This window comes from Hemitrygon akajei, unplaced genomic scaffold (assembly GCF_048418815.1).
Source record: "Hemitrygon akajei unplaced genomic scaffold, sHemAka1.3 Scf000130, whole genome shotgun sequence".
NCBI classification, from domain to species: domain Eukaryota; kingdom Metazoa; phylum Chordata; class Chondrichthyes; order Myliobatiformes; family Dasyatidae; genus Hemitrygon; species Hemitrygon akajei.
The window spans coordinates 1079800-1223978 of record NW_027332016.1 but is presented as its reverse complement, the minus strand read 5'-3'; the positions used below and the strand labels follow the sequence as shown (position 1 = coordinate 1223978).

The 144179-nt window shown below is 45.0% G+C and overlaps 1 protein-coding gene and 2 non-coding genes across 4 annotated transcripts; 1 reads left to right on the top strand and 2 right to left on the bottom strand.

The window, feature by feature from the left end:
• Positions 1-43463: 43463 nt before the first annotated feature.
• trnas-gcu (transfer RNA serine (anticodon GCU)) lies at positions 43464-43547 on the bottom strand. Its single transcript has one exon. It is a non-coding gene; the product is annotated as a tRNA-Ser (tRNA).
• An 892-nt stretch (positions 43548-44439) lies between these two features.
• Positions 44440-44528, top strand: trnar-ucg (transfer RNA arginine (anticodon UCG)). The gene is given in 2 exon segments: positions 44440-44476; positions 44493-44528. It is a non-coding gene; the product is annotated as a tRNA-Arg (tRNA).
• A 4159-nt stretch (positions 44529-48687) lies between these two features.
• LOC140723727 (uncharacterized) lies at positions 48688-119349 on the bottom strand. 2 transcript variants are annotated; one of them, XM_073038277.1, is made up of 8 exons: positions 119176-119349; positions 63179-63244; positions 62524-62569; positions 58619-58730; positions 56036-56157; positions 55185-55333; positions 52987-53019; positions 48688-49511 (listed from the first exon to the last, which is right to left on the bottom strand). In XM_073038277.1, the coding sequence occupies exons 1-8, from the start codon at positions 119178-119180 to the stop codon at positions 49460-49462; spliced, it is 585 nt and encodes a 194-aa protein (XP_072894378.1). In that variant the 5' UTR covers positions 119181-119349; the 3' UTR covers positions 48688-49459. The 2 variants fall into 2 exon arrangements, with proteins under 2 accessions (XP_072894378.1, XP_072894377.1); XM_073038276.1 differs by lacking the exon at positions 119176-119349 and adding an exon at positions 88969-89219.
• Between the last annotated feature and the right edge of the window lie 24830 nt (positions 119350-144179).

The window sequence follows — 144179 nt, the reverse complement described above, 5'->3', positions numbered from 1 at the left end:
GAGAGAGTGACTTTGCTATTACAAAGGAAAATGTGCAGGTTAGAGAGTTTGAAGGTGAATATCACCTGCACCAGTTGGACAACATCCCGCAGTCCTGAGAGTCGTTGCTGAAGAGAGAACGGCTGCATTGCTTCCAGTCATTCAGGAATTACTTGATCCTCCACGGCCCCCGAGGACTGGCAACTTGCAAATGCCACAACACTTTTTAAGATGGGAGGAAGTCAAAAGAACGGAAATCATAGGTTAGTTAGCCTATCCTCAGTGGTTGGTAAAGTTTTGGAGTCTAGTATTAAGGATGTTTCTGGGTACTTGGAGATTAATGATTAAATAAGTCAAAGTCAGCATGGATTCTGTCAGGGAAGCATTGCTTGACAAATTTCTTAGAGCAATTCGAGGAAATACCAAGCAGGGTGGAGAAAGGACAGCCATTGAACGACATTTATCTGGATATTCAGAAGGCATTTGATAAGTTGCCACTCATGCACTCGAAAACAAATACACTCTAAACCGTCTATAGTTTTACCGTGGAGAGCATTCTGACAGGCTGCATCACTGTCTGGTGTGGCCGGGCTACTGCACAGGACCGAGTGAAACTGCAGAAGTTGTAAATCTAGTCAGCTCCATCTTGGGCACGAGCCTACAGAGCACTCAGGACATCTTTAGGGAGCGGTGTCTCTGAAACGTAGCGTCCATTATTAAGTATTTCCAGCACCCTAAACGCATCCACCTTTCCTACGCTGCTCCCTTTATTGAAATATACAGGGCTCAGCATATTCACTGCAAATTGCTCAAATTTTTCATTCCTGACTTTGTCTGAGGACTGAACAACATCTGTCTCCACAACCCCTCCACAATCTGTTATGCTATAAAGGCTCCCATTACCCCTGCAACTTTAGTTTAACACCACACTCTACCCCCACTTCCCACCATGCGGCTCTATCATCCCTTTGGTTTTCATCTCCCAGATCAATAAAAATGAGCTGCATACGAGGTACAGGCAAATAGGAACAAAAGTGGTACTTGTGAGGTACAGGAAATTCAAGTGAACACTTATGAAAGAAATAAAAGAAGGCATGAGGTTGCCCAGTAGACAAGGTGAAGGAGAATCCTCATGGATTCTGCAGATATGTTAAGAGCAAAAAGATGGCAAGGGAAAAAAATAATCCTCTGGAAGATCAGAATAGTAATCCATATGAGGTAACAAAATAGATCAGGGAGATTTTTTTGCATCCATATTTATACTGGAGACGGACACAGAGTCTATAGAATTGAGGCAAAGCAGCCTCAACTTCATAGACCCTGTACAGATTACAGAGGCAGAGATGTTTGCTGTCTCAAGGGAAATTAGCGTGGATAAATCCCCAGGGCCTGACAAGTTGTACCCTAGAACCATGCTCAAAACAAATGTAGAAATTGTCGGGGCATAAGCACAGATATTTAAATCATCCTTAGTGACAGATGAGGTACTGGAGGATTGGAGGGCAACCAATGTTGTTCCTCTGTTCAAGAAAGGCTCTAAAATAAACTAAGAAATTGTATGTTGGTGATCTTGACATCCGTAGTGGGAAAATGATTGGAATGTATGTGCAAGAACTGGATATATAAGTATTTGTATAGATGTCGACTGATTAAGGACAGACAACATGGCTTTGTGCATGGTACGTCATGTCTAACCATTGTTATAGAGTCTCTCGAGGAAGGTATCAGGAAAGTGGATGAAGGCAAGGCAATGGATGTTGTCTACATGGACCTACACAAGGCACTTGACGAAGTCTCATATGAGAAGTGGGTCAAGAAGGTTCAGTCACTCAGTATTCAAGTTGAGATAGTAAATTGGATGAGACACTGGCTTTGGGAGAAGCCAGAGTGTGGTAGCAGATGGTTGCCTCTCTAACTGGAGGCGTGTGACTAGTGCTTGCCACAGAGATCAGTGCTGGAGTTTTTGTTGTTTGTCATCCATATCAGTAATGTGGATCATAACATGATTAGCTGGATCAACAAATTTGTAGATGAAACCAAGACTGGGGATTCAGCAGACTGGGAGAAGACTATCATGGCTTGCAGTGCAAACTGGACCAGCTAGAAAATTGTGTTGAGAAATGGAAAATGGAATTTAATGCAGACAAGTGTGTGGTGTTGCACTTTGATAGGACCTAACAGGGTAGGTCTTACACAGTGACTGGTCGGGCACTGAGCAGTGTTGTAGAGGAACGAAATCTGGGAATACAGGTCTATATTTCACTGAAAGTGGTGTCACAGTTCGATAGGAATGGAAAGAAAGATTTTAGCACATTGGCCTTCATGAACCAAAGTACTGAATACAGGAGATGGTTTATACCTTCACGTTGTACAAGATATTGGCGAGGCCGAATTTTGAGTAGTGTGTGCAGTTTGGTCACTTACCTGCAGGAAAGATGTAAAAGAGGTTGAAAGAGTTAAAATTTGCAAAGATATTGCCAGGTCTGGTGGGTTTGGGTCATAAGGAGAGATTGGGCAGGTCTGGGCTTTATTCCTTAGAATATAGAAGATTGAGGGGAAATTTGATGGAGGTGTACCAAAATTATGAGTGTGAGAGATGGGGTAGCTGTCTTTTACCACTGAGATGGGGTGGCATTACAACCATAGGCCATGGGTTAAGTGTGAAATGTCAAACATTAAGGGAAACATGAGGGGAAACATCTTCCCAAAGACGGTCATCCGGGTGTGGAATGAGCAGACAGCCCAAGTGGTGCATGCGAGCTCAACTTCAACATGTAAGGTGTCTGTACAGGTACCTGGATGGCAGGGGTCCAGAATTAGATAGTTTAAATAGTTCAACACAAGCTAGATGGGCCAAAGGGCCTGTTTCTGTCTTGTACTTTTCCATGACTGTGACAGGAACCTTAAATAATACTAACATTCACTGGAATTCCTTTTAACAGCTGTGCAGACCAAACACACATCTGAGTAGGGGACATTTAAGGAAAGGTACGTTGCATCCGGAGTTTCTCCGGTTAGCGGATGATTTCCCTTCACGCCTCTCTGATGTAATGGGGAACCGCGTCCGAGGCAAGTTACAGCAGTGGTTTGCCATTGCTTTCGGCCGGGTGAGTTTCCAAAGAAATCACCAGCTTACGACGGATGGAAAGTGTGCAGGGGAGCTGGCTGGATTTGAAATCGGTATCTTTCGTCCCAAATTCCGCACTGATGCCACTATGCCTCCAGCCAGGTCAGGAGATATTTACATTTCATGAAACTGTGGCACTTCAAATTAACAGTGCATAAAAGATAATCCCAGCTGTACGTCCACAAAGAGTATCTGCATGAGAGTGTTTCAGTTACTGTGGGGCTAGACACTCATGGAGCGCACTGGAGGCAGGGAATAATACTAATGGAGAGAGTCAGACTGAGCCAGGTCACAGATTGGAGACGGCAGAAATGCCCCATTCTTGTAGAGACAGGAAGAGAATCAGAGAATTTGATGGTCATTCCAGACACCAGCAATGCGCCCAGTTAGAAGATTATTTCTCTGTCTAACTTGGGTTGAACTTCACTGTAACAGTGTGATGTCAGATCACACCTTGGCAACTCCAGTGATCTCATTTCAAATGTTGTCCTACACCCGTTGATGGATTTTGCAAATCTTTTTACAGGTTAAAAATGACAAAGGATTTATCTACGGGAATCTCAAGCACAACATGCCAGTTTTGCTGTCTCTGTCCAGATATTTACGAAGTGGAGCAAGGGATTCCCTCGATCATCCTTCCTGCTTAGATTGTGGGCAGGGATTCACTCGGTCATCTGAACGACTGGCGCAGCCTTCATTTTACACAGGGGTAACCCATTCACCTGCTCAGACAGTGGGACTAGATTCAGTCGGTCATCTCCACTGAAGGTACATCAGCAAGTTTACACTGGGCAAGGCCATGCAACTGTTCTCTGTGTGAGAAAGGATTCATTCGGTCTTCCGAATTTAAGCTGCCTTATGCAACTACCTGCACCGGGACCATCACCCTCCATACCCCTACCATCCAGGCTCCCATCCAAACTTCTTTTAAATGGTGAAATTAAGCTCATTTTTACCACTTGTGCTGGCATATCATTCCACTCTCTCATGACCATTTCAGTAAAGAGCTTTTCCAGATGTTTCCATTAAATTTTCACCTTCCCTCTTACACATGATCCTCTGGTTCTCATACCACCCATCCTCAGTGGAAAACCTGCTTGCATTTACCTCATACCCTCATAATTTTGTATACTTCCAACAAATCCTCAAAACAATGTATAATTTCCTGGTTTATGTTTAGAGCATTTTTAGGTGTATAAGATGATGAGGGGCATTGATCGTGTGGATAGCCAGAGTATTATTCCCAGAGTGTTTCAGTTACTGTGGGGCCAGGCACCCAGGCAGCTCAGTGGGAACAGGGAATACCAATGGATAGAGACAAACTGAGCCAGGTCACATATTGGAGATGGCAGAAATGCCCCATTCTTACAGAGACAGGAAGAGCATCAGAGAATTGATGGTCATTCTAGATACCAGCACTGTGCCAAGTTAGAAGTTGACTTCTCGCTCCAACTTGGGTTGAAACTCTCTGTAACTGTGTGATGCGAGATCACACCTTAGCAAATCAAGTGATCTTATCTGAAATGTTGTCCTACACCCATTGATGGATTTTATAAATCTTTTTACAGGTTAAAAATGAAAAGGAATTTGTCTGCAGGATTCTTGAACACAGCACACCAGTTTTGCTGTCTCTGTCCAGATGTTTAAGAAGTGGAGCAAGGGATTCACTCGATCATCCTTCCTGCTCAAGACTATGTGGAACGATTTACTCCATCATCTGACCGACTGACATACCAGTCATTTTACACAGGTGGAACCCATCCATCTGCTCAGACAGTGTGGAGGGACTCACTCGGTCATCTCAACTGAAGGTACATCAGAGAGTCCACACTGGGCAAGACCATTCAACTATTCTCTGTGTGAGAAGGGATTCAGTCGGTCATCCCACTTGTGGACACACCAGTCAGTTCACACTGGCCAGAGGCTGGTCATCTGCTGAATTTGTGGGGAAGGATTCACTCAGTCATCTGACCTAATGGCACACCTGCGAGTTCACACTGGAGAAAGGCCGTTCACCTGTGCAGACTGTGGGAAGGGATTCACTCAATCATCCCACCTACGGAGTCACCAACAAGTTCACACAGGGGAGAAACCATTCACCTGCTCAGACTGTGGAAAGGAATTCACTCAGTTACCCAATCTACAGTCAGCAACAAGTTCACACTGGGGAGAAGCCGTTCACCTGCTCAAAATGTGGGAAAGCATTCACTCAGTCTGCTGGCTCACCAACGAGTTCACACTGGACAGAGGCCGTTCACCATCTCAGACTGTGGGAAGGGATTCACTTGCTCATCTCAACTGAAGGTACATCAGAGAGTTCACACTGGACAGAGGCCATTTACCTGCTCAGAATGTGGGAAGGGGTTCACGCAATCATCCAACCTGCAGGTTTACCAGCGAATTCACACTGGGTAGAGGACGTTCACCTGCTGTGAATGTGGGAAGGGATTCACTCAGTTGTGTAACCTTGTGACACACTACCGGGTTCACACTGGGGAGAAAGTTTCAATGAGCTGCATGCTGGATATTTGTCCATCGCTGTTGCTGACTGCAATTGCGAGAGTGACTGTCGGTGCTGAACTTTGCAATTATTGCTGTTGCTTGCTACACCCAGTTCTGCACCCTGGTCACTGGACTTGGGAGGAGTCTCTTCTGCTGCACATTTACCGTTAATGGGACTGGAGTTTAATATTCTGGATCTGAGACAAATAAATCAGTTCTATTTTGAACTCCGTCTCTGGTATTTAGTGAATTTATAACAAACCTATTGTACAGTAGAGAGTCAACTCAGGCCGGCTCGACCCTGCCAGTGATTCAGTTCCACGTCAGTCCTTTTAAATTCTCCCCTGTAGTTCATCTCTCGCTCTCCCTGTGATGATCGGTTCCAAACAGTCACCTCTCTGTGGGTGAAGAGGTTTCCCCTGAATTTTCTGCAGACTAAAGAAGTCGAGCTGACTGCAGTTCTGTCAGATGTTCTGTGCCCCTCTAATCTCTGGGCTGAGGAAGAATGACATTGGGAGTTAACCTGAAAAGCAAACACCAGGAAATATGCAGATGCTGGAAATTCAAGCAACACACACAAAATGCTGGTGGAATGCAGCAGGACGGGCAGCATCTATTGGAAGAAGCACTGTCGATGTTTCGGGCCGAAACCCTTCGCCAGGGCTAACTGAAAGGGAAGCTAGTAAGTGATTTGATAGTAGGAGTGGGAGGGGAAATTCAAAATGATAGGAGAAGACCGGAGGGAGTGTGGTGAAGCTAAGAGCTGGAGAGATGATTGGCAAAAGGGATACAGAGTTGGAGAAAGGAAGGGATCATGGGACGGGAGGCCTAAGGAGAAAGTAAGGAGGAAGGGAGTACCAGAGGGAGATGGAGAACAGGCAGAGTGATGGGCAGAGAGAGAGAGAAAAAAAGGGAGGAAAAACTAAATATATCAGGGATGGGTTAAGAAGGGAAATTAACAGAAGTTAGAGAAGTCATTCCAGGTGAGGTGACACTTCACCTGTGAGTCGGTTGGTGTGGTATACTGCGTCCGGTGCTCCCGGTGCGGACTTTTATAAATTTGATGGTTTTGACTTTGGGAGTTGTGCAGATTTAGTAACGTATCCGTAAATATGGGTGCACAGAGATTTAGGGTCGGTGAGGGTTTCAGCTGCACGCAGACATGGGTTGGCTTGAGGATTTGGGGATATGGTCAAGTTTATGTGTGTCTCGGCGCAGATTTTGGTATGTAGCCGATCTGCAAAAAGATTTCGGGGCGTATGGGGTATTTTAATCTTTAATGCTGATGCAGATATTTTCTAAATTGTTTGAAATGATTCTTGCTTTATTTGTCAGGCTGTTATGGGTGCGGACATATTTGGGGATTGTGCAAATTTAGTGTGGTTTTGGCAAACATGGGATGTACACTGCTTTAGGTGTGTGTAAGCCAATAAGGCGATGCTTATGGATTTCGGGTTCTACGGATTTGTCTACGGATTTGGAGTTGTGACGTATCTGAAAATGCCTTCAATTACAGATACTTTCATAATAAATACACTTTGATCTTTCAGCAGTATTCTTGTTAAATTATGGTGGCGGCGGGTATTGGTGAACTGTTTAAAATGATTCCTGCTCTGAGATAATCAATTATGCAGCGGCGCTGTCAGACTGTTTCAGGAGCGCACTGCTTTGGGGATTGCGCAGATTTAGGGCGGTGTCTGTAAAACTGCGATGCACATTCATTTGCCGATGTGAATAGATTTAGAGATGAACGGGTTCAAGATGCGAATTAATTTGAGTTGTTTTGGCTTATATTCTGATGTTTACTGATTTAGCGATTCTCAGAGATCTGTGGTGTCTGCGGATATGGAGTTATGTTGTATTTGAAGGCAGTTTCATTTACAAATACTTACATTATAAATGCAGCTTTAACTGTAGACAGTATTCGTGTTATTTTGTGGTGGAGGCAGCCATTTTTAGAACTGTTTGAAATGATTCATTCTCTGGAATGCTCTGCTGTACATCTGGGGGTGTCAGCGAGTTTGGAGGGCTCATCGATTTGGGGGTGCGCACTTAGGATGTGCGCCGATTTATGAGTAAACATGGATTTGGGGCTTCACACGGATTAGTGGATGAAGACAGATTTGAGTGTCTCGAAGGGTCGGGGGCTGCACGCGAATTTGGTGTGCATAGCGATTTGGTGTGTCAGGGATTTTTTGCGACAATTTATCAATAAAAGCATTTTCACTGTTGTACTTTGCTTTGATGATTGTTTAAGTTTGATTTTGTCAACTGTTCGATTTTTTTCTTGCTCAAAGATGACCTTAAATTCATGTGGGATTGTCAGCGAGTTTGTGGACGCACACGGATTTGTGGCTGTCGATGGATGTGGGTGCATGACAAATCAAGTTTACAGAAACCTGAACTAAATGTACGTTGAACTTTGTTCTTGCTATTACTTAAGTATCAGCCATCTAGTTTGTGAACTGTTGGAAGTGATCCTTGCTCTGGAATAAATTAATGTTCATGCGATGTGTCATTGGAACTGTGGTGGTGCGCACAGATTTAGGAGAGTTTCGGCCCGTATGGGCATACAAGGATTTTTGGGGCGCGTGTGGATTTGGGAACACACCCGGATTTGATGGTTTTGACTTTGGGAGTTGTGCAGATTTAGTAACGTATCCGTAAATATGGGTGCACAGAGATTTAGGGTCGGTGAGGGTTTCGGCTGCACGCAGACATGGGTTTGCTTGAGGATTTGGGGATATGGACAAGTTTAGGTGTGTCACGGCGCGTATGGGTACTCATGGTCTAGTGGGTGCCGGTTGGTTTGGGTTTCTGACGAATTTCGAAGTCGATTATCGAACATTTAATAGTAATTGTACCTTAAACTTAGAACTTGGTTCTCGACATTTCTTTCAGGAGAATGCTGCTAATTTTTGCAAGTTTTGAAATGATTGTTCGTTTTTGTAAACACCTAATGTGCATATGTGGGTGTCAGTAGATTTGTCGATGTGCACGGTCTTCGAGTGTTCACAGATTTGGGGATGCGGTGGATGTTGGGTCGTGACGAATGTCAAGGTTGTTTCATTAATAGGTGCTTTATTAATAAAGGCACTTTCTCTGGGATAACATAATGTGTATGTGGAAGTGTTGGCAGGTTGGGAGTGCACAGCGACGAAGTGTGCATACTGATATGTGAGTGCATGTAGAGTGCGATTTGCTGGATTTGGGTTAATTACACATATCAAGGTTATTTCGTTTACTGATACACTCATAAATAATACAATTTAGCGTTAAAATTCGTTCTTGCTATTTTTACGGTGCATTAAGCCATCTTGTGAAAAGTTTGAAATGATTCTTGCTCTGGGAGAAATGATGGTACATGTAGGGACGCACTCATATTTGGGGATACACAGAGATTTGTGGATGTGCATGGCGAGTATGGATACACAGGGAGCTGGTGGTGTCGATGGATTAGGGTGTGTGACGAATCACAATGTTGTTTCGGTTATAGATAATTTGAGAATAAATGTACACCAAACTTTGAACTTTGTTCTCCTTTTTCAAGGAGAAATGTGAACAGTTTAAAATGACTCCTGCTTTTGAATAATCCAGTGGGCAGGTGGGTTTGTCAACGGGTTTGGGGCGCACATGGATTTTGGGGTGCGCCCTTATTGCTGATGTGCCCAGATTTGGGGGTGCACACGGATTTGGTTATTCGCGCATATTTAGGCGTCTGTCTTCGAATATGGAGGTGCACTCTGATTTTGGGTTACACCAGATTTGGGCGTGTCGGCCGATTTGGAGTTGTAGACGAATTTTGGGATGTGTGCGAATTTTTCATGTGGAAATAGCAATTTGTGAACTGCTTGAAATGACTCCTGCTCTGAGTAAAATCTGTTATGCATGTTGGCGTGTCAGACTGTTTGTGCATCGATTCGGGGGTTGCGCAGATTTAGTGCGCTCTCAGCAAATATGGGGATGCACTCCTGTTTGAAGATGCGAACAGATTTATTGATGTAACCGCCATTATAGAGGTACATACTGATTTGGGAATACTTATTTATTTAGGATCATGTCGGCCAATGGGTGACTGTTTACGGATTTCAGGTTTCTCACAGAGTTTTGGTGCCTGCGGATTTAGCGTTGTGAAGTATCTGAATTTTGCTTCATTTATAGATACTTTTAGAATCAATGCAAAACTTTCAACAGTATTCTTGTTACTATAAGGTGGAGGTAGACATTTTCTGAACGGTTGAAAATATGTTTTGTTCTGTAATACTGTACGGTGCATGTGGGGATGCTAGCTTTCTTTTGGATACGCACTGAATTGGGAATTGCATAGAGTTAAGATAAAGTCGGCACCTGTCGTGTACACACTTTGTTTTGGGCTGCGCATCGATTTCGGCATGCGTGAATATTTAGGGCTGTGTACTGGAATACGGGGGTGAATACGGATTTGGGGGTATATCTGGATTTTGTGATGTGCGACGTTTTAGGGAGTGTTGTCTTTTATCCGGATGCTTACGGATTTGGAAATACACCAGGATTTGGGTTTGACAGCTCATCTACCTCTGCAATCAAATTTCGGATTGCGTGCGTATTTTTAATGAAGCAACAGCCATTTTCTGAAATTTGTTGAAATGATTCCTCCTCTGATATAATTTATTTTGCATGAGGGATGACAGCGGGTCTGCAGTGTACACTAATTTGTGGATTGCACAGATTTAGTGCAGTGTCGGCTATTATAGAGGTACACACCGATTTGGGAACGCCTACTGATTTAGGGGTGTCTAGCTCAATATAGGGAGGTTTACAGAATTCGGGGATCCCATAGATTTGTGGTGCCTGCGGATTTGCAGTTGTAAGGTATTTCAAAGTTGTATCACTTATAGATACTCCCATTATCAAAGCATTTTGAACTTTCAACAGTACTCTTGTGTCTTTATTGTGGAGACAGCCATTTTGGGAAGTTGGAAAAGATTCCTCCTCTGGGATACTATACTGCGAAAGTGGGGGTGTCAACGTGTTTGTGCTGTACATGGATTTGTGAGTGCGCACTTACTTTGGGATATACGCAGATTTGGGCGTATATTTGGATTTGGGGAGGCACACGGATTAGTAGATGTGCACAGCTTTGGGTGTCTCCGTGGGTTTAGGATTGCATACGACTTTGGGTGTATATGCGGATTTGTGGCGTCTTTGTATTAGGAAATGTGACGAATATCAAGGTATACACATGTTTGCGGTATCTGCAGTTTTGAACGTATGACGAATTTCGAGGTTGTTTCATTGAAGCAGAAGTCTGAAGTGATTCTTGCTCACGGATAATGTAATATGCATAGGGCGGTGTCAGAGGGCGGACGGATTTCTGAATGGGTGTCGATTTAGGAGGAGAACACGGATTTGTGCCGTTCACAGTCTTCGGGGCGTGCTGTCGAATATTTTGTTGGGCTCCGATTGAGGTGCACACAGATTGGGGTGCGTCGGCTGGCTTAGTGATGTCGGCCGATCTGCGGGTGTGATAAATCACAGGGCAATTTGAACATTGAACATATCTCTCGCTATTGTTTATAGTGGAGATAGCTAATATATGAATTATTCTTGCTCTGGGATAATGTGCATATCGCAGTGTCAGCAGATTTTGGTGTACGCGCAGATTTGGAGATGTGTTCAGATTTTGTAGTATGACGGCGAATATAAAGTAGCACATTAATTTGGTGATGTGCTCCGATTTGCCCAAGCCGGTAAATTCGGGGGTGCACACAGATTTGCGGGTGTCGTTGTATTAGGAGATGCAGACCAATTTCTGGTTTGAATGTGTACTGGTGGTATACATGGATTAGGGGTTGCGCATATGATGTGAGGGTGGTGTGGATCCGGGGATGTGCGCACATTTAGGGGTGTTGTGGTGAAAATGGGTGAACACGGAAAACAGTGTGGAAGTTGATTCAGAGATGTGAAAACTCAAGGATGTTTTATTTACAGATACATTTGTAATAAATACACTTTGAATATTGAACTCTGTTCTTCGTGTACTTTTAAATGTGGAGACAACTATGCTCTGAACTGTTTGAAAGGATTCTCGATCTGCGATAATCAATTTTGCATTAGAGGTGTCAGAAGATTTGATACTGCATGAAGATTTGGTGGTGAACACGGATTCGGGTGTTCATGTGGAACTGGGAATAGGTGCAGATTTAGGGGTTTTTTGGTGCATGTAGGTGCACACGGATTTGTGGATATCTGTTGATTTGAGGTTGTGACGAATGTCAAAGTTGTTTCTGTTAACTGGGCGGAAAAGTGGCAGATGGAATGCAACGGTAGCCGCATAAATGAAAGAAAACAGTGAGTTGGGAGATCAGAGAGTACGTTTCAATCCGAAAATGAAGAGTGGCTTGATTTGAAATTCACGTGAAGTACGAATTAGTGAGAGGGAACGACAGCAGTGCAGCGACAATCAACAAACGGGAGACATTCAGTCGGATAGTATGAGAGTGTGTGTTTCATTCTCCACATGCCTGTCGCGGGTAGAGTGTTAAGAGGGGCGGTTCATTCTGTATCTACCGGTCTCCGGTGCAAAGTGAGAGTGTGTGGTTCATTTTGTAGATATCAGCCCCTGGTATAAACTGAGAGTGTGGGGTTCTGCAGGTGCCACTCTCTGGTTCAGTGAATTCCTTCTGTAAATACCAGTCTCTGTTACAGTGTTAGAGTGTGGGGTTCATTCTGTATCTGTCAGTCTCTGTTACAGTGTGAGAATGTGGGTTTCATTCTGTATCTGTCAGTCTCTGTTACAGTGTGAGAGTGTGGGCTTCATTCTTTATCTGTCAGTCTCTGTTACAGTGTAAGAGTGTGGGTTTCATGCTGTATCTGTCAGTCTCTGTTACAGTGTGAGAGTGTGGGTTTCATTCTGTATCTGTCAGTCTCTGTTACAGTGTGAGAGTGTGGGTTTCATTCTGTATCTGTCAGTCTCTGTTACAGCGTGAGAGTGTGGGTTTCATTTTGTATCTGTCAGTCTCTGTTAGAGTGTGAGATTGTGGGTTTGATTCTGTATCTGTCAGTCTCTGTTACAGTGTGAGAGTGTGGGTTTCATTCTGTATCTGTCAGTTTCTGCTACAGTGTGAGAGAGTGGGTTTCATTCTGTATCTGTCAGTCTCTGTTACAGTGTGAGAGTGTGGGTTTCATTCTGTATCCACTGGCCTCCGGTGCAAAGTGAGAGTGTGTGGTTCATTTTGTAGATATCAGCCCCTGGTATAAACTGAGAGTGTGGGGTTCTGCAGGTGCCACTCTCTGGTTCAGTGAATTCCTTCTGTAAATACCAGTCTCTGTTACAGTGTTAGAGTGTGGGGTTCATTCTGTATCTGTCAGTCTCTGTTACAGTGTGAGAGTGTGGGTTTCATTCTGTATCTGTCAGTCTCTGTTACAGTGTGAGAGTGTGGACTTCATTCTTTATCTGTCAGTCTCTGTTACAGTGTAAGAGTGTGGGTTTCATGCTGTATCTGTCAGTCTCTGTTACAGTGTGAGAGTGTGGGTTTCATTCTGTATCTGTCAGTCTCTGTTACAGTGTGAGAGAGTGGGTTTCATGCTGTATCTGTCAGTCTCTGTTACAGTGTGAGAGTGTGGGTTTCATGCTGTATCTGTCAGTCTCTGCTACAGTGTGAGAGAGTGGGGTTCACTCTGTATCTTTCAGTCTCTGCTACAGTGTGAGAGTGTGGGTTTCATTTTGTGTTTTTCTGTCTCTGTTACAGCGTGAGAGTGTGGGTTTCATTTTGTATCTGTCAGTCTCTGTTAGAGTGTGAGATTGTGGGTTTGATTCTGTATCTGTCAGTCTCTGTTACAGTGTGAGAGTGTGGGTTTCATTCTGTATCTGTCAGTTTCTGCTACAGTGTGAGAGAGTGGGTTTCATTCTGTATCTGTCAGTCTCTGTTACAGTGTGAGAGTGTGGGTTTCATTCTGTATCCACTGGCCTCCGGTGCAAAGTGAGAGTGTGTGGTTCATTTTGTAGATATCAGCCCCTGGTATAAACTGAGAGTGTGGGGTTCTGCAGGTGCCACTCTCTGGTTCAGTGAATTCCTTCTGTAAATACCAGTCTCTGTTACAGTGTTAGAGTGTGGGGTTCATTCTGTATCTGTCAGTCTCTGTTACAGTGTGAGAGTGTGGGTTTCATTCTGTATCTGTCAGTCTCTGTTACAGTGTGAGAGTGTGGACTTCATTCTTTATCTGTCAGTCTCTGTTACAGTGTAAGAGTGTGGGTTTCATGCTGTATCTGTCAGTCTCTGTTACAGTGTGAGAGTGTGGGTTTCATTCTGTATCTGTCAGTCTCTGTTACAGTGTGAGAGAGTGGGTTTCATGCTGTATCTGTCAGTCTCTGTTACAGTGTGAGAGTGTGGGTTTCATGCTGTATCTGTCAGTCTCTGCTACAGTGTGAGAGAGTGGGGTTCACTCTGTATCTTTCAGTCTCTGCTACAGTGTGAGAGTGTGGGTTTCATTTTGTGTTTTTCTGTCTCTGCTCGAGCGGAAAGCGTGTAGTCTCCGTCCAGAACCTGGGAACATCTGATACAGTGTGAGCGGGCGGATAATTTTCTCCATCTTTCCCGCTCTTCCTCAAATCAATTAAATATACTCAATCTAGTAAAAAAAGAAGTAAAATAGATTCTGTATTCCCAGAACGGTTTGTTAGGACAAGCGTCTTCTGAAATCGTTTATGTTAAACCTGTGAAATGGACAATGCACTTATGAATGATGACGTGTTACGGAGCTGTACGCCCTGTGTAATAGAGTCATATGGCAAACAGACCGTTCGGCCCGACTTCGTTGCTCAAACACATAGAGCCAAGTGAGCAGCGCCTGATCTGAACCTTTCTATGGCTTGGCAACACAACTGCTTATATGTTGAATGAAAATAAACAGACTATTAAAATTAATTAATTTTAGTAAATAAGTGTGTAAGTACGTTCAGAATTTGATAGGAACAGACCTCTGGCAAGTAAGCGGGGAGAAGCCAGATTAAATGGCGTGGGGAGGAAAAAGAAGAAGCGAAATGCGTAAAAAGATAAATAGCTGAAGCGGAAGCCCTCTGTTAAGAGAAGACAGAGGAGCACAGGGAAAACGGAGCAGGACGGGGACGACGTGTGAGGTGATAGACGGGTGAGAATAAACATGAGGACAGAGCGGTGAATAGAAGTAGAGGAGAGGTGGAGGGATGTTTTTAACTGACATTAAAGACATCAGGTTGTTGCTCCTACGTCTTGAGTTTATACTCACCGTGGAACAAGAATAAGCAATGGACAGAAAATATCGGGTCGGGATTGGGAAACAGAATTCAAATGTTTGGATACCAGAAAGCTCCGCCTTTCGCCGCTGGAGCGCTGGTGTTCGACGAAATGAAGCCCAGCTCATCACGGGCCTCGTCAACGTGGAGACGGCCGCAACTGATCAGGAGAAGTGTTACCTCACCTTGAAGACTTGTCCCGGGGAGCTGAATAGGAGGAGGTGAATGGCAGGTGTAGTAGGCTTGCCGCTTGCAGGGCAAAGTACCGTGAGAGAGATCAGTCTTGAGGGAGAGATGACAAAGGGAAATCACTCCTGAACGATCCCTCCCGACAGCGGAGTGATGGGGATGGGAGGTAGTGATTTGTTTCTTTGAGATATCCCTTTAAAAATATGGTCGGCCTATCCGCGCTCACCTACTCTTCCCGCCGCCTTAACAGCGACAGTGTTCCCCTTGTCCATACCTACCACACAATGTCACCCCGAGTTCAACATATTCTACACTGCAAATTCCACCATCATACCAAGAAACTTATGTTTATCTCTCCCCACCCTCGACTCTCCGCTTTCTGCACGGTTCAGGCGCAACGCCTTTTAATTCTGTCTGGGAAGCCTCCAACCTAATGGCGTGAATATCGAGTCTCCTTCCCGTAAAAATGCTCCTTTGCTGCTCTGTTCTATTCCCCACACTGTCCTCTTCTCACTTTCCTATCACCCCGTCGTGGTCCTCTCCTTCTTCCCTTTCTCATATGGTGCATTTTCCTCTCTCATCCGAGTCCTTCCTCTCCAGCTCTTTAGCTTCCCTGTCCTGTTGGCTTTACCTGTCACCTTCTTGCTCTTCTCCTTCCCCTCCACCAGCTTTTCTATTCTGCCGTCTTCACCCTTCCTTTCCGATTCTCAAGAAGGACATTGGACAGAAACGCCAACTGTTTTATTTGTTCACTTCCGTGAACACTGTCTAAACAACTGAGTTCCTCCAGCATTTTGCGTGTGCTGCTTTTAATATTTGGTGGTGAGATATCGTGCCGGAACTTCCGATTCCAATTTGTTATTGCAGTGTTCCTTTTGAGCCAGTGATGGCTCGCTGTATTTCAATGTTGAACTTGCGTTAAAAGCTGTTCCCTATTATGTTCAGGTTGTTAATCACTATGGAAACTCACACTCATGTAATGAGTTTCAGAGGACAGGAACTTCCCCCATTCTTGCAGCTACAACAATTTGGAACTAGTTACTGTTATGAACACCAGGTTGTCATTGTTCTCACTACGTGATTTTGAGATGGTCGTGTGTCTAATATTACATTAGTTTTACGGCTCCGGGTTGTGACTCGGAAAGGAAAGGGTGCACCTGCTTGAAACAATTGGGCTGCTTAAGGTATTGAAACTGAATGAACGGAGTTGCAAATGAGAACAGATGAGACTGTATCAGGGCAGCGTGAGTGTCAGCAAGTGTTGAAACCAGAGAGTCGTGTCCGTCCATCCAGGGAGAACCTGGAGCAACACGGATAATCAAAGACAACATTCTGACCTCCTTCTTCAAAGTAGAGGAGACGTATGCTGGTCAGCTGGACCCTCAGTATCGGATCCGTTTCCAAATGAGAGTGAGAGGGGAAGTCAGCACCTGCTTCAGCTGCTGCCTGAACTTAGTCTGGCTGACGGCGTAAAGAGCGGTGTTCGTGCAGCAGCTCAGAAGTTGCAGCATGTAGCACAGTTCGTTGAGAAATGTAAGTATCCTAACCCAATATGGGATGCGCACTGCATGAATCATTCTGTTCCATATTGCCATCACCCCGAACAACGCCCATAACAGGATGAAATTTCCCGAGACGACCAGCAGTAAAACGAGGGACTTTCTGCGGCTCTGCATCTCCGGGTCTCCGGAACTCTGACCTCGGCTGGAAGCCCGGAGTCTGCCGCGGGCTCTACTGGCCAGTAAAACGTTCGTGATGGTGAAAGCATTGAGCAGGATAACAACGAGGAACGGGATCACAGTCGAAAAGGCAATACGAGCGACATCGATTACTGTCCAGACGAATGACCCTAGTACTCCGAATCTCTGCATGCAAGGCCACTTTAGGTTAGAGGAAGCATATACATCTTGGACCATGAAGAACCAGAAAACGTTCTTTAAACAACTCAGTGCAGTCACTGTGCTCAGAACCACAGTCGTCGTTCTCCCAGTGCAGTACTTAGCGTTTAGATCCTGGAAGCAAATGGCCACAAATCGATCAAAGGTGAAGGCGACGGTGAACCAAACAGAGCAATCTGTGGCGGCCTGCAATAAGAAGACGTGGGTTCTACACACGCGGACGAAAAACAGGAAGGAGAAGTCATCCGGAAAAGCCATCGGAATTTTCATCAATATAACGTCCAGGAAAACGACCGCTAGGTCAGCCGCTGACATGGCCATCAGATAGCGGGTGACTGTTTTAGAGAGTCCACACTTTCCCCGTGATAGTATGACAATCGTCAGCACGTTCACTGTGAAAAGCAGAAGTACAGAAATTATATATCAGATTGAGAGCATCATTGTAAAATTTACTAAGGACAAAATCAAATAATTGCACAATTCAGAGGTAGCCGAATGATTCGCTGATTGGCGACGGATATTGGGTCAGTCAGGGATTAATATTCAATACGAATGCTAATTAGTGAAACTGACGTCACCAACTTTGCAGAAGACGCTTTGAAATCCTGTATCCGAGTGAGGACAAAAATTAGCGAATGTCGTTTGCATCATTTCTCTCCCCAAATAAAAATACAATCTGAGAGAAGCAGCAAATATTAAGTTCAACAATGAGCCAAATTCAGTCGAACAAATCAAGCTGATATTTGCCCCGGTTCACTGTAGTATCACCGATCTCTGTACATCATTGGAAACAAAGAGCCGTAGTCAATAAGGCCGAGCTGGTCCGTTCTGATCGAATACCATGGCTGCATGCAATATGGAATTAAGTTCAATAAAACTCATAACATTTCAGCTGGATGCGGTTCGGGGAAATGCCGTAGCCTTAAAATCCTCTACTGCTTTTGCTCCTGCGTTATCAAATCATACATTTCACAAAAAGGCACGGATCTGATCAGTGATTGACCATACATCGGTCCCTTTGAAAGGGCAGTGTTTTGGGTGCATGGAAAATGCAGAAGGTACTTTTTTTTTCTTCATGAATCACTGTTTGGCCGCGCTGAATACTTTGCGTGCCAACCGGCCTTTAGCGAGAAAGTCAGACATGGTTCAAGTCTTCGTGAGCAGCAGAGTCTGAGGTGCAGCACAGATAATGATTAGAGCTTCGGAAGGGGGACGGTTTGTAAATGAGACTTTTCTCCCCATACTAAGCCAGGATTGAACAGGTAATTACGGGTACATTATGTCCGGTGACAGAGAGAGTCAAAGTCTTTATCAGCCGAAGAACTTTGATTCTATAGAGGAGGCGCTGATCTGTGGTGTTTACTTTGAATATTGAGTAATGGAGAGGACAGAGGCTTGCACTGTGCTCAGAGTCAAAAACAAACAGGCGGATGCAGACGACCACTGCAGCTGCCGTGTGATATTGATGGAAGGTTGGTGCAGCGGGCAGGGACAGATTTTGGAATCGGCGCAAATTTAAGTTTATATTCACGATAGGTAAAAAAAAAAAAACAACACCAGAAAAGATATCGGCGCGTATCTTTGAGAATCCGCGGTGATTGGTGCCGTCTGCACGATACACTGGAGCAACTCAACAAGGCTCGTGGACAATTTCCTAACCTACGACTGCAACCATCTAGAAGTTCCGGAGCAGCAAAGCATGGCGATTCCTCTGCCTGGACATTTCCCTCTAAAATACGCCCTCTAAAAAGGAAGATCGCAATTCCATTACGGTCTCTGAGTCAAGACCCTGGTACTGTCCCCCAACAGCCATGTGGGATATCCAGTCCTCAAGTACATCAGCTGTTCCACAAGACAAATGACACATCCGTTCGCAAAGACAGGCAGGGATGGACAATACAATGCTGGGTCAGCTTGAGAAATTCACGGTTCTTGAGCAAGTAAAACAGATATTTAATGTAAAGATTTGACAGCATCCCTAACTGTCGGAAAAGAGAGTAAGTCATCAGTCTAACCGGGCGTTTTCAACATTTACCGAATATAAACGTGGAGTTAAGAATATATATCAAGCAATCAAAAAGGACAGACTGTATTTGTAGGTAACATGGGGAGCAGTGGACGTGACATGCGTGCTGTGTGCGATAATAAGACTATGGCATTGCTACCGCTTGAAATATTTTCAGCATGAGACATCGACTTACCAGAGATGGCAACAACAGCAAGAATTGGGTAATAAATCGGAGCAAAGTTCCAGAGCGCGATTTGTATCCTCTGTGATAATGTTAGTTCATCCGAATGAGTTTTGAAGTGAACAGCCCGATTGAAACGTTCTGATCCATTGGTGTAACTTTCCACTGAACTGATCCCAGATTCAGACCGAATCCGGAACTGTCCCACTCCACTCTCCAGAGCTTGTGCGTCGGAACTCCGATTCCCAGGTCTGTTGAGCAATGTCATTACCGGAGTCGATGCTCGTACTGACAATCATTGTAGGCAAACCCTATTTGTAATACAGAAGCACGCTCCAATGACTTAATCAGACCTCGTGGGTGTTCGCTTAATTAATCCCAGTGGATGAACAGGTGCAGTTAACCCCTGCATTGACAGTGAAATAAAGCAGAAAGGATAGAGTGGAGGGAACAACATGTAAGGAGCGGGGATTAAACTTATTTGTCAAGAGCATGCGGTAGAGAAACTATTACCGAACATTTTCTCCAGACGGCTGGCGCATTAGATGTTGTTTTTTTACGTACACGGTCTGTTGTTCACTTGTATGAGCGATCGGTGATAAACTTTCTAATGCTCAAGGACAGGATTAAAACCTCAGCTTCCCAAACGCACAATAAAAAGCCACATCTTATAAAACAAGAAAGCATGGAAACAACAAGGTTCCTGTGAAATTTCGATGTCGAAACATGATAGAGCGTATGGCGGATAGTGATGCTCCACCAAGAATATTGCATTCTCCGGTTATACTTTATCTTGTACACTCGGATCTAAACTCAGGATCATCCCTCATCACACCATGCTCGCTTTCCATAAATTAGGATTCCATTTCATTACTCCTTTAATCACTGAGCGAGGGACAAGTAACTTTTTTTTCTCAATTACTTTGCACCGTCAGAAGCTTCTGATTGTATTTCTCTCCCCTGAATCAACATTATTTGCAATGACGAGAAAATATGCAGATGCTGGAAACCCAAGCAACACACGCAAAATTCTGTCGGAACTCAGCAGAACAGGCAGCATCTATGGAAAAGTGTGAATAGTGGATGTTTCAAGTCGAGGCCATTCATCAGTACCGGCAACAGAAAACTGAAGTCCCACACCAGCGGGCTCAAGAACAATTACTTCACTTTAACATTCGACTCCCAAACATGTAATTACTGCGGTTCAGGTGAATCCTGACCAACGTGATCACTTTGCAGTAAAATGAGCTGAGTTTATTCTAATTGTTACATACCATAAGACCATAAGACAATGAAGTCCAGTCAGGCCACATCGAGTCCGCTCCACAATCCCACCATGGATGAGTCATCAGCTCTCTTAACCCCTGTCACCAGTTTTCTCTCCTGATACCTTTCATATCCTTACTTCTCCGGAACCTATCAATTTCTGTTTTAAATATACCCGGTGACTTGGCATTTGGGCGATAATGTCTCTCGAATTAATCTGAATTTTTGAGGTGGTCAAAAAGAAGTTGGAGGAATGCACGATGCCATGCATTGGATCCCTGAACATGGGCAAGCTTCCGCGAGATGGTCTGCTCCAGGGTGTTACAATGCACAGTGTCCAGAAATTGACATCATGGTAGGTGACACAATGTGCTAGGGGGCTGAGGATGCCTTTATTTAGTATTGCAGGCCGGTGACCAGTGATGTGCCGAAACGATCGATGTTGGGCCTTTGATAAATCGCTATACAGGTTCTGAATTATAGGTACCAACATCAACACAACGGAAGCATTACTTGCAAATGGTTCCAGGGCATTAAATCAAAATCTGAAATAGAGACTTTGAATTTTCTGGCTGCCTGAATGTACGACACTGCTTCCTATCGACAGAATCGATAGTTTCTGGCAATATATTGGATGACCGTAAAATTGCAAGCCTTACTCCGCTATTTAAGGATGCAGCAGAAAGGATACTATAGACCTGTTAGCCTGACAATAGTAGTTGGGAAGTTGTTGGATTTGATTGATGAGGATGAGATTACGGAAAGCCTGGGGGCACATGACAAGATTGGCCGAAGCCAGCATGGTTTTCCGAAAGGAAAATTCTGCCTGGAAAACCAACTGCAATTCTTTGAGGAAATTTCATATAGGGTAGAAAAACGAGATGCGGTAAATTTGGTGTATTTGGATTTTCAGGAAGCCTTTGACAAGGTGCCGCACATGAAGCTGTTTAGGAAGATAAGAGCCCAATGACTTACAGGGAAGTTATTAGCGTGGATGGAGCGTTGGCTGGTCGGCAGAAAATAGAGAGTAGGAATAACGCGATTCTATGCTAGCTAGCTGTAGGTTACCAGTGGTGTTCCACAACGGTCGGTGTTGGAACAGTTACTTTTGATTATGTATGTCAATGATTTGGACTACGGTATTAATGGATTTGTAGCTGAACATGCCGATGAAACAACGATAGGTGGAGGAGCGGGTGGTGCTGAAGAAACAGAGAGCCTGCAGAGAGACAAATAGTTTTGAAGAATGGGCAAAAAATTGGCAAATGAAATAAAATGTTGGAAAGTGTATGGTTATGCACTTTGGTGGAAGAAATAGACGAGAAATGTATTAGATGGGGAATGAAGTCACAATGCAGAGATGCAAAGAGACTTGGGAGTCCTTGTATAAAACACACTGAAGTTTAACCTCTGGGATGAATTGGTTGTGAAGAAGGCGAATCGAATGTTGGCATTCATTTCTAGATATATCGAATATATGTGCAGTGATATGATGTTGAGGATCTATAAGACACTCGTGAGACCACACGGAGTATTGTGTGCAGTTTTGGGCTCCTAAAATTATAAACGATATACTGACGTTGGGGAGGGTTCAGAGAAGATTCAGGAGAATGATTCCAGTAATGAGAGGGTTACCGTTTGAGGAACATCTGGCAGCTCTTGGGCTGCATTCCCTGGAGTTCGGAAGAATGAGGGAGGATCTCAGAGAAACATTCCAAATGTTAAAAGGCCTGAACAGATTAGACTTGGCAAAGTTAATTCCCATGCGAGGGGATTCTAGGACAAGAGGGCACGACTTCAGGATTGAAGGACGTCCTTTTAGAACTGAGATGCGGAGAAATTACTTTAGTCAGAGGGTGGTCAATCTGTGGAATTTGTTGCCACGAACGGCTGTGTCAGTCTGATCATTGGGTGCATTTAAGTTCGGATAGGTAGTTTTTCGATGAGCCAGGGTATTGAAGGGTATGGGCTAAAAGCAGGGGAGTGGGATTACTGGATGAAGTGGATCTGCCCATGATTGAATGGCGGAGCAGACTTGTCGGGCGGAATGGCTTACTTCTGCTCCTATATCTTATGCTCTAATAGTCTTATATCACAACAGAGGAGGCTTAGATGCGAACTGCTAGAGTTTTGGAATTTATGCATGACATTGACACGCTGAACAACGAAAGAATTTTTTTTTAAATAAGAAATAAAACAACAAACACAGAAATTATACATTCTTGTATAATTCGAAATAACTCGGCCATAATGACATTAGTCAGGACCAGGTCGACTGAGACCCAAGGGGACAGCACTGCCACTTTAAATACCCCCCAGGGTACTAAGGAATCTGTGTTCAGCTAATTAAAATCCCCAACTTGTGGCAAGACTACAGGTAACCATTGTGATAAGAGTCAAAATTCTAAGGATACTGAATTGGACAGCAGGAAAGTGGATATGGAAAACCCGGTGCATAAGATGCTCTGCGGTTTGTCCGGATGATGGCAGATTGTTTAGTGGAATGAATAAGCAAGCCTTGGAAAACCTATGGACCGCAGCTGAAATAGTGGAAAGGAAAGTGACAGAGTCAGACTGGTAAAAAAAATCTTCAGAAAAGTTAGACCAGGGGCGTGAAGGACAAAGGACATGAACGGGTGCTGCTCAGCACGACATTCCTCCAGTTTCCGACAGTCGGCAGTGTAAGTCGACGTTGATTGGATGAGCAAAAGTCAAGGTTACCAAGGCGATAACAGTTATTATCATCTAAATCAGAAGAAGAACAAAGATGAGCAAATAAAAGGCTCAATTTTATTGGGGAGAGAATCCCTGTCCGCCACGGAATTAACCCAGTGAATTGTACACACGGATTTCATCTGCTCCATACACTTTTCGCGGACAATAATAGGATTCATCTCGAAAACTCGGCTCCCTATCTCTGCGTTGCCTTTAAGGTCTCCTGGTGAAATGAAATATCTTTATTGTCATTGCATAGTACAATTTGTCATGCACCGATACAGCGAAAATGAGTTTGCAACCCTCGTTCTCAATGCTATAAAACAACAAATAAAATAAATAAGCAATAAATAAAATCATGTAAACAGCCAGTGCAAGCAATGTCCAGCAGTATAAAAACGCAACTCAGATGCATGACAACCATAAAACCAGTATTAAAAGTAGCAATATAACTAATTTATGGATGATGCTTGATCAATTGGTTTTGTGCAATTATAGCTCTGTGGAAAAAAGATATTTTTCATTCTGGAAGTCCGAGCATAGAAACTGTTATAGCGTCTGCCAGATTGAAGAAGTTCAAACTGATGATTGCATGAGTGTGTATTGTCCTTACAAATGCTTGTAGCTTTCCATAGGCAGCGTAAGCTGTAGGTGTCCTCCAGGTCTGGCAGCTGTGTCCGGATGATCTTGTGTGCGCTCGAGACGACCCGCTGAAGTGCTTTCCTATCAACTGCTGTAGAACTGAGATACCACACAGAGATGCAGTACGTTCAGGTGCTCTCTACGGTGCAGCGGTAAAAGGTCACCAACATCTGTTCAGGTAGACCAGCTTTCTTCAGCGTCCTGAGGAAAAAAACAAGCGCTGCTGTGCTTTCGTAACTATTGTTGTGGTGTTAGTGGACCATGTAAGGTCCTCTGAGATGTGTATTCCCAGAAACCGGAAACTGGACACTTCCTCCACTATGTCTCCGTTAACGTAGACTGGAGCGTTCTTCTCATCCCGTGACTTTGCAAAGCTGATAATAAGCTCCTTAGTCTTTGCTGTATTAAGAAAATGAGTTTGCAACTATCGTACGCAATGCTATAATAAACAAATAAAATAAATAAACAATAAATAAAATCAAGTAAACAGCCAGGGCAATCAATATCCAGCAGTACAAAAGCGCAACACAGATGCATGACAGCCATAAAACCAGTATTAAAAGTAGGAACATAAATAATTTATGGATGATGCTTGATCAATTGGTTCAGAGCAATTATAGGTCTGCAGAAAAAGATATTCTTCATTCTGGAAGTCCGAGATCCGCTCTGTACGCTAATTCGTCTCTGTTGGAGATCAACCCGATTACTATTGTGTCGTCTGCGAATTTGACAATGGTGTTGGAGTTAAATGCAGGTACAGTGAGATGGGAGCAGTGTATGTAACTCAATCCACAACCCTGTGGTGTAACAGTGTTCAGGGTATTAGTGGAGAACAGGCGAGCGTCCCGTCTCAATGCCTGCGAACCCTCTGACAAGAAATTCAGGACCCAGATGCAGAGTGATGAGCTGCTGGAGTTCGGAGATGAGCTTGCTGGGGATGACGGTATTAAAAGCTGACAGAAATCCCACAGAAATAAAAGCACCACTTGTCCACCGTTACTTGCATAGACAGTCCAAATTTAAAAAAAAAACAGAAAAAAGAGCACAATCTCTGCCTCAGTCATAATGTCCTTAACTTAATCAAAAGCCCTTCTTTCCATAACGTACTACGTGCTTCCAGATCAGATTATTATCCATCCTGGAGATATTATCACTGATACAGAATCCATCGTCAGTCTACCCTTCCGAAATCCATTTTGATAAAACGCAACATCACTTCTCCATTCCGAAATCCATTTTGATAAAACGCTATGTCACTTCTCCTTTCGGAAATCCATTTTGATAAAACGCTATATCACTTCTCCTTTCCGAAATCCATTTTGATAAAACGCTATGTCACTTCTCCCTTCCGAAATCCATTTTGATAAAACGCTATGTCACTTCTCCCTTCCGAAATCCATTTTGATAAAACGATATATTACTTCTCCCTTCCGAAATCCATTTTGATAAAACGCTACATCACTTCTCCCTTCCGAAATCCATTTTGATAAATCGCTGTATCACTTCTCCTTCCCGAAATCCATTTTGATAAAACGCTATCTCACTTCTCCCTTCCGAAATCCATTTTGATAAAACGCTATATCACTTCTCCCTTCCGAAATCCATTTTGATAAAACGCTACGTCACTTCTCCCTTCGGAAATCCATTTTGATAAAACGCTATATCACTTCTCCCTTCCGAAATCAATTTTGATAAAACGCTATGTCACTTCTCCCTTCCGAAATCCATTTTGATAAAACGCTATATCACTTCTCCCTTCCGAAATCAATTTTGATAAAACGCTATATCTCTTCTCCCTTCCGAAATCCATTTTGATTAAACGCTATGTCACTTCTCCCTTCCGAAATCCATTTTGATTAAACGCTATATCACTTCTCATTTCCGAAATCCATTTTGATAAAACGCTATGTCACTTCTCCCTTACGAAATCCATTTTGATAAAACGCTACATCACTTCTCCCTTCCGAAATCCATTTTGATAAAACGCTATATCACTTCTCCCTTCCGAAATCCATTTTGATAAAACGCTATATCACTTCTCCCTTCCGAAATATAATACAAACGTTCGATTATCGTACGTACTATAAACATATATAAATGGGACTTTAGCGAAACAGTCATATCACTAGAAGAATCAGACGGGGACATCCCAGCTTTAGAACAGAACTGCTATTTTCCATGAGCATGGAAGGAGGCCTAACCTGCAATTACGATTTATACAATTTAATAGCATCTCAAAAGTGTTATCTAATAATAAAAATATTATTTGTAATCCATTCCTGGGCACGGCTGACTTGCACTATTGAGAGCCTTCTTAAAGTCACACTAAGCAAATTCTACATTAGTGATATATTCATTGCTACATGTGACTTCCAACCCCTTATCCTCACTCAGTTTAACCTTTTTCGCTTAAGTTATCTTGAAAATGAATCGCAGAAAGTGACCCTTCTACTATGTCAATCTACCCTGTTTCAGTAACAATATTGCTATCCTCATGAATCGATACTGGAACGTTATTATCCCTGCAAACACATTCCTCGCCCTCTTTGTCTTAATCATTCCCCAAAAATATCTAAGTCGACTTTCCGTTCTAATATTATCACAATATAATCTTCAGTAATCCGTATTTGCAACATTTATGACTTCCCTCAGCGCGGACTGTTCACTTTACTACTTATAAGGTCACTCTGGAACTGATATTCTTGACTTTCCCAAACGCACTAGTGATCTCCCTAATTGCCTCTGCACACTTCTCAGTCCAGCCTGATGCAGGCCTTCCCCTATTAATCCCAATTTACCTGAATCACTTAAAATGCAGTTTGATAAATAGTGTGACATAACCTCACATAAATCTCAAACTTGAGCCCCAACAGTCGTTCGTCAAGTAAAAGCTGAATCTTCTCCCAATTTGCTTTATCAAAAATCCACCTGCAAAAACGGCTTACAGTCTTCGGTACAAATGCATATCCAAACTCATAACGATGGGGTAATGTTCACTCAACAAGCTTCTCACTTCCGACAAATAATTTGAAACCAAAGTTAAATCTACAGCAGTTCCAGAACGATAATGATCATTACATCTCGTGGTGACAAACAGGATTCCTGAATACATACAATATCGGGAATAAAAGAACAAATCTGAAATAAACTTCTTAAAATGTTGACAACTGCGAAAACGGGGTTTTCGCAGTTCACTGCCATATTTGAATTCCATTAAGTGCCTTCACAAGTAGACTGGGATACAGATACTCCACACATCACAGCTTCGTTCATAGCTTCCAACGTAACACGAGTTATAACAAAATACTCCTCTGCGCTTCCACTTTGATGTAAATTTCCACAGTAGGTCTAGATGATTGGGCAGTACAATTGACGACATCGGTTATAAAGATTACAAGTTTGTAAAGCATCTTCCGTTAGAGATCTCTGTTTCCGACATATATCCACTGGCTTCACAGTCTGTACTATGACTGGTAGCACATTATCAATAATCGGAATTCCGTGTCCAAGGCCCTTCTCCATGACTGACATTCATATTAACTAATTATCATGTCAATTCTAAATTGACCGACAGGCGCCTCAGCCGGTAAGAGCAGGGCGCACAGGTTGTTGGAAAGGTGCCCCCATGGGCAGCCTCTCCTCTACTATTGGTGCCACTCCAACTGCATGTCAGAGCTCAGCGAGTTGCTGTTGTTGGTCCTAGCCGGACTCACCTTCCCTTTTCTCGCACGGTGTGTCTGGGATCTGAGGAGATGTTTTGAGGCAGGCAGTGAGCAAAGAGGCGAGGTCTATAGACTACATTTGCCAAACTGCTCCACCTACCGGCCTGTTGACCACTTTGCACTGGTTCGTCCCCTCCACATCCGCGCCCCCCCCCCCCCACCCACATCTTCATGCTCTGACTTATTCTCCTTTTATCAATTCCGATGAAGAGATTTGGCATGAATCATCGACGATTTCCTCTTTTCCATAGAAGCTGTCTGGCGTGCTGAGATCCTCCATCGTTTCTGTCTGTTGCTTGAAGTGCTCCAGATTTTTATTTCTTGCACAAATAACCTACGTGTGTAAAGGGAATATAATTGCACTCAGTATTGCAGGGATAGTCACAATAAAGTTCAAACAAGCGTGTGAGGTTATTCTCACTGTTATACCCAGTAAATATTCTTGAAAATAAAATATACATTTGACCTCCCTCCCTACTCACTGCAACTCAGTCCTTAACATCCTAAACGCACTCAGCGTTTCTGTCTCTTCTGTAGAAGGAGTTTAACTCTAATTGACACTTTTTTCGTGTTCTTTTCATTCATGTTAACTGTTTGAAAAAGTTGAAGATTGTTAAATATTCGTACTTTGTAACTTTATGCTGTTGTACGATCTGTCATTTCTTGGCCACCGATAATCGTATATTAGCAGTATTTACACAGAATTCACTGAAATCGATACTCATCTAATCGGAACATCAGGACAGTCTTCATTTTCATTTTTAGAATTTTTTTTGTTGCGAAATCTGTAACAGCTATCAAGTGATACAAAACTTCAGCAGATTAATATGTATACAATTAATAACGCCGAAGAAATAAACTGACTTTAAAATATAAAAATTGATACACACACACACACACACACACACACACACACACACACACACACACACACACACACACAGGGAAAAAAAACATTAGGAATCACCCCCCCCCCCCCGGAGCAATACGTTTGAACATCATCTAAATATTTAAAAAAAAGTCATCAACCGCCAGTTCCTATTTAAATAAAAAAAAATTGGAAGGAAACCATATAACTTAATTCAAATTAAATGATAATAATTGGCAAAAGAGCCCCATCTTCTCTCAAAATCAAATCGAGGATCTAAAGTTCTACTTCAAATTTGTTTTCCAGTCTAAGACATAACATTACTTGAGAAAACCATTCAATTAATGTAGGGGTAGAAATATCGTTCCGTTTAAATAAAATAGCCCTTCTTACCAGTAGTGTAACAAATGCAATTACATGTTGATCTGAGGAAGAGATACCCTGAATATGATGCAGAACAATTCCTAATAGAACAGTCAATCTAATAGGTTGTAAATTAATTTCAAAGCTTTAGGAATTGTGGAGAATAAAGATTTCTAAAACGATTTTAATGAAAAACATGATCAGAACATATGTGACAAAGTAGCTACTTCAGTTTTACATCTATCGCAATAGTTGTCTATATTAGGAAATATTTTAGTCTCTCCTGTGTTATGTGTTAAATTATAACGGTGAACAATTTTAAAATTAATTAAACAATGGTTGGCACATACAGAAGAAGAATCTACGTGTTTCAAAACTCGAAGGCAATCTTCATTAACAAAGGTCATATTAAGTAGTCACCCCTAATCTTGTTTAACCTTTAGTGATAGGTTCTCTTTTTGTAACCAAAATAAATTATAAATTCTGCCAATGGAACCTTTCACTAAGGGATTCAATTTCAAAATGATATCCAACAAATCAGATTCTTGTAAATATGGAAACTTATGTAAATATTGCTGTAATAAATGTTTAACCTGAAAATATTGCAAAAAATGTGTATGAGCGAGAGAATATTTATTAATTAACTGCTCAAACGTCATCAATCGACCATCACAAAATAAATGTGTAAAAGAATGGATTCCTTTATTTTTCAATAGAAGTAAAATGGGGTCAGTTGTTGAAGATTTAAATGAAAAGTTTCGATATAAAACTAGACAACGTAAATTGTTTAAAATTTAAAAAAAAAATACGAAACTGATCCCAGATCCGTAGGGATTGTTTAATAACCGGATAAAGATCTAAATTTGGAATTTTAGAGATCTGTAAATGTAATGGAGCTCCTGAAATTGAAGTTAAATGGAATTGTTTAACAGCTTTTAATTCCAAATCAGCACATAATGGTTTTTGGTTCTTATCAAGCCAATATAAGCAAAACCATAATTGTCTAATATTCACAGCCCAATAATACAGTCTTAAATTAGGAAGTGCAAGTCCACCATCTTTTCAATTTTTTTTTGTAAATGATACTTATTAATTCTTAGTCTATTATTGTTCCAAATAAAAGAAGAAATAATAGAGTCAAATTGATCGATTTTTCTCAGTTAAAAAGATAGGTATATTTTGGAAAATATATAAAAATCTAGGTAAAATAATCATTTTCACAGCATGAATACGACCTATTTAAGAATACTAAGTGGATTCCATCTAGAAAATTGTTGTTTCATGGAGTCCATTGAAGGAACTATATTCGCTTTATAGAGATCTTTATATTTTTAGTAGTTATAATACCTAAATATCTAAATGTATTAACAAGTCTAAAAGGAATATCATTATATATACTAACATGGACATTTAACGGGAACAATTCACTTTTATTCAAGTTAAGTTTATATCCTTAATATTTCCCAAAATCTTTAAGTGTTTCCAAAAGATTAGGAATTGATTCCTCAAGATTCGAAATGAAAAAAAAACGAAAGATCATCTGTATAAAGAGAAATCTTATGCATGGTTCCATTCATAGAGATACCACGAATGTGTTAGCTTCTCGTAATATTATAGCTAAAGGCTCCAATACAAGAATAAATAATGAAGGATTTAATGGACATCCCTGTCTAATGCCACGAGAAAGGGAGAAAAGAGAAGACCTGCATTTATTAGTAATGACCGTGGCAATAGGATTCTTATAAATCATTTGAATCCATCTATTGAAATTATTACCAAAACCAAATTTTTCTAATACTTTGGAAATGGCCACAGAACTCTATCAAATCCATTTTCAGCATCGAGAGAGATAACGCATTGAGGTTGCTTCGATAACGATAAATATATAATGTTCATCGATCTCCGAATGTTACAGAAAGAATAACGGACTTTAATAAAGCCCGTTTGATCCATAGAAATTATTTTAGTCAAATATTTCCAGCGATTAGACATTATTTTAGAGAGAATTTTTGCATCCACATTTAATGGCGAAATAGGTCTATATGATGAACATTCAACAGGATCTTTCTCTTTTTTAAGAATTAAGGAAATAGATGCTTCATAAAAAGAAGAAGGTAAATTACCCTTCTCAAAGTATTCATGAAATATTTCCAAAAGGTACGGAGAATGTAATTTTTCAATTTTTTTGGTAAAATCACACTGAATAACCATCAAGTCCAGGAGCTTTACCAGATTGCATTGAGAAAATAGCTTTCTGAATTGCATGCTCGGTAATTGGAGCATCAAGCATCTGTTGACCTTCAGGAGAATTTTTTTGGAAATTTAATCTTATGTAAAAAAAATGCCTTCATTTTGGAGGAATCTGCAGAAAATTGAGATCTATAAAGTTCAGAGTAAAAAATCTTGAAATCTTAATGTCCTCATGATTACTTACTATATCTCTATTATTTTTACGGATCTTTAGGACTTGTCTTTCAGCTCTAGCTGTTCTGAATTGAGAAGCTCAGAGCTTATTATTTTTATCTCTAAAAATATAAAATTGACTTTTCAATTTAAGCAAATATCCTTCAATAGGATATATTAGTAATAAATTATACTGAGATTGTAATTCTACTCTTTTTTAAAATGAAACAACATTTGGAGAGATAGCATTGATGTTATCTAATTCTTTAATTTGTTTAGAGATTTTATCTAATTCCATTCTTGCTTGTTTCTTCGGTTTAGCTATATACGAAATAATTTGACCGTGTAGATAAGCTTCTAATGTATCCCAAATTACTAACTTAGAGACTTTTCCTATATTATTAAAGAGAAAAAGCTCTTTTATCTGAGCTTCGATAAACTCAACAAATTCCGAACTTTGTAATAAATGTTCTGGAAAACGACAAAATGGTCTGGTAGAAACAACAAATTTCAGTTCAAATATTAAGTTTAAAGGAGCATGATCAGAAATAGCAATCGCATCATACTCACATTTCTAAACATTGAATAAAATTCGAGGGTCAACTATAAAATAGTCGATTCTCGAATATTTATTATAAAAATGTGAGGAAAAAGAATATTCTCTATCACTAGGGTGCATATGCCTCCAGATCTCAATTAAACCGTAATCAATTAAAAAGGAATAAGTGACGCAGAACGATTAAGGAGTTGATACTTGGATGATGACTTATCCATTAAAAGATTTAGACAAGTACTAAAATCACTGCCCATTAATAACATATATTGATTTAAATCAGGTAATAGAGCAAAAACTGTTTTAAAAATCAGCGATCATGAACATTTGGTCCATAAATATTAACAAAGTAATATTCCTATTACAAATTATTCCTTTAACAATCAAAAGTTTAACATTAATATCAGCTATAATATCCTCTTGATTAAAAGGAATATTGGAATCAATAAAAATAGAAACACCTCTAGTTTTACTCTGGGATTTTGCGTGAAACTGAGGACCCTCTAATATTTAAAAAATCGCTTTTTATCACATAACCTGATATGCGTCTCTTGAGCAAAGATTATGTCAGGCTGGAAACGGTTAATAACTTTCAACGTTTTCTTACGCTTAATAGGATGATTCCAACCGCGGACATTCCAACTTAAAGCATTTACCTGTTTAGATATCATCATGGATCTTTACATATAAATACAATAGACGCATGTCAGGATAGGGTAGTCGAAAATGGCGGAGATGAACAACGATAAAAATAATTGGCGTATGCTCCGGTATTCCATAACGGGGGAAAAAAAATCCCACCCAAACTACAAAGCCAAGAAACAAGTCAATATCAATCGACGCCAGCACCAAGAAAAGCATAGATGCAAATCCAAGCACCGCCTCCCAAAGTGAAAAAACAAAAGAAACTTCTCTGTCTCCCTCTACCGAACATAAAACTCATTACAGTCGACATATATCTCAATAGAATTCACTTGGACGGAAAGTGTTTTTCTTGTGAAGCAAACGACCTTCAATTTGAAAGTAACCTTCACAAAATTAGATGAGGGATGAAAAACACATCTAAAACAATTCTTTAAATATTTGCACAAAAGAAAAACTATCGCCAACTTTAAATTGTCCGATCTATCTTTAGAACATAAGGGAATCCAAATAATTACTGAAAAGTTCCTTACAAAAGCATACGATACAAAAAAACAATTAATTAATTTAAATCTGCAGAAAAAAAATTCTAAATGGTTCAAACTTATTACAGTCTATCAACAGTTCTCCCTCTATGTCTTCTGAAATTGAAGCCGTCCAAACCAGTCTGTTTCAGAGATAAAAATGTATTTTGGGGTAACAACTTCTGTAGCCATCAGATCTTCCAATCTCATCACTCTTTACACCCGAGACAATCAAGCCAGTATAAATCATTCAAGCTTCAGGTTTCAGACTCGTCATCCGATGCGTCGGATAAAGAATTAATAAAACTCAATGCTTCGACTGGATCATCAAAAATATGAAAGCCAGACATTTTGACAAAAAAAAAACTAAATTTCGCTGGATACTGAAGCAGTGGAAAGAGCTTTTTTATCATACGCTAATGTCATAACCGATGCAAATCCAGTACGCCTCTTAACCATTTCACGTGGAAAATCTTCAAAAAGGCGAATGTCTGAATCCTGATACTGAAATAGTCTTTTTTTCCCCTCGCAAGCTTAATAATACGGTCTTTGTCTCTGAATAGGAGAAAACACACAACAATATGTCTGTTTTTATCTTGATCCAAAAATTTAATTTACTTATTTTTTTTGCAATTTATTCTTTGTTATTGAAGTTCATCAAACAAGCATTTCCATAAGATGTATCTAAGTGCCGATTCTGTGAGCCATTTCGATATCTGAAGGCTGTAAACAAACCTCCGGAAATAAAGACTGAAACATTTTTGCGAAAAAAATCCAGTGTGTCGGCCGATACTGATTTCTCTTTTAATCCAACAATTCCGATATTATTCCGACGTGATCGAGCTTCGAGATCGACGATCCATTGTTGGACTTTTTTCCAAACGAGAAGAAAGGTCAGCAGCATTTCCACTAACTTCTTTAAGATCAAGGCTCAGAGAGTCAACTTTTCCTTCGAATTCCTCTGTTAAATGAGTTTTCTCAATGCCGATATTGCTGATTTGAGATTCTAGTCACTTTACCCAGGGGGATTCCTCCGAGAATTTGTCAGCTTTTTTGTGCTTCCCATTGCCTAGATCCGGATTTCTTTTGGCGCTTCTGAGAACATCCATAATTATAACTGTTCCTCTACAGATCTGACTGAATAAAATTGAAATTTCAAAGTTTAAAACGGAAAAGGGTGGTCAAGAAGCGACTTTGTCTTACATGTCCATAAACGTGAGGCGGAGCAGGAATTCAATTATATTATGATCACTGCCTTTTAATGGTCCCGAATAAGATCTAGGTCGTTACACAACACCCAATGTAAGATAGAAGTTCCCGATTAGGCTCAACCATCAGCTGCTCTAAAACACCATATTGAAAGCATCCACTCTCTTGCAATCTGACACATTCTGACTCTCCAAATTGTCCTGCAGATTGAGTCACCCACTATAATTATGTCATTGAATTTATTACATAAATGCCAAAAATTCAGGAGTATCTGGGGCAGAAGTGAGGATAAATGTTTTTACCAAGGAAAGAAGGTGTTTTGGAAGCTAAAAGGCCTGAAGGTAGATAAGGCTCCTGGACCAGAAGGTGAACCCCGCCCCAGGGTACAGAAATACCCCTCTATGTCCATTTCATCCGTGGACCTAAGTAAACGTCTTTTAAATATTGAAATCGTCCCTGCCACTTGCTCTGGCAGCTCGTTGCGCATCCTCCCTCCCTCAGAATGAAGAAGGTTCTCCTTAGCTTCCTCTTAATGTAATGAGTAATTTCTATCAAGAATGAATAGATTTTGCAATGGTTCTGGCCGACTAGAAAGTTGCAAATGTCACTGCACACTTTAAGAAGTGAAGGAGGCAGAGGAAATAATCTTATATGACAGCTAGTCTGATCTCAGTGGCCAGGAAGGTATTCGAGTGTAATAACGGTGAGTTTTTTTGGATACTGTAATTGGGGACACATGATGAAGTAGGCCAAAGCCAGCAGGAATCCTTTCGAGGAAATCTTGTCTGACAAATCTCTTGGAAATTCTTCAGGAAATAACAGTCGGGATAGATAAAGCAGAGGCAGAGGATGTTCTTTGTTTCGATTTTCAGATGACCTTTAACAAGGTACCCAATGCAAGGCTCATTGAGATAGTAAAGAAGCATGGAATAGAAGAGGACATTGCTTTGTGCATCCAGAACTGGCTTGCCCACAGAAGAAAAAGCGTGGTTATAGACAGGTCATATTCTGCGTGGAGTTCGTTGACCAGTGGTGTGCCTTCGGGATCTGTTCTGGGAACCCTGCTTTTCGTGATATTTATAAATGACGTGAATGAGGAACGGGAGGAATGGTTAGTAAATTTGCTGATGGCACAAAGATTGGGGGGTGTTGTCGATAATGTGGAGGGTTGTCAGAGGTTACAGCGATATATTGATAGGAAGAAAACTGGGCTGAGAGCTGGCAGATGGCGTTCAACTCAAATAAGTGTGAGGTGGTTCATTTTGTTAGGTCAAATATGATGGCAGAATGAAGGATTAATGGTAAGATTCTTGGCAGTGTGGACGATCAGAGGGGTCTTGGGGTCCGAGTCCATTGGACACTGAAAGCTGCTACGCAGGTTGACTCTGTGGTTAAGGAGGCGTACGGTGCTTTGGACTTCCGTGGGAATGAGTTTCGGAGCCGAGAGGTAATGCTGCAGCTATTATGGACCCTGATCAGTCTCCACTTGGAGTAGTTTGCTAAATTCTGATCACCACTCTGGAGGAAGGATATGAAAACCACAGAAAGTGTGCAGAGAGTATAAGCAACGATGTTCCCTGGAGTGGGGAGCATGTCTTATGAGAATACGTTGAGTGAAGTCGGACTTTTCTCCTTGGAGTGACGGAGGATGAGAGGACACCTGATGGAGGTGTACAGGATGATGAGAGGCATTGATCGGAGGAGATATCAGGAGTAAGTTTTTTTTTAGGCAGAGAGTAGTGAGTGCGTGGAATGGGCGTCGGTGGTTGAAGCGGAAACGATAGGGTCTTCTAAGAGTCTCCGGGATAGGTACATGGAGCTTAGAAAAATCGAGGGCTATGGGTAAGCCTAGGTAGCTCTAGGGTAAGGACATGTTCGATACAACTTTGTGGGCCGAAGGGCCTGTATTGTGTTGCAGGTTTTCTATGTTTCTAAGGTGCTGCAGGTGAGGCTGCTTAACAAGATCCCAGTCCATGGAATTACGGGAAAGATACTTGTATGGATCGACGATTGTCTGACTGACAAGGGAGAAAGAGTCAGAATAATGTGCGCAATTCTGTTTTGCTGTCGGTAACTAATGGTGTTCCATAGCGGTGGGTATTGATACCGCATCTTTTCATTTTAAATCTGAATGATATGGATGAAGGAATTGATACCTTGGTGAAGAGCTTTGCAGTTGATACAAAGATAGGTATGGGAAAGGGACTTTCGAGCAAAGCGGAAGTCTGCAGACGGACTTTGATAGGTTTGAAGAACAGGCAACGAAGTAGCAGATGAATTACAGTGTATTCAAGTGTACGGTCATGTACAAATAGTAGAAGGAATAAGGGTGTAGAAAAAAAGTAAATGGGAGAAAATTTAAAAAAAAACAGAGGTGCGTAGGTATTTGGGAGTCCTTAAGTAGAAGTCCCTATAGGTTTGCTTGCAGATTGAGTGATTAAGGATGACAACTGTAATGTTAGCAGATAAGAGCAAGGATGTGATACTGTCGCTTTATAACGCGCTGATCAGATCTCTCTTGGTGTATTGTGAGCAGTTTCCAACCTCCTATCTGAGAAAAAGATGTGCTTGTACTGGAGCGGTTCCGGAGAAGGCTCATGAGAGTGATTCCAGGAATGAAAGGGTTAACGTAAGAGAGGCGTTAGATGACTTTGACCCTGTACACGCTGGTCTGGAACAAAGAGAGGGATCTCATTGAAACCTATTAAATATTGAAAGGCCTCGACAGAGTGGCTGTGAAGAAGATTCACCCCACACACTGTGAGCCTGGGACCAGAGGCCACCGGCTCAATACACAGGTCATCCACTGAGTGCAGAGATGAGGAGGAATTTCTGTAGTCAGGGAGTGGGAAATCTTTGGAATTCATTACCACGGACGGAGTAGAGGCCAAGTCATTGAGTGTATTTTAAATGGATGTTCAAAGATTATGTGGAGAAGGCAGGAGAATGGGGTAGAGAGGGATAATCAATTGGATACAAGGGAATGGCAGTGCAGACTCGAATGTGTGAGCAGCCTCTGTCTCATATCTCATGGTCTATGGTCTGAAGAAGAGGCTATTGAGGTTGCATTAGGGTTAGGTTATTGTTAGGGTATCCACGCCTGGGTTATTGTATTCAGTTTTGGTCGTTCTGCTTTCGGAGTGAGGCCGTCAAGCTGGAATGAGTGCAGAGATTTACGAGATTAGTGCCGTTACTGGAAAGACTGAGTCCTGGAGAAATGCGGAATGTTTGCTATCCTTTTCCACACTTTTGTGAAAACAACAACCAGACGGCACTGGTTTAAGGTCAGAGAGGATTGGGTTACTAGGGATCCCAGGGGAAAATTATTAATCCACTCCCCCTTCCGGTTCATTGTTTAACTAACACGGTGAGTGCACTCTCAGATTGGAGGAGCAACACCTCATATTACATCCGGGTAGTTTACAACCCGATGGCATCAACATCGATATCTTTGACCTTATCTCCACCTTTTCCTTTCTTCAACCCACACGCCCGTTTCCTCCATTCTGTCTCCCACTTCTGTCTTCTCCACTGCTGATCGTCTCCCTCTGGTTCCTCTTTTACTTCAATTTTTTTCCCATTATCCGCTCTCCTATCCTATCAGATTCCTTCTTTTCAGAGCCAACACAAGGAAATATGCAGATACAGGAAATTCAAACAACAACACACACTTTCACTCTTATCTGGCTTCACCGATCATCTACCAGCTTGGACTCTTTCCACTCCCCGCACCATCTTATTCCGGCTTCTCCCCACTTCCAGTCCCGATGAAGGGTCTCGGCAGGAAATCTCTGTTTTGCTTTATCCCCCTTTATAGAAGCTACCTGACCTCCTGTCTTCCTCCAACATTTTGTGTATGTTACTCTGCATATCCGACATCTGCAGAATCTCATCGGGACAAAGTGCATAATGCAGAGACTACATCAGAGTTCATACCAGAGTTCATACCAGCCCCAAGGGTGCAAGAGGAAGAACCCGCAGCAGTCCTGGACAGGCTACGTGAGAGGCTCGGTAACTTGGCCCCCATACCCACTTCACAGCATGGGCAGAACCCGACCTGCGTACCCAAAGACATGCAGACTGTAAGTTTGTGTTTGTATGACGGGGCGGACACCGGACACCGGACACCGCTACAACGGCCCTACGAGGGGCCGTTCACGGTGATCAGAAACAACGGGTCTACGTTCGTGCTGGGCATTGGGGGAGAGAGGCGGTTTTCACAGTGGACCGACTCAAACCGGCTCAAATGTATTTGGCGCAGCCGGTCGAGGTTCAGGCACCGCGGCGCAGAGGCAGACCTCCCAGACTGAGAACACTGGGGGGTGTATCGCCAGTTCTGAGGGGGTGGGGGATTATGTGGCGACCCACTTACCAGCGCACTCGAACCGGCTCACAAAGTGGCGCGCCGGCATTGAGGCCGGACCCAAAAAGGGCGCCAGGCCTTCTTCACCAGCAAGGGGAAAAGCCCGCGCGCGGGACAGGTCCCTGAATATGCGCACGGGCAGGGAGAGAACATGAAGGCTTTAAAGCAAGGCCGAGAAGTTTGAATAAATTTCTTTTGCAACTGCAACTCACCGACTGCGTGTCGTTAATCCAGCGCTGTGTGTAGCACACCGCTAAAATTTGTCATTTTGAAGCTCTAAAAGATGGAAATAAAAAAATAAAAAGTAATCTTGCTTAAAATATTAAAGAAACGTGTCATCTTTAAATCTTTGACTTTTGGATATCAGGTCATCTTTTACTCGCTTAGCTGTTCACAGTGACAGACATTTTGACTAGGGGTGCCCCAATTTTTGCCTGCCACGGTATTTTGGTTATTTTTGCGCTGAAATTTATTCCTGCCACATTTTCTTCCTTTCACATTTTCCCCGACAAGTCATTCTGCGAAATCACATGTAGTGTGAAGCATTTGTGAATAATTCTCTAATTCGTGCGTCTCCATCCATTTCACCGTTTCAAAATACATATATTTTAATATTTTAAACATGTGAAATTCCGCACATGATGTAATCCAAAGAAACACACTAAACGCTGGAGAAACTCAGTAGGTCAGGCGGCATCTGTGGACATGAATAAACAGTTGACGATTATTCCATCATCGACCCGAGACCTTTCTTCACGTCTGGCAAGTAAGCGGGGAGACGCCAGAATAAATGGCGTAGGGAGGGAAAAGAAGAAGCGAAATGCGTATAAAAGACAAATCGCTGGAGCGGAAGCAATCTGGTAAGTGAGGACAGTGGAGCACAGGGAAGACGGAGCAGGACGGGGACGACGTGTGAGGTGATAGACGCGTGGGAATAAACATGAGGACAGAGCGGTGAATAGAAGTAGAGAGGAGGAGGAGGGATGTTTTTAACCGACATTCATGACATCAGATTGTTGCTCCTACGTCTTGAGTTTATCCTCACCGATGGCACAAGAATAATCCATAGACCTGCTGGAGCGATGGTGCTCGACGAAATAACGCCGTCTCCTAGTTTATTTTCCTCCTCACGATGGCGTTAGAGAAGGACAGAAACATAGAAAAGTAGTTACAATATCAGTGGATGAAACATTCATGTGTGGTGAAATAACGTTAGCCGCGCACAAGTATTCCACAGTCCGAGTACCTGAACCCTGTGGCTATGTTTGTTCGCCAATGCACTGGAGACATCATTGTGAACACTGAAAGTGCAGTAGCCGAGGTCGGCAGGTATGCAACTAAACTGCTGTGTCAGTCTCTTCTATCAGATTTAACCGGAGAAATTCAACACATTTCGCTATGGTACTCTAGTCAGACCAATATTATATACTATTCCATCATTATTTTTCCAGTCAGCGAAGGCAGGTATTCGGGATGTATTGAACACTACGTTATCAATCTGCCTGACTGCCTCCAATGATGTTTGAACTTCAATTTCCTAGTTTTTTGTCTACATCAGCCCTCTAGAGAGCCTGATCACTCATTATGAATATACCAGCCCTACTCATCCGTGGAAGGTAATCGCCACATACCTCAAAACTGACCCTCGTCTTCCCTTCAATGGTCGTCTGGCAAACTGATCAGTTTCTTTCTTGAACTGACGACGGAATCACTTGCTACTACATAGTCCTGTCAAAACCACGGATTCGGCAGTGCAGTTAGGACAATTGCGATTGCGAATTTGCACGTGTCAGCTAAATATTACTTATTCGTCATTGTATTTAACATCATACTTGCCATCGTTGTCCCTGTCCAGACTTGGACAGAGCATAGCAACGTTTCGCTGCCGTTTTGCATTGGCCTTCCCTGAGATATTGGACTTACAAATCAACTCCTTTTGAGAAATTTAGATAACGGCCCTCTTTAGCCCAGCGTGTATTGTTTATTTTCCCTTTAAACGCCAACTCACATTTTTTTCTATATTTTTAGATGGTGGTTAAACGTACTGCTTCCGTAGGTTGCATACTGATTCCTAATGGTTTTTTTCGTAGTTTTTTTTTCACAGTTAGATCAGGTTTGTTTTTCCCTTCTTTTTTCTATACATATATATATATATATATATATATTTCATTTTTATAAATTATGATTAGTTTTTTTTCAGCTCTATTAATTGTATACATATTGATTTGTTGATATTTTGTATTACTCTATAGTTGTGGAAGATTATGTATGAATAAAAAGATTCTAAAAATGAAAATATTTTCCCTTTAACGCTGTTCATATTAAAGTCTGTGGAATATTGACCTGCTTCAGTGTCTCTCACTCCGCACTTGGGCGATATCCGAACGTGGTAACAAGTCTCTCTAGACACAGTGAACGGTTTTTCTTACGTGCAATCCAGTTCAGACAATTTAATGCACAACTACATCAAGATTGATAATTTACTGATCGAAACCGGCTTCAAAGATTACCGGGAGAAGGCCAGGGAATTGGGGTTGCGGAGGGGTAAAAAGGATCAGTCATGATGGAATGGCGGAGCAAGATTGATGGGCCAAGTAGCCTAATTCTGCCCCTACATTGTGTGGTCTTAACGTTACTCGTCCTGCCAGAGAGCTTCCACTGCTGAAAAGGCGGTCATGGGCCGACATATCGGACCGGGAATAGAGACAGGAATTGAGGAAGTTAGTCACTGGGAAATTGTGCTTTATTTTGTGGCTGGAGCTCAGGTGATCGACGAACCCTCAATTCTTCTGAAGAAGAGACGCGACCAGAAATATCGACTGCTTATTCATGCCCAGTTGCTGACCTGTTGAGGCCTTCCAGCATTTTGTGTAGGCTGCAATTAATTTAATTAACGGGTTCAATACGTTCAGTGCCTTTGTAGGTCTGGATGCTATATTAGTTTAAAACTCTTCACTATATTAACTTACAAACATCATATTATTTTAAAATATTTCTATTGCAGGATCTATAACTGAGATAATTTCCAGCGTGAAACTGAGCTTCCCAATAGCAGGAGGTCATTGATCTATGATGAAAAATTCCGTGGAGCTTAGGAATGGACAAGATCAAAGATAGTAATCATGAAACCGAGAGGTGAGACTGAGAGTGTTTCGCAACAACATTCACTGAATTCTCGCATCGTCATTTCTTCGCCTTTGAGATTTTGCAATTTCGTGTCAAGCTATCCATACATGATTACAACTGGAATTTTACTTGAATTACATCATGTTTATTTTTACCCCAGCTGTTGGAAGACACGTCAGTCTTGTGTAGTATTGAATATTCAGTGTGCTGGAGCAAGTGTAAACGAATGACCGGGGAGATTCATCAGCTCAGTGTTTCTTCAGCGAGATCGCGGGCAGCTGGAAGACAGACTGAATCTCACATAGAATACGTGAAACATTTTCCCGTGTGAGAAAGATATATTACATGCTCATTGCCGTTATTGGTGTTCTTGGTAAGAACACAGGTGAACCAACTTTTGCAGTTCTGTGTGAGTGGTCTTTGGACTCGTTCTGTTACCGACAGCGTTGTGATGCCGGTGTATTAGTCAGTGCGGTGCGGACTGCTGAGAAAACTCTCCGCTCGGTCAGAAGTGCCCTTGCAGTTTAATCAGTTGCCTCGGCTGAAACTGAGCTCGCAATTAAAACGGATGTACGGTGAAGATGGAGGAGATGGATTCATGTTGTGAAATCATGGCAGGCAGTTTTGACTTCAATGCAAAGCCGTTCTCAGAGTAAACTCGGATACTGCAGCGGGCTCGGAGCCTTTTCGGGGTCCTTGGTGTTATTCCATTTCAACAGTGTAAAATATTTAAATTCACGAAATTGCTGCAGGTTTACAGGCGATGCTTGAAGTGGATCGCCGGTGAGATTCAGGCGAGAGCGGCAGACAGCACTTGTGAGTTAGTATCCGAACCGTCGGGAGTTCGGAAATTTGAAATAAGGGTCTGTGTGCAGTTTCGTGAACCAGGGTTTGCTTCCATGCCCTGATTGAAGAGGGGGTTGAGAAAACACAGAGATGCACGATGGGGATCAGACCACATAAGTTTCATGCGATACTCCGCTCTGGAACAATGAGCATCAATGTATTTAGAATAATGCTGCAGTGGCTTAGAGTAATCCCCGGGGGGGACGGGGGACCAACAACAACTAATGTTTATATTATTATATTATATTATTATTATTCTCCCTTGGAAATCGGATGTTATCAGCACTAAAGTCCAGAATACCCGAATCATCCGGCGGGTCAGGCAAAATCTTAAAAAGCGAAATTTAAAAATTTCTGATCGGTTACCTTAACATAGTGTGAAGGAACAGCGGCCCAGCGCAGTTGCAGAATATAAAATAAGGGAGCCAAGCGAAGCTCCTGGACGAAATAGGCAAACGGGAGTTGAGGAGGTGTCAAAGACATAAGAACGGGAGAAATAAATTAAATCATGGGCTGATCGAACTCTTCCAGGCCTCCCAATCCCTTGCCTTCGATTGATTTCAACGAGGTCACCCCTAATTCTGCTGAGATCCGGTGAATAGAGATCCAGTGAAAATAGACTCTCTTCATGTGACAATCCGTTCAGTTTCAGTGCTAAGGGCACAGACACAGATAGGAACGTCCCTTTAGAACAGGGATGAGGAGGACATTCTGCAGCGGAAATAAAGCATCTGTGGAATTCATTGTCATCGCTCGTTGTGGAGCCCATCCTATTGGGTTTATTTAAAGCGGAAGGTGACAGGTTCTTGATTAGTAAGGTTGTCAAAGGTGACGAGAAAACGCTTGGAGAATTGAGTTGAGAGGGATAATGTATCAATCATGATGGAATGGCGGAGAAACATCGATGAGCCGAATAGTATAATCTGTTTCTATGTCTTGTGGCATTGTGGCCAAGTTCGGTGACGAACTAATGGTGAATATTGTTTTTAATGACTCACATACCAACCTGACTGGCGTCCCTGGGACAAAAGGCGGAGGCTCGGGAGTGATTGCTTCAAAGATGGTCTCCCAGATAAACATGGCGCGACGAAGATGGGAGTCGAACCCACGCGTGCAGTGCACAATGGATTAGCAGTCAATTGCCTTAACCGCTCGGCCACTTCTTGCTCTTGTGATTGGAGCTTCTGAAACTCTTCAGAGCAATTACAGACTCTGCTTCTGATTCACACATTTGTTTTCAGATTCTATGTCGATTTCCTTTGCTCGCTGTGATGACCAGAGTTCATGGACATGGATAAGGAAAATGTAGAGAGATTTGTGCCAACCACAGGAAACTTGGAAATAGCTAATGCAGGCACCTTCGGCGCTATGGAAATGCTGTGGCAAAAGGCTTCATTCAGTGCTCCGCCACTCGGAGAACCCGTGACTGTTTTCTGTTGTACAATGAGATAAATTTATGTTGAATTAAATAATATTTCAGTAGTTTTGTTGTCATATTGCTCGTTTTCAAGTGAACAGATATTAAGAGAATTTGCCACCTGGCTCTGTCTAGAATGACGACTTTCCGTGTATTGGGCAAATGCAATAACTCGATAGATACTGTATTACAGACACGCTGAAGGGCACCTCCGGCTGTGCGCAGCCGCAGATCCGAACACCCCAATGCTTACACGACACAAACACTTTTCGGTTCTGGATTACCAAACCAACGGCTGAAATATCTAAAAAGTAATCGAGTTCACTCTATCAATAATGTATTAAATGTGGTGGACCATATTCAATTATTCCATCACAGAATATAACGCGGCCGTAAAAGACAGTGGTGTGGGCATTTTACAATTCCTTTCTGTGTGACAGAAAGAGAATATTGAATTTAAACGGACAGCCTAAAGCAGCAATGAATGGAGAGATATTAAGAACAATGATCGAATGTTCACCTGGGATAACAACACTGCATACCAGTACTTTTAGCTCGTTCAGGAAACAATTCTACACGTGGAAACTCCTTGCAGCAGTCAGCATGTTCCCCATTTTTTCCATTGGAATTTCCCACAGAATGCGGCCGTGTGGCCTAATGGATAAGGCGTCTGACTTCGGTGCTTGAATCGAAGTCATCAGAAGATTGCAGGTTCGAGTCCTGTCTCGGTCGTTTTACTAAATTGGTGATTTTGGTTCCATTCTGTCTCTCACTCTCTGCAGCATGTCCCAGTTCCGCGTGGGGACTAATCGAAGTATACCACCTCAGTGGAAAATGTAATGCCACGTCATTGTTATACGCATCACATTATACGTCTAGTCTGTGAGGTATTTCTGCAAACACTTTCATAATCAATTCACTGGAGCTCCTCAGATGTTCCGGTGGAGCTGTTGTTGGGACGGTAAGTTTATTTCACATTCAGCTCTGTCGCCAAGCCCACCTTTTCGGCGAGAATTCGCCACCCAGTACCGACGGTACATTCTCCTGTCTCCAACCCTCCACCTATTCTTGGACAAAGCGCGCTGTTTCTCTGCCTGCTCTGGATATCTTCATCACTAATTGCCGACGGGGCATCACCGCCTCGACATCAGGAATACTCACTTCAAATCGAACCTTACCCGGTGTGAATGCACTTCCCCTCCAATCTGCCAACATCAGTGTCAAAGTTACAATCGATCCCACTGTCAAAGTGGTTGCTGTTGTAGATTGGCGGTCTGACCTCTGCGTTGGTGAGAGCAGGTGGTAATAGATGATAATAGGAGCTAGTTGAGTCATTACCTGGTCCGGTAAACACATTAGAAAGTGGATACCAACTCACTGGAGACAGGTAAACCCCAACGTTGAAGTTAGGACCTCTGTACACGTGGATGTTGTCTGCTCATAGCGTGTTGAAGGGCGTGCCGATGTAGAGTGCAATCAGCTAAATCTCTTTGCCGTGCTGCCCACTCAATCCGAGCAGGAACCAGGCCCGATCTGTTCTCAGGAGTGCTCAGCGCGAATTCCGCCAGTTCCCCTCGAGACGGCAGTATTTCCGCTAGCAGTTCCTTTTCCTCCATGTCACAGGAAGCTACGGCTTTGTCGGTCACTTGACCGATGGAAATTTACACTGTGGTATGGGATTCATTATCGAACGTGTTGTGGTTCTGACGATACCGGAGATATAATGAAAAAAGAAAAAGAAAAGGGAGGAAGAGTTTAGCAATCGGTAGGAGGTGAATGTCAGGAGCTGCGTTCGCCGAAGGTTCTGTTGCCGTGCTCTGTCACTCCGGGATTCTAAACTAGTTTTATTCTACCTCATATATGTCAAACTCAAGGCCCGCGGGCCGGATTTGTCCCACTGAAGCTTTGGCACAGCGAAACACTGTAGTTATAGCAGAAACTGAGACACATGAGTGCAGGCTGAAAAAACGGAGGCAACGAAAGCTGCGTTTGCACGCGTCCGACTGATCCAGCCCGCATGAAGCTGCATTTTGCTCAATCCGCCCCGTGAACTAAAATGAGTTTGGCACCCCTGTTCTACCTGCTGCCATGTTCTCTAATGAGCGCCAGTTCTATAGTGTCAAGATGGAAAACACTGCGACTGCCTCCGGGAAGAACTTAGAGATTATGTTTATCAATTAATGGAATAACTGACAGAAACGGACATTTCTTTACACTGATGAACTGTTGCTTGAACTTGGTCTTCGTTATTGCGTAAATAAAAGTGTTTGTGCAGCAACCTAATGTCAGCAACATCTCTCCGGAGTTGTTCTGTGCGTTAGATGTGGGAATTCCGGGATATCTCCAGCGTTCCTGATAAACACATCCGCTCCAGGGTGGGGAGCAGGTGGTCGCAGTGATCTGGTGTCTGGCACTCTGGTAGCATGGAAGAACAGAGAGATGAAGAGGACTGCGGTGGTGATGGAAGATGAAATAGTCAGAGGAACAGAGGCTAGATTCTGTCGACTCGACAGTGACACCTGGACGGTATGTTTCTCCGAGGCGTCAGGGTCAGGGAAGACTCTGATCGGGTCCATGGCATTGTCACGGGGGAGTGTGAGTAACCAGAAGCCGAGATACTTCTGACCACCGGTAACATACTCGGGGAAATAAGCAGACACTGAAGGGAGATTTTATGGAGCTAGACAGAAAGCAGACAAACAAGACATTCAAGGTAGTTATATCTAGACCACTGCCTGCGCACTCGCCAGTGAAGGTAAGGATAGGATGATCTGACAGGTGCAAGTGTGGCTGAAGAACTGGTGTAGGAGGGAGGGATGGATTATCGGGATCTTTTTTTAGGGAGACATCTGTGGAGGCCGGGTTATTTGATATATATATATATGGTAGAAATTGATAGATACTTGATTAATCGGGGCATGAAGGGTTACGAGAAGACAAAAGATTGGGCTGAGAGAGAGCGGAGCAGACTCGATGATCCGCGTCTTAGAGCTTAGAGTTTTTTCGTATATGTTACGGTCTTATTGTCTAAAACAGAGCTGGACCGGAAGGGTCAGTTGGGAGACAACCCGACAGGACGCGTCTGATCGCAGAGTGTCAGCAGAGGATGGAAACCGGAGGGATTCGGCGAAAGGTATTTGCCGGGGAGGGAGCAGAACAATTTTCAGACTTGAGCACGGCACGGGGTCATTTGTTCTCTCATGTAGCTGCATCCACTCGTTAAAGTGGAGACGGTGCATACTTAAATGATGGAGGAGCTGTGGGCGATGGGGTCCGGCATAGTAGAGGAGCTGAGACATGGGAGGATTAACCATGGTCATGCAGATTGCCAGCGCTAATTTGAGGGGCCGTTTGGCCTCCTGTGCTTTGCTCTGCTGCGAGTACCGGAAGAACCACAGGGTCGGTCCATTGCAGTTCGCAGGCAGCCTGTGTGCTCCGCGTCCCTCACTGTGTTAACGAGATGGGTGGACAGTCAATCTCCCAGAACTGCTACTCCTCCCTGAACTCTCAGTGATCAACCCTCCGACGCTCCACCCATTCCTCAGGGGGCCACTGCGCAGGATCGGAAAGGCTACAGAAAGTTGCAGTCTCAGCTAAATTGATGTCGGGCATTGTCCTCTCCAGCTCCAAAGGCATCTTCGACAGGCGATGATCAGAGATAGGGCATCGATCACTAAGTATGCCCATCACCCAGGACACGCACTCTTCTCATTGCTGCAGTCAAGGGGGACTTAACGGTGCCTGAACACCCACATTCAACATTTCAGACAGTTTCTTACCCTCCGCCATCAAATTTCTGAATAGAAAATGAGTCCATAATAAGTCCACATAATTTCCCTCCCTTTATGAACGACGTATAGATTGAAAAATACGTAATTAATACTAATATATATTTCTCAATGTAATTTATTCTTTTATAACTTTGTATTTTCTTTCTTAGTGTCATAAGACAACAAATGTCTAGATATGCACCAGTGATATTAAACCTGATTCTGACATCCCCACCGTCAAACACACGGCGCTCCCTCCCGGGACCCTCGGTAATCAGACTCTCCGAACTCATCCACATCCCCCGCCCCCCCACACCCCATCACTTCCACAGTCACGCCCAGCCACAGCTCCCTTCTCAGATCTGTTACTGATTACGTCTCCGAGCCCCTCGTCCACCCCAATCCTTTTGCTCTAAACAATTATCACCCCCACCGACAGCAACATCACCTCCAACGGTATCCACACCACGCCCCTCCCTGGTCCCTCATCGAATGTCCCCTCTCCACACGCTGATTCTAAATATATCACTGTTCTCTGAGTCTCACACCTCCCATTCCAGATGTCACTGTCTCTCTGCAAGATACCGTTATGGGCTTGGTGCTTCGCCCCAAGTAGATTGACAGCCGTGCGAAAGGATGGAGGTGGTTAAGAGGGGCAATCTTGTGGGTTTGGCGTCTGTCCAGTGATAGCTGGTAAGTCTGGCATTACCCCACGGACAGGTTATCCTCCTGCGCTCTGACTATCCGAGCCATCAACTCAGACCTATCTAACCTCACGGCATGTGATACCGATATGGTGGGAGAGACCATTTGGGCTGTAGGCCCACGTTAGTAATGTGACTGCTCGCATTTTCCCTGACGGTGTACCGCTCCGGTTCCACACGACCGTCCCCGCACCCCAGGCGGCGTCACTATCAGCTGACAGTTTTCCACAGAGTGGCTCAGTGTTGGAAGGGAAGAGGGGTGAGCTGTTAGTGTGGGTGTGTCAGCATGCTGTTTTCACTGCCCTAGGAGCTGGTTATTCCCGGTGGGGCTGAATGTACCTTCCCAATGAACAGTCGGATTTGACACCAGCGAGCGTTTGACAAGAGATGCAGACCAAGTTAATGCAAACAGCGCTGGCTTTATTGATTCATGCAGTTAATTTGGGAAATGGTTATACCACCGCGGGACAGATGTCAGAAAGGCAGTGTGGTCAGTAGTGAGCTCCGAGAAGGAGCTGCCACAGGCCGTTGAAAAAGAAATATTAGAACCCCTGCTACCATTAAAGTACACGAGAGTGTTTACAGTTACATCAACACAGGAAGTGGATCATATCAAACATCCGCCGGCTGTTCTACCCAGTATTTACACAGCTCTGGTGCCGAAAACCTGTGCGGTCCGATAGAAGTGGCCCGTGTCTCTTGACTTTCCGCCGTGCACTCGCAGAGAAGACACAGACATCCACTCGAACCTCAAACGTCAGTCTGGGATTCCTCGCGGTTTTGGACGTGTTCACTATCGTACTGTTACGCCGGGAATGAAAGAGATACTAGGAAACGTCCAATCTGTCTGGTAATCGTGACAAATCGAAACAGGCCGACAAAGTAATATCATTTCTGGGCCACATCGCATTACAATGGTCAGATAGCCCTGTGTCAGCCGAAGGACCACAGTTGCCAACGTCCCAGAACTGGGCTCCGAATACAGCCACTCTGCGGCCCCTGTGGGAGTAGGTGGTGATCCCACACGGGTTGGTCACGGGTATTCGATGTCTGGCATTACCCCACGGGTGAACAGGCCAGTGCTGAGATTACTGAGTGCCGGTGTTGGGAGTGAATTAACAGTGGAGAGCATGTAGAAAGCGGCGTTTAACAGGAAGCAAGCGGAGGATCAAAAGCGTCCTCGTTGGCCTCACGGGGCCGGGCAGTCGAATCCGCCGGTGGCAACGAACCATATCTCCTGACTGAAAGATATAACAGAGAGTTGAGGGGAATGTTCCTGAGTGTGGAAGAGCAGTCCCTTTACTGAAAGTATTGTTCTCTTCATCATTAAACCGGTCCCCCTCCAAAGAAAAAAAAGACAGCGGCGTCACAGAAGCCACGGGTGTCTTATTGCTAGAATGTTCTAAGCTAGAAACTCCCGTGTCTGTAGTCTGACTTCCTACGCCCATGGGGTTCCTTGTTTCCACCCTCACAAGCAAAATCACATCCCTTCAATATTGTAGTGACCACAGGTGTACACAACCCTGCAGGTGGAGTGTAAACAACATGATGAACAGTTGTCAGGTGACCTCCCAACTCTGGGTGCCAATGATTTTACAGCTGCAGGGCAACGGGTCAGACATCTTCACCATCTCCCTGTCTGTGTCTCCAATCCCACCGATCCACCTACATTTATCCAGAGGGATCCATTGTATGTCACCTTTCAGCTTTCTTACAATTTGGGACCGTGTCAGACCTCTTGTTTCCCTGTTCAAAACACCTGATCAAATTTATGGAACGTGATTTTCCTTCTGCAAAGACACCCTGACTATGCCTAATCACTCCAACCTTTCCAAATAGAGGTGGATCCTGTATCCCAAAACCCGCTTCGGTAACTACTTCGCCTCATGAACTGGAGGGAAATCTTGCAGACAGGTTTGATAGAGGTGGCGGGGAACGGAAACATAATTTGGGAGGGGAATGGGATATGTCAGAGGAAAAAAACGGTGGTGTATTGGGACATTGTGAGGAAGGAGAGGCGGTGAACCTACAGACAGTAGTTTGGATTGTACTGCGCCTATTTTAATGCGAGAAGTGTGGGAACAAGGGAGCTGTATTTCGAGAGCAGCTCAGTACATGGAACTATGGAGTTATGGCCATAACTGAGGCTTTGTTGTTACAAGGGCAGGAATCGCTTCTGGATGTTCCAGTGCTTCTATGTTTCAAACGGAACTGGGGCAAATGGCAAGAGTCGGATAATCTCACAGCAGCACAAATGGAGGAGTCGTGATCGGATCATTCAGTGAGTCAATGTGAATGGAGGCAGAATCCGGAAGAGTAGATATGCTATTGGAAGAATGAAGTAGACGGACCAGTTAAATAGCCAAATAACGACCGAGGAACAATTCAGGAGATTGATTTTGGAAATATGTAAGCATAAAGACGTTTATTATTGTGACATTAACTTCCCTTATATTGACTGGAATCTCCTTAGAGAAAAAGGTTTAGATTGGCAGAATCTGTTCGAGGAACACATAACTGGTTTCAACTCATTAGTGGCAGTACATCTGAAGGAAACGCCATATTAGACCAGTGAACCAGGTCACCTGCCATATTTCCCGATGCGATACTGCCAGACCTCCTATCACAGACAGTGACCACAACTCCTATTCTTTATCCTGGCATTGAATGAGGATAGGAAGAGACGTTATTATAAATCAGTTGATTGGTGGGAGAGCGAATTACGATGCTATTAGTCAGGAAGTTGGAAACTTAAATTGGGAAGAGATATACACAGGGTAATGCACAACTGAACTGTGGATTTTTTTTTTAAGGAAGACCTAGCATGTTCTTCTGGATAGCTTTGTCCCATTGAGACAGGGTCGGCGATGGTAGAGTAAAGGAGTCATGGTTGATAAGAGATAGTCCAGAGAGAGGAAGAAGCAGACTTAAGATTTAGGAAGCAGGGATCAGAGAGGTTTCCATTAAACTACGTTAGCCAGGCAGGAGCTTAGAAACCCAAAGGCCATTTACAATTATGTGAAGATCAGACGGATGACTGCATAAGGCCGAGCAGGAATAACAGAGGAAGTATGCGCCTGAGGTCAGCCCAGATAGTGAAGGTCCTTAATGTATATTTTCTTTCAGTGTTCACAATTGAGAGGGAATTTTTCGAATGTGAGTATGATGTAGAAGAGGCTGATATGCTTGAACATATCGATGTTTAGAAAAAGGATGAGCTGAAATTTCGAGAAATTTTAGGCTACATAAATTCCTATTGCCGGAGGGGATGTATCCCAGTTTTCTACAGGAAGGGACGGAAGATACTGCTGCGCCTTTGGTAATGACCTTTCTGTGTCATCTGGCTATTGCAATAGTATCACAGGATTGGACGTTGCCAGCTGTTATTCCTTTGACCAAGGAAAGAAACAGGGAAAACGCTGGGAATTACAGACAAGTAGGCCCAACGTACGTGCGGTCAAATTGTTGGAGGATATATTTCGACAGTATTTCTGGTCAGTTGAATAACGATAGTCTGATCATGGCTGTGAGAGGGGCAGGACATGTCTCAGGAACGGAATCAAATTCTTAATTATTAGACAAAGCACACTAATGGAGATTTTAGGAAAACTTTCTTCAGCTATGGGTGGCAGACAAACGTGGCTACTGTAGATAGAACTAGCTTACCCACAGAAAACAGAGTGTGGTAACAGGAGGAGGGTATTTCGCTTGGAGGTCGGTGACCAGTGGTGTTCCGCAGAAGTCTGTTCGGGAAGCGGGTGATTAGGCTGTTCCATTTCCAGATGACATTTCGGGATAGTGTGGATTGTGTTGTAGGTTATAACAGGGCAATGAGGAATGCAAAGTTGGGCTGAGAATTGGCAACTCTGAACTCAATGTGGAAAAGTGTGAAGTGATACACTTTGCAAAGTCGAATTTGAATGCAAGATGCAGGGTTCATGACAGGTTCATTATCAGTGTGCAAGAACAGTGTCATCTTTAGTTTCACGCTCATAGACTCATCAAAGTTGACACGCAAGTTGAACAGGTTGTTATGAAACTGTATGAGATGTTAGCCTCAATCGTCGAGGGGTTGAGTTCAAAGCCGCGAGTAATGTTGCCGCTCATTTAAACTTGGGATATTGCGCTCAATTCCGGTCGCCTCATTACAGGAAGTACGTAACAGCTTTCGAAGCTGAAAAACTGAGATTTACCAGTATGCTGCCTAGACTAGAGGGATATTCATATGAGGATAGGTTTAGCGAGCTATGGCTTTTCCTTTTAGAGCGAAGTGGGTGAAAGGCGACTGCATAGGGTTGTACAAGATAAACGGCATAGGTCATGTGGATGGCCAAAGACATTTTTCCCAGTGTGGAAATAACTACCAAGAGATATAATTTTAAAGTATTTAGACGGAGGTATAGGGGCTGCCTGGAGTATGTATTTACACATAATGGTGGGTGTGTGGAACGCGGTGTCAGGAGTCCGGTAAGAGACATATCTATCAGGTACAATTAAGAAACACTTAGACACATGGATAATAGAAAGAAAAAGACGGCTCTGTAGGAATGAAGGTCTTGAGTCGGCAACAATCAAGGATAAAGGGCGAACATAGAGGTCTAGTGTTGTATATTTTCTGTTCCTGACCGACCGTCAGCATGAGCACCCACCTGATACCGCAGCGTCTCTGATTCATTAACTGACCCGATTACAGTCACAACATTCCCCTGCACTTACCCTTGTGACAAACGATGGAACGCCACTGACTCCCTAATCGTGGTTGTGGAAAAAACAAATAAAGAATTAGAGACCGCACATCAACCAGTTAACTGTGACCAGCTCTTCCCTTATCACTGCCACCCGACGCCTGAACCCTTCCAAAGATGCTCAGCGGCAGCGCCGGGATACCAGCCCACCGTCCCTCTTGGCACACTGACCGCTTAGAAGTCAACATCAAGTTCAACAATCCCACCAAATTCCTCCCCTCTATTGATGCCTGAACCGGAGAGTTCTCTGGAACACTGACCGAGCTTCTCTCTCGGGACACACAGTGTAGCCTTTCGCACCATTTCCTCCCTCGGAGGAGCAGTGTGATAAGCGAACCTTCTATCTGACAGCGCCAGAGCGTTCCCACCATTCCGTAGGGACGGACACCCAACCAATACTGCAGCGGCTCTGGTTCATTTACCGCCCCGCTCGCACACAGAACATTCCACATCCATTTACACTCTTTTACCTAAAGCTACAGACTGTTTCAAGGATAAGATGAAGGTATAAAGTTAGCGAGAGACTCTCAGCTCAACGATAGATGTAGTTTTGAAGAATGAGCTGGAAAACCATGGACCATTGAACGGCCTGGTTAGAGTAGCTGGAGAGAGGACGTTTCCTATGGGGGATTGGGGATTGGAGCAGAGTGCGTAGCCTAAGAGAGGATGAAGAATTCCTTTCTCTAGAACACAGAACATAGAATAGTACAGAACAGTGCAGGCCCTTCGGCCACAATGTTGTTGTCGACTCTTAAACCCTGCCTCCCATATAACCCCCCACCTTAATAGAACATGCTGTAGTACAGCACAGAACATAAGGATCAGAAGATGCTGAATTTGAAGAATTCATTGCCATGGATTTGGAGGCCATGTTTGTGATTTTATTTAAGGTGGAGTTTGATCGGCTTTTGATTCGTAAAAGTAACAAAGTACAGAGATTAAAACAGGAGAAATGAGGCGAGCGGGATAACAAATGAGGCAAGATAACATGGTGGAGAGTCTCGATGGGCCGAATCGTTCAATACTTCTCCCACATCTCATTATCTTATCGAAAACTAATTATAAATCGTCCATGTACCGCTACCTGCAGATGAGATTTTTGAGTCATTATTGAGGGTGAAACTTTGGAGTATCTTGTGATAAAACAGTCTCAGGCCAGCAGTGTTTTGTACAGGGGAGATCTTAACTGGGAAATCTGTCCGGAAAATTTGAAAAGCTTAAGAATGTATTGCAGGGCTCTGTTATCGAACAGCATTCAGCCATTCACTTTTAGAGTCGAGGACAGTCGTTCAAACGGTCCCTTCCCTTTGAAAGAGCAGCGTGAGGAGGTGGGGTTCACCACGGGAGAGTTTCCACCCCTCTGTCAGCGTGAGCACCCTAATGATACATTGCCTCTGATTTACTTATCGCCTCGCTCACAGAGACAATCTTCCTCATGCACTTACTCGCTAATTCCGAGCCTTTGGCCGCTAATTGTTTTTTTGGCGCCAGAATCTGAAGAAGCCTCAGTCGTGTGCAGCGACGTGAACCCGGAGACGTGGTTCACTGCTCGCTCAGCAGGACGTACACAATGCCGCCTCGCACAACACGGGGATTCACGGTGCCTTCATGCGAGGTGTTGTCTTTAGATGGGACAGTGATAATGGTCTGATGCTGACAGTGCATGAAGTGACTTTGCAGGAAGGTGGGACAAAGATGCTGTCTAACTGTGTCTGGGCATCCAAAACGGGACACTACATGGTGGCTCTGCTTTATGCTCTCCGTTGTCTCGGAGCACCAGCAATGAAATTCAGATCTTTTGCCCGGGAGAGGGATTGGGAGAGGGAAGAGTGGTTGTTGGTTAACCTGGGTGAAATCTCGTGTTTCACTTTCCAGTGCTGTATCTGCATGGGGTTAAGATATTTGCTATTGGTGACGTGTTGAGAGTAATGGATTCACCCTCGGAGTAAGTGTTCCTCACACCACGGGAGTGGGGTTGTCCCGTGTGGAGGCATGCTGCTGTCATTGGATATTGGGAAACTGTGGGTTCTGATGAGGAAGCTGTGCAAATGATATGTTAGCTCCAGAAACATGGCGAAATCTTGCGAGCGGCCCCAGTACATTCTAGAAAAGCCCGTTGGCCACTGATCGTAGAAAAATCCTAAATAAACGTGTCGCTGTATGACCTACCTCAAGCAGGAATGCACGAAGAAGTTGGAATTGTTGACAGGGACATTCTGCGCAGTGAGCGTGCGGTTGAAATCAGCTCCGTCGGAAAAGTGAAACAGATGGATATTCCTGGCGAACACATCCATCATTGGTAAACGAGTGATGAACACCTGAGAGATGCAAACAGCGTAATATGGCAACAGGGAAATTCCGATTCACCAGCCCCCCGCTTTCCACTCTGTTCTTCCATTCAATCAGTTATCAAGTCATATCTGAGATCACTTTGCAGTTCCACTCGCCGCCCAGATTCCGGACCCGCGATACTTCCCCCTACACCTCCTCTCCCTTCAGTATCCCGGAACAGAAACAATCGGTTAGAAACGCACCCACCATGACTCACTGCATCAACCTCAGGTTCAGATTCAGATACACTGATTTATCACACTTCCTCGCCTTTTTTCAGACCGGCCTGTCGTTTCCTCAAAGAATACCTGCATATTTGTCAGGCATGATTTCCCGTTAAGCTAATCATGCTATGTTCGCCCTTTTGCACCGTGTGCATTTAAGTAACCCCAAACTCTTCCTTCATATTGGACAGCAAAAGCGTCTTGAGGTGCCGAATTCCACACCCTCCTGGAAAACATTGACATTATTCAGTGCTGACAAATCTCTGGGACTTAATCTCAAACACCTGAACCAACTCCAGTTTTTCCTCCTGGTCAAGTACTTGTGTCTGATTTCAGATGCTGATAAAGAAGTTACATTCAGACGATTCTGCAGGACTCCTTCCTGAACACCTGCCTCTCTAGAGATTCAGGGGGATGGGGGTCAGAAACAATACAACGTATTGTCTGCTTTCATCTGGTACTCACTCGTGGGTTGGTTGCTGTTGGAGGATTGTCCCAGAGCTCTTGGGGAAGCATGAAGTAGACTGCAGGCTCTCCATGCCCGGTGAATGAAACGAGAACTTGTCCAGCTAATTGGATCTCCATCCCTAAAAGTGTTGTAGAATATTATAATCGTTAATACATGTCTTTGGGAACACTATTATACTAGAGCGTTAGTTTCAATACAAACCCTACGTTCTGCGGTGTTGTGACTACATTACAAGCTATTTTAAGATCAATCTGAATCTTCACTGCCACACAGACCTTCATATGCTTATCAGGGAGTTTCCTAAGTGATCCATTGTGTCTGCCTCTGCCACCACCCTGGGCAACATACCACACGCCTTCTCAATAACCATGTCAATTTCTGCTGCAGGTTTAATGGGTCTGTGGTGCGGATCCCAAATTTCCTTCTGCAATCTAACTTCACTGTTGTCGGGCCTGAACAACACCTACTCTTTATTAGCCTACCGTCACATCCTGTCTCTGTCGTGCTGCAGCCTACAGCAATACTCCACATTATCTCCAAGTTAGCAAAGCTTCTTGTCATCTGCAAGCTTAATATTCCAATTTACACTGCCTCATCCAGTTCATTCTGAGTCATGGAGTCATCGAGTTATAGAAGAGAACAGCACAGAAACAGGCTATTCGGCATATCTGCTCCGTGCTGAACGAGTTAAAGTGCCTGATTCCTTCGATCACCACTGGGATCCTAACCCTTCATACTCCCCCCATCTATGTTAGTATCCAAACTTTGCTTAAACTTTGAAGACGAGCTCGCATGCACCAATATTTGCTGCCAGGTCTTTAAACGTTGCCATAACTTTTGAGTTAAGACGGATCCCCTCAAACTTTTCATCTTTCACTCTTAACCTCTGCTTGTATTCCCACCTAGCCTCACTGGAATACGCCTGAATGGTGCAACCTATCTATACCCATCATAATTAATAAACATCTGTGAAATTTCCTCTAAATATTCTGTATTCCAGAAATTAAAGCCCTAACCAATTCAATATTCCCTGATAGCTAAGGTCCTTAAGACCCAGGAATTCCCTATAAAAATTCTTCTATTCTCTTGCAAACTTGTTTATTTCTCAGTTTTGACAACTTAAACATAACTTCGCATCTCCTTTACTCAATACTTTTAGTTAAGACTAATCTACAAACATCTTTTATTACGACCTGATCAACCTGTGATGCTATTTTCAGTCAATTATGGACCTGTATTCCCAGATCCCTTTGCTCTGCCGCACTCCTCAGTGCCCTGTCTTTCACTGTTTAAGATCTACCGTGGCTGGTCCGACCGAAGTTACAAACCTCGCACTGACTGAATTAAGGTCCATCTGCCGTTTTAAGCACAATTTATAGCTAGCCCAAATTCCGCTGCAGGCCATGACAGTATTCCTCACTGTCTACTACATTCCCGATCTTAGTGTGGTCCCTGAATTTTACTAATCGAGCTAACCACATTATCATTCAGATCCCTTAGATAGATGGCAAACAACAACGGACACGGCATCAATCCCTACGGCTCTCTACTAGTCACAGGTCTCCAGCCAGAGAGGCAACAATGTACTTCGCTTCTCCGCAAAGCCAGTGTCTAATTCAAATTACTACCTAATCTTGAATGCATCGAAACTTCTTGACCAAACGTCCATGGGGGCACTCCTCAACTGGAATACTGAAATCCATGTATACAATGTCCATAGCCTTGCTTTCATCAACTTCAGTGGCAACGGCCTCAATAATGTATAGGCAGGAGCTAAGCTGATTAATCTTCATCCATGTAAAAACAGATACTTATGTATCCATTTGATTAGAATACCTTCAACTAATTTTGCCACTATTAGTACCCGGCTGACCGCCCGATAGTTTCCTGCTTCATGATTACAGCAACAACATGACCTATACTCCAGTCCTCTGATACATCACATACTGCTGACTATCACTTTTAACATGCCGGTGATGTTTCCACTTGCATCCCTAAGTTGCGACAGGGCAACAAACACGTCCTCCTCTGTGAAGATGTTGCCGCTTTGCCTCTGTGCTATAGATGCTGTAGCGGTCTACTGACTAAATACAGATGAAAAAGAAAAATCTTTAATGACCTCCCCACTTCTTTTGACTACACACATGGAATACCATTCAGTTTTTCCAGAGGTCTAATTTTTGTCCTTTGCAATGCTTTTGTTCTTAACATATATGTAGTATCCCCGATCATTCCCCTTTTCTTGACTTTTGGGGAAAACTCATGCCTTCCTTTGGCGCTCCTGATTCCTTTTTATGTGTTCCATTGCATTAGGGTTACTCCATAAACACATATGTTGTTCCTACCTGCTTATACGTGATATACATCTCCAGTTCTTCTCAGCCTGCGCCTCCACATCTCTAAATAAACACGGTTTTCTACACTTGTAATTTTTACCTTTTACATACAAGCATTGTACTCTCATAACGACAATTTTCAAAGCCTCCAACTTAACAAATACATAAGTGTCTGAAACAGCCTGTCCCAGTTGACAGACGACAGATTCTTTCTGATACCATCAAAATTGGGCGTTCTCTTACCTTCCGAGTTTCGCTGTTTGAAATAGTGGTACAGCGGTGCCGGGGCAGATTTGTGAAAGGAGACCCGGCTGACGTACATTCCGACCCAAACCGATTCATTGTACCGGCGGAACTGTTGACAGAGGATGGAGTTCTTACTGTACGGATTTGTAAGAGGGGTTCGGTGATGTGCGTTTCGGAATTGAGGAGGAAGGCTAGCTTACGGGGAGGCAGAACGATATGAGCAAAGCAAAGAACAGAATGTCATGACACTGACCAGCGTAAGGGCTTAAAGTGGCAGAAGTTCCTCTGAACAGATACACTCGGTAATGCGCACATGTATCAATAGTCCCTTCGTGGTCCGAAGGTACCCTGGCAAGGCGGCAGCGTATTGTAACAACCAACGTAGAGTTTTATAGCACTCGCAAATGGGTTCAATTCCCCGCCGTCCACATCATCATTCTCGGCTGTAAAGAATTCTCCGTTCTCCCCGTGATCACGTGGGTTTCCTCCGGGTGCTCTGGTGTCCTCCCATATTACAAAGACGTATTGGTCATGGAGAGTAATTAGTGGGAAGATATGTTGGCACTCGAAGCGTGCCAATACTGGCGAACTACCGCAGCACATCCTCAGAATGTGTTGGGCGCAAATGATAACGGCGGATTTACTGTCTGTAACAAGGTAGCTGTGACAAATCAAACATAGAACAGGGAACATAGAGAAGTAGAGGAACAGGCCCTTCGGCCTACAACACTGTGCCGGGTCAATTAAAATCGTAATCAACTGGCTAACTAAAATATGTCCCTCTCTCTTCACGTTGTCCATACTCTTAACATTTTCCTTCAGGTGTCTATCTAAATGCCTGGGAAAAATCTCTAATGAAACTGTTTCCACTAAAATGAAAAGGTTGAAAGGGACATTGTATGAAGAAAGTCTGGCAGCTCTTGGGCTATATTCCCTGGAGTTCAGGAGAATGAAGGGGGATCTCCTAGAAACATTTAGAATGTTAAAATGCCTGATCAGAGTAGATTTTGCAAAGTTATTTCCCGTGGTAGAGGATTCGAAAACAATTTGCTCCAACTTCAGAATTGAAGATCGTCCTTTTAAAAACTGAAATGCGGAAAATTACTTTAGTCATAGGGTGATAAATCTGTAGAATAGGTTGCCACAAGCAGCTTTGGAGGCAAAGTCATTGGGAGTATTTAAGGTAGAGATAAATACGTTCTTGATTAGTCAGCGCATCAAAGGGTATAGGGTGAAAGCAGGGGAGTGGGGATGAAGGGAAGAGTTGGATCAGCCCACGTTTGAATGGTGGAGCAGTCTATATGGGCCTAATGGTGTATTTCGACTGCTATATTTTATGGCCTTATGGTCTAACAACACAGGTCGCACGCTCGAAGCATTCAGCACACTCGGATTGAAAACCTTGTCCGTAAAATCCCATGGAGACATAGAGAAGTACAACACAAGCCCGTCAGCACATCTAATCCATGCAGTGACCAGTTGAACTGTTACTGCAGTCGATCTGCACTGAGACCAAAGACTTACATACCTCATCATCCATGTAATGATCTAATCTTCGCTTAAACGATCAAATCCACTTCACATGCCTCACTTGTGTGGGTCGCTCATTCCACACTCTCATGATCCTCTGAGTGAAGAGGTTTTTCCTCATGTTCCTTTTAAACTTTTCAACTTTCACACTGGACCCAGGATGCTGGTTGTAGTCCCACTCAACCCCAGTGGAAAAAAGTACTCCACTCGTAACATTGTAAACATCTTTCAAAACCACTCTCAATCATTTAAGAAATACTGACCAAACATTTTACAATATTTCCTTGTAATGCAGATGTTCCAGTCACGGCAATATCTTTGTAAATTTTCACTGTACTGTTTCAATCTTAATTACATCTCTCCTTTATGAAGGTGACCACAACAGCAGACAATACTCTAGATTGGGCTTAACCAACGTCTGAAACATGTTCAACTAAACATCTCATCTCCAGCACTCAATACATTGATTAATGAGGCCAATGTGCTGAACGATTTTTCTACGACTGTATCTGCACATGATGACATTTCAACGAACTATGGACCGTATTCCAGATCACTTTGCTCTACCACATTCTTCAGTGTCCTGATGTGTGTTTAGTCCTGCCAAAGTGTAAAGCCTCGAACTTGTCTGCATTAAGTTCTACCTGCCATATTTTAGGCAATTTTGCCAGCTGGTGCATATCCCACTGGAAGCCAAGATAGTCTTCCTCGCTGTCCACTACACCCCCAGACTTGGTGTCATCGAAATTTTGCTGATCCAGTTAACCACGTTATCATCAGTCGCGTTGATATAGACGAAAGAAAACAACAAAGAACAAGCACAGTCTATAGCACATCGATACTCCCCGGCCCCAGTCTGAGAGGCAACGATCTACTGCCACTATCTGGTTTCTCCCACAACGCCTTGCTTTCATCCATTTATTTTCCTGATAACTTCCTCGAAAAACTCTAAAAAATGGTTAGAAATAAACTACCAGGCACGAGCCCATGCCGATGGTACTTAATTAGTCAACGTCTATCCAAATACTTCAACATCAGGTCCCTTGGAATAACTTCCAGTAACGTTTCCTCAACTGATGTCAGAAATTCCGGCCTATAATTTCGTGCTTTATGCTTAAAGCCTTAAAAACAGCGGAATATCATTGGCTATCCTCTCATCCTCTGGTATCTCTCCAATTGCACAGGATGTTTTAAATGTTTCTGCTCAGGACCAAGCAATGTCTGAGCTGGCTGCCTGTGGCTTCCGAGGGAACACATTATTAGTTCCTGGGTATTTATCCACTCTGGTAAGCCTCAGGTTAGAAAACACCTCTTCATCTGTAATCTGTACAGGACCCATGATGTTTCTGCCACTTCTCCTCACTTCCATAGAATCCGTGTGCAAATCTTCAGGAAAAAAAAAATCCCCCCCCCCCCCATCTGTTTTGGCTCTACACATGGATTCTAATCTTACAGCAGAGCAATTCTGGCCCTTGGCAATCCCTTTGCTCTTACCATTTCTGTATACTTGCTTAGGGTTCACCTTGCCTACTCGTTATTCCTTCCTTTAGCCCTCCAGAATTCTTTCTCAAGTGCTATCTTGCAATTCCTGTACTCCATAATCACCTCATTGTTTCCTACCTGGCTATACTTGTGAAGTACATTTTTTTTCCTTTTTCTTAATCATGGCCTCAATAACTTTTGAAAACCAAGTTTCTCTACACTAGTTACTCTTCACTATTATTCTGACATGCGCATTGAAGTTTTGTAGTCTCAACATATTGTTTCTGAAGCCCTTCCACCGACAGAGAAAACAAAACTCACAATTGACGGCCTCCTGCATACTTCTTTGTTATTACCACCTCTCACGTAAAACATATGTCAGCGTTACTTCTCAAACATTTAAACCATTAATGACCTCGCCTCAGGTACCGCCGATTCAAGAAAGCATTCCGAGTGTGTACAAATTCCTACTATAGCATGGACCCACTAATTCAGTAAACATCCTAGTAAAGCTCCTTCGTACCCTCTCCAAAAGACACAATAAAATTTACCCTTTACCCTTCCCTCCTTGGGTGAATTGGGGCCAGGGTGGGTAGTCAGCTGGTTGCAGTTCTCCAGCTGTGTCTGATTCCCCGGTGTTGATGGATAAGCAATTCCAGGGTTCAGAACCAATGACGGAGGAGCAGAGACAATTCGTCCCTACAGCCTGAGGAAGAATGACGTGGACGTGAATCTGCACGTGGCGGTGTCGGGTAATTAGAGGCTCAGGTGCCAACAGTGAACAATGACCTGTGACAGGGAGGTTCTCGGGAGAACGGATGTGGCTGAGGGAGAGACGGGACTTCCGGGGGAAGGAGGAAGCGAAAAGTAATAGTCAGCGATCACATTACCTCATAATCCGCAGTGGTGCAGAGGACATCATATCCCAAGCAATGACTGGAAGCAAAAACACAGTGAGAAAATCAGAAACTCAATAGACAATGCAAACAAGCATCCCACACTTTCCACAAAACAGTGGATTCTCTGATGTGTGCCATCAGAAGAGAAGGGCTCTCAGATCAAACCCAACAGTGTGACAAGGTACGACATTAAGAGAGCCGTGCGCTAAACATGGGGGATGTTATCTAGTGGGAGGCTGGTTTGCAGAAAGACGCCGTGCTGGATAAGGGACCACGAATGAATTTTTTGAAAGGAGCTCGGTTCTTAGCTCTCATATTGTATGTTGCCGAGTGTCTACCGTTACTGATGTGGCTCGGTACAAATGTTTAATCCAACTACTCAGTTGTGATTCTTGCCTCGGTTTCCTTCGCAGGGAGAATCAGGATTTAAGCGATATGGATTGAAGAGACAAAGTTTGTGAATGGAAACCGGGTTGGGGAGGGCGGCTGGTCCCGAAAAACTGATTGAAGGAGGGAGGCGAGGCAGGCAGTGCCTGGTCGGAGGGAGTGCAACACACGGAGGCAGCACTGGCAGGGATACAAGGAATCGGGATAGAGCGGCAGATGGTGGGACTGCGGCAGGAAAGGAATTTGATTCTTGTCTTACTCTTTGCTCAAGCCTTCCACGCTGGCCAGCGAGGCGACAAGCAGAAACACGGGCAGCATTGTTACCCTATGAGAAACAGAAACAGTCACTATCCAGTATTTGCCATGGACATAAGGCCATTCACAGGGTTATACAGCAAACAGCCCATCGGCCCGCCGAGCCAGTTCTAGTACTCAACATCATTGTATTGCGAAAGATTTCGTACATTGGCTATAATCCCACAATTTTAACTGGCTCATCTCGATACAGGGGATGGAGTGTCAGTGTATCTCTACCCAAGCACTATCCTTCCCACTGCACCGAAGCGGATTCTGGTTAGCATCCTCGACAGCAGGAGAGCCAGCCCTAGTTGATTCCGGTCACTTAACAATCCTGGTGAGCTTCTCACTCCGCCTCTTAGATCTATATTGTGTGCTACTGAAGCCTCTGCTACATGGGATAACGTTCCCGCCCTGTGAACTATGCATGCCCTCCATCGGTTAGAACACCTCAGGTAGCCTCCTCCACTCCAGGAAAAGACAGAGTTTCTGTCAGAGAGATGGGGAAGGAGGGAGTGCGAGAGAATAGACGGGAAAGGAAGAGTGATTGAGTGGAATTGGACGAACACGGTAAGGAAGATGTAAGAGTGGGTTGAGGGTAGGGCTGGTCGGACAGAAGGAGAGAGTTTGGTGTGGTGTGTAAAAATAAGCTTTACACTGTACCTCGTACATCAGATAAACCAATTCAGTCAAATCTGAGCCGAGCAGAGATGTTTCATTTCTAAAGCGCCTTCCCACCTTCTCAGCTGCCCAGACCAGCTTACGTTTCTCTCCCTCCTCAGTTCTAATAAAGTGTACTTCATCTAATGTCTTTCCCCTTCCTCTCCTGACAGCTCCTGTCTGACATAAGTATTTATTTATTGCAATTTACAATGTTTCGCTCTCATGCTGTGCTGTTGGAACAGAAGAAGAAATTGCACCAAATATGTTATCGATGATACACTTCATTCTGAGATTGATTGCCAATGTCATCCCTTGATGATGGAGCAGGTCCCTGATCCAAAACATCTGAGTCAGGGAAAACATCCTCGCTGACTCCATCCTGCAGAGACTTTGCCCATTGGAGCGTGTCCATCTGTCTATCCATTTATCTATCCATCTATTGATCTACACCTGTCGGTTGGTTTATCTATCTATCTATCTATCTATCTATCTATCTATCTATCTATCTATCTATCTATTATTTAGTGTTGGGGTTAATTCGAGACTGCCATTACAGGTCAGAAGTGGCTCACGTAATACACATAATGTTAGGAGGCCGGAATGCGAGGGAGGGGGGAGCGAAACTGGGGACCCCGCTACACCGAAACTACTAGTGTCACGCGATTCAGTAAACAAAAGAAACAGGTAACTCGTGAGCATATGGCTGCGGGCCAATAAGATGGACACAAGTGCCCGATATTACCTAATATGTAGCGGGGGTGTGCTGGGGGGAAAAGGGGTATAAATAAGAGCAGATTGTAAGGGGAAAACAGAACACCTTCTCCAGCGACTTCTGTCGATTCGCTGTGCCAGTTACGAATTCTGCAATAAACCCAAGTTTTGTAATATTCCGGTATTGGTTGTCTCTCTTCCTAAACGAACACAGGGCAGAATTTCAAGCCCAACATTTGGTGACCCCTTTGTGGGGAGGGAGAGACAACACAGGCTGGCGGGTCCGACGGCAGACAACTTGCGGCCGCAAGCTCGACTAAGGTCAGGAAGTGCCTGTTATATCGAAGACTTCCACTAGATAGTTAAATCACTGAGTTAGATCTTGTCTGCTGACGGATCCTCACCAACCCCAAATTACCCTGGGAGAGATCATTCCCGGTGCAGAATCGTGACTGGTAAGTACTAACTCTTATCTGTTTTTAGGAAGATTCTCCGCCCGTGGAAAAGTCTTCTGAGTGAGGGTACCCGCCGCCCACGATGGGCATAAAAGTCTCAGGAGTGAGGAGAAAAGTGTCGCGGACACCGTAGTACACAGGGATACTGACGGCGCCTACCTTAGACTGGTTGTTAAGAGGAGAAATCTCCCACGCGAAGGTCAGGTTTTGAAAGGCGACCGTCCCACATTTGATCCTCTCTGTGTACTAGGGAGCCATGGAGCACTTCAATTTCGAGTTACCAAAACTCAGACATTTGTGTGTTGAGTAACAGAGTATATGAGAGTTTTTAGAAATATGTTAAAATTGATAACTGTGCGAGTTCAATAATCTAACAGTGAGCAGCCGCAGGGGTCGGACACCATCAAGGTAGGAGTGGAAGTGTTCCTCCGAGGCCCGGGGAAGCTCACCTGGAACGGAAAACGGTGGCATGGTCCATACCCTGTCACCGAGCTCTCCAACAGTGCATTAAAAGGTAAGAAGGGAGGGGGACAATAACTGGCATCATTTTCTACTGGCTAAATAAGACCTTTGGTAAGTGGGGAGTGTTTCTGGGACAGTCGGCTCTAGGACTGTCTATTTCAATTGCTATCTTTACTACGTGTGGTTGTTGTTGCGGGACTATAGATCGAGCCTTGACCGGAAAGGATGGACCTCCACCGGCGTACCAGGCACCCTTGTTCCCGGTGGAAGGGGAGGACACGGCCCTCCCGGAAAGCGGACGCGCTATGGGAGGACACGGACTGAAATGGACCATGGCAAGGGGGGGATTGTGAATTTGTTCTTGAATAAGTTTTCTGAAATGTTGCATGCTACTTGTAAAAATTGCGGATGTTTAGGGAACCCCTACCCATATTTTGTGACCCTAGGTCGGACAAATCAGGATAAGCAAATAGGGAGGACACGCCAAAGAGTGCCGGGGGACGCTCACCTCCCTGCCTGATCCCGGCAGCCGCGGAAAAGATTGTAAGGGATTTGGGGATGTGGCCTCTGGGAGGCCAAGGGAGGGAGTGTTGGGGTTTATTCAAGACTGCCATTACAGGTCAGGAGTGGCTCACGTAATACACATAATGTTAGGAGGCCGGAATGCGAGGGAGGGAGGAGCGAAACTGGGGACCCCGCTACACCGAAACTACTAGTGTCACGCGATTCAGTAAACAAAAGAAACAGGTAACTCGTGAGCATATGGCTGCGGGCCAATAAGATGGACACAAGTGCCCGATATTACCTAATATTTAGCGGGGGTGTGCTGGGGGGAAAAGGGGTATAAATAAGAGCAGATTGTAAGGGGAAAACAGAACGCCTTCTCCAGCGACTTCTGTCGATTCGCTGTGCCAGTTACGAATTCTGCAATAAACCCAAGTTTTGTAATATTCCGGTGTTGGTTGTCTCCCTTCCTAAACGAACACAGGGCAGAATTTCAAGCCCAACACTATCTATCTATCTATCTATCTATCAATCTCCCTTTACTTATGTACTTATTGGGAATTTTCTGTTTTTGCACTGTATTGCAGCTACAAAAACACGTTTCACGTCACACAGTGAATGTCAGTGATAATTAATATGATCCCGAATTCTCAAACAAGACAAAACTTGCAGAAGCCGGAAATCAGAGCAACACACACACACAATGCTGGAGGAACTCTGCAAGGCAGCAGCATCTATGGGGGGATAAAATGTTTGGTGCAAGAGACAGATGGCCATAGAAGAAAGAAAACAAAATTGGGGAGGAGCACTAGAGGGAGGTGACAGGCGGGCAAGGATATTAGGTGAGAGGGGGAAAGCGGGATGGGAAATGGTAAAAAGGGGAGGGGCGTGGGAACATCGGTTTTGGTGCCGTCAGGTTGCACCTACTCAAACGGAATATAAGGTGTTGTTCCCCCAACCTAAACGTTGCCTCATCACGACAGCGGAGGAGGCCATGGATGGACATATCGGAATGGGAATGTGAATTGGAATTAAAATCAGTGGCCAGTGGGCGATCCCGTTTGTTCTGGTGGACGGAACGTAAATGCTTGGCGACGTTGTCTCCCAATCTACGTCGAGTCTGGTCAATATACTGGAGGCCTCACCGGGAGCAACAATGGTCTTCATTCTGAGACAGATGTCCATGGAAGAAAGAAAAAAAAATGGGGTGTGGGGGGGGGGGGGGAGGACTACCAGAGAGAGGCGATTGGCGGTGTTATGTAAACCCCGTAACCAGGTAACTTACCAGCAAAGATAGATGGATCAGCTGAGTCGGATGCTACTATTTTCAAACGTTTTATTCAACAAGGGCACAAATGTATGGTTAATACAAAACATTCAGATCGTCAAAACTCAATCTAAAACACCGGTGTAACCATAATCAATCAGAAATAAGCTCTACAGTTGTCTAGGGGTTAATACTGAGTCCAACGGAAATATAAAGAGTCACTCAGAAGTTTGCCGGCTTTTCCTTTTTTTTTGGGAACCGCTGGGATTTTCACGTTGTAGAGAGAGAGAGAGAGAGACGACTTAGAAAAGATACACACTTGCCCGTCGTCTTGGCAGAGCTGGTTCTTGGAATCAGGGGAGCAGACTTCCCCGTTGTTATTTAAAAGCAGTCTTTCGTTGGCTTTAGCCACAGATTCAAATTCGGAATCTAACGCACGTGGCTTCCTTCAAAAATGGCGTCCCGCTCCCACGGGAATCAATATCGTGTTTCCTTGGTGTCTACTGGGTGCGTCTGAGGGTCCTCCCCTCAGACCCGCCTTTATACTTCTTCACGGGATCGCAGGTGTCAATCAAGTTGCAGGTAATGCGATCTCTCTCTCAACCAGCCCACTTTGCCCGAGGGCTTTTCACGTGGTCTCCATGAGACAATAGTCAAAGTCACCTTCATTCTGCTTCTTGGGAGAACATGGTCTCTCTCTCTTTTTGGGTCAGTTGACCCCCCTTAACTAGAGTTCTTGCGATTTTCACAAAGGAGGGGGCCAACGGCATAACAGCGGGAAGCAGATAAGGTGAGGGGCGGGAGAAGGGGATGGGAAATAGTGAAAAGGAATTAAGCGTGGCCTCATCACGACAGTGATTGATGGACATGTCGGTACAGGAATTGGAACTGGAATTAAAATCGCTGGACACTGGGAGATCCCGCTTGTTCTGGCGGACTGAACGCAGGTCTTTTTCAAAGCCGTCTCTAAATCTACGTCGAGCCTCGTTGATGTACACGAGGCCAGACCGGAAGCACAGAACACAATAAAAGATTCCAACAGACTCACAAGTGAAGTGTGGCCTCATATGAAAAGACTGTTTACAGCTCTGAATGTTAGTGAGGGAGGTGTGGGGGCAGGTGTAGTACTTGTTCCGCTTACAAAGATAAGAGCTGGGACGGAAATTCAGTGGGGAGGGACAAATGGACAAGGGAGTCACGTAGGGGCGATCCGTATGGAAAGGGGGGGGGGAGCTAGAGGAACTATTCCTCGTTCAACCCTGCTACATGTAAAAACTCCATCCCCTTCTCTCAATTCCTACGTCACCGCTGCATATGATCTCAGGATGTTGCTTTTCATTCGAGTGGTCATCCATTTTAATTCCGCTTCCCATTCCCATTGCTGCATGTCCATCCATGGCCCCCTCCTCTGTCGTGATGAGGGCTTAGGATGGAGGAACAGTACCTTATATTCTGTACGGGTGGCCTCCAACCTGATAAACTGAACACCGATTTTTCAAATTTCCAGTAATGCCCTCCAAACCGCCGACCCTACTCCACTGCCCCCCCCCCCCCCCACATTCTATGTCCCATCTCCTTTTCCCTCTCTCACCATATCTCCTTGACCGCCCATCGCCTCCCTCTGGTGCACCAACATTTTTTTTGTTTGTTTTAAATGGTCCTCTCTCTTTCACATTCCAAGCTAATTTCTTTATCACCACTCCCTCCCCTCCAGGTTTCACCTAACACCTGGCGTTTCGCTCTCCCCACCCGGCACCTTTTAAATCTACTCCTCAGCTGTTATTTTTTATCTCCAGTCCTGCCGAAGTGTTTTCGTCCCGAATCTCGGACAACACTTCTTTTTTTCACTGATGCTGTTTGGCCTGCTGAGATCCTCAAGCATGTTTTGTGATTCTCATTCTGGTTATCAATAGAGGAGAAACCAGTTTCCATCCCTCGGGAATTTTCACCAAAGCTGTCAAAAATGCGATGGGTACATCAGCAAAATACAATGCGCCAAATTAGACACGTCGACGTGCCCGGGGTGAAGTACTAGGTATAGACTGGGTTAGCGACTGTTCCCCTATGGTGATCTTTATTCTCTGGGTATGGTGCAACAGCTCCACTAACTGGGCATCACCAGCAACAGATCTCTTTTCATTTAGTAATGACTATGTCTTCTACACCAAAGACGATGCCCTTATAGCTATCCACAGGGTTTTCCATTGCCACCTTCCCACACACTCACTCAGACGCTCCGTATCCCCTTTCATCATCCCACGCCCTGCCCTTCGCTCATACCGTCACTCTGGTGAGTGTGGTCAGAAACCTTGGTAATAGAACCTGTGACATCCCTCAGTTCATGGGCTGACGTCGCTGTGACCTGAGCACCACTGACCATGATTTCCCTCTTCTCATAGACTGCGCACATGATAGAGATGCATGTAGACCCACTGTTCTTTGTGTGGTTATTAACCGAGTCCCAGGTATAATCTGGGATTCTGACAAATCTAGGATCAGGTAATGCGGGAGACTGTTAGAGCAGTGGTGTGCTCCGTATGCAGTATGTGGGAGGTCAGGGTCAACACAGTTGTTCCTGATGTCCACACCTGCAATAGGTGCATCCAGCTGCAGCTCCTATCAGACCGAGTTAGGGAATTGGAGCATTTGCTCGACGAACTGCAGAGCATTCGGGAGGCAGAGGCAGAGATAGATAAGAGTTATCGGGAAGCAGTCACACCGAAAAGACAGGAGGTAGGCAAATGGGTGACAGTCAAGAGAGGCAGGGGGAGCAGACAGAGAAGTGCACCCCTGTGGCCGTCCCCATCAAAAATAAGTATACCGCTTTGGATACTGTTAGTGGGGATGACCTACCAGGAACAAGCTGCAGTGGTCCTGTCTCTGGCACTGATGTTGGACCCTTGACTAGGAAGGGGAGGAGGGAAGAGAAGAGAGCGGTATTGATAGGGGATTCTATAGTCAGGGGGGCGGATAGGAGATTTTGTGGGGAAGATCGGAAGTCTCGGATGGTATGTTGCTTCACTTGTGCCTAAGTCCGAGTCATCTCAGATCGGGTGCAGGTTATTCTCGAGAGGGGGGGCAAGAACCCAGATGTTGTGGTCCATGTAGGGACCAATGACGTGGGTAGGATGAGTGAGGGGGTCCTGCGTAGGGAGTTCAGGGATTTGGGTGCGAAGCTGAAGAGCAGGACCTCCAGGGTAACAATCTCAGGATTGCTACCTGTGCCACGTGCGAGTGAGTCAAGGAACAGAAGGATTATAAAGATTATTACGTGGCTGAGAGGATGGTGCAGGAGGCAGGGCTTCAGGTTTGTAGATAATTGGGCTTTGTTCCAGGGAAGGTGGGATCTGTTCCGAAGGGACGGTTTACACCTGAACTGGAGCGGTACTAACATACTTGCAGGGAAGTTTACTAGTGCTTCTTGGGGGGGGATTTGCAGGGGGCAGGGATCCAGAATGTGAGACAGGATAGCGAGAGGAAGAATAAAAGACAGGTGTGGACTACACGGTTCCGGAATATTAAGTGTGTAGTAGAGGAAGGTGGGGCGGAACAAGTGATAAGGAGGACTCATGTACAGAGGGATGGTCTGACGGAACATGGAGTTAAATGTGTTGAACGAATAAGTAAATTTAGGAAGGATAACAAATTCTAGGGGCGTATAGCCCGATGGGAGTTCGGGGAGTTGGGTTAAGCACAATAGGCAGCGATTCAAACAGAGAGAGGAGAAATGGGCTAAAAATTCTATATCTGAATGCACGAAGTGTCAGAAATAAGGCGGATGAGCTTGAAGCCCAGGTGCGAATGGGTAACTGTGATGTTGTTAGGATAACGGAGACGTGGCTGCAGGGAGATCAGACCTGGGAAATGAATATACAAGGGTATACGTGCTATCGTAGGGACAGAAATGTGGGCAGAGGGGATGGGGTGGCCCAGTTGGTGAGGAATGAGATTCAGTCCTTTGCAAGGGTGGACATAGGGTCAGGAGAAGTAGAGTCTGTGTGGATAGAACTGAGGAACCGTAAGGACAAAAGGACCCAAATGGGTCTTGTCTACAGGCCACCAAACAGTAGCATGAATAGATAGATAGATAAATAGATAGATAGATAGATAGATAGATAGATAGATAGATAGATAGATAGATAGATAGATAGATAGATAGATAGATAGATAGATAGATAGATAGATAGATAGATACTTTATTCATCCCCATGGGGAAATTCAACATTTTTTTCCAATGTCCCATAAACTTGTTGTAGCAAAAACTCATTACATACAATACTTAACTCAGTAATAATATGATATGCATCTAAATCACTAACTCAAAAAGCATTAATAATAGCTTTAAAAAAGTTCTTAAGTCCTGGCAGTTGAATTGTAAAGCCTAATGGCATTGGGGAGTATTGACCTCTTCATCCTGACTGAGGAGCATTGCATCGACAGTAACTTGTCGCTGAAACTGCTTCTCTGTCTCTGGATGGTGCTATGTAGAGGATGTTGGGTGCAAGTTGAATAGGGAGTTAACATTGGCATGTGGCAAAGGTAATGTCGCAGTAGTTATGGGGGATTTCAACATGCAGGTGAACTGGGAGAATCAGGTTGGTGCTGGACCACAGGATAGGGATTTTGTCGAGTGCCTACGGGATGCATTCTTGGAACAGCTTGTACGAGAGCCGACCAGGGACAAGACTATTCTGGATTTAGTGTTCTGTAATGAACAGAATTTGATAAGCGATCTCACAGTAAAGGAGCCATTAGGAGGTAGAGATCACAATATGATAAGCTTTTATCTGCAATTTGAGAGGGATAAGTGCAGCTCGGAGGTGTCAGTGTTGCAGATGAACAGGGGAAACGATGGAGCCATGAGGGAGGAGCTGGCCAAAGTTGACTGGACGGATAGCCTAGCAGAAAAGACACTGCAACAGCAATGGCAGGTATTCTTGGGAATAATGCACAAGGTGCAAAATCAGTTCATCCCCTAGAGAAGGAAGGATTCAAAGGGGGGAAAGGGGCCACAGTGGTTGACAAAGGAAGTCAGAGATTGCATAGCATTAAAAAAAAAGGAAATATGACAGAGCTAAGGTGAGTGGGAGGACAGATGATTGGGAAGTTTTTAAGGAACAAGTGAACTTAACTAAAAAGACAATACGGGGAGAAAAAAATGAGGTACGAACGCAAGCTAGCCAGGAATATAAAGGAAGATAGCAAAAGCTTTTTTAGGTATGTGAAGAGAAAGAAGATAGTTGAGAACAATGTTGGGCCCTTGAAGAATGAATTGGGTGAAATTGTTATGGGAAACAGAGAAATGGCAGAAGAATTTAATGAGTACTTTAGATCTGTTTTCACTAGGGAAGACACAAGCAATCTCCCAGATGTATGGATGGGCCAAGGACATAGGGTAACAGAGGAAATGAAACAGATTGACATTCGGAATGAAACGGTGATGAGAAGACTGATGGGACTGAAGGCTGACAAATCCCCAGGTCCAGATGGTCTGCACCCTAGGGTACTAAAGGAGGTGGCCCTGGAAGTTGCGGATGCATTGGTAATCATTTTCCAATGTTCCTTAGATTCAGGATCAGTTCCTGAGGATTGGAGAATGGCTAATGTTATCCCACTTTTTAAGAAAGGAGGGAGGGAGGAAACAGAGAACTATCGACCTGTCAGCCTGACATCGGTGGTGGGAAAGATGCTAGAGTCCATTATTAATGATGAAATAGTGGCATATCTAGATAGCAGTGATAGGATTGGGCTGAGCCAGCATGGATTTACCAAGGGTAAATCATGTCTGACTAATCTGTTGCAGTTTTTCGAGGATGTAACCAGGAAGTTAGACGGAGGAGATCCAGTGGATGTAGTGTACCTCGATTTCCAGGAGGCATTTGATAAGGTCCCACATAGAAGATTGGTGGGTAAAATCAAAGCTCAGGGCATCGGGGGGAAGGCATTGACATGGATAGAAAACTGGTTGGCAGATAGAAAGCAAAGGGTAGCGGTGAATGGGTGTTTCTCGGAATGGCAATTGGTGACCAGTGGGTTGCCACAGGGCTCTAGATTCGGAGAAATGACACAGGCTGCTGCTATCCGGAACAGTCAATGCAGGAGAAGAAAAACAAATTGTGATTTTAAGTATCTTTCATCTCTGCGTATGGTGCAACAGTTCCTCAAACTGGGCATCACCGCCAACATATCTCTTTTCATATAATAATGACTCTGTCTTCTGTACGAAAGTAGATACCCTTATAATAATCCACAGGATTTTCCATTGCCACCTTCCCACACACTCACTCAGCCGCTCCGTATCCCCTTTCATCATCCCACGCCCGCCCTTCGCTCATACTGTCACTTTGGCTAGTGTGGTCAGAAACCTTGGTAATAGAACCTGTGACACCCCTCAGTTCATGGGTTGACGTCGCTGTGACCTGAGCACCACTGACCGGGATTTCTCTCTTCTCATAGACTGCGCACATGATAGAGATGCATGTAGACCCAGTGATCCTGGTGTAATTATTAACCGAGCCCCAGATTTAACCTCACAAACATCTCCGGCATGCTGATTTGTCTGATACAGAGTCTATTTGGATGGGATGAAGACGATATTGGAGGGTAAAGATCGAGGTGAATACATATATTCCAGTAGAAACGGAGGGCAGGGTGCGGGATATTGCATAATGGGGACAGAGACGGAGAGACGAATGGCGGAGAGAGACAGAAAGAAAGAGAGATGAAATTGTAAGACGGATGCTGGAGGAAGTAGGAGAGAAAGGAACCGGAACAGAGATAGAGAGGTAGGGGAGGTGTGAGTAAGAGAGAGACAGAGAGGACAGAGAGACATAGAGAGAGAGAGGGAGGGAAAGGGCGAGGGGGTGAGAGAGAGAGAGAGAAAACACGATACGTACAGCATAATCACTTGTCTACTGCCAGACGCTAAGTGCTACGGCTTACCTCAGTGTTGACTTGCTGTACTGGGTGTGCACTTGTCCAGAGCCTCTATATATGGAGGGATGACACGTGCTGTTGCTATCCAGAACAGCCAATGCAGGAGAATAAAAAACAACTCGTGATTTTAAGTATTCCAACTGCAAGTATTGCATCATCGAATGGAGCGACATTGTGCAAACCGAAGCTCATTAATTAACTAGGACACCACATCAATATCACAAACATGAGCGGATCCAGACAGCAGCTGAACCCGCCACCTACTTTGCCTACTGTGAGGACAGTATGTGAGACCCCTCACAGTTTTCCACAAAGCTTCCAAATTAACCTGAATCACTTAAGCAAATGAGAGAAGGCATCAACATCGTTAGAGTCCCAGGTTGGTCGTCATTGCTTTTCCGCTGCACCTGTTCTGTTGTCCAGGTAATGACGCTCAGTGTCTGTTATTGGAGTAGAGTCCAGGGTAGAACTGTCCACCCACAGGTCGGATCCAGTGGCAGGAGTTGAGGAAACAACCTCAGATAAAAACCCTCCGTGCAGCAATGCCGACTGCGAAACTGTGCGCTCATGTAGACTCACGGTGAAGAATGACCCCGGCATGTTCGACCGCACAAGAGACGGTGGCGCAGGTTCCCCATGCGTTTCAAATTAAACCAAAGCATTTTTCCGGGTGACACTCAATGCCGATTAGGGTTTGGACTGTCTGCGAACACGCTCTGTAATTGACTGAATCGGAGAAGCATAGGGTTTCAGATCAGAAACAACCAAGCGATCTTACCTTAACACACCTTCCTGGACGATTTGAAATTAAACGCTACATCACCAATAAAGCTAAAGCAATTAATACAATAGCAGATCCCTTTCCAAAAATTAGGAACATATGCGTGAGTGCGTGCAATGCGCTGCCAGCAATGGTGGTGGATACGGATACGGTAGGGTCTATTAAGATATTTGGGTAGGTTCATGGATCTTAGGAAAATAGAGGGCAATAGGTAAGCCTAGTAATTTCTCAGGTAGAGACATATTCGGCACAACTTTGTTGGCTGCAGGGCCTGTATTGTCCTGTAGGTTTTCTATGTTTCTATGTTACTCTGGACAAGGTAAGTACAGAACATTAAACAGTGAGAAAGAAGTAATAGAGTTAGTCGAATTTAAAACCGATTAGCATGATACCATACAACAGATAGATGACAATGAAATATATAGGTATCTAGGTGTCAAAGCAAAAAAAAAAATCCGACTGCTACAGAGTCAAAACTTTCCACAGAATTTACTTCAGGCTTTAGAAAATCTGGCAAACAAAGCTCAATAGTAAACATAAAACAAGTGCAATAAACACTTCCGGTAGATTCGAAAAATGTACACTCCAGCACACTTAGATTAACATTACAGAGGACAGAAGGGGAAGAATAATAACAGACATTAAACAATAACATGAAACCCCGCTGGTTTCCCTGGCTGCGTAAGTCTAGATTAATATACACTCCGGTCTTGCCGAACCCGTGATACTCAGAGAGCTCTCCCACCGCAAACCCCGTTCAGTGTGGATGCTGTGTACTTTGCTGCCCTGTTATAAAGTCAGTGCCAAGAAATAATAGACAGCATGCGGCATAAGATAAAAGGAATTATATTTATGAATCTTAACTAAAGGTTTAGAAAAGAAAATAAGGATAGAAAAAAAACAAAAGGGCCAATTATAATTAAACTTAACTCTTCCAAGTGACATATTGACCAACTGTGAACCCTTGCTCCATCTAATCACGATTACCCTAACAAAAGATCCAGTTTACTTTCGAAAACACCCATTATCGCTAACTATAATCCAAATTCACCTGCTACAGAAAAACCATTACTTTAGCAGTGGAACCTCTTCCAGGATGTTAAATACTAAACAGTCAGATAACACTTCTAATAATATAGTTTCATCAAAAAAAAACGGAATTCATACCTCATGTGAACATATACATTCTGACAAGAAGTACACGCCATTACACCTAAAGGAAAGAACAACTCAGAAAGCTTATGACATAGTCACTACAGGAGAAGAAGTTAACAAATGGGGGAACATGACCCTCCCTGGAACACTAGTCCGTCATCTGAGCAGACTAGATGTCTACAACGAAACTTCCAAAGCCTGGCTCACATCGGGAGACCTCATCCCAGAAACAGAGGGGCCCCTTGTGGCATTACGGGGCCACCTGGTGAATACAAAAATGATCAAAAATACAGAATAAACGACCAAGAAATATGTCAGAAATTCGAGAGTGTCAAGGACAATGCGTGTGAAGTTGCCATTGGAAGAGAGAAGGTTCTTTGGATATCGAAGCCTGAAGTTTTAAAAGTCTCCTGGACAAGATATTATGCCCCACCAGGGTCCTAATACGTGGAGCACATGATTGCGGAAGCAACAATAGTGATCTTTCAAGTGTCAATTAAATCTGGCATGGATCCGGAAAAATGGAAAATTGCAAACGTCACTCAAACTGTCAGGAAGGGAGAGAGCCAGAAGAAAGGACAGGACAATTAGGCTGATTTCAGTGTCTAGGAAGATGTTTAAATCGAATATTACAGTCAACATATTTTCTGACAAGTGTCAGCAAGTTTTCCTCAGGGGAAGGTTTTGCTTTACAAAGCTTTTGGAATTCCTTCAGAGATTATCAAGCAGAATAGATAATGTAGAATCGGTAGCTGTTCTGTTCTTGGATTCTTAGAAGACCTCTGATAAGGCAGCAGACATGAGGCTGCTAAAAACGTCAAGATCCACGGTATTACATGATAGATGCTAGCATTGAAAAAGCAATGACTGTTTAGCAGGTAGGAAAGAGTGAGAATAAAGAGAGCCTTTTCTGGTAGGCTGTCGGTGACTAGTGGTATTCCACAGTGGTCTGCGTTGGGATCGCTTAAGTTATACGTAAGAACGTTTTGGATACTGTTGGTCGGGACGACCTACCAGGGACAAGTTGCAGTGGTTGCATCTCTGGCACCGAGACTAGACCCTTGGCTCAGAAGAGAAGGAGGGAAAAGAGGAGAGCAGTAGTGATTGGGGATTCGATAGTTAGGGGGACAGATGAGAGGATCTGTGGAAGAGATCGAGAATCCCGGATGGTCTGTTGCCTCCCAGGTGCCAGGGCCCACGATATCTCGGATCGAGTTCTCAGTATTGTCAAGAGGGAGGGTGAGCAGCTGGATGACGTGGTATATGTAGGGACCAATGACGTGGATAGGAAGAAGGAGGAGGTCCTACAAAGAAGATTTAGGGAGTCAGGTTCAAAGTTGAAGGACAGGACCAGCTACATGTTAGTAAGGCCAGAAATAGGAAGATAATGCAGCTAAATACGTGGCTAAGGAGTTGGTGCAGGAGGGAGGGCTTCATGTTTCTGGACAATTGGGCTTTGTTCCAGGGAATGTGAGACCTGTTCCGACGGACGGGTTGCAGCTGAACTGGAGGGGGACTAACTTCCTTGGGGGAAGGATTGCTAGTGCTTCTCCGAGGGGTTTAAACTAGATATGCAGGGGGAGTGGAACCAGAATATTAGAGCAGATAGTGAGGTGGAGGAGGATAAAGGTCATGCGAGATCTGCAAGTATAGTGAATGGAATAAAGCCAGATCTGACATATAAAGAGGCTTTGAAGAAAGTGAAGCAGAATAAAACATGTAAATTTAGTAAGGTAGAAGGGGAAAAAGTACCTGAACTTCAACGAAAGAAGCATCAGGAACAAAGGTGATGAACTGAGAGCTTGGATACATACATGGAATTATGATGTAGTGGCCATTACGGAGACTTGGCTGGCACCAGGGCAGGAAAGGATTCTCAATATTCCTGGATTTCAGTGCTTTAAAAGGGATGGGGGGAGGGATGAAGGGTGGAATTACAGGTCAGGGATACTATTACAGCTACAGAGAGGGTGGGTAATGTAGCAGGATCATCTTCTCTGTCAGTGTCGATAGAAGTCAGGAACAGGAAGGGAGCAGTTACTCTTCTGGGAGTATCCAATGGGCCCCCTGGGAGCAGCAAAGATACGGACGAGCAGATTGGGATTTTGGAACGGTGCAAAAATAACAGGGTTGTTATCAGGGGTGACTTTAACTTCCCTAATATTGACTGGCACCTGATTAGTTCCAATAGTTCATAAAACATAGAACAATACAACACAGTACAGGAAATTCGGCCTACAATGTTGTGCCGACCCTTAAACCCTGCCTCCCATATAACCCCCCACCTTAAATTCCTCCATATACCTGTCTAGTAGTCTCCTAAATTTCACTACTGAATCTGCCTCCAACACTGACTCAGGCAGTGCATTTCACGCACCAACCACTCTCTGAGTAAAAAGCCATCCTCTCATATCCTCTTTGAACTTCCCTCCCTTTACCTTAAAGCCATGTTCTCTTGTACCGAGCAGTGGTACCCTGGGGAAGAGGCGCTGGCTGTCCACTATATCTATTCCTCTTAATATCTTGTATAACTCTATCATGTCTCCTCTCATCCTCCATCTCTCCAGAGAGTAAAGCCCAGTCTCCCCTAATCTCTGATCATAATGCATACTCTCTAAACCAGGCAGCATCCTGGTAAATCTCCTCTGTACCCTTTCCAATGCATCCACATCCTTCCTATAGTAAGGTGACCAGAACTGGACACAGTACTCCAAGTGTGGCCTAACCAGAATTTTATATAGCTGCATCATTACATCGCTACTCTTAAACTCTATCCCTCGACTTATGAAACCTAATACTCCATAAGCTTTCTTAACTACCCTGAACTGAACTGGAAGCGGACTACCATCTTGTGGGAAGTTTTGCTACTGCTGCTCCGTGGGGTTTAAAATAGATTTGCAGGGAGAAGGGATACAGAGTGTTAGAGCAGATGGTGAGGTGGAGGAGGATAAATGTCATGCGAGAGCTGCAAGTATAGTGCTTGGAGTAAAGCCAGATCTAGCTTGTGAAGAGGCTTTGAGGAAAGAGAAACAGAATAAAGGGTGTAAAGGTAGTAAGGTAGAAGGGCTGCAGTGTGTGTACTTCAATGCAAGAAGCATCAGGAACAAAGGTGATCAACAGAGAGCTTGGATAAATACATGGAATTATAATGTGAAGGCCATTACAGAGACTTGGCTGGCACCAGGGCAGGAATGGATTCTCAATATTCCTGGTTTTCAATGCTTTAAAAGGGATAGAGAAGGAGAAATGGAAAGGAGAGGTGGGCATTACTGGTCAGGGATACTATTACAGCTACAGAAAGGGTGGGTAATGTAGCAGGATCATCTTCTCTGTCAGTATCGGTAGAAGTCAGGAACAGGAAGGTAGCAGTTACTCTATTGGGAGTATTCTATAGATCCCCTGGTAGCAGCAGAGACACAGAGGAGCAGATTGGGAGCCAGATTTTGGAAAAGTGCAAAAATAACAGGGTTGCTACCATGTGTGACTGTAACTTACCTAATATTGATTGGCAACTGATTAGTTCATGTGGTTTAGACGGGGCAGAGATTGTTAAGTGCGTCCTGGACGGATTTCTGTCACAGTATGTTGACATTCCTACTAGGGGTAATGCCATAGTAGATCTAGTATTAGGTAACGAAACGGGTCAGGTCACAAATCTCTGTGTGTGAACATCTGGGGGACAGTGACCACCGCTCCCTGGCCTTTAGCATTATCATGGAAAAGGATAGAATCAGAGAGGACAGGAAGATTTTTAATTTGGGAAGGGCAAATTATGAGACTATAAGTCTAGAAATTGCGGGTGTGAATTGGGAAGATGTTTTTGCAGGGAAATGTACTATGGACATGTGGTTGATGTTTAAGGATCTCTTGCAGGATGTTAGGGATAAATTTGCCCCGGTGAGGAAGATAAAGAATGGTAGTGTGAAGGAGCCATGGGTGACAAGTGAGGTGGAGAATCTGGTCAGATGGAAGAAGGCAGCATACGTGAGGTTTAGGAAACAAGGATCAGATGGGTTTATTTAGGAAATAGGGTAGCAAGAAAGGAGGTTAAGAAGGGGCTGAGGAGAGCAAGAAAGGGGCATCAGAAGGACTTAGCGAGTTTCGTAAAGAAAAACCACAAGGTATACTTCAATTATGTGAAGAAGAAAAGGTTGACAGGAGTGAAGATAAGGCCGGTTAGGGATAATGGTGGGAAGATGCGCATGGAGGCTCTGGAAGTGAGGGAGGTCCTCAATGAATACTTCTCTTCGGTACTCACCAATGAGAGGGAACTTGATGACGGTGAGGACAATATGAGTGAAGTTGATGTTCTGGAGCATGTTGATATTATGGCAGAAGAGGGTTTGGAGTTGTTAAAATACATTAGGACGGATCAGTCCCCGAGGCCTGATGGAATATTCCGCAAGCTGCTCCACGAGGCGAGGGAAGAGAATGCTGAGCCTCTGACTAGAATCTTTATATCCTCGTTGTCCACGGGAATGGTACCGGAGGATTGGAGGGAGGCGAATGTTGTCCCCTTGTTCAGAAAAAGGTGGTAGGCATAGTCCGGGTAATTATAGACCATTGAGCCTTACGCCTGTGGTGGGAAAGCTGTTGGAAAAAAATTTTAGAAATAGAATTTATGGGCATTTAGAGAATCATGGACTGATCAGGGACAGTCCACATGGCTTTGTGAAGGGCAGATCGTGCCTAAGAAGCCTGATAGAGTTCTTTGAGGAGGTGACCAGGCATATAGATAAGCGAAGTGCAGTGGATCTGATCTACAGGGATTTTAGTAAGGCATTTGACAAGGTAGCACACGGTAGGCTTGTTCAGAAAGTCAGAAGGCATGGGATCCAGGGAAGTTTGGCCAGATGGATTCAGAATTGGCTTGCCTGCAGAAGGCAGAGGGTCATGGTGGAGGGAGTACATTCTGATTGGAGGGTTGTGACTAGTGGTGACCCACAAGGATCGGTTCTGGAATTTTTATTAACGACCTGGAAGTGGGTGTAGAAGGGTGGGTTGGCAAGTTTGCAGACGACACAAAGGTTGCTGGTGTTGTAGATCGCGTTGAGAATTGCCGAAGATTGCAGAGAGACATTGATAGGATGCAGAATTGGGCTGCAAAGTGGCATATGGAGTTCAGACCGGTGAAGTATGAGGTGGTACACTTTGGAAGGACAAACTCCAAGACAGAGTACAAAGTAAATGGCAGGGTACTTGGGAGTGTGGATGAGCAGAGGGATACGGGGGTACAAGTCCTCAGATACCTGAAAGTTGCCTCACAGATAGATAGTGTCGTTACAAAAGCTTATGAAGTGTTAGCTTTCATAAATCGAGGGATAGGGTTTAAGAGTCGCTGGGGAATGATGCACTCTATAAAATTCTGGTTACGCCACACTTGCTGTACTGTGTCCATTTCTGATCGCCTCACTGTAGGAAGGATGTGGAAGCATTGGAAAGAGTACAGAGGAGATTTACCAGGATGCTGCCTGGTTTAGAGAGTATGCATTATGATCAGAGATTAGGGGAGACTGGGCTTTACTCTCTTGAGAGAAGGAGGATGAGAGGAGACATGATAGAGGTATACAAGATATTAAGAGGAATAGATAGAGTGGACAACCAGCGCCTCTTCCCCAGGGTACCACTGCAAACTACAAGAGGACATGGCTTTAAGGTAAGGGGAGGAAAGTTCAAGGGGGATATTAGAGGAAGATGTTTCACTCAGAGAGTGGTTCTTGCGTGGAATGCACAGCCTGAGTCAGTGGTGGAGTCAGATACACTAGTGAACGTTAAGAGACTACTAGACAGACATATGGAGGAATTTAAGGTGGAGGGTTACATTGGAGGCAGGGTTTAAGGTTCGGCTCAGCATTGTGGGCCGAATGGCCTGTAATGTGCTGTGTTGTTCTATGTTCTATATTCTATGTTCTAGCATTCTGCGGAAGTGGAATAGATGGCTTTGTGGCAAAACCTTCAGATGATGCTAAAATAGGTAGAGGGGAAGATAGTTTTGAAAATGCAGACAGGCTCCACAATGATTTAGACGGATTGGGAGAATGGGCAAAGAGGTAGGGAATTGAATGCAGTGTCTTCTCCTGTATGATTAAATAAAAGCACGGAATATTTTAGAATTCCTTAAACGTTTATTGGCCGGTTGAGTCGCTGCTGCGAAATGCCAATGCGATATTACCATTCATTTCAAGAGGAATAGAATATAAAAGCAAGAATGAATGAAACTTCAGAAAACTCTGGGCAGGCTGTTTTTGGCGTACTGTGACCCGTTTTGGTCTCACTAAGAAGGGATGTGCTAGAAGGTGAGTGCAGTATCATTTGTAAAGGAGGTGAATTATATTTTACTAATTAATTTTGAAGGATTAAAATGCAGGAAGAGCTCAGAAAATCAGGCAGCAACTGTGGAAAAGAGTGTAATCTGTATTTAGGGCCGCAGAGAGAAGGCAGCTCTGATCTGGAATGGAGGCCCCATTCTTGGAGCAGATGCGGATGAGATGAAGGAAAGGAGTAAAGGGAATGGTATTTTTAAAGGAAACTGCAAGGGAAGAGATATGGACCAGGTAACAGTTGGAGCCGGTATGTTTCTAATGAAGAGGGTCGACAATTTATCTCCAGTGATGGAGACACAGAGATCGAGCAAGGGAAGGGAGTTGTTAAAATGGACCAAGTGTAGTTAAGGTCAGTGTGGACGTTGGTGGCAAATGTGATGAAATTCACGGCCTCAGAGCAGGTGCATGAAAAGCATCAATGCTGTCATCAGTGTTCTGGAGGACAAGATGGGGAACATTTCTGGGGAAAGTTTGGCACAGGGACGAAGCCCATAGACAGCCTTCGTGCCTGGATAAAGTAGAAGGAGCCAAAAGAAAAATATTGAGGGTGAGGCTGAATTCTGCCAGACAGAGGAAAGTGGTGGCGGATCAGGGTAGAGGCGTATTGAGAGTGGTTATTCACGCTGAAAATGAGGCAATCGTGGTCAGGAAATTGATCGTTAGAGAGGAGATCACGAGCATGATAAGCTTCGCCGATGTAGCTGGGAAGCGACTGAATCTGGGAAGACAGAATCGGTTTGAGGTACGAGCATTGGAGTACAGTGGGTCAGGAACAGGCAGCAAATGGGCCTACCTGGAACAGTCGCGATTGTGGATCTTGGGTATTGGGCAAAATAAACAGATCTGGGCGAAGGATCTGTGAGTTTGATGACAGTGGATGGGAGCTCTGCAGAACTGATGAGGTCAGTAACAGTGTCGGAGATAGTTTTGCGACACTGCGGAGCTGGGCTTTCTTCATGTGGTAGGGATAAGGAGGTGTTGGACTCCACAAATTCAGTCCGAAACATTACAACAGCACAAACTTTGTCTCGGGTTTTTTTTGGTAAGTTTGGGATAGGCGCAGAGAGAACGGAGTTTAGAGTGGGTAAGACATGAGGAGGAATGAGGCGTGGTAGTGTACCTGACTGATGTATCGTCGGGAATTAGGGATTAAAAGATCCAAATCAGGGCAGCGAACCAATGCGATATGTGGAAGGAGTTTTGCAGAAGGGAGAAGTAGAAATCTGTGTGTCGGCTAGAAAGAGCAACACCTTGTATTTATTACTGTTAACACTGACTTTGACAATTTGGACTTTGTGTGTTAAAAAAAGTATGACCTTCCCTTCTCAGGCTCAAATTGCACAAACAAATAAATACGAAAAGCAAAGTTTGTTTGCAGCATTCTATGGGAAAATTTTAATTTGGAACTAGCAATATTGCACAGTCGACATTTATAGCAGAGGCACTTGGTTCTCGGACTGAAGCGTTGACTGTAGGAAGGGTCGCATCATGTTTAATAAGTTATTGTGTTTTTTTTAAATCCAAAAACGTGGCCAGGAAACTCAAAATAATCAAAAAAATTAAATATGTGGGCAAACTAGCCAATGACATGAAGTAGGATGCTAAAAGTCTGTTTTTCAGTTACGAAAAGAGTAAAAAGGAGGTGAGAGCTGAAAATAGACCACTGGAAGTGATGCTGGTGAAGTAGTAATAGGGGGAAAAGAAATGGCATATGAGCCGAATGAGAACTTTGCATTAGACCTTACTGTGGAAGACATGACCACTGTGGCTAAGGACCGTGCGTGCCAGGGAGAACGAGTGAGAGCCTTTGCTATTACAAATGAAAAAGTGCCAGGGAAACGAAAAGGCATACATTGTACAACACGAAGCTCTTAAAGATGTTGCCGAAGAGATAGCAGATGCATTGGTTATGATCTTTCAAGAATCACTCGATTCTGGTATGGGTTCGGAGGACAGTATAATTTCAAATGTTACTGCACACTTTAAGAAGGGAGGAAGGCAAATAAAGAAAAACATTTTAAGACTTATAGACTAACCTAGGTAGCTTTGAACGTTTTGGTGTCCAGTAATAACAATGATGTTTCTGGTAATTGGAGATGAATGATAAAGCTGTCAAAAGCAGCATGATCTCTGTCAATGGACATCGTGCCTGACAAATCCGAAACAGTTCTTTAAGGACGTTAGAAGTAGTATGGAGAAAAGGAAAGGCAGTGGATGTCCTTTACTTGGATTTTTGAAAAGCAGTTGATATGGTGCTACTCATGATGCTTCATAACAAGATAACATCACATGGCATTCAAGAAAAGATACTGACGTGGTTGGAGGGATTGTAGATTAGCAGGAGTCAGCAAGTGGAATAAAGGAGGCATTATCTGGTTGGCTGCCAGTAACTGGCAATCTTCCTCAGGGGCCTGTATTTAGAATGCTACCTCTCATATTGCTTGTCAATGATTGAGATAATGGAATTGATAGCTTTCTTGCAACGTTCAGAGATGTTCTGAAGATAGTTGGATGGGTCGGTAGTGCCGAGGAAGCAATACGATTGAGGAAGGAAATTTGAGCATCAGGGTATATGGTGAGAGGGCAGGTGTATGGGGTTGAATCGATCCGGGATCAGCCATTATAAAATGATAGACGGGATCATTGGTTTGAATGGATTAATTCTACTCCTTTGTCTAATGCCTTCATGGTCTAAGGACTTATACAAATTGGCAGAATGGTCGAAAAAAATAGCAGATGGAATACAGTTTTCAGAAAGGAATGAAAATGCATTTTGGCAAAAGGAACAAACGTGCAGAATGTTATCTAAGACAATTCAAACATGAGAGGAGCAGAGGGCCTGAAGAGACGACTTGCTAGACTCCGTGAAGGTTGACTTACAGATTGAGTTGTCATAAAGAAGGAAAGTGCAATGTTTTGATTCATTTCAAAGTGGAATATAATATAAAAACAACAAGATGTTGCTGAGGTTTTATAAGATACTCTTCTGCTCTTGGAAAGATTGCCAATAAGGTTGGCCTTTTAAGTTCTTCCAGTATTTTAATCCTTCAAAGATATGTTTTCGCTTCCTCTGCGATTGATGCTGCACTGCCCTTGTCTGATGATAGCACATCCGTTCATAGTTGTACCAAAACGGCTCACTGTACTGCATGAGCGGCTTCCCCAGCGCTCGATAAAGCTTCATTCAAAATTACGCCTTGCTTTTATATTCTATTCCTTCTGAAATGAAGGTTCCACTGCTAATGTAATGGCCATTCTGTAGAAGCTGGGTATGGGATATGGTTAGAGATAACGGGTGTTTTGGAATGTGATCCTTTTCAGTTCTTACTGTTCTTTGTAAATTTTCGAGAATGATTTCGGCTGAAATATGTTGCTAAAACAAAGACGTTAACACGGATATCACAGAAGCGTTCTTTGCATTTGTTGTAAATTTACTATTGAACTTTGTTCGGCAGATTTTCGAAAGCCTGAAGTAAATTATACGGAACGCTTTTTTCATTTGTCGGAATATGATCCATTTTGCTTGTTGTAGACACCTAAATACCTATTGTATATATTTCATGTTCATCCATCTGTTGTATCATCTCATGGTACTCATTTTTGAATTCAACTAACTCTACTACATCTTCCCCTCTGCTTAATGTTCTGTGGTTATCTAGTCCAATCTATATGTCAGACTTTTTTTCGAAAAAAGTTCTACTATTTGCATTCATAGCTTTAGCTTTAAAGGTGAACTAGCATTTAATTTCAAATCATCAGGAAGGTGTTTTAAGATGTAATTGGTTTGGTTGCTTCTGAACGGAATCCCTATATTCCTCTGTTTCGGTTGAATTAGAGAGCGGGTTTGAAGACTGTCAAAACCCCAGTAGTCTGAGAGTGTCACTGGGAATTGCATGGGTAACCTGCACTGCCGTCTTAGAGGGCGGAATAAGCTGCTGGGACCATCTCTTCTAGTCACTCTACATGAGCGCACAGTTCTGCAGTATGGGTTGCTGTACGAAGTGATTTAACCTGAGGGCGGTGCCCAGAACTGCTGCCACTGGATTTGACCCGTGATTTTACTGTTGTATTCCAGACTCACCCTGCTCGGATTAGAGACAATGACGGTCAGTAGCTCGACAACAGAATAGGTGCAGTTCTGTGTAACGTCTGAAATGTGATGACGATCAAACTAGGATTCTAACTACACAGATGTCTTCATCCATTTGCATAAGTGGCTGAGGTTCATTTGGAAGCATTGTGGAGAATGGTGGGGTGTCTCACATACTGTCCTCCTCGTAGGCAAAGTAGATCAGCTGTTGTCTGGATCCACTCATGTTTGTGACATTGCGGCGGTGTCCTAGTTAATCAATGAACATCTGTTTGCACAAAGTAGCTCCATACGATCATAAGAACATTAAAAAAATAAGAAACAGGAGCAGGAGTAGGCCATCCGGCCCATCCAACCTGTCTCGCTATTCAATAAGTTTATGGACGATCTGTCTGTAAACTCAGCTCCATCGACCTGCCTCTTCCCCATAACCCTTAATTGTCTTACAATGTTAAAAAAAAACTACCTAACTGTTTCTTAAATATAGTTAGTGAAGATGCCTCAACTGCTTCCCTGGGCATAGAATTCCATAGATTCTCCTCATGTCCTTGCTAAATCTTCTCCCCTGAATCTTGAGGCAATGTCCCCGAGTTCGAGTCTCACCTACCAATGGATACAACTTTCCTACTTCTATCTTTTCTATCCCTTTCAAAATGTTGCATGTTTCTATAAGATCCCCTCTCATTCGTCTGATCTGCAGAGAATATAATCCCAGGCTACTCAATCTCTCCTCATAGGTTAACCCCTTCATCCCGATGCAATATTTGTGGGCGAAGTACTTAAAATCACGAGTTTCTTTTTTTTTCCGTCTCCTGCAATGGCTGTTCTGCACAGCAACAGCCTGTGTTATCTCGCCGTATATAGAGGCTCTGGGCAAACACACAACCAGTACAGCAAGACAGCACTGAGCTAAACCGTAGTACTTAGTGTCTCAGTATTGGAACAGTAGTCAGTGGATGTTAGAAACAAGGGGTTATTCTGGACTTATCGCCCCCTATTTCCACCTCTCTCTCTCACTCTCCCTGTCTCTCTCTCTCTCTCTCTCTCATTTCCTCTCACTCCTCTCTCTCAATATCATCTCTCTCACTCTTTCTCCTTGTCTCTCTCGCTCTCTCTCTTTCTGTCAGTCTCTCTCCCTCCCCTTGCCTCTTCAACTGTGCTTTCTCTCTCTAATTCACACTCTTACATCTACATCTCTGTTCCAGCTGCTCTCTCTCGCAACTCCTGCAGTCTCTATTGAGCAATTTCATCTCTCTCCCCCATCCGTCCCTCCGCCTCTGTCCACATTTCGCCATGTTCCGTCCCATTCCCTCTGTCTCTGTCTGGAATATGTGCATCCACCTCACTGTCTGCACTGCCATATCATCTTCAACCCACCCGAAGAGACTCAGTATCAGACAAAACACCGTGCAGGAGATGTTGTTGAAGTTAAGCCTGGGTCTGGGTTATTGATCACACAAGAAACACTGGGTTTAAATGCACCTCCAGCATGTTGGCAGTCTGTAAGAGCGGGAAATCACGGTCAATGGTGTTCAGGACTCAGCGACGTCACCCATGAACTGAGGAGTGCCACAGATCCAAGGACCAAAGTTTCTGACGACATTCACCATGTGTAGGTGTGAGCGCAGAGCAGGGCTTGGGATGATGAAATGGAATATGCAGCGGCCGGGTAAGTGTGTGGGAAGGTGGCAATGGAATATGGTGTGGATGGCTGTAAGGGCATCTACCGTGGTGCTGAAGACAATGTCTTTATTAAATAGAAAGTGATCTGTGGGTGCTGATGCCCAGTTTGTGGAGCAGGGCCACCACACCAGAGACTGAAAACCAGCCTGGGAGAACAGTCGCTACCTCACTGCACTGATGGCGCTGGGCTTTCTCCCCAAAGAGCTTGCTCAGTGAAGGGGAAAAGTTCGTTCGAATTGTGCGCGACGTTTTTGCAGATGTACCGAGTGTATTGTGGACAGTGTTAGTCTTGGAGAGGGCAGTGAAGATTACCTAGGGTGGGGTACTGGTCTGTCCTCTGGAGTAGATATTAACAATTAGAATCAGAATCACACAAAATGCTTGAGGAACTCAGCAGGCCAGGCAACATCTATGAAAAAAAAATACAGTCGTAGTTTTGGGACGAAACACTACTCTAAGACTGGAGAAAAAGAAAAAGCTGAGGCATCGACATAAAACGTGGTGTGGAGGAATTGAGAGAACCAGTGTCTGAACAACTACCAGTGTCAGACGAGGTATAGAACAAGTACGAGCGTAGAACGCCATCCCCTTCTCTCAGTTCCTCCGTCTTCCACAACCAAGCACACCTCTCCCTATCTCCTTATCCACGTTCTGCTCTCCATACGGATCGCCCAGTGTGCGACTTTCTTATCCTTACAAGCAGAAGTGCCACAGATCCTTACCTAAACAGTCCTTCCATGTGAGCCGACACTTCCCCTGTGAGTCTGTTGCGGTCACTTATTGTGCCCGTTGCTCCCGGTGTGGCCTGCTGTATATCGATGAGACTCGACGTAGATTGGGAGACCGCTTCGCCATGCATCTACTATCCATCCGCCAGAACCAGCGGGATCTTGCAGTGGCCACCGACTTTAATTCCAATTCCCATTCCCATTCAGATTTGTCCATCCATGGCCTCCTCCACTGTCGTGACGAGGCCGCACTCAGGTTTGAAGAACAACACCTTATATTCCATTTGTATATCCTGCAACCTGATGGCAAGAACATCGTTGTCTAATACTTCCTGCCCAGGCCCTTTCCCCTTTTCTCCAATTCCCATCGCCTTTCCCCTCTCTGACTTCATTTGCTTGTCCGCCCGTTGCCTCCCTCTGGTGTTCCCCCCACCTTTTATTCTTCTTTCTACCATGGCCTCCATCCTCTTTCACCAATCAACTTCCCATCTATTTACTTCATCACTCCCCCTCCAGGATTCACCTATCACACGGCGTTTCTATCTCCCGTCCACCCAACTTTTTATTCTACTCCTCAGGTTTCTGTTTTCCAGTCCTGCCGAGGGGTTTAGGTCAGAAAACTCCAGTGTATTTGTTTCCATAGATGTTACCTAGATGGGAAATATAAAGGTTTGCATGTGTTGGAGAGCGTTACTGGAAGTTTCAAAGATCACTGTTCATGCCATCGGGTTGGAGGCGAGCCAATCAGAACATCAGGCGCTCTTTCTCCATCCTAAGTGTGGCTTCATCACGACAGAGTGGAGATCAGGGATGGACATACCTCAATGGGAATGGAAGTGGAAAACCACTAGAGTGAAAAGCCTCACCCTGAGAGCATATGTGGCTGCGACCGAGGACTTGAGAGCAGGGAATAGTGTTTTAACATGCAGCAGGGTTGAACAAGTTATAGTGACTCTCGCCATACGCCCCTTTCCATCCGGATCGTATATTCGTCTCTGCCCACCGATCTTCCTCCTGGCAAATGGAGCAGTTGCTACACCTGCCATTGACATTCACTGTCACTGACACTGACAATGTCACTGACATTCGGTGGTCCTGGTGTGGCCTGCTGTATATTAACCAAACTCTACATATATTGGGAGACAGATTTGCCGAGCATCTACGTTCCGTCCGCCAGAACAAGCGGGGTCGGAAACTGGCCACCGAGTTTGCTTCCATTTCTCATTCCCATTCTGATATGTCCATCCATGACCACTTCAACTGTCGTGAGGAGGCCACACTGAGGTTGGAAAACAACACCTTATATTCCAGTTGATTAGATGCAACCTTACACCACGAAAATCTTCCTGTAATATGCCACGATTTCCCATCCCCTTGCACCCCTTTTTACCTCACTTTACCAGAGAAAGGGAAACTAATTTTGATTAAGTACATTTCATTAGAACTGAGGAGAGAGAGAAAAGTAAGTTGGTCTGGGCAGAGAAGTTGGGAAGGCGCTGTAGTAACCAAATAAATATCCCTGTTCGGGTGAGATTTGAGCACTCCATGTGGTAGATAATCTGTTTTACCTGATGTACGAGGTAGAGTGCAAAGATTGTTTTAAGCACTGTACCAAACACTCTGCCCCTTCTGTCCGACCACCCCATCCCTCTATCCGCCCTTAAACCTTGCAAATCCTCCTCGGCAGATTTCACCCAGTCACCCTTCCTCTCCCGCCTTATCTCTAGGAAGTCTCCTTCCCTTTCTCTCTAAGAGAGTTCCATGCAGATTTTCTGTCTTTTTCTGGAATGGAGGAGGCTGGCTGGGGTGTTCTAACCGTTGGAGGGCATGGATAGTCCACACAGTGTGAACGTTATCCCATGTTGCAGAAGTGTTTCTAAGGTACACCATACAGATTTAAGAGGCGAGGTGAGAAGTTCACAGGATCACTAGACGTAGGGCTAGCTGTGGTGGTGCTGGGGTTTCTGGAGGCGGATTGCGGTGCCCTAGTGGGGGAGGATGGATATTCTCTTGCCTGCAATCCCTAGTATCGAGATGAAAAAAGAAATTTGTGGCTTTTTTGCCACCATACGTAATCAATGCGAAGCTGTTGGGTACCAGAATTGACACAACAGGCCGAAGGTATGATGCTGTATGATCCTATCAATGACCCTATGCTGATGACAAACACTGGGTAGTGACTGCATCTGTTTACACAGGGTGACTATGCTGCCCGTGTTTCTGCTTACGGCCTCACTGGTCTTCGAAGCTGGCTTGAGCGAAAGGTGAGCTGTGAGCGAAATCGCTTTCCTTCCGCAGTCCCACATCTGCCGCTCAGTCCCGATCCCTGCCTAGCCCGGCCTCCCTGCCCTGTACCACCTCCGACACGACCCTGCCGGTCTCGCCTCCCTCCTTCCATTCCGTCTTCCTGCACCAGCCTGCCTCCTCAACCCTGCTTCCCTGCACCAACTCGCATCTCCAATACACAGCGCGTAAACCCTGATTCTCCCTGCTACGTAGACCGGGGCGAGGACGACAACGGAATAGTCGGATTACACAAATGTATTCGGACACGTCAGTAACGGTCGACACTCGGCAACAGCCAATATAAGAGCTACGAAGCGAGCTCCTTTCACAAAATATATTCTCACTCGAAAACCAAGTCAAAACATGTGTAACTCCTGCACGTCAAAGAATTGGTTTCACCCGCATGGGCACTCACCACATCATCACAATCGATATGATGTAGTACTCTATCCAGTCCAACCACTTATCAGCCCATTTCCTTCTTGGCTTCATACTCATTTCTGTGCTGATACTCAGCCCATCTTACCAACTTTCTACACCCAGCGCAGCTCCCCTTTCATACCTACTCTCGAGACCATCCAGCACGCCTTCCATTCCTACTCACCAATCTTATCTCCTAGCCCTCCTTCCGCGTTTCTCTCTCCAGGACCCTCTCCTCCCGATTGCTCTATGTACAATGTCCTGTGTTTTCTTACAGGCCTTGCTTACATCATTGTGTTCTGCATCGCTACCCATCGGGACTAAATACCAGCCCGATGACCCTCTGCAAACGTGGCTCAGTATAAATGTTTAATTGGACTGTTCCCTTTGTGGTTTTGGCCAGGCATATTTATCAGGGAGAAACCGGAAATAATAAGTATGGATCGGAGAGGGGGACTTTGTGCAACATAGCATGTTTGGGTAAAGAGACTGGTCCAAAAAGACGGGACGGGAGAAGGGAGGTGATGGAGACAGGGCCGGTTGTGGGGTGGGGCAGACCAGTGCAGTGAATAAGGAATCACGTCTTTCTGAAATTCTGTGACTACAGCTCCACTGCAGAGACGCTAAGTGTGACGGTTTACCTAAGTGTTGACTTGCTGTACTGGGTCTGCGCTTATCCACAGCCTCTATATACGGAGAAATGACAGAGGCTACGGCTATGCAGAACTCCCAGTGCAGGGAGACAAAGACAACTCATGATTCTAAATACATCTGCCGCAAGTGTCGCATCATCGAATGGAGCTACCTGTGCAAACCAAAGCTCATTATTTAACTAGGACACAACATCAATATCACAAACATGAGTGGATCCAGACAGGAGCTGAAACTGCCACCTACTTTGCCTAATGTGAGGACAGGATGTGAGACACGTCACTGTTCTCCACAAAGCTTCCAAATTAACCTGAATCATTTAAGCAAATAAGAGAAGGCTTCAGCATCGTTAGTGTCCTAGGTTGGTCGTCATTGCTTTTCCGCTGTTACACGGAGCTGCACCTGATCTGTTGTTCTGGTAAAGACGCTGAGTGAGTGTTAATGGACTAGAGTCCAGGGTAGAACTGTCCATCCACAGGTCGGATCTAGTGCTAAGAGGTGAGGAACCGACCTCAGGTTACAACCCACCATAGAGCAATGACTACTGCAAAACTGTGTGCTCATGTAGACTCACGGTAAAGAATTACCCCGGCACGTTCGACCCCACAAGAGACGATGGTGCAGTTTCCCCATGCATTTGAAATGAAACCAATGCATTTTCCCGACGATATGAAATTAAATGCTACTTCACCTGTAAAGCTAAAGCAATTAAAATAATAGTTGTACTCTTTTTGAAAATTAGGAACATATAATCTAGACGAATAAGTACAGAGAGAAAGATTTTATAGAATTCGTCGAGTTTAAAACCGATTAGCATGATGAGATACAACAGATAGATGACTATGAACTATATAGGTATTTAGGTGTCAAAGCAAAGACAGATCAGACTACTAGAAAGGCAAAATTTCCAAATAATTTAATTCAGGCTTAAGAAAATCTGCCAGATAAAGCTCTTTAATAAACTTAAAAAACGTGCAATGAAGACTTCCGATATAACCAATGTATCACAATGCCATTAGTTTCAATATAATTATGGAGAAGGATATGTCTGGACCTAGGGTTGAGATTTTTGATTGGAGAAAGGCTAACTTTGAGGATTTAGATGGAGTGGATTGGGGCAATTTGTTTAATGGGAAGGATGTAATAGAGAAATGGAGGTCATTTAAAGGTAAAATTTTGAGGGTAAAGATTCTTTATGTTCCTGTTAGGTTAAAAGGAAAGGTTAAAACTTTGAGAAAGCCATGGTTTTCAAGGGATATTGGAAGCCTTGTTCGGAAAATGAGAAAGATCTACAATAAAAATAGGCAGCATGGAGTAAATGAGGTGCTCGAGGAATATAAAGAAAGTAAAAAGAATATTAAGAAAGACATTAGAAAAGCGAAAAGAAAATATGAGGTTGCTTTGACAAGTAAGGTGAAAATAAATCCAAAGGGTTTCTACAGTTATATTAATAGCAAAAGGATAGTGCTCCCTTAGAGAATCAGAGTGGACAGCTATGTATGGAGCCAAAAGAGATGGGGGAGATTTTGCACAATTTCTTTTCTTCGGTATTCATTAAGGAGAGGGATATTTGATTGTGTACGATAAGGGAAACAAGTATGGTAGTTATGGAAACTATGATGATTAAAGAAGAGGAAGTACTGGCGCTTCTAAAGAATATAAATGTGGATAGATCTCCGGATCCTGACAGGATATTCCCTAGGATCTTAAGGGAAGTTAGTGTAGAAACAGCAGGGGCTCAGACAGAAATATTTCAAATGTCATTAAAAACGGGGATGGTGCCGGAGGATTGGCGAATTGCTCATGTGGTCCTATTGTTTAAAAATGGTTCTAAGAGTAATCCTAGCAAAAATCGGCATGTAAGTTTCATGGCAGTGGTGGGTAAATTAATGGAATGTATTCTTGGAAACAGAATATATAATTATCTGGATAGACAGGGCCTGATTAGGAACAGTCAACATGGATTTGTGCGAGGAAGGGCATGTTTGACAAACCCTATTGAATTTTTTGAAGTAGTTACTAGGAAAGTTGACGACGGTAAAGCAGTGGATGTTGCCTATATGGACTTCAGCAAGGCATTTGACAAGGTTCCACATGGAAGGATGGTTAGGAAGGTTCAATCGTTAGGTATTAATATTGAATTTGTAAAATGGATTCAACAGTGTCTAGATGGGAGATTCCAGAGAGCAGTGGTGGATAACTGTTTGTCAGGTTGGAGGCCAGTGACAAGTGTTGTGCCTCAGTGATCTGTACTGGGTCCAATGTTGTTTTTCATATACATTAATGATCTGAATGATGGGGTGGTAAATTGGATTAGTAAGTATGCAGGAGACACTAAGATATGTGGCGTTGTGGATAGTGAAATAGGTTTTCAAAGCTTGCAGAGAGATTTAGGCCAGGTAGAAGAGTGTGCTGACAGATGGCAGATGGAGTTTAATGTTGACGAGTGTGAGGTGCTACATTTTGGTAGGACTATTCAAAATAGGATGTTCATGGTAAATGGTAAGGCATTGATGAATGCAGTGGAACAGAGTGATCCAGGAATAATGGTGCCTAGTTCCCTGAATGTGGAATCTCATGTGGATAGGGTGGTGAAGAAAGCGTTTGGTATGCTGGACTTTATAAATCAGAGCATTGAGTATAGGATTTGGGATGTAATGTTAAAATTGTCCAAGGCATTGGTGAGGACAAATTTGGAGTATTGTGTACAGTTCTGGTCATCGAACTAAAGGAAAAATGTCAACAAAATAGAGAGAGTACAGAGGAGATTTAGTAGAATGTTACCTGGGTTTCAGCACCTAAGTTACAGAGAAGAACAAGTTAGTTCTTTATTCTTTGGAGCGTAGAAGGTTGAGGGGGGACTTGATAGAGGTATTTAAAATTATGTGGGGTAAAGATAGATAGAGTTGACGTGGATAGGCTTTTTTCATTGAGAGAAGCAGAGATTCAAGCAAGAGGGCATGATTCGAGAGTTAGGGTGCAAACGTTTAGGGGTAACACGAGGGGTGACTTCTTTACTCAGAGAGTGGTAGCTGTGCGGAACGAGCTTCTAGTAGAAGCGGTAGAGGCAGGTTCGATTATGCCATTTTAAAAATGCATATGTATATGGACAGGAAAGGAATGGAGGGTGATGGTCTGAGTGCAAGTCGGTGGGACTAGGTGAGAGTAGGCTTTCGACATGGACTAGGAGGGCCGAGATGGCCTGTTTCCATGCTCTAATTGTTATATGATTCTATGGTTATATCCGAATTAACGTCTTCATTTGACAAAATATTTTGGCACGATATCAATCTGGAAAATTTACAAAGAAAAATAAGATGTCACAGGACAAAATTTCTAAAAAAAAATACACTCCAGCACAGTTAGATTAACATTACTGAGGACCGAAGGGGGAAGAGTAATAACAGATATTAAACAATAACATGAAACCTCGTTGGTTTCCCTGGCTGAGTAAGTCTAGGTTAATATACACTTTGGTCTGGCCTAACCCGTGATACTGAAAGGGCTCTGTCACCCCAAACCCCATTTTGTGTGGATGCTATGCACTTTGCTGCCCTTTACAAAGTCAGTGCCAAGGAATAATAGCACGCGGCATAAGATAAAAGGATTTAAATTTATGAATCTTAACTAAATGTTTAGAAAAGAAAATAAGGATAGCAAAAAATAAAAGTCGCCAATTATAATTAAACTTAACTTATGCAAGAGGCATATTAACCTATCCTATGTCAACAATGAACCCTTGCTCTATCTAATCATGGTAACTCCTGACAAAAGATCCAGTTCACATTAGCAAACTCCTGTTATCACCAACCATAATTCAAATCCAGCTGCTACAGGAGGTTGCTACAGGAAGCTGCTACATTACTTTAGCAGTGGAACCTTTCCCAGGGTGTTACATACGGAGAGGTTAGGTAACCCTTCTAATAATATGATTTCATCAAATAAAGCGGAATTCATAGCCCATGTGAGCATATGCATTCTGACAAGAAGCACACGCCGTTATACCTCAAGGAAAGAACAACCCAGAGAGCTTATGAAACAATCACTACAGGAGAAGAAGGTAACAAATGTGGGAACATGAACGTCTCTGGAACAACACCCTGTCATCTGAGCAGACTAGATGTCTACAAGGAATCTTCGAAAGCCTGGCGCAGATCGGGGAACCGCATCCCAGAAACAGAGGGGCCCCTTGTGGCATTACAGGGCCACCTGGTGAATACAGAAATATCAAAAATACAGAATAAACAACCGAGAAATATGTCAGAAACTCGAGAGTGTCAAGGACAATGTGTGTGAAGTTGCTATTGGAAGGGAGAATGTTCTTTGGATATCGAAGTCCGAATTTTGAAAAGTCTCCTGTACAAGATATAATGCCCTCCAGGGTCCTAATATGTGGAGCACGTGATTAGGGAAGCAACAATAGTCATCTTTCATGTGTCATTTGATTCCGGCATGCTTCCAGAGAAATGGAAAATTGCAAATGTCACTCAAAGCTTCATGAAGCGCGAGAGCCAGAAGAAAGGACAGGACAATTAGGCCGATCTCAGTGTCTAAGAAGATGTTTAACTCGATTATTAGAGTTAACATGATTTCAGACAAATGTCAGCATGTTTTTTTCTCAGGGATCGGTTTTGCTTGACAAAGCTACTGGAATTCCTTAAGAGATTATCAAGCAGAATAGACAATGTAGAATCGGTAGCTGGTGTGCACTTGGATTTTTAGAAGACCTCTGATAGGGCATCAGATATGAGGCTGTTTAAAAAGTAAAGATCCACGGTATTGCATGACCGATGCTAGCATAGAGAAAACAATGGCTGTTTAGCAGGAAGGAAAGAGTGAGAATAAAGAGAGCCTTTTCTGGTAGGTTGTCGGTGACTAGTGGTGTTCCACAGCGGTCTGTGTTGAGTCCGCTTACGTTATACGTAAGAACTACCTGTGAAAGTGGAATAGATGGCTTTGTGACAAAGTCTTCAGATGATCTGAGGATACGTAGAGGGGTAGATAGTTTTTAGAAAGTAGACAGACTCCATAATGAATTGAACGGATATGGAGAATGGCAAAGAGGTAGCTAATTGAATGCAGTGTCTTCCCCTGTTTGACCATGCATTTTGTTAGATTAAATAAAGGCATAGGATATGTTCTTAATGGAGTGGAAACAAAATTTTAAAAAAATCTGAGCTGCAAGGTGACTTTTGCGATCTCTGCAGAATCCCCTAAATGTTTATTGGCAGGTTGAGTCAGTGCTGTGAAATGTCAATGCGATGTTAGCATTCATTTCAAGAGGTATAGAATATAAAAGCAAGAAGTAAGGCTGAATGAAACTTTTTAAAGCGCTGGGCAGGCCAATTTTGAAGTACTGTGAGCCATTTGGTCCCAATAAGAGGGGATGTGTTAACATCGGAGAAGATGAGTGCAATATCAATTGACGAATAAGGGAACATATTTTAATCATTTTTGATAGATTAAAATGCTGGAAGAACTCAGAAGATCAAGCAGCAACTGTGGAAAAGAGTGCAATCGATGTTTAGGGCCACGGAGAGAAGGCAGCTCTGATCGCCTGGAATGGTGGCCACATTCTTGGAGCAGATGCTGATGAGATGAAGGAAAGGGGAAAAGGGAAAGGCATTTTTACAGGAAACTGGGAGGGAAGAGGTATGGGCCAGATAACTGTTGGAGCCGGTATGTTTCTAATGAAGAGGGTCGAGAATTAGTTTCCTTTGATTGAGACAAAGAGATCGAGCAAGGTAAGGCAGTTGTTAAAATGGACCAAGTGTACTTAAGGTCAGTGTGGAAGTTGGTGGCCGATGTGATGAAATTCACGGCCTCAGAGCAGGTGCCTGAAACAGCATCGATGCAGTCATCAATGTCATAAGGGGACAGGCGGCTGGACACAAGTGCAGGACGCAGACACTGAAGTACTAGGGGCAGGATGGGAACAACTAAATGATAGACAAGATGTGGGGACCATGGTGTGCATGAGGGACATGGCGTTCAAGGCGATTCTGGGGTTCCAAGCGAGTCTTAGAGCTCAGGCAAGGCAGGATCCCGGAGTTCAGAGGAGGTTCTTGGAGGTCCGGCAGGATCTAGGAGTTCTGGCAGAATCTTGGAGTTCTCTGGGGGAGCCGCATAACTCCTGGGCAGGGCCCGGACCTCCGAGGAAGGAACACGGGGGCCTACGCAGGTTGCAGGGCACCTGGGTAGGTTGCGGAGCACAACTTGACGGCAGCAAGGGGTAGGAAGGGGCAGAGTCCCCCATCGGGCAACGGCAGTCCAGCCAGGCTTGCCCAACGGAGGCAAGGGATAGAAAGGAAACTTCGTACAGGGTGATTGCCAGACCTACTCAAAAAATTCGTCTTTAACGATGGTACTCCCAGCCAGGGCAAACAGGAGGAGCAGGATAAGCAGGACAACCAGGGGTGAGCAGGATAAGCAGGACAACCAGGGGTGAGCAGGATAGGCAGGACAACCAGGGGTGAGCAGGATAAGCAAGACAACCAGGGGTGAGCAGGATAAGCAAGACAACCAGGGGTGAGCAGGATAGTCAAGACAACCCCCAACTCCACGCTGTCCCAGAGGCCTCTCTATACACCGCCAGCCGATGGGCATCAGGTGCGCCACCTTGCGCCCCAACAAGCCAAGATGATCCAGAGGTGAAATTAGGCTCAAGGGTGAAAGGCGGACGGCTACAAGACCCGGAGTCCGCTGCCCGGACCAAGAACCGGAACGCCGGCTCAGGACCGGAGCATAACACATCAATGTTCTGGAGGAACAAGATAGGGAACTTTTCTGGCGAAGGCTTGGAATAGGGACGTAGCCAATGGCCAACACACGAGCTTGGATAATGCGGACGGAGCCAAAGGAAACATTGTTGAGGGTGTGGGCCAATTCTAACAGACAGAGGAAAGTAGTAGTGGATCGGGGGTAGAAGGGTATTGGGAATGATCATTCATGGTGTAAATGAGGTAATCGTGGCCAGGGAGTTGAACGCTAGAAAGAAGATCGCGAGCATGAGAAGTTTCACCGATACAGATTGGAAGGGACTGACCGAGGAAGACAGAATCGAGTCGAGCTATGAGCATAAGAGTGCAGTGGGTCAGGAGCAGGCAGAGATAATATGCCTACCCAGCACAGTCGGGATTGTGGATCTTGGGTATTGGGTCAAGGTAAGCAGTTGTGGGCGAAGGATCCGTGAGTTGATGGGAGATCTCGAGAACTGATGAGGTCAGTAATGGTGTCAGAGACAGTTTTATGTAGTTCTGGAGCGGGGTCCTCCTCATGTGGTACGGATAAGGAGATGCTGGATTTCACAAGTTCACTCGGAAACAGTCCATCAGCACATCCTTTGTCTGGGGGGTTTGATTGTAAATTTGAGATAGGCACAGAGAGAGCGGAGTTCAGAGTCGGTAAGGTTTGAGGAGGAATGAGCTGTGCCAGTGTGGCTGATAGATGTCTCATCGGGAATTCCGGATTAAAACATCCAGAGCAGGGCAGCAAACCAGATCGATATGTCGAAGGAGGAGGTTTGCGGAAGGGAGAAGTGGACATCAGTGCGTCGAGTGGGAAGGGAAACGCATTGTATTTTTATTTTACTGTTAACACTGCTTTAGACAATTTGGACTTTGATAAAAATGACTCTACCTTCTTAGGCTCAAATTGTACAATCAAATAAATACATAAAACAAAGTAGTTTTCCATCATTTTTCGAGATGATTTTACATCAGAAATTAGAAATAGTGTACAGTCGACGTTCTGGGCGAGGAACCTGGTTCTCGGCCTGTAGGAAGGGTCTCTGCATGTTTGAGATTTTTTTTAATCCAACATAAGGCCACTAAGAAAGCCATACGAATCCAAAAGAATAAACATGAGGGCAAACTGGCCAATAATATAAAGTGGAATGCTAAAAGTTTGTTTTTCAGTTATATAAAGAGTAAAAGGGCGGTGAGAGTTGAAACTGGACCACTGGAAATAATGCTGGTGATGTAGTAATGGGGGATAAAGAAATGGCAGATGAAGCTCATGAGTACTTTACATCAGCTCTCCCTGTGAAAGACTTTAACAGTGTTCCTGAAGACCGTGAGTGCCAGGGAGCATGAGTGAGTGCCTTTTCTATTACAAAGGAAAAAGCGCCAAAGAAACGCTAAGGTCTTAAATAGGACAAGTGGACCATATGGCTGACATCCCACAGTTCTGAAAGAGGTTGCCGAAGAGACAGTAGATGCAGTGGTTATCATTTTTCAAGAATCACTGAATTCTGTTATGGTTCCGGAGGAATGTCAAATTGCAAATGTCTCTGCACTCTTTTAAAAGGGAGGAAGGCAAATAAAGAAGGAAATTACAGGCCTGTTCGGTTACCCTGCCTGACAAATCTGACAGGGTTCCTCGAGGACTAACAATTAGCATTGAAAAAATGAAGGGAGGTGGATGTCTTTGGCACAAATGGAACCCTCAGGCTCGCCCAGCTCCTGTTCGTCTAGGGGAGTCGGCCTTCGGCCCCTCCAAACTGGGTAATCACATTGTGTGAATGTTGTGCAATGTACCCCCAGCTACAAACGCACAACACAAAATACCAGATAGAACACCATATGCAATTAAATGATAGAACATTATGAATCTTAATCTGAATATAGTACTGAAAATAAAAAATGTGCGCAAGTCAAGTCAAAGTCATGTTTGATCTCACTCAGTAGTCATTCTTCCACCATCGGTCTCCTCCGAGCGTCGCCGAACTTCGGACTTCCAGATCCCAGTCCACTCCGCCTAGTGGTCTACTCGCTCTCTTCACTCGCGTCCTCCCTCTTCATCTCTCCTCGACAAAAACCGCGAAGACAACGTCCTTCCGGATACACAAGACAAAGCAACAATCTCCGATGGGCTAACAGGCATAACCCAAACATTGCTGCTACAGAGAAACAATTACCTCAGCAGGGAACATTACTTAGAAGCCATTACCTTAGCCTTAGCAGTGAAACATTTCAAATAAGCCATTACATAGAAAGATAGAAAGCCTATAGCACAATACAGGCCCTTCGGCCTAAAAAGCTGCACTGAACATGTCCTTACCTTAGAATCTACCTAGGGTTACCCATAGCCCTCTAATTTTCTAATCTCCATATACCTATCCAGAAGTCTCTTAAACGACACTATCGTTTTCACCTCCACGGCCGTCGTCGACTGCCCATTCCGCGCACTCACCTTCACTGTGTAAATAAACGTACACCTGGCATCTCCTCTGTACCTACCTCCAAACACATTACAACTGTGCCCTCTCATGTTAGCATTTCAGCCCTGGGAAAAAGCCTTGGCTATCCACACGATAAATGCCCTTCATCATCTTATACACCTCTATCAGATCACCTCTCATCCTCCGTCCCTCCAAGGAGAAAAGGCCAAGTTCACTCAAACAATTCTCATAAGGCATGCCCTCCAATCCAGGTGACATCCCTGTACAGCTCCTCTGCACCCTTTCTATGGTTTTCACATCCTTCATGCAGTGAGTCTATCAGAACTGAGCACAGTACTCCAAGTGGAGTTTGAACAGGTTCCTATATAGCTGCAGCATTACCTCTCGGCTCCTAAACTTAAACCCACGATTGATGAAGGTCAATACACAGTCTGCCTTCTTAACCACAGAGTAAACCTGCGCAGCAGCTTTGAGTGCCCTATGGACTCGGACCCCAAGAACTCTCTGATCCTCCACACTGCCAAGAATCTTACGATTAATACTATATACTGCCATCCTATTTGACCCACCAAAATGAACCACCTCACACTTATCTGGGATGAACTCCATCTGTCATTTTGCAGCTCAGTTTTGCATACTATCAATCTCCCACTGTAATCTTTGATGGCCCTCCAAACTATCCACAACACCACCAAACTTTGTGTTATCAGCAAATTTACTAATCCAACCCTCCACTTCCTCATCCAGATCATCTACAAATATCATGAAGATTAGGGGTCCCACAACAGATCCCTGAGACACACCACTGGTCACCGGCCTCCTTGTAGAATGTGACCCACCTGCAACCACTCATTGCCTTCTGTGGGCAAGCCAATTCTGGATGCACAAAGCAATGTCCCCTTGGAACCCATGCATCCTTATTCTCTCAATAAGCCTTGCATGGGGTATCTTGCTGAAATCCATATACACTACATCTACTGCCTTGCTTTCATCAATGTCACATGGTCAAAAATTTCAGTCAGGTTCATAAGACACGACCTGCCTTTGACAAAGTCATGCTGACTATTCCTAATCATATTATACGCCTCCAAATATTCATGAATCCTGCTTGTAAGGATGTTTTCTATCAACTTGCCAACCACTGAAAGGAGACTCACTGGTCTATAATTTCCTCGTCTATCTCTACTCCCTTTCTTTAATAAAGGAACAACATTCACAACCCTCCAATCCTTTACTTGTATTTCCAGATGGCATTTCACACGGTGCCACACATGAGGCCGCTTAACATGATAAAATCACATGGAAATATAGGAAGGATGCTGACATGGTTAGAGGGATGGCTGACAGGCAGGGACCAGCGACTGGAATAAAGGGGAGCATTTCCTGGTTGTCTGCCAATGACTAGTAGTGTTCTCCAGAGGCCAGTATTAGACACCTACTTTTTATACTTTTGTCAATGATTTAGATAAAGAAATTGATGGCTTTGCAGCAAAGTTGTCAGATGTTATGAAGATAGCTGGAGGGGTATGTAGTTCTGAAGAACCAATGCGATTGTAGAAAGAAACTGGGGCATCAAGGGAAATGATGAGAGGGCAAGTGTATGGGGTTGAATTGATCGGGGATCAGCCATTTTGGAATTTTAGATGGACACTGGTTTGAATGGCTTAATTCTACTCCTTTGTCTAATGGTTTTATGGTCTAAGGATATAAAAATTGGAAGAATGGGAAAAAATGGCAGTTTGAATACAATGTTCAGAAATTAGCTGGTCGTAAAGAAGGCAAATGTTGGTATTCATTTCAAAGTGGAATATAATATAAAAACAGCGAGATTCGTTAAGTACTTATAAGCAACTGTTTGCACTTGGCATACTGTCAACAGTTTTATACCCCGTATCTCAGAAAGCATGCGTTCACATCGGGGGAAGTTCAGATTACGAGGATGATTCCGGGAAAGAAGGGTTAAGATGTAAGAGCTTTGGCCCTGTACGCACTGGCATTTAGAAGAATGTGGGTAGGTCGCATTGAAATCTACCAAAAGTTGAAAAGACTTGTTTAGGCGGATGTGGAGACGATGTTTCATATACAAAGTCTCCAGAAATTGCAGGCACAACCTCAAATTTGAGAGGGACCACTTTAGAACAAAGTTAAGTAGGATATTGTTTTACCAGAGAGCGGTGAATCTGCGGAATGCTCGGCCACAGACAGGTGTGCAAGCCAAGTCCATGGAAGTATTGAAAGCAAAAAAAAAGATAATTTCCTGATTCGTCAGGGCATCAAAGGTGATCCGGGATTCAACATAATTGACTGACAAAGCAGCTTTGATGGGCTGAATGGACTGTCTTAATGTACCACACAGTGACTGCCATTTCGATGCCAGCAAGCCAGGTGCAGCTGTCCATCATCTCATAAATGGGCGGGTGATTGAATCACCGAGTTAGCAGATGCCTTGCCAGCTTTGCATATGTGATTCATGCTGAGTTGGAAGCTTTGAGCAGAATGGCCAGGTGCTTCAGAAACAGTCTTCCCAATAGACAAAGTAGGTGGTGGCTTCAGCTGTTCTCTGGATCCACTAGTATAGGTGCTACTGATGCAGTGTCTCCCGGTGAATTAGTGAGCTTCTGTTTGCACTAGGTAGCTCCATTGGATGATGCAAAACCTGTGGTTGGAGACACTAAAATCATGAGTTGTTTTTCTTCTCATTTATATCAATATTCCGTGTTATCTCTCGGTATGTACAGGCGCCAGACAAGCACACACCTTGTACAGCAAGGCGACACAGAGGGAATGCGGACCACTCATGGTCTTTGCAGTGAAACTGTGAACTCTGAATATGAGAGCTCAGAGAAATTGTAATCATTCGGTATGAGAGACAAGAAATCATACTACATCTATTGTTCTTTTCCCTTTCTCTCTGGGTTTCGCGCTTCACTGTATCTGTCTAACGCACACTGCAATATCTCGCTCTCAGCTCTTCCTCCCTTCTCTTTCCCACTGTCCTCCAACCTCTATTTCATCAATGCTGCCTCGCTTTTCCCTATTCTCTCTCTCTCCCTCCCCCCCCCCCTCTCTCTCTCTCTCTCCCTCTCTCGTTCTGTCTATCTCTCACACATATCCCTCGGCATTAGTCTGTTAATATGGATATCTGTCGTGCTCTTTGCCCTCCACATCGCCTTCATGTCACTCACAGGAACTCAGTATTTGACAGAACACTGTGCTGGAGATGTTGGTGAGGTTAAAAGCAGAGACTCGGTTAATGATTACACAACTGACAGTGGGATTAATTTAATTTCTGGAAAGGTGACAGGCTGAGAGTAGTGGGAAATCACGGCGGTTGTGCTTAGTTCCCAGCGATGACAGCCATTGAACTGAGGGGGGCACATGTCCAGTTCCCGTGGTACGGAGGGTGAGTGAATTTTTTTTTTTTTGAATACCATACAAAACACGGTCCCCTTCCTGCACGGTCTCTCCCACCAACTCTTTCCCCTCCACCTCCTTTACTCCCGATCAGCTTCTCCCCATTCCACACTCTTCCTCTTCCACTCCAGAACCTCTTTCGAGATCGTCCATTTCCCTTCTCTTTAAGGCAGACTGCTCAGGCTGGATTGATCCTCGTAGACCGGAATAGACTAACTGGGGTGTTCTGACCGATAGCAGGGGAGAAGTATAGATGGGTTACACAGTGTGAATGGTCACCCTTGTAGCACAGTTCTCAATAGTACACAGGACAGATTGACGTGGCCGTGCAAGAGGTTCAGAGGGACTATGAGCAATGTCACCCAGAGGTGGTGGTATGGTGGTGAGGGGTGCTGGAACGAGGAATACGCTGCCATGGGGCGTAGATAGTGGATGTATGCAGTGATTCTGACTGTCCATCCCCATTATCCAGGTGAACATACAGAAACATTGGCATTGCCGCCTGCGGACGAAGTGTTTGTAAATAGAATGGTGTTGGGTACTAGAATGGGCATGGTGGCCCGAAGGGGAGCTTGATCAACAACCTGTGAATCGCCCTTTGTCTATGGCAAATATAGGGTAATGGCCGGCACAGCACAATTTTGTGTGCTTAACGCTGCTCTACCTTCTCTAAGCCCATGACTATGTGGCTAGGGACATCTCAAATATCAACTGTAAACTGCTGTGAATGTAATCATTGTTGGCAGAATTTAGGTCTGTGAGGAAAGGGCGTACAAGAGCAAGATATACCAGTTAGTTGAGTGGTCCCACAACAACAACCTTGGACTCAGCTTCAGCATGACCAAAGAGCTGATTGTGGAGTTCAGGAAGGGCTAAAAAGAGGGAGCAAAGTCAAACAGCATCGAGAGGTCAGGAGTGGAAAGAGCGAGCAATTTAAAGTTCCTGGGTGTCAATATCTCGGACGCCCTAACATGGACACAAAATATTGTATAGGTATAAAGAATGCAATTCAGGGACTTTATTACACTCCGAGTTTGAGGAGATTTGGGTTGTCAACTAAAATACTTGCTAACAACCACTGGACACTGTGGGGAGAAACTCACCTTTGTCAGGCTTCACACGTATAGTGTGATGCAACTGTGGTACCGTGAAGTCTATGAGGTTGGGATGGCTCGCTCACCCACCCACACCCCGGTTTGTGTGAATGCTGTGTGATTTTCTACCCCGGCAATCGTCCCTTGGCAAGACATAACATTTCTCACACTGAATACAAATTATAAAGAAGTATATTTACGAATGTTAACTTAAGCACCTAGTTACCAAAGGAAGGGCTGGAAAAAAAATGACCTATTATACTTAAGCAGTCACCTGTGCACAGTGGAAATCAAATCATCCAGAAACATTTGTTTCCGCTTGAAATCCACGACAAACAAATGGGCTCTACTTCCAGAGTATTGGTCCTTCCTACTGAAGACATTCATTTGCATAAAGCACCTTGTGCAAGAGGGACGGCATCTTCATCCATCTTCCCTCCTGCATTCTCCCAGCTCCCACCAACAAAGAGCTGCCCTCACACCATTCTGTAGAACCCTTATCAATTCTACCATCCTGACTGGATGACACTACATTCTTAAGTTGTACAGTAAATCCCCTTATCTCAGATCAAACCCTACAAGCTTATAATAAAACAGACTTCTCTCACAAAATTGATAAACTGAAATGCCTACAGCATAGCAGACAGAATGTTAATCAGGGTGTTACACTTACATGACTTTATTTCTTAGAACTAGATTTTGATGAGTGATAATTGCCACTTAATCGTACCTGTGTAAATTGTCAGATTGAGTTAACCTGCAGCAGTATCCGGCGATGTGCTGTACGGTGGGGGCGGGGGGGGTGATTGATAAGTTCCTGGCCTGATGTAGAAAGAGTCAATTTTAGAGAACCGAACACATTTAATTTTCAACATAGTCCCGTCCTACATTTACACACTTTGCCCAGCAACCATGGAGCATACGGATCTTGCACATCTGCAGGGGTGATTGATAGGTTTGTCGCCTAAGAAACATGGAACAATACAGCAGAATAGAGGCCTTTCGGCCCACAATGCTGTGCCAACCCATAAACCCTGACTCCCATATAAACCACCACACACACACACACACACACACACACACACACACACACACACACACACACACACACACACACACACACACACACACACACACACACACACACACACATTAAATTCCTCCATGTACCTGTCTGGTAGTCTCTTAAATTTCACCAGGGTATCTGTCTCCACCATTGACTCAGGCAGTGCATTTCACGCACCAACCACTCTCTGTGTAAAAAGCCTTAATCTAATATCCCCCTTGAACTTTTCACCCCTTACCTGAATGCCATGTCCTCTTGAATTGAGTGGTGCCCTGGGGAAGAGGCACTGGCTGTCCACTCTATTTATTCCTCTTAATATCTTATATACCTCTATCATGTCTCCTCTCATCCTCCATCTCTCCAGAGAGTAAAGCCCAGTCTCCCCTAATCTCTGATCATAATGCATACACTCTAAACCAGGCAGCATCCTGGTAAATCTCCTCTGTACCCTTTCCAACACTTCCACATCCTTCCTACAGTGAGGCGACCAAAACTGGATACCGTACTCCAAGTGTGGCCTAACCAGACTTTTAAAGAGCTGCATCATTACTCCGCGACTCTTAAACTTTATCGCTCGACTTATGAAAGCTAACACTGCATAAGCTTTCTTAACTACCCTATCTACCTGTGAGACAGCTTTCAGGGATCTGTGGACATGCACTCCAGATACCTCTGCTCCTCCAAACTCCGAGGAATCCTGCCCTTTCTTTTGTACTCTGCCTTGGAGTTTGGCTTTGCGAAGTGTACCACCACACACTTCTCTGGTTTGAACTCCATCTGCCATTTCTCAGCCCACTTCTGCATCCTATCAAAGTCTCTCTGCAATCTTCGACAATCCTCAGCACTATCCACAACACCACCATCCTTTGTGTATCTGAAACTTGTCAACCCACCTTTCCGCCCCAACATCCAGGTTGTTAATAAAAATCATTGTGGAACAACACTAGTCACAATCCTCGAATCCGACTCTCTCCACCACGACCCTCTGCTTTCTGTAGGCAAGCCAATTCTGAAACCTGGTCAAACTTCACTGGATACCATACCTTCTGACTCTCTGAATAAGCCTACCATGTGGTACCTTGCCAAATGCCTTACTAAAATCCATGTAGATAATATCCACTGCACTAACCTCATCTATATGCCTGGTCACCTACTCAAAGAACTCTATCAGGCTTGTTAGACTCGATCTCCCCTTCACAAAGCCATGCTGACTGTCCCTGATCAGACCATGAACCTCTAAATGCCCATAGATCCTATCTCTAAGAAGCTTTACCAACAGCTTTCCCACCACAGGCATAAAACTCACTGGTCTATAATTACCTGGACTAATTCTACGATCATTTTTGAACATGGGGCAACCTTCACCCGTCCCCCCAATCTCCGGTACCATTCTAGTGGACAACGAGGACACAAATATCCAGGCTCACCAATCTCTTCTCTCGCCTCATGGAGCAGCCTGGGGAATAAACCTTCAGACCTCGGGGACTTATCCGTCGTTTTTTTTAACAAATCCAACAGCTCTTCTCCCTTAATATCAACATGCTCCAGAACATCATCCTCACTAATATTGTCCTCACCATCATTAAGTTTCCTCTCATTGGTGAATACCAAAGAGAAGTATTCATTGAGCACCTCACTCCTTTCCACAGCCTCCAGGAACATCTTCCCAACTTTATCTCTATTCCGTCCTATCTTCACTCCTGTAAACCTTTTCTTCTTTGGATAATTGAAGAATGCCTTGGGGTTTTCCTCTTGACTACTCGCCAAGGCCTTTTCATATACCGTTCTTGCTCTCCTCAGCCCCTTCTTAAGCTCCTTTCTTGTTACCCTATATTCCTCAATAGACTCATCTAATCCTCACTTCCTGAACCTCACATATGCTGCTTCTTCCAACTGACTAGATTTTCCACCTCTCTTGTTAACCGTGGTTCCTTCACTCTACAATTCTTTAACTTCCTCACAAGGACAAATTAATCACTAACATCCTGCAAGAGCTTCCTAACCATCGACCACATGTCCATAGTACATTTCCCTGCAAAAACATCATTCCAATTCACACCTGCAAGTTCTAGCCTTATAGACATAATTTGCCCTTCCCCAATTAAAAATTTTCCTGTCCTGTCTGATTCTATCCTTTTCCATGATAATGTTAATGGCCAGTGAGCGGTGGTCAGTGTCTCCCAGATGCTCATCCACTGAAAGATCTGTGACCTGTCCTGGTTCGTTTCCTAATACTAGATCTAGTATGGCATTCCCTCTAGTCGGCCTGCCAACATACTGTAACAGAAACCCGTTCTGGACACACTCAATAAAATCTGACCCTTCTAAACCCCAATGCATTCTTCAATTATGTAATTACAGGACCGACTAGAGATAAAGGTGGGAAGACGTGCCTGGAGGCTGTGGAAGTGAGCAAGGTCCTCAATGAATACTTCTCTTCGGTTTTCACCAATGAGAGGGAATTTGATGACAGTGAGGACAATATGAGTGAGGTTGATGTTCTGGAGCATGTTGATATCAAGGGAGAAGAGGTGTTGGAGTTGTTAAAATGCATTAGGACGGAGTAGTCCCCGGGGCCTGATGAAATATTCCCCAGGCGAGGGAAGAGATTGCTGAGCCTCTGGCTAGGATTTTTATGTCCTCATTATCCCCTTGTTCAAAAAAGTTAGTAGAGATAGTCTGGGTAATTTTAGACCAGTGAGTCTTATGTATGTAAAAGATTCTTAGAATCTAAGGGAATTTAAAGAATCATGTTCTGCTCAGAGACGGTCAGCATGGCTTTGTGAAGGGCAGATCGTGTCTAACAAGCCTGATAGAGTTCTTTGAGGAGGTGACTCAGCACATAGATGAGGGTAGTGCAGTGGATGTGATTTACATTGTTTTAATGAGGCATTTGACAAGATACCACATGGTAGCTTATTCCTAAAGTCAGAAGGCATGGGATCCAGGGAAGTTTGGCCAGGTGGATTCAGAATTGGCTTGCCTGCAGATAGCAGAGTGTTGTGGTGGATGGAATACATTCAGATTGGCGGGTTGTGACTAGTAGTGTCCCACAAGGATCGATTCTGGGACCTCTACCTTCGTGATTTTTGTTACCGACCTGGATATATGGGTAGAAGGTTGGGTTGGCAAGTTTGCAGACGAAACAAAGGTTGGTGGTGTCGTGGATAGTATTGAGGATTGTCGACGATTGGAGAGACACATTAATAGGATGCAGAAGTGGGCTGAGAAGTGGCAGATGGAGTTCAATCCAGAGAAGTTTGAGGTGGTACACCTTGGAAAGACAAACTCCAAGGCAGAGTACAAAGTAAATGGTAGGATACAGGGCAGTGTGGAGGAGCAGAGGGATCTGGGGGTACATGTCCACAGATCCCTGAAAGTTGACTCACAGGTAGATCTGGTAGTTAAGAAAGTGTATGGAGTGTTAGCCTTCATAAGTTGAGGGATAGAGCTTAAGAGTCGCGGGGTAGTGATGCAGCTGTATAAAACTCTAGTTAGACCACAGTTGGAGTATTGTGTCCAGTTCTGGTCTCCGCACTATAGGAAAGATGTGGAAGCATTGGAAAGGGTACAGGTATGATTTACCAGAATGCTGCCTGGTTTAGAGGGTATGCATTATGATCACAGATTAAGGGAGCTAAGGCTTTACTCTTTGGAGAGAAGGAGGATGAGAGGAGAAATGATAAAGATATACAAGATATTAAGCGGAATAGATAGAGTGGACAGCCAGCGCCTCTTCCCCAGGGCACCACTGCACAATACAAGAGGACATGGCTTTAAGGTAAGGGGACAAAAGTTCAAGGGAGATATTAGATGAAGGTTTTTTACACAGAGAGTGGTTGATGTGTGGAATGCACTACCTGAGTCAGTGGTGGAGGCAGATACACGAGTGAAATTTAAGAGACTACTAGACAGGTATATTGAGGAATTTAAGGTGGAGGGTTATATGGAGGTAGGGTTTAAGGGTCCGCACAGCATTGTGGGTCGATTGTCCTGTACTGTGCTGTATTGTTCTATGTTCTATGTTCCTTGTACTATGTCCTTTCCCACCTTCCCCTCTGAGCTGAGGGACCAGTCTCGGTGTCGGAAAAGCAACCGTCCCCAGCAACAGTAGCCAAGACGGTATACTTATTATTGAAGTTAGTGTTAGGGATTTGGAATGGGGTCCAGAAGAGACCCTATGAACTGTGCTGTTTTTAAGAGAGAGGGGGAGGCAACCCGAGCAATGAGAGAGCGAGAGAGAGAGAGAGAGAGAGAGAGAGAGAGAAAGAGACAGAAATTGCCCGAAAGAATGATAATGTTAAGGATCCTCTGCTGATTGTTCACCTTCCACCTTTCAACTGTACTTGCCTGCTTGTACGGTTTCTGCAGAAAGTGATGGGAGGAGTAGGTTGATGGACAGCTGATGTCCAGCATGTGGAAATAAAATGCAGATCCGCTGGGCCACAGACAGACACTGTGTCGGACACTGAATGAGCTTTGTGCACCCACGTGAAGGTGGAGTTTTGGAGGATCATTTCGGGGAAATCGATCAGTGGCTCACAGTGTGAAAAGCTGCGACTGGTGTGGAATTATTTGTGTGTCCACCCTTGGCTGTGTGATGATTCCACCACTGAAGAACGGTCGTACGTATCATGGTCATAGTCGGTAACCACAACAGGACTTCGGAAGACAACGGGAAGATCAACGGCATCACCTCTCATCTCTCTCTCTCTCTCTCTCTCTCTCTCTCCCTCCCTCCCTCCCTCCAACGTTACTCAACTAAATATGATGAAGTGAACTGAACTCTCTTCATCATCGTAAGATTGTATCCAATTACCCCTGGGTTTGAAAGAGCCTAGTTTTGTTCCTATTTCCACACATACATATATATCTATATCATTGCTAACCTGTTTGATATATTTGCATTTATATTACTGTATTGCGTAATTTACTAGTAAACATTATTCGTTTATAGGACTCCAGTGTGTTTTTCATTTCTGCTGGATCTTTAACCCCGTCCCTGTGGACGCGTCCAAAATTGGGGCACATGTCCGGGGCTTTGAACAAAATTATGTGGGGATTGTTTGAATTGAATGGGGTACATTCCCTTATTTTGATTTGGTTGTGTGGAAAAACAGCAGCAATGGAGTTTGAGGTTATTATCTTTATGGTGGGTCCAACCCCTGATGCTTTGGATGAGGCTAAGAAGGATGTATTGATGGGAATCACTCATAAGGTAAAGATTAAAGTGACCACTCGCACGAGGAGGGCTCAGGTACAGCTGTTAAAAGCACAACATAATGTAGCCGAGGGGAAATTCGAAGAGGAGGCGTTGGAGATGTTTGTTGAGGGTAAATCACTTCCTGAGGCTGAGGTTCAGCTTCAGGCAGATAAAATGAAGTAAGAACATGAGTTCCGAGTAAAAAAAAACAGAAACTGGCGGCTGAGGAAGCAGAAAGGCAGAGAGAGGAGCAAAATAAAAATCCGGAAATTGTGACTTCAAAGGAGAGAGCTCTCACAGAAGAGGAGGTTCAGAGAGAGTCAGTAGTAATTTATCTTAGAGACGGGGTGTTGATGAGGAAGTGGAGACCACCTACTGTGCTTGCAGATGGGGATTGGGCTATTGAACATCAAGTGGTTGTCCCGGAAGTTTACAGGGTTGAAATTTAAAAAGTGGCTCATAGTATGTATTTAGGTGGACAGTTTGAAGTGGAAAAGCCAATAAATGAAATTGTTGAAGGAATTCTACTGGCCTAATTTAAGGAAGAAGGTTGTGAACTTGTCCAGGACTTGCCATATCTTTCAGGGTGCAGGAAAACCTAATCAGGTGATCCCAAAAGCACCTGATACCTGTTTTTGGTGAACCATTTTCCAGGGTCATGGATTGAATGGGTCTCTTGCCAAAGACTGCAGCTGGCTACGAGTATGTGTGCTGTGTCTAGGTTCCATGGAATGGTGCCCCTGCAGAACATCAAGGTAAAAACACTTATCAAATTCTCCACACCGGTAGGTCTAACTAAAGAGATTCAATCTGACCAGGGTAGTAACTTTACATCAAGAACATTAAAGAGTTGAGAGTTAAGCATATTGTGTCACCTTTGACCTTACACAGAGAGCAATGGTCAAGTCAGAATGTAAATGTGATCAGGTGTTATCATGACTCCGACCTCGCACTAGTGAGTACTGTCATGACAACGGAGGAGTTTGTCGTGGCTAGTACTGGAGGACAAAATCATTTTACTGAACTCCCTGTAGTTTTCACAAGACTCAGAAAGTCTGATGTTTTTTGAAAAATATTGATGGGAAAATTCAACATTTGCAGTCAAAGCAGCAAAAAAATTGAAGATTTTAATTAACCGGCATAAAGGTTTATTCCCTGATATTCTCAGACTGTGCACGACGGCAGTGCATGACATCACTGTCAAGTCAGCCCAGCCCATTAAAAAGCATCCGGACAGAATGAACTTGGAGAAAAGCAAGCTGGTAGAAAAAGAAATTGAGTACATGCTAACAGCTGGTATCATTTGGCGATCTACCTCAAACTGGGCAGCGTCTTGTGTTCTTGCACCGAAACTGGACTGTAATGTGATATCCTGTACTGACTACAGGAAAGTCAATGCCATCACAAAGACAGATGCTGATCCTATCCCGAGAGTAGATGATTGCATTGATAAAGTGGTGTCGGCTAAGTACCTTACAAAAATTGACTTGCTGAAAGGATATTGGTGTGTTCCTTTGACTGAAAGGTCTAGAGAAATCACAGCATTTGTCACACCTTCAGGGCTATATGAATATAATGTTTAACCTTTCAGAATGAAAAATGCTCCAGGAACATTTAAAAGGATGATTGACTTGGTAATTAGAGGTTTAGAAAACACAGGGGCTTATATCGATGATTTAGTGGTCCGGAGTGACATGTGGGAAGAGCACGCTATGGCTGTGGGAAAATTGTTTGAGCAACTGTAACCTATATTGTGTTATCATCCCATATTCAGAACATCTGACTTTTCCAAACCATTCTCCATAGCAACAGATGCTAGTGACGAGGCTGCTGGAGCAGGATTATTGCAGAAAGGTGCGGATGACATTGAACACCCAGTGACTTATTTCTCCAAGAAATTTAATGTACACCAGAAAAAAACTATTCCACTATGGGAAAAGAGTTACTGCCACTTATTCTGTCTTTGCAACATTTCAAAGTTTGTATTTGTCCTGCCCACAAGCCACAGATAGCTTACACAGATCATAATCCCTTAGTGCCCAATATGAAAAATAAGAACAGAAGATTGTTGAATTGGAGTCTGATATTGCAAGAATATGATCTCGAAATTAGACATGTCAAAGGTACTGACAACATCATAGCCAATTATTTATCTAGATGTTAAGTTTGAAACTGTACCCTTTTTACTCTGTTATCTGATGATTACTCATGTATTGTTACAAACTCTGTAATTCACATTTAACCTGAAATTTTACCCCCCATAAAAATTTCTTAAAAGGAGGGGGTGTTGGGGGTCACCCTAGTATGGAAAGGGGTCCAGAATAGACACTATAAGTGGTGCTGCTTTTAAGAGAGAGAGGGAGAGGCTTCCAGAGCAATGAGAGAGAGAGCGAAACTGCTCGAAAGAATGATGTTATGGTTCCTCTGCTGATTGTTTACCTTTCACAAGGTTACTTGATTGCTTGTACGGTTTCTGCAGAAAGCGGTGGGAGGAGCAGGTTGATGGCCAACTGGTGTCCAGCATGTGGAGATAAAGAGAAGATCCACTGTTATACAGACAGACACACCAGGAGACACACACAGTGTCAGACACTGAACGATAATTGTGCACCCATGTGAAGTTGGGGTTTTGGAGGATCAATTGGGGGAAATTGATCAGGGGCTCACAGTGTGAAAAGGTGCAAACGGTGGGGAATTATTTGAATTATTTGTGTGCTCTTGCCTAGGTGATAACGGTCGTACGTATCATGGTCATAGTCGGTGATCACAACAGGACTTCGGAAGACAACGGGAAGATCAACGGCATCACCTCTCTCTCTCTCTCTCTCTCTCTCAAACATTACTCAACTAAATACCACAAACTGAACTGAACTCTCTTCATCATCGTAAGACTGTATCCAATTACCCCTAGGTTTGAAAGAGCCTAGTTTAGTTCCTATTTCCACACATACATATATATCTATATCTGTATCATTGCTAACCTGTTTGATATATTTGCATTTATATTACTGTATTGAGTAATTTACTAATAAACACTATTAGTTTATAGCAATACCAGACCCCAAAGTGTTTTCCATTTCTGCTGGTTCTTTAACCCGGTCACTGGGTACGTGACAGTAGAAAGAGATGGGTTATTTACTTCAATCATTCTGCACTACCACTCAAAGAGTTGTACTGCATGTGCATGTAACGAGAGCCGTATAACTGATCTCCTTCTACCTTAGGCCACAAACTTATCTCTTTCTCCTTGTTCACAGGTTATGGGGGGAAGGCCGTGGAGTCGGGGCTGAGGCAGAGGGGGGAAAGATCAGCCAGGATTGAATTCCGGAGCAGAGTTGATGGGGCCAGATGGCCAAATTCTGCTGCTGTGTCTTGTGGGCTTATAGATAAGTGCGTGGATCTGTGAAGGGCTATGGTCCAGCTTCCCTCTCCACAGTGTAACACCCTGGGAAATGTTTCACCGCTAACGTAATGTTCTCTCTGTAGAAGCAGTGTTTGAGTTATGGGGAAAAGTAACAGGTGCTTTGGAATGAGAGCTGGCTCCTTTGTTTGGAGGGAGGTGAAGAGGGAAGACGCTGGAGAGAAGCGGTGGTAGGACTGGACGCATTGGGGAAATTGTAATTAGTTGGAGACAGGCGCCGAGATCGATGGAGGATGGATGAACTGAGCTCCAACTTGTGCACATTGACAGTTTAATTATAAGGGGACCTTTGTTTTTTTAACCTTTATCTTTACTAATCTTTCAGTTAATATTCACAAATATAATTTCTTTAATCGTATTCAGTGTGCTGTCTGATATTTCTGGGCATTGAGCTGTAACAGGGTAGCAAATTACACAGCATTCACACAAAGCGGGTTTGGGGTGGGTGCGCCGCATCAGTCTCCCGATTTTGGCGGGACCAGAGTACGTCTTCCCTGGACTTACGCAGCCAAGGAAAGCATCCGGGACCTAGGCACGTTGTCGAGTGAGTTTTCAAATGAAAGACACTTCCACGACATTGGTGGACTGATTACCATTAGGTCCCTGGGGTTTATCAGCTCTCAGGAGTCGAGTTCTGTACTTCTGATCTTACAGTTGTAAATTTTATCATCTCTTTCTCGCTTATTTAGTTTTCTAATGCTTTTGGAATCTATTTCCTTATGACACCTGTTGTGTCATTCGTGGTATGGATTATCAACGGGCTAATATCTATCCTCCTGTTTTCCAAAGGAATACTTTTTTTAATTTTCTGCAAAAAGTTACAAGGCGAGCAGACATAAGAAAATGAGTCTGATGAAAGTTTTCAGGTCGAATCGCTCACTGTTTACGAATTTCCATAGGTGATGCCTGGCCTCCTGAGTTCCTACTGCAATTTGTGCGTGCTGCATGCAGATTTCCAGCATTTGCAGATTTTCTCGCGTTTCGGATAAGAAATGAATCTTTCCTTTAGTGGATGCGACCAAAGGGATTCACCAAAGCACTAAACTGACGGGTATATTGTTTCACATACAAAATGCTGGAGGAACTCAGCAGGCCAGCCAGCAACTGTGGGAAAAAATACAGTCGACATATCGGGCGAGACCCTTCGGAAAGAAAAAAAACTGAGGAGTAGATTTATAAATTGGAGGAGGAGTGAGGAAGGAGAGGAATTCCAGATGATAGGTGAATCCTGAAGAGGGAGGGATGAAGTACGGATGCTGGGAGGTTGATTGATGAAAGAGACAGAGGACCACGGGAAAAAGGGGGAGGGGCAGATTTTCTCTTGTTTGTAAATTTAATTGTTTCTAAATCTTTTCGCAAACCACGCGGTCATTCAAAGACAACAAACAACTTGTGTTCCTACTCTCTCACCGGGATGATTTTAAAACCTCCCCGACACACCACAATGGAATTTGATCTTGGATAAAGCAATGGGAAATCCTAACCGTGCCAATGATTTCAAAACAAGAACAGCGGCCGAACACATAATATCGGCGGCAGAAGAGAGCCGGTGACTCCTGGATCCCTGACTCCAAAACAAAGACACTTTAACAAAAATGCTGCATGAATGAATACCGTGAAACAAACATCAGAAGCGGCAGTATTCTCGCCGAGATCCTACTTAAAATTTCTATCACTTGTTCGATATATTTTCCGAATCGATTCATGCAGCCAAACAGCTGAGGGGCCTTTGGCTGACTTGGGCGGTGCCGGCTGTTATCCTGTGGGGCTCAGAATCTCTGTGCAAGCAGCTGCCTGCCCGCAGGGCGAATTCCAACACACACATTCCTCAGGAGAGGGAGCGGCCTCTCTGCTGAAATCGGAGCAGCCGGCTCGGTAGCTTGCTGTCAATCAATACTGAAGGAACTTGGTTTAATATATTGTTTAACCATTCCTTCTCCACGGAATGGCAGCAAAATCGATAGAGATAATATTTATGTGATATCGAATCTGAGAGTGAATTAGTACCGTTAGAGTTGCTGCCCGAAATGCTGAGGGTTTATAATCTTTTTTTTCTTTTTTTTCGTGGTCGGTGCACTGCCCTGATTCCTCCAGGTTGTTACAGCCAAGGGCGTTAATGGGAACAAGGTCCCTCTGCCTATTAAATGCTCCCAATGGCGTTCAACTAAATAGCCTTTGACAACCAAGTCCGGCTCCTGGCCTGCACGTGTGGCTTAGCTACTGACCCCGACGGAACAGTTTCTACTGACAGGAGACGGGGCAAGAGTCTTAATAATTGCCGTTTCGGGCAGATGTGGCTCGTCAGCCGCGGTTGACAGTTCGATTGGAAGGAATACTCTGATCTCAAACCTCCGCTACCTTATGGCTGAATCTACTCATGAGAAAGGATTCGATAGTAAACACAGAGGGAAAACTCCGGATCTGCAGTTCCTAAATTGATTTCAACGCTGACTGGCAACTCCTGCGACGCTGCCGGTGCCAAACTGTATGGATCTCTGCAGATCCTTGCTGTTCATTATGCGCGTGGAGCGGGGCAGCCTTCTACATGGGCAACAGCTTGCTCTCCGTATCGTACTGACCTGGTTTGCGTATCTAGACAGCTAGGGCACAACATCGATGCTCAACTCTGGCCGACAGAGGCCCTCACCTCACACTGCCCTACGAAAGGGTCCCAAATAGTCGAGTGTCAGATTGTGCCCCGTGACCCTTGACTGACCCCACACCGCGTCTGTGGGAGAGGGATGCAGAAGGACTGGTAGAACCACTGACATCCTCGGCCTGGGGAAGAGATGGACACCGCAGCCATGGTGCCACCCACCTGACACAGCTGTCGGGTCTGGCTTTGGTGGCGCTGCAGAGGAGGTTCACCGGGTTGATTCCTGAGATGGGGGGGGGGGGTGATTAGACTACGGGGAACTATTGATTCACCTGGGACTGTACTCACTGGAATTCAGAAGATTGTGAAGAGATCTGATAGGTACATATAAAAATATAACAGGGATGGAAAAATAGAGGCAGGAAAGTTTTTATTCCCAGTGGTAGGAAAGACTAGAACGAGGATGCATAGTCTCAAGATTCGGGGAGTAGATTTAGGATGGAGATATTCTTTCCCAGAGAGTGGAGAATTCTCCGCCCGATAAAGCAGTTGAGCATACCTCAGTAAATATACTTAAGACAAGGTTGGATAGGTTTTTAAATACTAGGGGAATTCAGGGTGATGGGGAGAAGGCAGGCAGGTGGAGATGAGTTCATGGTCAGATCAGCCATGACCTTACTGAATGGCAGAGCTGGCTCGACGGGGCAGATGGCCGACTTCTGCTCCTATTAACTCTGTTCTTACTTCTTATCTTCGACCGGAGCGGGTCGGACCGTGGGCTGAGGAGGAGGAGCACAACGAACAGGGGAATCCCTGAGGGGCACAAGGTGAAACACATGCAGAAATATAAAAAGCTGCGTTAACCTTACCTCATGTCCGCATTTATCTTCTCAGTTGATTTCTGGGCCGATCTCACAAGTTATCTCCTTATTATTCAATCCCCGACCTGGCGCCCACGGATAATGGTAAGGGTCCATCGCATCTAATCGGTCGGGAAAGCTTGCTCGACCCCAAACGTGGGACGGACGTCCTCTCGTTAAAGTCTGCAAGTCCCAGGCTGTGAATTCGAGCCGCCCACGCTCTGCGAGATACGAAGCTCCGCCCAGCAGGTCCCGTCCTGCCCGGGGCAAGACGAGTTTCACCTTAAACGTCCCAGCACAGAGTCACCTGCTCATTCGGAATCAAATCAACTGGAAGCCCTTTGCTAAACAATTCCATTTGCAGGGAATTCAGTAAAAACTAATCTGTAAATCAATTTTCTTGTTTCTTTTTGTGTTTAATTACAGAAGTTTGGCTATAAAATTCATGTTATTTTGCATGCATTTTTTAATCTAAAAGTGGTCGCTGAACCCCCGCCCCTTAAGTCACCCCCGTGTAAGATAAGTCATACGAAAGGGGAACTGTCCAATACAACGTATCGGGAAGGTTGCTTTTCTGGCTCGCTGGGTATTTGCTCCTCTCGCCGGATCACTTCCAGTCGGGTTTCGGGAGTCTGATGTTGGCTGTCTAACTGCTCAGCGGCATGAGTCTCTGAAATATTCGCCGGCCTCCATGGGTATTCAATATTGGGTATCTCCTGCAACTAATAAAGTGGCCACTGAGTGTATGTGCTCGTGGTCTTCTGCTGCTGTAGCCCATCCACTGCCAGGCTCCTCAAGGCTTATTCAAAATGCTTTCATGGCAGGATTTTTTTGAATAACGCTCGCTTTCCAGAGATCGCGCTTGCAGAATCGTTCCCGGCGGGAAACGTCCTGCAAGATCGGGGATGCTGACTGATGTAGCTCAGGTAAATTTCCGTTCGAATTCCCAGCGGATAGACCATGCCCCATTTCACATGTATTTAAATCCAGTGGTCATTAGCGGGGGCAATGGAACTCTTTGCCTCAGGCAGCTGTGCTGAATGGAGATGAGAAGGAATTCATTTCGCCAGAGAGTGGTGAATCTGTGGAATTCTTTGCCACTGGTGGCTGTGGAGACCAAGGCTTTAAGTATATTTAAGGCAGAGTTTGATAGATTCTTGATGGGCCAGGACATGAAGTGATTCCGGAGAACAGAGAACATGGAAATCTGCAGCACATTACAGGTCCTTCGGCCCACAATGCTGAGCCGACCAGGTAACCGCCTCTGAAAAATGACTAGAATTTCCCTACGAAATAGCCTTCTATCTTTTTCTAAGCTCCATGTTCCTGTCTAAGGCTCTCTTAGAAGACCCTATTTTATCCGACTTTTCCACCGTCGCTAGCAGTTCAGTCCACTCACTCACCAGTTTCTGTGTGAAAGACATCCCTTCCGTACCTACCTGCAAGCACGTTATAACTATGGAACACCTCCCACCATCGCCTTCCCCTTCTGTTAGCTATTTCAACACTGGGGAGGGCGGGGGAAAGCCTCTGTCTATGCACACGTTTAACACCCCTGATCACCTTATACGCTTTTTTCAGGTCACCTTTCATCCTCGAAGGAGAAAAGGCAAAAGTTCACTCGACCAAACAAGTCAAGAGATTGGGGCTGAGAGGGAAAATTGGATCCGCCATGATGAATTGACGGAGCAGACTCGATGGGCCAAATGGCCTACTTCTGCTCCCATATCATATGGTCTTATATATTCATATACAACTATGAAGCCGCACTGACTTGTTTTCACAGGAGAGACAGCTCCTTTTCCCCTGGGCTACTGGCGACTGTTTGCGCTGAGACTCGCCCTGCACCTAACGGCACCGCTCATTCATGCAGGGAGCTCAGCGCCTCCCAGGCAAACGGGGAGGATCGGCTTGTCAGCTCGGAACCTGGGAGTGCTAAACAGGGAAAAGACTGAGAGGTTGCCTTGACACCGAAAAGATACGACAATATAGACGACAGAAGTAAAAACGGAAATGCCCCTCTGTCTAAGTCAGGTTCCATGAGGCAATAACATTCGCTTCTCTGTTTGATCTCCATTCAGTCCTTCCCAGGTCCCACTTTGCTGTCGGACCTGCTCCACGGTATCGCCGATCCTGCCAGAACGTGAGAGCGGGCTGGAAATACCCTTCTCCCATCCCAGGTCTCCAGTTAACCTTCCCGGCAGTTTTTTGGACTGTGGTAGGAAACCGGAAAGCCCAAACATTCCACGCCGAGGACTTCCCGGCAGAACAACACCGCAATTGAACTTTGAACTCCGGAACGCCCCTGACCTGTAATAGCTTCGCGCAAACCCCGTGGCTGCTGTTTGCGGCGGCCATGCTTGCACCGTCCGAGTATTGTCATTTACTGGGCTGTGAACCAGATTCACTCAGACTCAGTCCTCAGCCCTCCAACGACACCCTCCCCCCTCGCTGCCGATAGCCAGGGATAGGCAGGGATTCTGATTTCTGGATCATTGGGACCTCTTTAAGGGCAGGTATGACGTGCACACAAAAAAGGGGCTGCGCTGAATCCCAGGGGGACCAATATCCTGGCAGGAATGTTTGCTAAGGCTATTGGGGAGAGATTAAAATAGAATTGTTGGGGGTTGGGAACCGAACTGAAGAGACTGGGGAAGAGGAGGTTGGTTCACAAATAGAGAGAGCTTGTAGATAGTGCAAGAGTGAGGATAATAGGTGACAGAGAAGGGACGCTCTCAGACCGAAGGTTTGAGATGTGTCTATTTTAACGCAAGGAGTGTTATGAATAAAGAGGATGAGCTTACAGCGTGGATCACTACTTGGAGATATGATGTGCTGGCTGTTACAGAGACTTGGATGTGCCAGGGCACAGGAATGTTTACTTCAGATTTTAGATGTTTCAGAAAGGTCCGGGAGGAAGGTTAAAGTGGTGGTGGTGTGGCACTGTTGATCGGAGATCAACTGCTGCAGAAAGGGTGGACGCCATTAAGGGATTGTCTGTGAAGTTTCTGTGGGTGGTCGGCAGGATCAGGAAGGGGTGTTACTGGGTAATAGCATTACTGGGTGTTTTTATACACCGCCTAATAGTAACAGCGATATCGAGGAGCAGACAGGGAAACAGATCCTGTAAAGGTGTAATAATAACAGAATTGTCGTGATTGGAGTTTCTAATATCCCAAATATCGATTGGTATCTCACAAAGGGTTTGGACGCGATGGAGTTGTTAGGTGTGTTCAGGAAGGTTTCCTGACACAATATGTAGATAAAACTACAAGAGGAGAGGCTGTACTCGACTGGCATCAGGAAATCAACCAGGTCAAGTGTCAGAACTCTCAGTGGGAGAGCATTTTGGAGATAGTGATCAAAATTCTATCTCCTTTACAATATCATTGGAGAGAGATAGGAACAGTTAAGTTAGAAAAGCGTTTAATTGGAGTAAGGGGATTATGAGGCTATCGGGCAGGAAATTGGAAGCTTAAACTTGAAACAGATTTTCTCAGTGAAAAGTAGGGAAGAAATGTACAAATTTTCAGGGCATATTTGTGTGGAGTTCTGCATTGGTACGTTCCAGTGAGACAGGGAGGTTATGGAGGGTACAAGTTCAGGGCATATTTGTGTGGAATTCTGCAGTGGGACGTTCCAGTGATACAGGGAGTTTATGGACGTGTACAGGTTCCGGGCATATTTGTGTGGAATTCTGCATTGGTACGTTCCAGTGAGACAGGGAGGTTTTGGAGGGGTACAGGTTCAGGGCATATTTGTGTGGTGTTCTGCAATGGTACGTTCCAGTGAGACAGGGAGGTTATGCACGGTACGGGATCAGGGCATATTTGAGTGGAGTTCGGCATTTGTGCGTTCCAGTGAGACAGGGAGGTTATGGAGGGGTACAGGTTCAGGGCATATTTGTGTGAATTTCTGATTTGGTACGTTCCAGTGAGACAGGGAGGTTATGGAGTGGTACAGGTTCAGGGCAAATTTGTGTGGAGTTCTGCATTGGTACGTTCCAGTGAGACAGGGAGGATATGGACGGGTAGAGGTTCAGGGCATATTTGTGTGGAGTTCTGCATTGGTACGTTCCAGTGAGACAGGGAGATTATGGAGGGGTACAGGTTCAGGGCAAATTTGTGTGGAGTTCTGCATTGGTACGTTCCAGTGAGACAAGGAGGTTATGGAGGGGTACAGGTTCAGGGCATATTTGTGTGGAGTTCTGCATTGGTACGTTCCAGTGAGACAGGGAGGTTATGGAGGGTACAGGTTCAGGACATATTTGTGTGGAGTTCTGCAGTGGTACGTTCCAGGGAGACAGGGAGGATATGGTGGAGTACAGGTTCAGGGCATATTTTTGAGGATTTCTGCATTGGTGCGTTCCAGTGCGACAGGGAGGTTATGGAGGGGTACAGGTTCAGGGAATATTTGTGTGGAGTTCTGCAGTGGTACGTTCCAGTGAGACAGGGAGGTTAAGGTGGAGTACAGGTTCAGGGCATATTTGTGTGGATTTCTGCATTGGTACGTTCCAGTGAGACAGGGAGGTTATGGAGGGGTACAGGTTCAGGGCAAATTTGTGTGGAGTTCTGCATTGGTACGTTCCAGTGAGACAGGGAGGTTATGGAGGGTACAAGTTCAGGGCATATTTGTGAGGAGTTCTGCATTGGTACGTTCCAGTGAGACAGGGTGGTTATGGAGGGGTACAGGTTCAGGGCATATTTGTGTGGAGTTCTGCATTGGTACGTTCCAGTGAGACAGGGAGTTTATGGAGGGGTACAGGTTCAGAGCATATTTGTGTGGTGTTCTGCAATGGTACGTTCCAGTGAGACAGTGAGGTTATGGAGGGTACAGGTTCAGGGCATATTTGTGTGGAGTTCTGCATTGGGACGTTCCAGTGAGACAGGGAGTTTATGGACAGGTACAGGTTCACGGCATATTCGTGTGGAGTTCTGCATTGGTACGTTCCAGTGACACAGGGAGGTTATGGAGGGGTACAGGTTCAGGGCATATTTGTGTGGAATTCTGCAGTGGGACGTTCCAGTGAGACAGGGAGTTTATGGACGTGTACAGGTTCAGGGTATATTTGTGTGGAATTCTGCATTGGTACGTTCCAGTGAGACAGGGAGGTTTTGGAGGGGTACAGGTTCAGTGCATATTTGTGTGGTGTTCTGCAATGGTACGTTCCAGTGAAACAGGGAGGTTATGGAGGGTACAGGTTCAGGACATATTTGTGTGGAGTTCTGCAGTGGTACGTTCCAGGGAGACAGGGAGGATATGCTGGAGTACAGGTTCAGGGCATATTTGTGTGGATTTCTGCATTGGTACGTTCCAGTGAGACAAGGAGGTTATGGAGGGGTACAGGTTCAGGGCATATTTGTGTGGTGTTCTGCAATGGTACGTTCCAGTGAGACAGTGAGGTTATGGAGGGTGCAGGTTCAGGGCAAATTTGTGTGGAGTTCGGTTTTGGGACGTTCCAGTGAGACAGGGAGGTTATGGACGGGTACAGGTTCAGGGCATATTTGTGTGGAGTTCTGCATTGGTACGTTCCAGTGACACAGGGAGGTTATGGAGGGGTACAGGTTCAGGGCATATTTGTGTGAATTTCTGCTTTGGTACGTTCCAGTGAGACAGTGAGGTTATGGAGGGTACAAGTTCAGGGCATATTTGTGTGGAATTCTGCAGTGGGACGTTCCAGTGATACAGGGAGTTTATGGACGTGTACAGGTTCCGGGCATATTTGTGTGGAATTCTGCATTGGTACGTTCCAGTGAGACAGGGAGGTTTTGGAGGTGTACAGGTTCAGTGCATATTTGTGTGGTGTTCTGCAATGGTACGTTCCAGTGAGACAGGGAGGTTATGGAGGGTACAGGTTCAGGACATATTTGTGTGGAGTTCTGCAGTGGTACGTTCCAGTGAGACAGGGAGGATATGGTGGAGTACATGTTCAGGGCATATTTGTGTGGATTTCTGCATTGGTACGTTCCAGTGAGACAGGGAGGTTATGGAGGGGTACAGGTTCAGGGCATATTTGTGTGGTGTTCTGCAATGGTACGTTCCAGTGAGACAGGGAGGTTATGCACGGTACGGGATCAGGGCATATTTGAGTGGAGTTCGGCATTTGTGCGTTCCAGTGAGACAGGGAGGTTATGGAGGGGTACAGGTTCAGGGCATATTTGTGTGAATTTCTGATTTGGTACATTCCAGTGAGACAGGGAGGTTATGGAGTGGTACAGGTTCAGGGCAAATTTGTGTGGAGTTCTGCATTGGTACGTTCCAGTGAGACAGGGAGATTATGGAGGGGTACAGGTTCAGGGCAAATTTGTGTGGAGTTCTGCATTGGTACGTTCCAGTGAGACAAGGAGGTTATGGAGGGGTACAGGTTCAGGGCATATTTGTGTGGAGTTCTGCATTGGTACGTTCCAGTGAGACAGGGAGGTTATGGAGGGTACAGGTTCAGGACATATTTGTGTGGAGTTCTGCAGTGGTACGTTCCAGGGAGACAGGGAGGATATGGTGGAGTACAGGTTCAGGGCATATTTTTGAGGATTTCTGCATTGGTGCGTTCCAGTGCGACAGGGAGGTTATGGAGGGGTACAGGTTCAGGGAATATTTGTGTGGAGTTCTGCAGTGGTACGTTCCAGTGAGACAGGGAGGTTAAGGTGGAGTACAGGTTCAGGGCATATTTGTGTGGATTTCTGCATTGGTACGTTCCAGTGAGACAGGGAGGTTATGGAGGGGTACAGGTTCAGGGCAAATTTGTGTGGAGTTCTGCATTGGTACGTTCCAGTGAGACAGGGAGGTTATGGAGGGTACAAGTTCAGGGCATATTTGTGAGGAGTTCTGCATTGGTACGTTCCAGTGAGACAGGGTGGTTATGGAGGGGTACAGGTTCAGGGCATATTTGTGTGGAGTTCTGCATTGGTACGTTCCAGTGAGACAGGGAGTTTATGGAGGGGTACAGGTTCAGAGCATATTTGTGTGGTGTTCTGCAATGGTACGTTCCAGTGAGACAGTGAGGTTATGGAGGGTACAGGTTCAGGGCATATTTGTGTGGAGTTCTGCATTGGGACGTTCCAGTGAGACAGGGAGTTTATGGACAGGTACAGGTTCACGGCATATTCGTGTGGAGTTCTGCATTGGTACGTTCCAGTGACACAGGGAGGTTATGGAGGGGTACAGGTTCAGGGCATATTTGTGTGGAATTCTGCAGTGGGACGTTCCAGTGAGACAGGGAGTTTATGGACGTGTACAGGTTCAGGGTATATTTGTGTGGAATTCTGCATTGGTACGTTCCAGTGAGACAGGGAGGTTTTGGAGGGGTACAGGTTCAGTGCATATTTGTGTGGTGTTCTGCAATGGTACGTTCCAGTGAAACAGGGAGGTTATGGAGGGTACAGGTTCAGGACATATTTGTGTGGAGTTCTGCAGTGGTACGTTCCAGGGAGACAGGGAGGATATGCTGGAGTACAGGTTCAGGGCATATTTGTGTGGATTTCTGCATTGGTACGTTCCAGTGAGACAAGGAGGTTATGGAGGGGTACAGGTTCAGGGCATATTTGTGTGGTGTTCTGCAATGGTACGTTCCAGTGAGACAGTGAGGTTATGGAGGGTGCAGGTTCAGGGCAAATTTGTGTGGAGTTCGGTGTTGGGACGTTCCAGTGAGACAGGGAGGTTATGGACGGGTACAGGTTCAGGGCATATTTGTGTGGAGTTCTGCATTGGTACGTTCCAGTGACACAGGGAGGTTATGGAGGGGTACAGGTTCAGGGCATATTTGTGTGAATTTCTGCTTTGGTACGTTCCAGTGAGACAGTGAGGTTATGGAGGGTACAAGTTCAGGGCATATTTGTGTGGAATTCTGCAGTGGGACGTTCCAGTGATACAGGGAGTTTATGGACGTGTACAGGTTCCGGGCATATTTGTGTGGAATTCTGCATTGGTACGTTCCAGTGAGACAGGGAGGTTTTGGAGGTGTACAGGTTCAGTGCATATTTGTGTGGTGTTCTGCAATGGTACGTTCCAGTGAGACAGGGAGGTTATGGAGGGTACAGGTTCAGGACATATTTGTGTGGAGTTCTGCAGTGGTACGTTCCAGTGAGACAGGGAGGATATGGTGGAGTACATGTTCAGGGCATATTTGTGTGGATTTCTGCATTGGTACGTTCCAGTGAGACAGGGAGGTTATGGACGGGTACAGGTTCAGGGCATATTTGTGTGGAGTTCTGCATTGGTACGTTCGAGTGACACAGGGAGGTTATGGAGAGGTACAGGTTCAGGGCATATTTGTGTGGAGTTCTGCATTGGTACGTTCCAGTGAGACAGGGAGGTTAAGGAGGGTACAAGTTCAGGGCATATTTGCGTGGAATTCTGCAGTGGGACGTTCCAGTGATACAGGGAGTTTATGGACGTGTACAGGTTCCGGGCATATTTGTGTGGAATTCTGCATTGGTACGTTCCAGTGAGACAGGGAGGTTTTGGAGGGGTACAGGTTCAGGGCATATTTGTGTGGTGTTATGCAATGGTACGTTCCAGTGAGACAGGGAGGTTATGCACGGTACGGGATCAGGGCATATTTGAGTGGAGTTCGGCATTTGTGCGTTCCAGTGAGACAGGGAGGTTATGGAGGGGTACAGGTTCAGGGCATATTTGTGTGAATTTCTGCTTTGGTACGTTCCAGTGAGACAGGGAGGTTATGGAGTGGTACAGGTTCAGGGCAAATTTGTGTGGAGTTCTGCATTGGTACGTTCCAGTGAGACAAGCAGGTTATGGGCGGGTACAGGTTCAGGACATATTTGTGAGGAATTCTGCATTGGTACGTTCCAGTGAGACAGGGAGGTTATGGAGGGTACAGGTTCAGGGCATATTTGTGTGGAGCTCTGCGTTGGGACGTTCCACTGAGACAGGGAGGATACGGACGGGTACAGGTTCAGGGCATATTTGTGTGGAGTTCTGCATTGGTACGTTCCAGTGAGACAGGCAGATTATGGAGGGGTACAGGTTCAGGGCAAATTTGTGTGGAGTTCTGCATTGGTACGTTCCAGTGAGACAAGGAGGTTATGGAGGGGTACAGGTTCAGGGCATATTTGTGTGGAGTTCTGCATTGGTACGTTCCAGTGAGACAGGGAGGTTATGGAGGGTACAGGTTCAGGACATATTTGTGTGGAGTTCTGCAGTGGTACGTTCCAGGGAGACAGGGAGGATATCGTGGAGTACAGGTTCAGGGCATATTTTTGAGGATTTCTGCATTGGTGCGTTCCAGTGCGACAGGGAGGTTATGGAGGGGTACAGGTTCAGGGCATATTTGTGTGGAGTTCTGCAGTGGTACGTTCCAGTGAGACAGGGAGGTTTACGTGGAGTACAGGTTCAGGGCATATTTGTGTGGATTTCTGCATTGGTACGTTCCAGTGAGACAGGGAGGTTATGGAGGGGTACAGGTTCAGGGCAAATTTGTGTGGAGTTCTGCATTGGTATGTTCCAGTGAGACAGGGAGGTTATGGAGGGTACAAGTTCAGGGCATATTTGTGAGGAGTTCTGCATTGGTACGTTCCAGTGAGACAGGGTGGTTATGGAGGGGTACAGGTTCAGGGCATATTTGTGTGGAGTTCTGCATTGGTTCGTTCCAGTGAGACAGGGAGTTTATGGAGGGGTACAGGTTCAGAGCATATTTGTGTGGTGTTCTGCAATGGTACGTTCCAGTGAGACAGTGAGGTTATGGAGGGTACAGGTTCAGGGCATATTTGTGTGGAGTTCTGCGTTGGGACGTTCCAGTGAGACAGGGAGTTTATGGACGGGTACAGGTTCATGGCATATTCGTGTGGAGTTCTGCATTGGTACGTTCCAGTGACACAGGGAGGTTATGGAGGGGTACAGGTTCAGGGCATATTTGTGTGGAACTCTGCAGTGGGACGTTCCAGTGAGACAGGGAGTTTATGGACGTGTACAGGTTCTGGGTGTATTTGTGTGGAATTCTGCATTGGTACGTTCCAGTGAGACAGGGAGGTTTTGGAGGGGTACAGGTTCAGTGCATATTTGTGTGGTGTTCTGCAATGGTACGTTCCAGTGAAACAGGGAGGTTATGGAGGGTACAGGTTCAGGACATATTTGTGTGGAGTTCTGCAGTGGTACGTTCCAGGGAGACAGGGAGGATATGCTGGAGTACAGGTTCTGGGCATATTTGTGTGGATTTCTGCATTGGTACGTTCCAGTGAGACAAGGAGGGTATGGAGGGGTACAGGTTCAGGGCATATTTGTGTGGTGTTCTGCAATGGTACGTTCCAGTGAGACAGTGAGGTTATGGAGGGTGCAGGTTCAGGGCAAATTTGTGTGGAGTTCGGTGTTGGGACGTTCCAGTGAGACAGGGAGGTTATGGACGGGTACAGGTTCAGGGCATATTTGTGTGGAGTTCTGCATTGGTACGTTCCAGTGACACAGGGAGGTTATGGAGGGGTACAGGTTCAGGGCATATTTGTGTGAATTTCTGCTTTGGTACGTTCCAGTGAGACAGTGAGGTTATGGAGGGTACAGATTCAGGGCATATTTGTGTGGAGTTCAGCGTTGGGACGTTCCAGTCAGACAGTGAGGTTATGGAGGGTAAAGGTTCAGGGCATATTTGTGTGGAGTTCTGCGTTAGGACGTTCCAGTGAGACAGGGAGGATATGGACGGGTACAGGTTCACGGCATATTTGTGTGGAGTTCTGCATTGGTACGTTCCAGTGACACAGGGAGGTTTTGGAGGGGTACAGGTTCAGTGCATATTTGTGTGGTGTTCTGCAATGGTACGTTCCAGTGAGACAGGGAGGTTATGGAGGGTACAGGTTCAGGGCATATTTGTGTGGTGTTCTGCAATGGTACGTTCCAGTGAGACAGGGAGGTTATGGAGGGTACAGGTTCAGGACATATTTGTGTGGAGTTCTGCAGTGGTACGTTCCTGGGAGACAGGGAGGATATGGTGGAGTACAGGTTCAGGGCATATTTGTGTGGATTTCTGCATTGGTACCTTCCAGTGAGACAGGGAGGTTATGGAGGGGTACAGGTTCAGGGCATATTTGTGTGGTGTTCTGCATTGGTACGTTCCAGTGAGACAGGGAGGTTATGGAGGGTACAGGTTCAGGGCATATTTGTGTGGAGTTCTGCGTTGGGACGTTCCACTGAGACAGGGAGGATATGGACGGGTACAGGTTCAGGGCATATTTGTGTGGAGTTCTGCATTGGTACGTTCCAGTGAGACAGGGAGATTATGGAGGGGTACAGGTTCAGGGCAAATTTGTGTGGAGTTCTGCATTGGTACGTTCCAGTGAGACAAGGAGGTTATGGAGGGGTACAGGTTCAGGGCATATTTGTGTGGAGTTCTGCATTGGTACGTTCCAGTGAGACAGGGAGGTTATGGAGGGTACAGGTTCAGGACATATTTGTGTGGAGTTCTGCAGTGGTACGTTCCAGGGAGACAGGGAGGATATGGTGGAGTACAGGTTCAGGGCATATTTGTGTGGATTTCTGAATTGGTACGTTCCAGTGAGACAAGGAGGTTATGGAGGGGTACAGGTTCAGGGCATATTTGTGTGGTGTTCTGCAATGGTACGTTCCAGTGAGACAGTGAGGTTATGGAGGGTGCAGGTTCAGGGCAAATTTGTGTGGAGTTCGGTGTTGGGACGTTCCAGTGAGACAGGGAGGTTATGGAGGGTACAGATTCAGGGCATATTTGTCTGGAGTTCAGCGTTGGGACGTTCCAGTCAGACAGTGAGGTTATGGAGGGTAAAGGTTCAGGGCATATTTGTGTGGAGTTCTGCGTTAGGACGTTCCAGTGAGACAGGGAGGATATGGACGGGTACAGGTTCACGGCATATTTGTGTGGAGTTCTGCATTGGTACGTTCCAGTGAGACAGGGAGGTTTTGGAGGGGTACAGGTTCAGTGCATATTTGTGTGGTGTTCTGCAATGGTACGTTCCAGTGAGACAGGGAGGTTATGGAGGGTACAGGTTCAGTGCATATTTGTGTGGTGTTCTGCAATGGTACGTTCCAGTGAGACAGGGAGGTTATGGAGGGTACAGGTTCAGGACATATTTGTGTGGAGTTCTGCAGTGGTACGTTCCTGGGAGACAGGGAGGATATGGTGGAGTACAGGTTCAGGGCATATTTGTGTGGATTTCTGCATTGGTACGTTCCAGTGAGACAGGGAGGTTATGGAGGGGTACAGGTTCAGGGCATATTTGTGTGGTGTTCTGCATTGGTACGTTCCAGTGAGACAGGGAGGTTATGGAGGGTACAGGTTCAGGGCATATTTGTGTGCAGTTCTGCGTTGGGACGTTCCACTGAGACAGGGAGGATATGGACGGGTACAGGTTCAGGGCATATTTGTGTGGAGTTCTGCATTGGTACGTTCCAGTGAGACAGGGAGATTATGGAGGGGTACAGGTTCAGGGCAAATTTGTGTGGAGTTCTGCATTGGTACGTTCCAGTGAGACAAGGAGGTTATGGAGGGGTACAGGTTCAGGGCATATTTGTGTGGAGTTCTGCATTGGTATGTTCCAGTGAGACAGGGAGGTTATGGAGGGTACAAGTTCAGGGCATATTTGTGAGGAGTTCTGCATTGGTACGTTCCAGTGAGACAGGGTGGTTATGGAGGGGTACAGGTTCAGGGCATATTTGTGTGGAGTTCTGCATTGGTACGTTCCAGTGAGACAGGGAGTTTATGGAGGGGTACAGGTTCAGAGCATATTTGTGTGGTGTTCTGCAATGGTACGTTCCAGTGAGACAGTGAGGTTATGGAGGGTACAGGTTCAGGGCATATTTGTGTGGAGTTCTGCGTTGGGACGTTCCAGTGAGACAGGGAGTATATGGACGGGTACAGGTTCATGGCATATTCGTGTGGAGTTCTGCATTGGTACGTTCCAGTGACACAGGGAGGTTATGGAGGGGTACAGGTTCAGGGCATATTTGTGTGGAACTCTGCAGTGGGACGTTCCAGTGAGACAGGGAGTTTATGGACGTGTACAGGTTCAGGGTGTATTTGTGTGGAATTCTGCATTGGTACGTTCCAGTGAGACAGGGAGGTTTTGGAGGGGTACAGGTTCAGTGCATATTTGTGTGGTGTTCTGCAATGGTACGTTCCAGTGAAACAGGGAGGTTATGGAGGGTACAGGTTCAGGACATATTTGTGTGGAGTTCTGCAGTGGTACGTTCCAGGGAGACAGGGAGGATATGCTGGAGTACAGGTTCAGGGCATATTTGTGTGGATTTCTGCATTGGTACGTTCCAGTGAGACAAGGAGGTTATGGAGGGGTACAGGTTCAGGGCATATTTGTGTGGTGTTCTGTAATGGTACGTTCCAGTGAGACAGTGAGGTTATGGAGGGTGCAGGTTCAGGGCAAATTTGTGTGGAGTTCGGTGTTGGGACGTTCCAGTGAGACAGGGAGGTTATGGACGGGTACAGGTTCAGGGCATATTTGTGTGGAGTTCTGCATTGGTACGTTCCAGTGACACAGGGAGGTTTTGGAGGGGTACAGGTTCAGTGCATATTTGTGTGGTGTTCTGCAATGGTACGTTCCAGTGAGACAGGGAGGTTATGGAGGGTACAGGTTCAGGGCATATTTGTGTGGTGTTCTGCAATGGTACGTTCCAGTGAGACAGGGAGGTTATGGAGGGTACAGGTTCAGGACATATTTGTGTGGAGTTCTGCAGTGGTACGTTCCTGGGAGACAGGGAGGATATGGTGGAGTACAGGTTCAGGGCATATTTGTGTGGATTTCTGCATTGGTACGTTCCAGTGAGACAGGGAGGTTATGGAGGGGTACAGGTTCAGGGCATATTTGTGTGAATTTCTGCTTTGGTACGTTCCAGTGAGACAGTGAGGTTATGGAGGGTACAGATTTAGGGCATATTTGTGTGGAGTTCAGCGTTGGGACGTTCCAGTCAGACAGTGAGGTTATGGAGGGTAAAGGTTCAGGGCATATTTGTGTGGAGTTCTGCGTTAGGACGTTCCAGTGAGACAGGGAGGATATGGACGGGTACAGGTTCACGGCATATTTGTGTGGAGTTCTGCATTGGTACGTTTAAGTGACACAGGGAGGTTTTGGAGGGGTACAGGTTCAGAGCATATTTGTGTGGTGTTCTGCAATGGTACGTTCCAGTGAGACAGGGAGGTTATGGAGGGTACAGGTTCAGGGCATATTTGTGTGGTGTTCTGCAATGGTACGTTCCAGTGAGACAGGGAGGTTATGGAGGGTACAGGTTCAGGACATATTTGTGTGGAGTTCTGCAGTGGTACGTTCCTGGGAGACAGGGAGGATATGGTGGAGTACAGGTTCAGGGCATATTTGTGTGGATTTCTGCATTGGTACGTTCCAGTGAGACAGGGAGGTTATGGAGGGGTACAGGTTCAGGGCATATTTGTGTGGTGTTCTGCATTGGTACGTTCCAGTGAGACAGGGAGGTTATGGAGGGTACAGGTTCAGGGCATATTTGTGAGGAGTTCTGCGTTGGGACGTTCCACTGAGACAGGGAGGATATGGACGGGTACAGGTTCAGGGCATATTTGTGTGGAGTTCTGCATTGGTACGTTTCAGTGAGACAGGGAGATTATGGAGGGGTACAGGTTCAGGGCAAATTTGTGTGGAGTTCTGCATTGGTACGTTCCAGTGAGACAAGGAGGTTATGGAGGGGTACAGGTTCAGGGCATATTTGTGTGGAGTTCTGCATTGGTACGTTCCAGTGAGACAGGGAGGTTATGGAGGGTACAGGTTCAGGACATATTTGTGTGGAGTTCTGCAGTGGTACGTTCCAGGGAGACAGGGAGGATATGGTGGAGTACAGGTTCAGGGCATATTTGTGTGGATTTCTGCATTGGTACGTTCCAGTGAGACAAGGAGGTTATGGAGGGGTACAGGTTCAGGGCATATTTGTGTGGTGTTCTGCTTTGGTACGTTCCAGTGAGACAGTGAGGTTATGGAGGGTACAGATTCAGGGCATATTTGTGTGGAGTTCAGCGTTGGGACGTTCCAGTCAGACAGTGAGGTTATGGAGGGTAAAGGTTCAGGGCATATTTGTGTGGAGTTCTGCGTTAGGACGTTCCAGTGAGACAGGGAGGATATGGACGGGTACAGGTTCACGGCATATTTGTGTGGAGTTCTGCATTGGTACGTTCCAGTGACACAGGGAGGTTTTGGAGGGGTACAGGTTCAGTGCATATTTGTGTGGTGTTCTGCAATGGTACGTTCCAGTGAGACAGGGAGGTTATGGAGGGTACAGGTTCAGGGCATATTTGTGTGCTGTTCTGCAATGGTACGTTCCAGTGAGACAGGGAGGTTATGGAGGGTACAGGTTCAGGACATATTTGTGTGGAGTTCTGCAGTGGTACGTTCCTGGGAGACAGGGAGGATATGGTGGAGTACAGGTTCAGGGCATGTTTGTGTGGATTTCTGCATTGGTACGTTCCAGTGAGACAGGGAGGTTATGGAGGGGTACAGGTTCAGGGCATATTTGTGTGGTGTTCTGCATTGGTACGTTCCAGTGAGACAGGGAGGTTATGGAGGGTACAGGTTCAGGGCATATTTGTGTGGAGTTCTGCGTTGGGACGTTCCACTGAGACAGGGAGGATATGGACGGGTACAGGTTCAGGGCATATTTGTGTGGAGTTCTGCATTGGTACGTTCCAGTGAGACAGGGAGATTATGGAGGGGTACAGGTTCAGGGCAAATTTGTGTGGAGTTCTGCATTGGTACGTTCCAGTGAGACAAGGAGGTTATGGAGGGGTACAGGTTCAGGGCATATTTGTGTGGAGTTCTGCATTGGTACGTTCCAGTGAGACAGGGAGGTTATGGAGGGTACAGGTTCAGGACATATTTGTGTGGAGTTCTGCAGTGGTACGTTCCAGGGAGACAGGGAGGATATGGTGGAGTACAGGTTCAGGGCATATTTTTGAGGATTTCTGCATTGGTGCGTTCCAGTGCGACAGGGAGGTTATAGAGGGGTACAGGTTCAGGGCATATTTGTGTGGATTTCTGCATTGGTACGTTCCAGTGAGACAGGGAGGTTATGGAGGGGTACAGGTTCAGGGCAAATTTGTGTGCAGTTCTGCATTGGTATGTTCCAGTGAGACAGGGAGGTTATGGAGGGTACAAGTTCAGGGCATATTTGTGAGGAGTTCTGCATTGGTACGTTCCAGTGAGACAGGGTGGTTATGGAGGGGTACAGGTTCAGGGCATATTTGTGTGGAGTTCTGCATTGGTACGTTCCAGTGAGACAGGGAGTTTATGGAGGGGTACAGGTTCAGAGCATATTTGTGTGGTGTTCTGCAATGGTATGTTCCAGTGAGACAGTGTGGTTATGGAGGGTACAGGTTCAGGGCATATTTGTGTGGAGTTCTGCGTTGGGACGTTCCAGTGAGACAGGGAGTTATGGACGGGTACAGGTTCATGGCATATTCGTGTGGAGTTCTGCATTGGTACGTTCCAGTGACACAGGGAGGTTATGGAGGGGTACAGGTTCAGGGCATATTTGTGTGGAACTCTGCAGTGGGACGTTCCAGTGAGACAGGGAGTTTATGGACGTGTACAGGGTCAGGGTGTATTTGTGTGGAATTCTGCATTGGTACGTTCCAGTGAGACAGGGAGGTTTTGGAGGGGTACAGGTTCAGTGCCTATTTGTGTGGTGTTCTGCAATGGTACGTTCCAGTGAAACAGGGAGGTTATGGAGGGTACAGGTTCAGGACATATTTGTGTGGAGTTCTGCAGTGGTACGTTCCAGGGAGACAGGGAGGATATGCTGGAGTACAGGTTCAGGGCATATTTGTGTGGATTTCTGCATTGGTACGTTCCAGTGAGACAAGGAGGTTATGGAGGGGTACAGGTTCAGGGCATATTTGTGTGGTGTTCTGTAATGGTACGTTCCAGTGAGACAGTGAGGTTATGGAGGGTGCAGGTTCAGGGCAAATTTGTGTGGAGTTCGGTGTTGGGACGTTCCAGTGAGACAGGGAGGTTATGGACGGGTACAGGTTCAGGGCATATTTGTGTGGAGTTCTGCATTGGTACGTTCCAGTGACACAGGGAGGTTTTGGAGGGGTACAGGTTCAGTGCATATTTGTGTGGTGTTCTGCAATGGTACGTTCCAGTGAGACAGGGAGGTTATGGAGGGTACAGGTTCAGGGCATATTTGTGTGGTGTTCTGCAATGGTACGTTCCAGTGAGACAGGGAGGTTATGGAGGGTACAGGTTCAGGACATATTTGTGTGGAGTTCTGCAGTGGTACGTTCCTGGGAGACAGGGAGGATATGGTGGAGTACAGGTTCAGGGCATATTTGTGTGGATTTCTGCATTGGTACGTTCCAGTGAGACAGGGAGGTTATGGAGGGGTACAGGTTCAGGGCATATTTGTGTGAATTTCTGCTTTGGTACGTTCCAGTGAGACAGTGAGGTTATGGAGGGTACAGATTTAGGGCATATTTGTGTGGAGTTCAGCGTTGGGACGTTCCAGTCAGACAGTGAGGTTATGGAGGGTAAAGGTTCAGGGCATATTTGTGTGGAGTTCTGCGTTAGGACGTTCCAGTGAGACAGGGAGGATATGGACGGGTACAGGTTCACGGCATATTTGTGTGGAGTTCTGCATTGGTACGTTTCAGTGAGACAGGGAGATTATGGAGGGGTACAGGTTCAGGGCAAATTTGTGTGGAGTTCTGCATTGGTACGTTCCAGTGAGACAAGGAGGTTATGGAGGGGTACAGGTTCAGGGCATATTTGTGTGGAGTTCTGCATTGGTACGTTCCAGTGAGACAGGGAGGTTATGGAGGGTACAGGTTCAGGACATATTTGTGTGGAGTTCTGCAGTGGTACGTTCCAGGGAGACAGGGAGGATATGGTGGAGTACAGGTTCAGGGCATATTTGTGTGGATTTCTGCATTGGTACGTTCCAGTGAGACAAGGAGGTTATGGAGGGGTACAGGTTCAGGGCATATTTGTGTGGTGTTCTGCTTTGGTACGTTCCAGTGAGACAGTGAGGTTATGGAGGGTACAGATTCAGGGCATATTTGTGTGGAGTTCAGCGTTGGGACGTTCCAGTCAGACAGTGAGGTTATGGAGGGTAAAGGTTCAGGGCATATTTGTGTGGAGTTCTGCGTTAGGACGTTCCAGTGAGACAGGGAGGATATGGACGGGTACAGGTTCACGGCATATTTGTGTGGAGTTCTGCATTGGTACGTTCCAGTGACACAGGGAGGTTTTGGAGGGGTACAGGTTCAGTGCATATTTGTGTGGTGTTCTGCAATGGTACGTTCCAGTGAGACAGGGAGGTTATGGAGGGTACAGGTTCAGGGCATATTTGTGTGCTGTTCTGCAATGGTACGTTCCAGTGAGACAGGGAGGTTATGGAGGGTACAGGTTCAGGACATATTTGTGTGGAGTTCTGCAGTGGTACGTTCCTGGGAGACAGGGAGGATATGGTGGAGTACAGGTTCAGGGCATGTTTGTGTGGATTTCTGCATTGGTACGTTCCAGTGAGACAGGGAGGTTATGGAGGGGTACAGGTTCAGGGCATATTTGTGTGGTGTTCTGCATTGGTACGTTCCAGTGAGACAGGGAGGTTATGGAGGGTACAGGTTCAGGGCATATTTGTGTGGAGTTCTGCGTTGGGACGTTCCACTGAGACAGGGAGGATATGGACGGGTACAGGTTCAGGGCATATTTGTGTGGAGTTCTGCATTGGTACGTTCCAGTGAGACAGGGAGATTATGGAGGGGTACAGGTTCAGGGCAAATTTGTGTGGAGTTCTGCATTGGTACGTTCCAGTGAGACAAGGAGGTTATGGAGGGGTACAGGTTCAGGGCATATTTGTGTGGAGTTCTGCATTGGTACGTTCCAGTGAGACAGGGAGGTTATGGAGGGTACAGGTTCAGGACATATTTGTGTGGAGTTCTGCAGTGGTACGTTCCAGGGAGACAGGGAGGATATGGTGGAGTACAGGTTCAGGGCATATTTTTGAGGATTTCTGCATTGGTGCGTTCCAGTGCGACAGGGAGGTTATAGAGGGGTACAGGTTCAGGGCATATTTGTGTGGATTTCTGCATTGGTACGTTCCAGTGAGACAGGGAGGTTATGGAGGGGTACAGGTTCAGGGCAAATTTGTGTGCAGTTCTGCATTGGTATGTTCCAGTGAGACAGGGAGGTTATGGAGGGTACAAGTTCAGGGCATATTTGTGAGGAGTTCTGCATTGGTACGTTCCAGTGAGACAGGGTGGTTATGGAGGGGTACAGGTTCAGGGCATATTTGTGTGGAGTTCTGCATTGGTACGTTCCAGTGAGACAGGGAGTTTATGGAGGGGTACAGGTTCAGAGCATATTTGTGTGGTGTTCTGCAATGGTATGTTCCAGTGAGACAGTGTGGTTATGGAGGGTACAGGTTCAGGGCATATTTGTGTGGAGTTCTGCGTTGGGACGTTCCAGTGAGACAGGGAGTTATGGACGGGTACAGGTTCATGGCATATTCGTGTGGAGTTCTGCATTGGTACGTTCCAGTGACACAGGGAGGTTATGGAGGGGTACAGGTTCAGGGCATATTTGTGTGGAACTCTGCAGTGGGACGTTCCAGTGAGACAGGGAGTTTATGGACGTGTACAGGGTCAGGGTGTATTTGTGTGGAATTCTGCATTGGTACGTTCCAGTGAGACAGGGAGGTTTTGGAGGGGTACAGGTTCAGTGCCTATTTGTGTGGTGTTCTGCAATGGTACGTTCCAGTGAAACAGGGAGGTTATGGAGGGTACAGGTTCAGGACATATTTGTGTGGAGTTCTGCAGTGGTACGTTCCAGGGAGACAGGGAGGATATGCTGGAGTACAGGTTCAGGGCATATTTGTGTGGATTTCTGCATTGGTACGTTCCAGTGAGACAAGGAGGTTATGGAGGGGTACAGGTTCAGGGCATATTTGTGTGGTGTTCTGTAATGGTACGTTCCAGTGAGACAGTGAGGTTATGGAGGGTGCAGGTTCAGGGCAAATTTGTGTGGAGTTCGGTGTTGGGACGTTCCAGTGAGACAGGGAGGTTATGGACGGGTACAGGTTCAGGGCATATTTGTGTGGAGTTCTGCATTGGTACGTTCCAGTGACACAGGGAGGTTTTGGAGGGGTACAGGTTCAGTGCATATTTGTGTGGTGTTCTGCAATGGTACGTTCCAGTGAGACAGGGAGGTTATGGAGGGTACAGGTTCAGGGCATATTTGTGTGGTGTTCTGCAATGGTACGTTCCAGTGAGACAGGGAGGTTATGGAGGGTACAGGTTCAGGACATATTTGTGTGGAGTTCTGCAGTGGTACGTTCCTGGGAGACAGGGAGGATATGGTGGAGTACAGGTTCAGGGCATATTTGTGTGGATTTCTGCATTGGTACGTTCCAGTGAGACAGGGAGGTTATGGAGGGGTACAGGTTCAGGGCATATTTGTGTGAATTTCTGCTTTGGTACGTTCCAGTGAGACAGTGAGGTTATGGAGGGTACAGATTTAGGGCATATTTGTGTGGAGTTCAGCGTTGGGACGTTCCAGTCAGACAGTGAGGTTATGGAGGGTAAAGGTTCAGGGCATATTTGTGTGGAGTTCTGCGTTAGGACGTTCCAGTGAGACAGGGAGGATATGGACGGGTACAGGTTCACGGCATATTTGTGTGGAGTTCTGCATTGGTACGTTTAAGTGACACAGGGAGGTTTTGGAGGGGTACAGGTTCAGAGCATATTTGTGTGGTGTTCTGCAATGGTACGTTCCAGTGAGACAGGGAGGTTATGGAGGGTACAGGTTCAGGGCATATTTGTGTGGTGTTCTGCAATGGTACGTTCCAGTGAGACAGGGAGGTTATGGAGGGTACAGGTTCAGGACATATTTGTGTGGAGTTCTGCAGTGGTACGTTCCTGGGAGACAGGGAGGATATGGTGGAGTACAGGTTCAGGGCATATTTGTGTGGATTTCTGCATTGGTACGTTCCAGTGAGACAGGGAGGTTATGGAGGGGTACAGGTTCAGGGCATATTTGTGTGGTGTTCTGCATTGGTACGTTCCAGTGAGACAGGGAGGTTATGGAGGGTACAGGTTCAGGGCATATTTGTGAGGAGTTCTGCGTTGGGACGTTCCACTGAGACAGGGAGGATATGGACGGGTACAGGTTCAGGGCATATTTGTGTGGAGTTCTGCATTGGTACGTTTCAGTGAGACAGGGAGATTATGGAGGGGTACAGGTTCAGGGCAAATTTGTGTGGAGTTCTGCATTGGTACGTTCCAGTGAGACAAGGAGGTTATGGAGGGGTACAGGTTCAGGGCATATTTGTGTGGAGTTCTGCATTGGTACGTTCCAGTGAGACAGGGAGGTTATGGAGGGTACAGGTTCAGGACATATTTGTGTGGAGTTCTGCAGTGGTACGTTCCAGGGAGACAGGGAGGATATGGTGGAGTACAGGTTCAGGGCATATTTGTGTGGATTTCTGCATTGGTACGTTCCAGTGAGACAAGGAGGTTATGGAGGGGTACAGGTTCAGGGCATATTTGTGAGGTGTTCTGCTTTGGTACGTTCCAGTGAGACAGTGAGGTTATGGAGGGTACAGATTCAGGGCATATTTGTGTGGAGTTCAGCGTTGGGACGTTCCAGTCAGACAGTGAGGTTATGGAGGGTAAAGGTTCAGGGCATATTTGTGTGGAGTTCTGCGTTAGGACGTTCCAGTGAGACAGGGAGGATATGGACGGGTACAGGTTCACGGCATATTTGTGTGGAGTTCTGCATTGGTACGTTCCAGTGACACAGGGAGGTTTTGGAGGGGTACAGGTTCAGTGCATATTTGTGTGGTGTTCTGCAATGGTACGTTCCAGTGAGACAGGGAGGTTATGGAGGGTACAGGTTCAGGGCATATTTGTGTGCTGTTCTGCAATGGTACGTTCCAGTGAGACAGGGAGGTTATGGAGGGTACAGGTTCAGGACATATTTGTGTGGAGTTCTGCAGTGGTACGTTCCTGGGAGACAGGGAGGATATGGTGGAGTACAGGTTCAGGGCATGTTTGTGTGGATTTCTGCATTGGTACGTTCCAGTGAGACAGGGAGGTTATGGAGGGGTACAGGTTCAGGGCATATTTGTGTGGTGTTCTGCATTGGTACGTTCCAGTGAGACAGGGAGGTTATGGAGGGTACAGGTTCAGGGCATATTTGTGTGGAGTTCTGCGTTGGGACGTTCCACTGAGACAGGGAGGATATGGACGGGTACAGGTTCAGGGCATATTTGTGTGGAGTTCTGCATTGGTACGTTCCAGTGAGACAGGGAGATTATGGAGGGGTACAGGTTCAGGGCAAATTTGTGTGGAGTTCTGCATTGGTACGTTCCAGTGAGACAAGGAGGTTATGGAGGGGTACAGGTTCAGGGCATATTTGTGTGGAGTTCTGCATTGGTACGTTCCAGTGAGACAGGGAGTTTATGGAGGGTACAGGTTCAGGACATATTTGTGTGGAGTTCTGCAGTGGTACGTTCCAGGGAGACAGGGAGGATATGGTGGAGTACAGGTTCAGGGCATATTTTTGAGGATTTCTGCATTGGTGCGTTCCAGTGCGACAGGGAGGTTATAGAGGGGTACAGGTTCAGGGCATATTTGTGTGGATTTCTGCATTGGTACGTTCCAGTGAGACAGGGAGGTTATGGAGGGGTACAGGTTCAGGGCAAATTTGTGTGGAGTTCTGCATTGGTATGTTCCAGTGAGACAGGGAGGTTATGGAGGGTACAAGTTCAGGGCATATTTGTGAGGAGTTCTGCATTGGTACGTTCCAGTGAGACAGGGTGGTTATGGAGGGGTACAGGTTCAGGGCATATTTGTGTGGAGTTCTGCATTGGTACGTTCCAGTGAGACAGGGAGTTTATGGAGGGGTACAGGTTCAGAGCATATTTGTGTGGTGTTCTGCAATGGTATGTTCCAGTGAGACAGTGAGGTTATGGAGGGTACAGGTTCAGGGCATATTTGTGTGGAGTTCTGCGTTGGGACGTTCCAGTGAGACAGGGAGTTATGGACGGGTACAGGTTCATGGCATATTCGTGTGGAGTTCTGCATTGGTACGTTCCAGTGACACAGGGAGGTTATGGAGGGGTACAGGTTCAGGGCATATTTGTGTGGAACTCTGCAGTGGGACGTTCCAGTGAGACAGGGAGTTTATGGACGTGTACAGGGTCAGGGTGTATTTGTGTGGAATTCTGCATTGGTACGTTCCAGTGAGACAGGGAGGTTTTGGAGGGGTACAGGTTCAGTGCCTATTTGTGTGGTGTTCTGCAATGGTACGTTCCAGTGAAACAGGGAGGTTATGGAGGGTACAGGTTCAGGACATATTTGTGTGGAGTTCTGCAGTGGTACGTTCCAGGGAGACAGGGAGGATATGCTGGAGTACAGGTTCAGGGCATATTTGTGTGGATTTCTGCATTGGTACGTTCCAGTGAGACAAGGAGGTTATGGAGGGGTACAGGTTCAGGGCATATTTGTGTGGTGTTCTGTAATGGTACGTTCCAGTGAGACAGTGAGGTTATGGAGGGTGCAGGTTCAGGGCAAATTTGTGTGGAGTTCGGTGTTGGGACGTTCCAGTGAGACAGGGAGGTTATGGACGGGTACAGGTTCAGGGCATATTTGTGTGGAGTTCTGCATTGGTACGTTCCAGTGACACAGGGAGGTTTTGGAGGGGTACAGGTTCAGTGCATATTTGTGTGGTGTTCTGCAATGGTAAGTTTCAGTGAGACAGGGAGGTTATGGAGGGTACAGGTTCAGGGCATATTTGTGTGGTGTTCTGCAATGGTACGTTCCAGTGAGACAGGGAGGTTATGGAGGGTACAGGTTCAGGACATATTTGTGTGGAGTTCTGCAGTGGTACGTTCCTGGGAGACAGGGAGGATATGGTGGAGTACAGGTTCAGGGCATATTTGTGTGGATTTCTGCATTGGTACGTTCCAGTGAGACAGGGAGGTTATGGAGGGGTACAGGTTCAGGGCATATTTGTGTGGTGTTCTGCAATGGTACGTTCCAGTGAGACAGTGAGGTTATGGAGGGTGCAGGTTCAGGGCAAATTTGTGTGGAGTTCTGCATTGGTACGTTCCAGTGAGACAAGCAGGTTATGGGCGGGTACAGGTTCAGGACATATTTGTGAGGAATTCTGCATTGGTACGTTCCAGTGAGACAGGGAGGTTATGGAGGGTACAGGTTCAGGGCATATTTGTGTGGAGTTCTTGATTCGTACATTCCAGTGAGACAGGGAGGTTATGGAGGGGTACAGGTTCAGGGTATATTCGTGTGGAGTTCTCCGTTGGTACGTTTCAGTGTGACTGGGAGGTTATGGAGGGGTACAGGTTCAGGGCATATTTGTTTGGAGTTCTGCATTGGTACGTTCCAGTGAGACAGGGAAGTTATGGAGGGTACAGTTTCAGGGCATATTTGTGTGGTGTTCTACAATGGTACGTTCCAGTGAGACAGTGAGGTTATGGAGGGTACAGGTTCAGGGCATATTTGTGAGGAGTTCTGCGTTGGGACGTTCCAGTGAGACAGGGAGGTTATGGACGGGTACAGGTTCACGGCATATTTGTGTGGAGTTCTGCATTGGTACGTTCCAGTGACACAGGGAGGTTATGGAGGGGTACAGGTTCAGGGAATATTTGTGTAGAATTCTGCAGTGGGACGTTCCAGTGAGACAGGGAGTTTATGGACGTGTACAGGTTCAGGGCATATTTGTGTGGAATTCTGCATTGGTACGTTCCAGTGAGACAGGGAGGTTTTGGAGGTGTACAGGTTCTGTGCATATTTGTGTGGTGTTCTGCAATGGTACGTTCCCGTGAGACAGCGAGGTTATGGAGGGTACAGGTTCAGGACATATTTGTGTGGAGTTCTGCAGTGGTACGTTCCAGTGAGACAGGGAGGATATGGTGGAGTACATGTTCAAGGCATATTTGTGTGGATTTCTGCATTGGTACGTTGCAGTGAGACAGGGAGGTTATGGAGGGGTACAGGTTCAGGGCATATTTGTGTGTTGTTCTGCAATGGTACGTTCCAGTGAGACAGT

What these genes read in the sequence shown, in the direction of transcription:
- LOC140723727 (XM_073038276.1), bottom strand. Translation starts at nt 89,105, where the DNA reads ATGCATGGCGAAGCGGTCTCCCAATCTACGTCGAGTCTCATCGATATA. An exon ending in CAAACAGCGAAACTCGGAAG is followed by an intron (nt 56,158 to 58,618) that starts GTAAGAGAACGC and finishes CAACACTTTTAG; the next exon opens with GGATGGAGATCCAATTAGCT. An exon ending in TTCGTGCATTCCTGCTTGAG is followed by an intron (nt 53,020 to 55,184) that starts GTAGGTCATACA and finishes AACCACGATTAG; the next exon opens with GGAGTCAGTGGCGTTCCATC.